The 144179-nt window shown below is 48.0% G+C and overlaps 1 protein-coding gene across 2 annotated transcripts; it reads left to right on the top strand.

Moving 5' to 3' along the window:
• The first annotated feature begins 49478 nt into the window (after positions 1 to 49478).
• LOC147725696 (uncharacterized) lies at positions 49479 to 134102 on the top strand. 2 transcript variants are annotated; one of them, XM_086964376.1, is made up of 4 exons: positions 49479 to 49572; positions 52952 to 52989; positions 113778 to 114523; positions 133818 to 134102. In XM_086964376.1, exons 2-3 carry the CDS (start codon positions 52983 to 52985, stop codon positions 114494 to 114496), a joined length of 726 nt encoding a protein of 241 aa, XP_086820502.1. In that variant the 5' UTR covers positions 49479 to 49572; positions 52952 to 52982; the 3' UTR covers positions 114497 to 114523; positions 133818 to 134102. The 2 variants fall into 2 exon arrangements, with proteins under 2 accessions (XP_086820502.1, XP_086820503.1); XM_086964377.1 differs by having other exon boundaries at positions 49560 to 49850.
• Positions 134103 to 144179: the final 10077 nt, after the last annotated feature.

The following is a 144179-nucleotide window of genomic DNA, read 5'->3' as shown; positions in this document are numbered from 1 at the left end:
GGCAAATGGGATGTAGGTAATTTTACCGAAAAACTTACCGAATCGGTAAGTTTTGGTAATCACCGAATCGGTAAATACTGATTCGGTAATTGCCATTCATTCCTATGGGTCTGGAGGCCCATAGGAATGAATGCCAATTACGGAATCGGTATTTACCGTTTCGGTAAAAAGAGGAAACATTGAAAGGTGGCAGGGTGTCACTTTGACACCCTGTTGCACCCCTCAATAGTGTATGGGTGCACATGTTGCAGACATACATGCCCTAAGGGCATGTATGTCTGCAACATGGCACTGTTGGAAAAGAAAAAAATATGATTTTTCCAAGGTTTTCATTATTTACCACCAACTTGCAGCTGGTGGTAAATAACAAATCCTAAAAGGGGAAAAGCACTCATTTGAGTGCTCCCTACATAGCAAAATCGGTAATTTACCCATTCGGTATTTTAGGGAATCGGTAATTTACCGATTCCTTAAAATACCGATCCAGTAAATTACCGTATCAGTAAAATGCCCACCTACATCTCATTTTCCAAATACCGGTCGGTAACGGCTGAAATTACCGAATTTCGTCCGTTACCGACCGGTATTTGCCTACCTACATCTGGCCCTAGGTGTTTTCCTAAGTGGGATAGTGGATAATATAGTTAAGGAAGTATATAATTTAATTGACCTAAAGAGATGTTCAGCTTGGAATCCAAATAAAGCCCAATTTATGCATTTAAAATCAGGAAAAACAAACATACTCTTCCTAAATGTATAAGGTTAAAGACAAAAAAGAGAATTGGCAAAAATGTGCAGGGCTAAGGTACAATGAAAAAAATCTGCCCTTAAAATAGTCAGGTGACTAATTTATATTAATATTGTCCTTACAGCCATCAAGCATTTTAGCAGGGAAGCAGAATCTCTATTCACTGTGGAGACATACATCAGAAAAGTACATTAAGTTAATATTCAGATCAAAGCAAATGTTACTGCCTTTAAGAGCCTAGATTGTTTAGAACATTTAGGGCCATATGTATGAAACTTTGGTTTTGCGACTTTCACATAGCGATTTTTTGAGAATCGCTATTTGGGAATCGCAAAATGCTATGTATATAGGATTTGCAACTAATTTTGAGAATCCTACATATTCCTTAATTGCGAATTCGCAAATTGCAATTCGCAAATAAGGAATACCTCCCCATTCATTGCTATGGGCCTAGAGGACCATAGGAATGAATGGGAAGACATTCTCAATTTGTGATTACCAATAAATCATTAAGGGCCTGTTTTAGAAGTCGGTGGAGGGGAACACTTTGCCACATACGTGACGGATATTCAGTCCGCCTTATTACGATCATAATCTATCCCATGGGGATCATAATACGGCGAATGGGTTCGTGAGAGAGTATTCGCTCCCCCTACTTCTAAATCAGGATCTTACATTTTTTCTTCCTTTTAAAACATATCTATAATGTACATGCACTAGAATGCTAAAGAGCACTTACTGGACATCATTGCCAGTAACTCATTAATGTAACTTGTAACTCTAAAATAAGCCTCTTACTAAAGTAACCTAAATGTTAGTAAACATTTGTAATAATAAGTTATATTATAGAAACTTTATTACAATTTTTTAAAAGTTGTCATTTTTTATGACTGGACACATCAAATGAATGTGTTTGTAGGAATCGGATGAGCTAGTTAGTCCACATCTACTTGAGCTGAGTGGCTGAGGCATGTTTATTCTTGCCTAGTCACCAGTGCAATAGGCTCAATGCTTCACAGTGTTAAATGCACTTGTAACTAAAAAGTTCTCATGAAAATGTGCATTTAAGCAGCACGCTGTTGTGCGATGTGGCAAAGATTTGTAAAGTGTTTGACTACAGGTGCTTTTTGATTCTTGGCATTCTTTTGTATTGTTTAATTGATCATTTTTTGTATGCTTCGTTGTGTACCTGAATCTAATAGTTTTATTTTCGAATTTGTTAGATTATTTGTGGATCGCGTTCTATTCACATTTCAATGGTGAACGCGGAATAAAAGTAACAAGCATTTACAATGCAATAGATCTCGCAATTGCAAGTTTTTGAGCTATTGGATTGTAAATGGCAGTGCCTTTTATAAAAAATGAAAAGCATTTTCATTTACAATACCAGAAGCAATACCTATTGTATTGCAGAGCGGGGTGTCCGTTAAGCGGGCACCGCACTCATTAAAGTAAAAGAAAAGAAAGAAAGAGTGTGGTGTCCATGAAGCGAGCGCAGCGCTCATTAGAAACGTTAAAAAAAAATAATGAAATCAATCGCGGTGTCCCTAAAGAGGGCGCTGCGCTCAATATGAAAGTTTTAAAAAAATGCGAAACCGAGTGTGGTGTCTCTAAAGCGGGCGCCATGCTCTGTATCAGATAATAAATAAATAAACAGAGTGCAGTGACCCTAAAGCAAGCGCCGTGCTCAATATCAATTTTTTTTTTAATACACATTTAAACTGAGCATGGAACACCTAAAGCGGGTGCCGCACTCAGCAGGCAAATACAAAAACAAAAAAAACAGCCACCATTGTCCCCATCGGTGTCCTAAAACAAAATAGTGCTCACCCACTAGGTAAAGCCCACTGTGTAACAAGCCAAGTAAAAGGTCTATTCGTTATGGTCGGTAACAAATGCAGAGAAGGCGGTACCAAGGCGGGACTAACACGTCTATTTACGAATCAGAAGCCACTATTTAGAAAGGACAATGACACAGAACCAATGACAAATGTGGGCGGAGCTGCTAGTGCATACCTTAATACAGCATGTCTTGTAGAGAAAGTGCTAGCGGCCCCGCTGGCCTCAACCTAAAAAGGTTCATTCTTCGAGGCAGCTTGCTTCATCTTGTTAGGTCGAGCCTAGCGTTGCAGCACACATGCGCTGTTCGCTTTGCCAGAAATGCTGTAGTTGGGTATGTTGTGGAAGTGCTGTGGAAGCCCCGCCCACTCTCCACCCATATTTGTAATTGGGTGGTGTCAATGTTTTTGTTAAACGCTGGCTTCTGATTCAGAATGAGGCGTGTTAGTCCCGCCTCAGTAATGCCCTGTGACTAGCCCTGTCTCCATTTGTTGTCATCCATAAGGACTGGGCCTTTTACTTCTCTCCTAACGCGGCATGCTTCATCTAGTGGGTGAGCACTGTTTACTTAATTGACACCCATCAGCTTCAAACACGCCAATGTTTGGGCTGAGCTACTCCTTTTTCACCTTGAAAACAGATTTAATTCTTCTCTGGACAGGGCTCAAATCAATGACTGTTTTGGGGGTTTGAAACTGCCTGCCAAAGGTGGGTTAAAAGCAGCTGCAGACTGCCACACCGCTGATACATGCAGCGGCTGGTAAAATCCATAATCTTTTGACTTTGTAGGTATTAACAATTATTTGAAGGTGTACACATCGTGGAATGCCCCGGTTAAATGTCACGATCATAAGATGGAAAAGAGAACCGCGCTGTTTTTATATATAGCAAAATGAATGAGCCACGAAGGTGACACGGGTAAACCACAATTATTTGGGAACTTTCTGATCTTCCTTCATTTAACATATCAGTCGTGTAAGAAAACCAGCCCTCGCCGTGAGCAAACACTCTCGATCTGTGAGAAATGGCTGCGGCTCATACAGAGCAAACCAAAACAAAATGTGTGTCAGCGATAACATAATGCACTGATGTAAATTTGAAGTTCTCGCTTTGCTGTCACGTTCTCTCCGTGTAGGATTTCAGCCAATTCATCTGAGCGAAGTGAAGTTAGCAAGGCTATGGGGGCGGTGCTGTTGAGTGGTCTGGAGCGGTGCGGAGCGGTGCGGAGCGGTGCGGAGCGGCGGACAGGGATTGATACCGTGGGTTTGTCTCACTGGAGCCGTAAGAGAAAGGCGGGGGCCGCATCGCCCCCCCGCCGGTATGGCAGGGAGCTGGACCTCCCTTCCCCTTGTAGGCAACCCATGGTGAGGCGCGCCCCGCCACGTCATTATGACGTGGTAAGCGATAGAATCGCTTCCGGGTCAAAGGGGGGAGCTGAGGTCAGGCCAGTTTGAACTGGTCTGACTGGTGAGGGTTTAAAAGGCCGGGGAGCGAGGAAGGCGTTCTCTTGTTCCCGCGCTCCCCAGCTCTGCCCTTTGCCCCCATCCTTCTTGGTGGCTGTTATCTTTTTCTTATTTATCTTACAGGTGTTCTGTGATCGCGTTGGCATGGTGACAGGACGTCGGCGCTTCTTTTGTTTCTCCTCTGCAGGTCAGGTCGGAGGAGCGGTCAGGAGCGTGCCGCTGAATCTCCTGTGGGGTCGCATTGGCTCGGAGAGCGGGAGCAGGTGAACATGCAGCGGGAACAAGGAGTTTCCAAGGAGTCCGGGTTTCCGAGAAGACGGTTTGGAGAGTGGTAGACCCCGCAAATCGGTAAGGCGCACACACGCGCTCACAGGTACCAAAGGGTACTGGGGTCAGGTGTCTGAGGCGGTGCGCTGCACTCAATAGAAATTAAAATAGGGAGGTACACCGGCAGCATCGAGGACTGGCTTACTGTTTGGTATGCGTCTGGGGGCCATTGAGCTCTACGTGCATGTTTGTTAAAGAGCAATTGTATATGTAATACTCTAGGAGCAATTCGGATTACCGTGGCTCTAGGACAACGCCCCCACCCCCCCCCCAAGGTGGGGTTGAATTTTAAAAGCATTGAGGGTTGGGTGTTGGGCTTCTGTGGGACCAGGCAAGGTTTTGGTTTCTTCTGCCCGATTTTATGAGGTTAGCTCTCTGTTGTTTGCTTGCAGCCTGCAGCTTGCAACGCGGATGGCGGGGGTTCGATCCCTGGCAGGCACTTTGTAGTAATCTAGTCCAATTAGTTTGAAGAAAAAGATTTATTGTAGAGGAGGAACACCGTACAGCATCTGCTCAGCAGGACAGGTCCAGTCAGATACAACCATTGAATGTAGAACATACAAACCATGGTAACAGATTGCAGTACAAGATTTATAAATAAACTAAAGACCAAAGCTACTTAAAGGAATACACAACAGCATGTAAAAGCATAGCATGAAATACAACACATCTTATCCCTAAAAACAAAAGGAAGAAAAGAGGAAGAACAAAATACAGAGAAAAGAAAAGAAAAGAAAAGAAGAAAAGAGAGAGAGAAAAAAAAACAAAAGGAGAAGAAAGAAGCAATTTACAAATCAAAGAGATACATAGACAACTCTCTTGTTAATCTTAACTCTTGAAGAAACAGAGAATAAAAATCAATTTTTAAATCGAATAGGTACATTGGCAACTCTCTTGTTAATCTTAACTCTTGAAGAGACAGTGTCATCCTTCACAGGCATTTTAACATTGTCTGGACCAAAAGTGGAAAAACTTGGGTATTTCACAGTGGAAATATTAGGACATTTTACAACGCGTCTAACACACCATACTTTACCATCATTGGTTACAATGCTGTTAATGTTAACTTTTACTACCTTTCGAACAGGACCAAATTTTGAAGCACCCTTAATCAAGAAACCAGGTTTACGTATCCTGACTAAATCTCCCACTGTAAAATCTGGGATTCTCACTTTATGCCTAGAATCATGATATTCTTTCATTCTTTCTTTGTGGTGTTTGACCCTCAAGGAAGTACTGCGAATATCAACAGGAGTAGAAACATTAGAAGTACTCAATTTCTCTTTCATCCACCAAGGACAAAGCTTTGACACTGGCTCCCTCCCTCTCAATAAACGAAAAGGACTGAGTTCAGTAACTGAGTGAGGAGTTATCCTGTACAACCACAATCTTTCTCTAATAACTTTTTTCCACACATTGGGAGTTTTCTTTGCCCATTCAACTGAGTCCTTTAACACACTATTAAACCTTTCCACCTGTCCATTGCCTTGTGGTTCGTAAAGGGGAGTAGTAATATGTTTGATCCCACAAGAACTGAGATAATCTTCCACTTCCTTAGATATCAATTGCACCCCATTGTCAGTAATTAATACCTCCGGACTACCTTCTCTTGCAAACACCTCCCTAAGAAATTCAACAATAACTTGTGAAGAAGCAGAAGAAACAAACCTGACTTCAGGCCACTTTGAATGGTAGTCTATTAAAACCAAAGCGAAGCGAGCATCTTGAGGTAAGCATTTGAAAGGATCAGATATATCAAATGCTAGCTTCCTCCAAGGATTCTCTGGCCAAGAAATAGGTATGAGAGGGGCAGGGTAAGTTTTCAACATTTTATCACTATTAACACATATAGAACAATCACAAACTACTCTGTCAATCATTTTATCCATTGCTGGCCACCAAAAACTGGTTCTCACTAGTCTCTTCATAGAAGGCATTCCCAAGTGACACTCATGAGCAAGTCTGATAATTTCCTCTTGCATACCCTCAGGAGGTACACATTTTCCACTTTTAAAAATCAAGTCATTGTCAACCTCCAACTCACTGACGACCTGATGAAAAGATTTCAACTCTGGAGGTACTATGGGGCATATTATCAAGCCTGTGCGCTAAAATTATCGCCGCTTTATCGGCCGAAAACGGCCGATAAAGCGGCGATAATGGGCTTGATAATATGCTCTATGGAATTCCAATCGAACCACATGTTAGATGTGAAGACATCTAACATGGGCTTCGATTGGAATTCCACAGAGCATATTATCAAGCCCATTATCGCCGCTTTATCGGCCGTTTTCGGCCGATAAAGCGGCGATAATTTTAGCGCACAGGCTTGATAATATGCCCCTATATTCCCATTAGGCCAACCTTTCAAAATATAATCTTTAAGAATGTTCCAACTCTTGTCACGTGTAACAGCATTTTCCCAAAAGGATTCTGAAATGGCAGAAAATTCATCAGCCACAAAATCTTTCAATGAGGCAACAAAATCAACATCCTCTTCTTCTTTGTTACCTCCAATAGATTTAAAGTCGCAACGCAACCTTGAAAGACAGTCAGCTGTTACATTGCTTCTTCCAGGAAAATACTCAACATCAAAGCTATACTCTTGCAAACGAGACATCAATCTGGCAATCCGTGCTGTAGCATTCCGACCACCACCAGGAGAAAGTATGGAAACAAGTGGTTTGTGGTCTGTTTACAACAGAAAACGACTACCCCATAAAAAGTTCCGGAAATGTTCTATTTCCCAGACACATCCCAACAACTCTTTCTCTATGACAGAATATTTCCTTTCTGTTTCACTCAATGTCCGGGAAGCAAACGCTACAGACCACTCATCCTTCCCACATTTTCGTGATAAAACTCATCCTAGGCCATATTCACTAGCATCTACAGTAACCACACAAAGCTTATTTATACAGAAAGGTTTCAAAGTAGGAGCATTGGCAATCTCATGCTTAATAGTTTGAAAGGCAGACTCCTGTTTCTCTCCCCAGTAAAACTCTACTTTCTGTCCGGTCAATTCTCTCAAAGGTTCCATTTTAGTTGCAAAACCCTTAATAAACTTGCTATAATATTCACACAAGCCATTAAAAGAGAGAAGTTTTTCCTTATTGTCAGGACATGGTGCTTTAACTATAGCTTCAACCAAGCATTTCTTGGGAACAACACCATTACCAGAAAGAGTATGTCCTAGATATTCGACAGACTCACAGAACATCTTGCATTTGTTATCTTTCCAGGTGAGACCATGCGTCCCAAGTCTTTTGCAAACTTCTATGATGTGTTCCTTATGAGATGCATTATCAGGAGAAAACACCAGGATATCATCCTGAAAACATCTTACAAACTTGTACAGGTCTTTGAAAATATGATGCATAGTACGTTGGAAAACTGATGCCGCAGAGGACAACCAAAGGGCATCCTTTTGTACTGAAACAGGCCTTCAGGAGTGAGAAAGGCTGTCAACTGTTTTGATTCATCCGCTAGCACAATTTGATGATATGCTGAACGCAAATCAAATGTAGAAAAAACTTTTGCTCCCTCTAACATACATACTACCTCATTTATATTAGGTAGGGGATGACAGTCCACTATGATATTAGAATTGAGGGCCCTCAAATCTACACACAACTTGAGACTTTGATCGGATTTTCAGGCTAAAACGATGGGCGAAACCCATTCAGAAGATTCAATTTCTTCAATTATATCATCATCAATCAAATTTTTCAACAGTGCTTTAAGATCATCTCTAACATTTATAGGTACATTTCTTAACTTCTGTCTAACTGGAATAGTTCCTTTTTTAAGTCTAATCAAATGTTGAAAATTGTGCAGTTTTCCTAAATTTTTTGAAAAAACTTTAGGAAACAAGTTAGTGATCTCATTAATCCATTCACTAGTACTAATGATAGTCTTGACAGAGTGATTTTCATTGGAGTTATCATCAGCAATGACAATGGGATCAAGTCTTCTGGGAAAGTAAAATAGTGAAAATCAAACCTGTAGTGGAAATAACTTAAAACGATATCTTAGACAGATTTGAAGAAGAATATCGTGCTTCGCGTTAAAAACGATGTTTTCGTTTTGTAGAATGCTTTCCTCCGTGTTTGAAATGCGATAAGATTATACGGAGCTTGGTTGCTATGATACAAGTAAACAAAGATGGCGTCGACGTGTGCGCGATGACATCAAGCGCACACGTGCAACCATCGAGTTTGCAGGAGGAGTGGAGTTGACAGTAGACGCGTAATCCAAGACGCGTGAGGCGAAGTAGGATGACGTGCAAGCAGCTGGAGGATGGAGAGCGAGCAAACGAGCGAGGACAGGAGAGATTACCGTTGGTGCGAGGCAGCACTTCAAAACAAAACAAGTTGGTTAATTAGATAAAAACGATGTAATTTGAATGGCAAAAGTCAGTAAAATATCAGAAAAATGCAGCGAAAAAGCGGAAGTATTTTCAGCATGTCTAGTAGTATTTCCAGGATTACTTTTAAAATGGTAATAGTGGAGAAGGTAGAAAAATGAAAAAACAAGTTTCAGAAACAAGGTTGAAAAATTAAGTAGATAAATCCAGAAGTCTTCAAAAGCAATTAAAACAAGTAAGAGAATAATAAGTCTCACATGAATCCAAAATGATGAATGATGAAAATGCAGCGCAGGTTAAAATCCTCTGGTCACTCCTGTGTTCCCAGAAAATGAAGCAAACCAGTAAAATCGTCGCCAATTTTGTAGTAATCTAGTCCAATTAGTTTGAAGAAAAAGATTTATTGTAGAGGAGGAACACAGTACAGCATCTGCTCAGCAGGACAGGTCCAGTCAGATACAACCATAGAATGTAGAACATACAAACCATAGCAACAGATTGCAGTACAAGATTTATAAATAAACTAAAGACCAAAGCTACTTAAAGGAATACACAACAGCATGTAAAAACATAGCATGAAATACAACACACTTTTAAACGTAAAGGCAATAAATAGCCCAGCGAGAATAAGGAGCACAGGGCCCGATTCACAGAACTAACTTAAGACCAAATCCTAAACTTGCTACTTTTGGTATTCACAGAATGCACTTACTACTTTTGGTATTCACAGAATGGATTTACGACTACTAACTTTACGTCCGCACTTGGTCTGGAAATTCCTGCCCGGAGGCGGAGCTGCCGGCTTGGAGGCGGAGCTTCCAGCCCAGAGGTGGCGATTTCAGCCATGGTAAAATCCCCACCTCCGAGCCAGAAGCTCTGCCTCCAAGCCGGAAGCTCCGCCTCCGGGCCAGAAGCTCCACCCCCGGGGCCAGAATTTATGGCCCGAGTGCGGACGTAAAGTTAGTAGTCGTAAATCCATTCTGTGAATACCAAAAGTAGTAAGTGCATTCTGTAAATACTAAAAGTAGTAAGTTTAGGATTTTGTCTTAAGTTAATTCTGTGAATCGGGCGCTATGTGGTTATATTACTGGGGGAAATTTAATTACATTAAAAGGGGCAAACCATTGCATCTTGCTCAGGGCTAGAGGGTAGTTGAAAGGGGCCCTGGGCATACAAAAGATTCTTAATAGTCCTGTGCCTTGAATGCCTGTGTGCTACTACTGATGCTCATGTAAAGTGCTCTGATACCTACGTTTGAGGTTTATCGGCCTGATATAAATCAGCTTACTCACTTTCTTTTAAAAACTGAAGTGGTTTTGTGAAGGCCACAATGGCAGGGTTGAATAAGGTTAGTGCTTGTGTGTCCATAATATATGCTAATCTTGTCTTCCATCTTAGGAACACATACAAGGGGCTCTGCTTGCTGGGACGACGGGGAGTGAGGCTGTGGACATCGCTGGCAGGGGACACAGGCAGGCCTGCACTTCACTGCTTCTGAGGGCCGCTGGGCTAGAGTGCGCTTGCCCAACACCCAGGCTAGCTGGTGTGGCGCAGTCCCAGTTGCGCTGTGCTTACCTCCAGTCTGTGTCCCTCCAACTTCAGCAGGTAAAAGGCGGGCTAGGTCAGTGAGGTGGTAAATAGCATTGTGCTCGCAGTCTTATTACAGGCCAGGGCATAGGGTTGGTTGTTGGTTGAGAGAGGATGGCCAGTAGACACAGCGCAAAACGTTCCCGCATGGAACACGTGCTGGAAGGGATTATGCGTAGTATGGCGACGATGAATAGGAGATGGGGAAAGGTGGACCAGATAGGGTAAAGTGTTGTGGAGCTCAGACAGAGGTTGGATCAGCAGACCGGGCCAACAGGCAGGCCCAAGCGAACGATAGTGTCCCCTCAACCCAGGGGGGAATTGGATTCACTCCCCAAAAGGGCTAGAGCCAAGAGGGGGAAGGTCCAATATCCAAAGCAGCTTTGTGGAGAGGGTCCTTCAGGAGATTGTCTCTTAGGGGGCCTGGTGCCACCGGTGATTCCTATGCCTACTTCTCAGATTCCGGCAAATATACCTGCAATTCCGGCACCTGCCACGCCGGTGCCAACACCAATTTCAGTGCCTCCATTGGTCCCATGTGTAGTCCCGGGGGTGCCCACATCTAACCAGGTGCCAGTCCCAGGGATTCCTGTCCCGAGCGCAGTAGCCCCCACAAGTATCTTCATCACGGCGGACGCATACACAGGACAAGGATGCACATGCTGTTTTAAGGGTTATTGGACATTCTTATGTAAAGCATGTCAAATCGTTTTTTCTTGCAGGTAATTACAGACAGGGGGCTGAACAGGGAGGTTTAAGGGTTTCCTTTCATGGTAGGGGGTCTCTGCCTCAGTCAGTTTAGGGTTTTTTTAACAGAGTTGCTGAACAGACACACCCCGCTGCCCACAGTTGTTATCTTACACTTGGGTGGAAGCGATCTGGTAAAGTTGGGGAGAAGGGTCCTAATGGAGGAGATAATCTCTGAGGTAGGATGGTTAGCTAAGACATGCCAGGGGTGCACCCTAGTTTGGTCCCAGATGATTCCCAGACTCAGATGGGGGGAGGGGGGGTGATTCTGTCAAAGCGCTGAATCACTCGGTAAAGAGGATCAACAACAAAATAGAAATTATTTCGGTCACCTCAATTGCAAAACATAGCACATGGGTGTGTCAGGGGGGAACTGTGCTTCTTACCAGACGGGGTTCACCTGACTAGTGCGGGCAACAACATATTTTTGGAGAACATTATGGTGTGGCTAGGGGGTTTTAGGTCAGTGCATGACCTTTCAGTATAGGAGGATAGGGGGGCCAGATAGTCGGGCAACTACGCTGGCCTGTGGCAGTAAGGTCAATTAAAGGTCCTTAGCGGGTGGCGCCATTCTTGAATGGGGTCGCCAGGGGGAGAGACAAGTGGTCTCTCCTAGAACTCCAGGGGCGGTACATCCGGTTGGATGAATGGGTACGGGGAGGGGGGAGTCACGCTTTCTTTAGGCTGGTTGGTCACCCTGCATGTGCACTATGACGTCATTAAACGGCGCAGAGTAAAAGGGACCCCCTTTGTTAATGGAGTTCATGGAGCGTATGGGGGTAAACAGGGGGGGGGGGCAAGTACCCTTGTGGTAAACAGTCTCTCTGCGCAAGCGCACTCATAAGTGAGGGCGTGGCTGATTGATAAGGATCTGACACCGGTTAGCGACCTCGCAGTAGGCCCAAATAGGATATGCAGGAAATGAATAATGTGTGATTATGATTCAGAATATTAGTTTCGGATAGGAAATACTTTTTATTAGAAGTATGCTAAGGTTAGCCCTTTGATACCTGTCTACATGAATTGTAATCTAATGTCAATTAAGTTTTCTGTATAAATAATTGTGTAAATATTGTTTATTTCACATTTTTATTTGTTTTTATGTTTTAATAAATACGGCTGGGGGTTGTAAGACCCTACGCCTTCCAAAGAAAATCCTCTCTCATGTCCAATTTCTAATAACTGTGGGGGAAACACAAGGCAGGGGAGGGGGATGGTCGGTAGTCCCTGAACATAGAGAAAGGTGGGAGCCACATCCCCCCCTTCCCCTTGTCGGCAACCCATGGTGGGACGCGCCCGCCGTGTCGTTATGACGCAGTGAGCGCGCCCCACCATTTATTGGTGTAGAGCTCTCCAGTTGACCCGGAGTCAAAGGAAGGAGCTGAGGTCAGGCCAGTTGGAACTGGTCTTACTGGTGAGGGTTTAAAAGGCCAGGGAGCGCAGGATGTGTTCTCTTGTTTCCCCGCTCCCCAGGCCTGCCCTTTGCCCCCCAGTCTTCTTGGAGGCTGTTATCTTTTTCCCCACGCACCATCCCCGGAACAGATAGTGATTCTTGTGTGATAATGTTGATTGTATGATTCTGGTTCTCTTTTCCAAAGTAACTGTGTTGTGGTGTGAATTTTATCCTTAGGACTTTTTCCTGTTTACAGGTCAGCAATCGTCGTATTTATTAATTTTCCTTGGTCAGGCGGTAAGATCATGATTGGTGAGCAGTCAATTGAAGGTCCTTAGGGGGCGGCGCCATTCTTGAATGGGGTCGCCCAAAGGGAGGTACAAGTGGTCTCTCCTAGAACTCCAGGGGCGGTACATCTGGTTGGATGAATGGGTGTGGGGGAGGGGGGAGTCACGCTTTCTTTAGGCTGGTTGGCCACCCCGCACGTGCACTATGATGTCATTAAACAGCGCAGAGTGCAAGGGCACCCCTTTGTTAATAGAGTTCATGGAGCGTACGGGGGTAACCAGGGAGTGGAAGTACCCTCTCGGTAAACGGGCCCTTTGCGCATGCGCACTCATAGGTGAGGGCGTGGCTGATTGATAAGGATCTGACATTGGTTAGCAACCTTGCTGTAGGCCAAAATAGGATATGCAGAAAATGAACAATGTGTGATTATGATTAAAAATATTAGTTTCGTATAGGAACTACTTTGTAGTAGAAGTATGTTAAGGTTAGCCCTTTGATACCCGTCTACATGAATTGTAATCTAATGGCAATTACGTTTTCTGCATAAATAATTGTGTAAATATTGTTCATTTCACATTTTTTTTGTTTTTATGTTTTACTAAATACGGCCGGGGGGGTTGTAAGAGCCCCTGTCTTCCCAAGAAAATCCTCTCTCATGTCCAATTTCTAATAACGGTGGGGGAAACACAAGGTAGGGGAGGGGGATGGTCTGTAGTCCCTGACCATACTCCTCCGCAATTCCACCAAGGCCGTACCCGACGTTCCCGCTACTCATACTGTTGCGTACGGAACCTCGCACGGTGGGCCTCCGACACTTGTAAATCCCTGGAAACTGTTTGCGGCTGTGGTTGTGGCTGACCCTCGAGGAACACAGAGCATCGTCGCCAACGCCGACTGGACTGGAGGTGAGGAGAGGAGAGGGGAGAGCGGAAAGGGGAAAGATGAGCTGAGCTGAAGGGAGTGCTATGGTCAAGCATTCATTTCTGTTGGGCTGTGGCCACCGCTCCACCTCTGCTCAATTCCCTTCTGATCTCCCTTTTGGCTCTACTAAATCTACCCATCTCCCCTGCTGGCCTTAAGGCCCTACTGCACTGTTTTGCCCTGTGGCCCAACCCCTCTTTGATTCCTGCCTGGGGGTCTGTGAAGAAGAGGTAATGGCAATCATGAGCTCCCTGAAAGCCTGAGACTCAGCAGACTCAGCAGCGGCAGCAACAGCAGTACAGTGGTCATTAGGCCAGGGCTGGTCCTGGGACTTTTGGGGCCCCGGGCAGAAATTAAATCTGAGGCCCCCCTAATTTGCATACAGCGTGCAATCATAGAAAATTACATCATAGGGAGTGCAGTGGTAGCTGCCTCGGAACGGGGGTGGTGGGGTGAAAAAGTAGGAAAAATAAACTTAACTTCCCCGCTGCAAGTTTATCCTCTGTATTCTTCTCTCAGCACCGGAAGCACTCAGGTTCCTGGACTCTCGCAGCCAATACCAACTCTGCATGAGCACCTTTGTGATTGGTCAGTGTGGCCTGTTTGGCCGCTCGGGCAGTGCCTGGGAGCCTGGGTATGTTCTCCACCGAGCTGTGCCACACAGCCAGGTGAGAACATGCTAAGTGCACATGACTGTTTGGCCGGCCCACAAGGGCCGGCCAAACAGTCATGCGCACTTAGAGAGTGCAAACACCGCCTCACTCTGCTCTGGTAAGCTCAGCCCCACCTGACCTAGCTCAGATAACCGCATAAAAAATGAAAAAGATAATAACGCCTTGTTAATATCATTTTATTTTTATTTTTTGCACCGGCCTCCCACTTAAACAAATTGTGTGCTCTTGGGCAATCACTTGTCTGAACTTATTGCTGTGCTCCTTTTCTGTCAAGATTGGAAGTATTTTGATTGGATTTATAAACTGCTTAATGGTGTAAGATTGCAACATGGACTAAGGGTTTGATTACGACTACGGGTGTCCTTTGTAACACCGTAGTCACAGTGGCGGTCCACCCGCTGTATTACCAATTTGACGGTTGGACTGCCACAGGACAGCTGTAACCGCTGGGGATCTGCGATTGTGCAGTGTTCAGAGGCTGCAATATGCTGGCGGTGCCGCTGCAGCACCGCTGCAGCATATTAAGAGTTGCCACACTGCCATCCTTCACATGGCGGTGAGACTGCCATGAAGAAGGCGGTGGTGAGACAACAGAGGGGGCCCTAACAGGGCCCCTTGTGCCTCTGTGCATGGGGGTGCATGCAGGAGGGCACATGATGTGCCCACTTGTATTTCTGCACCTCCAGTTCCTACACAGGAAGGAATGCATAACTTGGAGCATTCCTTCCCGTACAGGAACGTATTGCGCTGGTCCCACAGCGGTGCCTTTCTATGGCTCTCCTATGAGCCTTAGAAAGGCCCCGCAGTGGGGCTGCTGCAGCGCATTCGCCCGCCAAGGATTACAGTTGTAAAATGGCAGGCGGTGTGAGGACGGCTTTGACCGTCCTACCGCGGAGCGCTGGTGTTACGCTCCAAGGGAATAACGTCAAAGTCATAATCAGGCCCTTAATATTACCTGGGAGAGAAGCGCCCAGTCACATGGTATATTCACCTAAATGCAATACAGTGGTCAATAGCCAGGGCCACTGAAACTATGCAATTGTGTGGCCAAGGTGGTTTTCCCATAATTATGGATTTGTCGCATTTGCCACATAATACCACATCTGCTACATAATCGACAGATTTTAACCCAAAAAATGTTTCTTGCTCAACCGGTTCAAAAGTTACTAAGACCCAGCAACACGTGTTGCCATGAAATTAAAGGCCCATTTCAAAGGTTCTCTGGTCACCTATTTGTTCCTTATTACTATATTTGTGTGTTAAACTGATACTAATGACGGGCAGCCTATGCACCGCCAGTGTTACCAAGTGCAAAATGAGAAAATAATAAAGTAATACTATGACAAAATGTACTGCATTACACAGCATTATTCGTTTTTACCACATAATCTAGTGAACTCTGCTGCACAATTTGCTGTCCTCTTCTGCATATTTACAGTGGCCCTGTGAATAGCCTTTGAACCAAGTAGACGTGTGTTACACTCTTGGCTGTCTGGCTGTTTGTTCCTGGGCAAATAATCTCCCTGTGTCTCGTTCAGGGATTTACAATTGTGACAGCACTTTAAAATAACCTTACAGGGCGCACTCTCAGTACAGGTCCTGGGTTTAGGTTTCGTTCCTTCATTTAAGGTTGTTTGTATCCCAGTAGCTGAAGGCTCTACTGAAGCTGCTTGGTGCCTGACACCTCGTGTGCTGCACTGCCTCCCTGTCTGCCGCCCACAAGCATCTCTTTCACAGCTCATCAAGGGCTGAAAGAGAGTTGAAAGGGTTAAGAGTGCAGGAGAGTGGGTGTCCTGCAGTGCCTTTGTGAGAATCCAACCAGAAGCGCAACCGCCATTAGCAGGTGGCTGCCAAGCGAGCGTCCCGGCAGCCAGCGGAAGCGGAAGTGGCCCGACCAGGATTGGGTGAGGCTTTCAGCGCACTGCGTCGCTCTTGCTTGTTGGTCCCGTTTGTTTCCCGCTTCTCCTCCTGCACTCAGGAGTACCGTTGGAGAATCTGAACGAGAGTAGACTAAGAGCAGAGAACTAAAATGGAGTGAAGCAGGGAACTAAGGACAACAAGGACAAAAACAGATAGAAGTAGCTCACTGCGGGGACAAGCGATCCCACCGCTGGGGGTCGAGGGGTTCAGGCCCCAGGCTTTTTACTGAACCCACCTTACTGCACCACCCCAGGAGGGGCCACAGTAGGTGTTTCTCAGATGTTTCTCAGGGCACCATACGTTCTCTGCTCCTAGCATCTATGTCTCCTTACTGGTGAGATTGCCTCGTACACAAAGATCCGACTAGAGACAGTACGCATCAAGAGGAGCCGCAAGAAGTAAAACAAGTATACATAACTTGTTAAAGGCAATACACGGCATATATCTGGCAAATATAAGGCAAACACGAAAATTCAACAGGAACCCAAGGAGGGTAACAGCTTTAAATAAATATGCGATCTGGTAAGATCAGGAAGACACCAGGCGACAAATCAGGAGCCCCAAAAAAAGGATCTAAAGCAAAACAAATCAATAGGGAAGAGGCCAATACAACTGGTGCAAGTACTACATTAAGGCGTCCACTAATCTCACCAATATACACAATGTTTGGAAGATCAACTAAGAGCATCCCAGCGATTCAGAATCTCAAATTTCAATTGCTTAATGACCCGGGTTTGGTTATGTTTGCAGCAAAAGGAGATGCACCAGGTTTGATGACTCCCTTGGCTCCCACTAAGGTCGTGCAATCCTATCAGCTCTGAATCTGTCGAATACCCCAATAGGACCGACAACGTCACTAAAAGCAGGATTTCACTGAGCTAAATCCCCAAGCGGACAGTCAGAGCAGGAAACCCTCTGTCAGTGGCAATGCCTTACAACACATCTCTACAAAAACAGCAATTGTACATACTGACTCAACACAAAGGGACCGATTCACAGAATTAACTTAAGACAAAATCCTAAACTTACTACTTTTGGTATTCACAGAATGCACTTACTACTTTTGGTATTCACAGAATGGATATACGACTATTAACTTTACGTCTGCAATCGGGCCAGAAATTCTGGCCCGGAGGCGGAGCTTCTGGCTCTAAGGTGGAGCTTCTCGCCAAGAGGCAGAGCTTCCGGCCCATAGGAATGAATGGGGAGTTATTCCTTATTTGCGATTAGCAATTTGCTAATCGCAAATAAGGATTGTGTAGGAGTCGCAAATCTTTTTGCGATTCCTACATGAATCCCGTTTTGCGAGTCTGTAATAGCGATTCTTTATGAATCGCTATTATAGACTCGCAAAACGGGTCTATGATGAATAAGGCTGATGGTTCCCTTAACCTCCATACGGGAAAATATCAACCCAGATCATACCGACTCAAATACAAACAAGCAGCCCCTATTAGTAGTGCCAGTCTCTGCACTTGGAGTTAATAGCATAACTCAGTCTACTATTATGGAAACGGCTGAACACGCAAACGCTGAGCAAAGAACTAAACCAACGGTTTCTCCAGGTCAACCAACTACACTGGTGCAATCCAGACGGAAAAAAAAGAGAGAAAGGAAAGCAAGGCATAGAATAAAGGATCACCCTACTGACAGCTTTACCAAACTAAACCCCATCTTCACTACATCATGTAAAACTACAACATTAGAAGGAAATCCATCACCATCAACACCTGCAAATCCACTGCTAATTCAAAACAACTCAACTAAAGGGTCTGCTGGAACGAATACAGAACCCCCAGGGTTCTTATTATTATTATTGCATTTCTTATATAGCGCCAGAATCGACCTCCGAAGGGGTATCTTCGCGCTTGCCCTGGGAACCCGTCCTGGTTTTTCCCTGTGAGATAGCCCCTACAGGGCATCCCCAAGGTGAAAGCCAGGCATCCCACCGCGGGGGGCTGTTGTGGAGATTTAGCAAGCTTAATGCCCAGAGTTGCATAGTGTGAACCCATGATTAGGTCAGGCACCGTAGCGAGAATTATCGAGTCGTGGACATTTGAGCTCAACACCCTGCCGCGTCGGGAATCGAACCCTGGTCCCGGGTCTGACCTCTGCTTCAGGGTCTGCCTGCTCTAACCAGTGAGCCACACTTCTCCACAAAACCACTGACACCATTGTCTTGGTTCATGCTAACTCCTAGGAGGAAAAGGAGACACACAAGTCTGCTGAGAGGGTTGGTTTGCATGCGCAGGAACTCAAGAAGCAAACAGAGAAGGACCAAAAAAAAGGGAAAACCAAGCTCCTTTCAACTTGCATCTCTTATCAACAGCACACTTGCTGCCTCCTGCTCAGACGCTTTTATCAGGAACCACAGTAGGTCCTAAACCTGTCAACCATTCAAACACTCCCTTAAGTATAATACAACACTCATTCAATTCTGAAGACACACTGGGTTTCCCCCAGTAGGAAACAAAAAAGATTAATAGTACAGACCCACCAGAGATTTCTGGCATCATTGCTGTAAGCCAGGAAACGATAAAGGGAAACCTGTCATCACAAGTACAACTACAATATCATATTTCAAACCAGAGAAACTCCAAATCAAAGGACAGTCTAGGAGGCTCACCTAAGCTCAACTGCATAACTCAGCAGATACCATGGACCCCGGAATACGACTCACAGGGCAGCCATGACATCTTAAATAGAAGCAACATACTAAGACTCATGGCGGTGATCCCAAACCTAAAGCGGTTACACACAACCATCCTCCTGGCTGTCCAGTTCCTCAAAGCTGACCGAAAAGACTCCAAGGAACAAACATTACCCATGTGGCAATCAGCAGAAATTCCTCAGCTAATATTAAACAGCTCCAGAGAATTTGAGGACTGGGGAATAAAACTATCTATACCCACAAGCCCTCGCTACACCTCCCCCTTGATTAATAATTATTTACACCAAACAAAACGAGATTGCAACATTTCCCTGGATTGCTACACAAGTTTACTCCATACTACAGAGCGCTAAAGGAAGCAGCATTTCACAAGTGACCTCGGAAAGCAAAGTCGCAGTTCGACATCCAGCAAACAACTTAAGCTTAAATGACTGACACTGGCTTCCGGGTACAGTAGCCACCGGTAACAGAGAATGACAAAGAACAAATAAAACTAGGAATCCTTACAAGGACGAGAGTCACATGCTATCATGGAACATAGCTGGAGCAAAGAAACTTCTTGAAGACGGCTTGCCACTGCAAGAATGGGGCTTCTGTGACATCATTGCCTTGCAGGAGACGTGGGCATTGGTGGACCTTCCTATAGTTGGATTCGCTCACTACACAGTGGTGGCAGAAAAATGCTAACAACATGGCCGGGTAATGGGTAGCCTGGCAGTCCACATTGCATTACCTCTAAACATTATCTCAGAACAGTTGAATTCTCCAGATCCAACTATTCAACTTATCAAACGTACATACCTCGGCTCAGGTAAAAGGACATCGGTAATATTAATCAACTACCACACCCCCCAAAAAAGGACAACAACCCACTATTACTTATAACCATCTCGGAATTACGTTGGGCTGAACTAGAATGGGAGATAGTTCTAACTGGAGATTTCAATACAAACTTGTTCCACATACTTGAAGAAGACGAGATTTTGGAAGCTGACAATATTTTTTGGAGTGTACGGCAACAGTTCTCAAATAAACCGACTAGACAGGAAAAAATCGTCCAACAGCTGGTAACAGCTGTAGAATACCAGGGAATGCGTGTGACCAATGGAAGATCGGAAGAAGATACTCCACCCAAATATACGTATCATAGACCAAAGTCTCAGTCGACACTTGATTACACGATCATAACGCTCCCATTAACGCCACGCCTTGCTCATTATTACATTGAATACACTTCACTGAGTGACCACTCAATCCAGCATATTGTTTTCAATCTGAATTTAACAGAAATTGAAGCCTCTACATCTCAGGAAGGCAACTTGAACACAATAAATGTAAAACGCCTCACCTGGTCTAACGGAAGCAATCAGCAGCAATATACAACAACAAAAGTGCAACTCGCTGAGTCTATTCAAGTAAACATCAATATGGTACAAGCGTGGTCACCATTTCTGATCGACTTATCAACAGCAAGAATTAAGCCTCGTCACAAGACACAATGATTCAACCCACACAAAGGATTAACAAGTGAGGTACAACAATTAAGAACAGACAAAAAAGAAACACTAAGGAAATTACAAACAAAAAACTGTAATGACACTGCATGGGAAGCAATTAGAGAGAAGAGAAAACTCTATAAAAAAGCTATGGGAGAATAAACGATAAAGAACAGAAAATTTCTGGGTAAAACTTTTACATAACACAAGAAATCATGATTCAAAAAAATGTGGGCAAACAATAAATGAATTGAATCGGCCAAGGAACAATGTAACATCAAGCGTGCAGGAACAGGAATGGAGAAACTATATAATACAGTACTTTGGAACACAGCACTATCTTTCCCAACAGACTCCGATAATGCAGGTTCGCCCAAGTCATTCACAGCAACTAGGTGATGATGACCAACTTACTTATGCAAAAGAGATTAAGGAGAATATTGGCTCATTTAAGGAACCCAACTCAACTAACGTCCCCTACACAACAGAAGCAATAAAAAGCACAATAAATAAAAGCGATGGAGCCCCGTGGCCCGATAGAGTCCCGCAAGCCTTTTTTAAACATGACCCAGCCTTTTGGAGCTCTATACTTGAGAACCTTTTTTTTGATGTTGAGATCCTAAATCACATTCCGGAGAGCTGGCAAGGATCTATTTTTTCACCAATATATAAAGAGGGAGAAAGAACAAACCCATCCAAATATAGGCTTATAGCATTGTTGGATGTTGAATCGAAATACCTTCCCTCCCTGATCATGAAAGATCTGGTTAATTGGTCCAACAAACTCAAACTGATTCCTGCAAATTAAACGGGCTTTGGAAAAGGGATAGGAACTATATCTAACATCTTGTCCATCTCCCTAATTGCAGAGTAATGCAAGAAAAACAAAGAGAATCTGCATCTCTGTTTCATTGATCTAAAAGCTGTGTTTGATAGGGTGGACCGGAAGCTCTTGTGGATCAAACTGCAAGCATGGAATATTCCAGAAATCATTCTAAAAGGCCTAATGTTATTTTTAAAAAACACAGTTGATGGACAGAATGCAGAACAATGTCTTACATTCACTCTAGTACAAAGATCTGGGCCTAAATCCATCGTTTTTTTGCACTCCACACCACCCTAGGTCAGACAATGGCTATATGCAAATCAGCCTTGACCCTGTGCCTCATGGGAACAGTCCAGCCCTAACTACCAAGCCATGTCTTTCCTAGACCGAAATCAAGCATCCAAGGACCGGTTTCTGGCTATCAGCCTTCATCAGCCTGGATAGCTTGACTCCAGTGATGTGGAGAGCCTAGGACTCACGTCTGAGCATACCCAGCCCACTCGGGGTGAAAAGTGCAAAAAACACAGTTGATGGACAGAATGCAGAACAATGTCTTACATTCACCCCAGTACAAAGATCGGGCCTAAATCCATCGTTTTTTTGCACTCCACTCCACCCTAGGTCAGACAATGGCTATATGCAAATCAGCCTTGACCCTGTGCCTCATGGGAACAGTCCAGCCCGAACTACCAAGCCATGTCTTTCCTAGACCGGAATCAAGCATCCAAGGACCGGTTTCTGGCTATCAGACTTCTTCAGCCTTCTTCAGACTGGATAGCTTGACTCCAGGGATAGCTTGACTCGATGTCTGAACTGGGGTGGCAGAGTGGGCTAAAGAATGGTGATGGATTAAACCCAGATCTTTTGACTGGGTGTGAGTGTTTGATTGATTCAGATGCTCCGTCCATCACCATTCCCTTTTTTACCGCTTTTGGCCGCCATAAGTGTGGCAGGGTATGCTCAGACGTGAGTCCCTTGCTCACTTTGCCACTGGATTCAAGCAAGCCGGGCTGAAGACGGCTGGAATGCCAGAAACCGGTCCTCAGAAGCTTGTTTCCGGTCCAGCGAAGACATGGCTTGGCAGTTCGGGCTGGACTGTTCCCATGAGGCACAGGGTCAGACTGATTTGCATATAGCCATGTCTGAACTGGGGTGGCAGAGTGGGCTAAAGAACGGTGATGGATTAAACCCAGATCTTTTGACTGGGTGTGAGTGTTCGATTGATTCAGATGCTCCGTCCATCACCACTCCCTTTTGTACCGCTAATATTATTTTATACTGACACATGGGTAAGAATAAAACTCGGGAACTGTTCAAGAGTCTCAAGAAAAATATTCGCGAACAAAGGTTTGAAGTAGGGATGCGTTTTGGCCCCACACCTATTTAACCTTTTTATATCTGATCTGTCAGGAAAACTTAATACAACGAATTCACATTCCCCACTTCTTGGTACCTTACCTCTTTTGCACCTTGCCCATGCTGATGATATTGTTCTAATCAGTTTAACCAAGATCGGCCTAACTAGATTATTACCTGTACTTTCAGAATTCCTAACAGCAAACAAGCTACAACTCAACACAACAAAAACCATGCTTATCAGTAATCGGGCTATCCAACAATACAACATCTGGCTAGGAGGAAAGTCCTTACAGAATGTGACTAGTTACATATATCAGCGCCTTGAGACCCTCACAGATGAGTAACATGCTTACAATTCCCTGATTAGTTGATATATCTGGGATACTGCATAGACAATAGACTGACTAATTGCGAACACAAGATTTATATGGCTCAATGGGCAGGTGCTCTAACTTTTGCTTATAAGTCACTGGCAATGAAACTGGAGGGTCCATGAAACAGACCGTTGATTTTGGTTCTGACAGCCAAAACTCTTCCAACGCTCATGTATGCGAGTGCTGACCTTTACGGAAAAGACTCAACTATTCATAATAGCTTAATAACTAGTATCTTTAAAAAGGTCTGATGTAAATAATTAATTTACTCTCTTAATTTCTATGCAGGTAAGTACTTAATCAATAATAACTCAATCAGAAGGAAAGAAAACAGAGTCCGTGGTGTTAGAGTTTCTAAGGGTTTTATTCCTCATAAAGGAATCAGGATATCATGTTCTGACCACCACAGGGGTGTCAGAAGGGATAGATGAGCGCGCTCTCGTTTATTGACATTACATAGCTTATATACTTGATTTACATCATAAGTTTCAATGTGAGAGGCGTAACAGCTGAGAGAAGACAAGATAACAGTATACACGTGGTACCAATACATCATCAAGAGGCGTAAACTAGGCGTGAACTAGAGGTGTATGCTAGAAACGTCACTGACAGGTGACGCAAGTGGGTGGCACCAAGGGGTGGTGCTAACAGAATGTTGCAATGTCAGCAGAAATCGGAAGCTTGGATGCGCGCGCAACTGTATGACGTGTGACTGACGGGGTGCAGGGGTCTTGACATTTACACTGACGGGAAGAGACAGAAGTCTGGCATGTCAGATCAACTTGTACTTCTATCATATCTGATATCTGATGTTTAGGAACTATACTATCTGGGCGGAAAAGGTCTCTAGGGTAGAAGCTATTCTATGCTAACTGTGGATGCGTGTATAAGCGCCTGAGTGTCTACATGTGAAGCGTGGGGGCACGGGGCCTTCCATGGAAGCATGGCAACGGAGGCTATGAATTACTTGTATTAAGACAGATCGGCCTTTTGGCTCTGCAGCTGGAGAGGATGTTTACAGGATCTAGTAGGCAGGAATGTATTCTCGGGGAGCGGAACAGATAACTCGAAGGTTATAGTCAGTCTTGGCAGAAAGCAGGCTTGAGCTGAGCGCGAGGGGCCGCGCTGAATATAGGACATAGTTCATGAGTACAGAGGTAACCTGGGCAGAGCCAGGAGCCACAAAAGAGGTTCAGATGGCAGGAATTCAGGGCCTACTCTGGCTAGAGCAGGAAAAAGTGTACTACAAAAAGACGTTGGCATAGCATACTTAGGAACGGACTATATAATCCATTCATGGTGCGTCTGAAAGAGGACAAGTTGACGGTGGACGCAAATGTATTTGCGTCTTCATAACTGGCACAGGAGGGAAGTTACATGCACTTTAAGCTGGTACATGGAGTCGGTGGGGTACACGCTAGGGAACACAACATGGCCAAAATTTAATTTTCCTCATTCCCTCCTTGTTCCCTACGGACCCTTCATGAAATATCGATCCTCATGAATCGATCAGTCTGTTCTTGTAACATCATTTGTTCTTCTTTCTTTCGGTTATGTTTTGAGTGAAAACTGAAATGTTCAATGCAAGAAGTGGCACACAGTCCACAGATCGCTGGCCCACACTGTAGGCACAAGCAGCAACTGAATACTAGGACTAGGCCAATACCTAGGAAGGATAGTATTTTCCATCCCCAAGCTGTTAAGGTTGTCCAGAACCAACCGGACCAAGTCCAGGTGCCTGGATTCTGATGTATCTGATTTGCAATTTTATGAAGACGGGTGATAGCTTGATATACAGATGGTGCATTCTGTGGAATGAAAACACAGCAGCTTGACCCGATGACCTTACAGGCTCCACCTCTATCTGCCAAGATGACGTCAATTACAAGACGATTCTGAAGGACAACAACCCGCATAGCGGACTGCTCCTCTGTTAAGTTTCCTAAGGCGGAGGTAGTTTCATTTACTACAGCTTCAAGTGTTCTAGTTAATCTGCGTATTAATTTACTATTCTGTACAGGGCCTAAGAAGAAAAAGAACCCTTTATTAAAATCAGTGTACTGTTCCCATGCTGTTTCTGTGTAGTCGACAAGGGGGGCATCTCTTCTGGGTCTATTCTTTACTAGATTGCTATTTCTGTGGTAATCAGAAGGAGCTAGAAAAACGGGTGGCAAAAGGAATGCAATGTAACAGGTACCATCCCAATCTGGAGGTAGACGAATGTATGCGGTATGACCACACACAAAGTAGGAATGACTGATAGCTTTGAAGGATGACTTTCCATCATCACTGAATTCGACCACAGTAGTGCATTTACTATGACCTAAGTGTACTGAACCTTTCTTCTTGATACATAATTCACCAGTGACTGGCAGTACTGACATAATAGGTAGAACTGGTGCAGCTTCGGATTCGACGGTAAGAATCATAAGGCTAATTGTGTAATTACCTAATCCATATACTTCATTTTCTAGATCAGTTCCTATTCTAATGGGGAGTCCCTCCTTATCCGGGTAACAGACGTCTAGTAGGACCAAGTTCAAGTTTCCCCAAACCCAACCCCCATCGAAAACAGCAATGTCTGGATCTAAAGAATTAATTATCTTAAACCATGCCCCGCAGGAGCCATTGTGAGTGAACGGATACGGAAAGAGAGGCAGTGCTCCCTTGTAATTCTGGTAGGGAGGGAGTCGGCCACATATCCAGCAATTTGTAGCATTGTTAGTTTGATGAGAATGATGTAACATACTAATGAATGTATTGTTGCGCAGCGCCAGTCTGTAGGAAAGCTCATGAGGAGGTAGCTCACTAAAAGTGTGTTCAGCAGAGACATTGTAAGCAGATTGTTCACGCTTGAAGATAGGATAGTATATAGATAACAAGATACTAGCAATGATTATTAATATACTGAAAAAAAACATAATTATTAGTGTCACTATGAGGTGACTACGAAGTGATTTGCAATATGTTCTTTTCTTTTCCTCTCTCTCTCTAACTCGATCTAGGGGATACATGTCAGAAACTATTTAACCGATTCACCTAGGGGAGGACTTAAACAATTAAACTGTCTGACTTGCTAGATCGTAACTTCATACGATATTGTTCTTGAGGAGTTTTTTCTCGTTTGCATTCGGAAAAGTCTTTGGGATCACAGTCTTTGGTGGGGGTGGGTGTGTCTTGTTCCGGTTTCAGTCCTGGGAATGTTTTGATATGGCTTAGGTGGACCCACCCCTTTCTTCCTTCCAATTTGACTGCGGTCTTTGTTGTTAGAAGAACGGTCTTCGGAGACTTCCAGCGGGGCTCCAACGGACTTTTCCTGTCGAAGTTTCGGACTAAAACAACGTCACCGGGGCGGACATCATGCTCCTTCACATCGGTGTTGTCAGGGAAGGCAGCGGCAACCTGTGAACGACATGATTGGAGTGCAGACATCAAGGAGGCAAGGTAATCTGTCAACATATTAGAATCAACATCGGTTATTTTTTTAGGAATGGGCGTCCCCCACATATTCGGTGGTCTTCCAAAGACCACTTCGTACGGAGATAGCCCTGATCTCGAATGGGCGACCATTCTCATATAGAATAGTGCCACCGGCAGGGCGACTATCCAGTCGACCCCTTTGTCCTGACATATTTTGGCAAGGCGAATCTTTAATGTCTGATTATGCCTTTCTACAAGGCCTGCTGCTTCTGGATGTCGGACACAATGGAACTTCCACTGGTATCCCAATAACAAGGAAACTTCTTTCATTAGGGCAGACGAGAATGGCTGACCGTTATCTGAGTACACGACACGAGGCAAGCCGTACCGTGGGAAAAATTCACGAACCAACTGTTTGGCAGTGGTCGGAGCAGTGTAATCTGGGACTGGATATGCTTCGGTCCAGCGGGACAGAGCACAGACAACTACGAGAACATATTTAAATCCTCGACAACGGTCCATCTGGATATAATCCATCTGGAGGACTTCAAAAGGGTGATCGGGAGGATGAAATCCACCTTGCTCTACAGGGATTTCAATAAGAGGCAAATCACTTTCCCTCCCTAGGCTGTTTCATGTATAACGCTGATAATCTGGATATGCCGACTGGGCATACTGGTACATTTGTTGTGAGACTTCTCTAGTTGCAGCAGCGGGCTGTGTCTGAGCATGCTGTGGCTGTGGTACTGCTACTGTCTGTACTGTATGGGACTGATCATGCATAGGCTGTGTATTCTGCACTGGCTGTTCGTTCTGTGAGGTCTGTTGATGACCCTGTTCATGTCTAGGCGGACGCGGTCTTTCTTTAGTTTTACCTGTCTCGATGTTATGTTTCAGGACTGGACATTCATGTACGTAGTGACCTGGCTGCTTACAATAATTACATGTCCCTTTAACGGGAGCGGCAGAATGATTTGTCTGAGCCCCACCTTTTCTATGACCCTCGGCTGGAATTGTCTGAGCTACTAACATTTTCATTTTCGTGTCTTTCATGCGTTTCTGTTCCTGCTCTTGTTCTTCCCTAATTCTATTCTGGTGATATTGTAACATTTGTAACATCTGTGATGGCGTATTTGCCTGCCAAGTACTTTCAACCTTGTACACTCTATTTTTAACCAGTGGTAGGGCGTTCTCTACTAATTTCGTTACAAAAAGGTGTGGATATGACTCACTACTTGTTTTTAGGCCACTATTGATAATGAAACATTTCTCGAATCTCGAATAAAAGTCACTAGTATCTTCATCTTGTTTCTGTTTGCAGGACGAGATTGCGTCCCAATCTTCCTTTCTAGTTGTCAATAATCTTGGCAGAACCTGTACTATTAAACCTGGTAATGCTTTAGTCAGATCCCCAAGGCCTAACCCTGGGACTCGTTTCTTTTCTTCGTCTTCTATCTCTGCCCATGCTATCTTTGACTCTCCCACTTCCCAATCCTTCTCCTTTAATTTCTCGTAAATGCCCGTGGGCAACAGTACTTTTAACATTTTCATAATATCATCATACGTGTAATCTCCCATCAATAACATGTCTTTAAGCTCTCTGTGAAAACCTGCAGGGTCTTTATCATGGCACGGAACTAATTTCTTCATCTCTAATAGTTCTAACTTAGTCAGTGGTGTGTGAACATACACACGTTTCAGGTTATTATCGGCACCCATAACTGGATGTACTTCTCGTAAGGGATTCTGGCTTTCAATGCCGCCACCGCATTGCATGTGGTACATTTTTCTTTCTGGAGGCGGGGCGGGAACATATTCAGAGCTCAGGAAAGTGTTATACTTACGTCGTTGTTCTAGAATTATTTGTATTAATTTGGTACTAAAACCTCTCCATCTATCCATGATTAGTGCTTCTAATGTTTCGTGTAAGGGACCTGGATCAGAATGATGGTTTCTGAACTTGATAAGGAGGTGCTGAATCATGTATACACCTGCTATTTTCTGCTCTTCCGGGGAAAGGTTCAAGAATGTCTGCACTAACGTGTCATCATTATATATATCTGGGTTTTCGGCCCACAACACGGCGGACCGGGCTAGTTCCTGTTCATCCATAGAATTGAGTATATGATACCCCACTCGATCTCGAAGCCTTTTATCTGTTTCTTGGAACTGATGTTCTGAAGAATTTGGATTTGTTAAAGCGGAGAAAAGAACTCTCTTGCTCTCCGGACGGACACCTTTCCTAAGGTAGTTTCCCCTACCTACATACGCTATGATATCTGTAGACTTTTCTGATGTTTCATCTTCATCTTCCTCCCCGGAGGAAGTTTTATCAGTTTCTTCCTGATGTGCAGTTAATACTGCCTTTCTAATTTTCTGGGACATAGTGGCTATACAAGTTCCCTTGTCATGTTTCGCGTCTGCTATATTTTGGCCCCACTTGTTTAATGCGTCTAACTCACTTTGATCTGTCCCGGGCCTGTCTCGTTCTCTTATCACACAATTAATGAAGAATCGTAAAATCTGTTTCTGAACGTCAACTTTCTGTTTATACATGACAGCTTTAACACTGTCGGGGTCTTTCCCCGTCTGTATGAATTTGTATAGTCTGTCGAGAGCTTCCTGCATTCCTACATAGCACAGCAAGTTATCAGTGGCAGATCTTAAGCGCAGTGATGCTAATACCATCAGATCGTCTGTTCCGGGTACTGGATCATATCTGCAGAATGACATCCTATCTTTGAATGCGTCAAGCCGGGCTGAATAGGGAGACTGGAAAGGATTCTGTGTGTCCTTTAAATGCAATCTGTGTGTCGGTGGCGGGGTCCGTAGACCCGCTGTCGCACCTCCTGAGGCGGATGCTTGGGCATTATCTCTCCGCAGAGTCTGTATCTGGACTTGAATCTGTCTTTTAGTAAGATCAGGTAGTACTGGTTTCGGTAGGTCTGTTTTAAGTACGGGGGGTGGCGGAGCTGGCGGAGCGGGAGAGGTCTGTTGCGGTACCGGTGGAGCTGGATCTGGGGGCGCAGTGCCCCCCCCATCCCTGTCAGTAGGCAGGGCACGCACAGGCATGTTGGTATAAGCTGGTACTACATCCTCTAGATATGAATTCAGGAATATGTCTTTAGTAGTTTTATGCATTACTTTAGTTGGAACTAACGGTGTCGGTAAGTTTGTTGGTATCTCTGATTCAGTTTCGGATGGGCCATCTGCTACGAGATACATACCGTTTACAAGATTATTTCGGGCACGGTCTATTTGTTCTGTTTTTACTCGGATCCCTTCAGTAACTAATTCGTTTTCTCGCTCTTTATCTGATTCTTTAAGTCTGTCTTCTCTACGGAGTGCTTTGTCCGCACGCTTACGTGATTCCTTACGCCAAAATTCTATGGCGTCCTTCTGGGATTGCCTAGCTTTCTTTTTCCATAATGCTTCTTCTACCCTCATGATGCACTCGGCATCCCATGTTCCGGTAACAGGCCATCTGTGTCTCTCGTCTAGGTGTTTGGTGTAATCGGCCCATAAATCTAGATATAATATGGCATCTATGCCGTGCTTCTGATACATAAAATTGCCTGGAGTGTCCCTAGGGGGGATAGGAATTTCTTCCTCTAGTAACCCTTTCCTAGTTCCAATCTGTTTTAATTTACTGAGGAACGGCATCCTGCTTACTTATTTACTGAACGCTAGATCTTTTATTCCTTGATACGAGTTGCTAGTTGTTACAAGAAATACAATAATACACAGTAAAACAGTCACATTCATACCACAACATTAATCACATGAAAACATTGAAGACATAGCTAACTACCCCCCACACTGAATGTACCGCTCAACGGTACGGATACACTGCTGTAACAGTGCAGAAATTCGGAATCCTAGATATACTGCTAAACAGTACAGATACACTGCCTAAAAACAGTGCAGACCGGACTTGCGTACCCAAACCCGTCTAGATACGACCCAGCAATGGTACTCACCGGGAAGCACGGAAACAGAAGGCCTCGGAAAACTCGACTGGACTCGACTCGGAACTTCGGAAAACTTCGGAAAACTTCGGAAAACTGGTGGGCCTCTTCACACCTCGGACCTTGCTTCTTTCGGCTGGGCTCTGGTCGGGATCCTCCGCACTCCTCACCGCCTCGTCTGGGCACTGATCGCAGTCTTCGTCACCTCCGTGTGTCAGAGGGGGATGCAGGAAATCCTGCCAGTACACGTGTTGTCCGTCTAACTGATGGCAGGGGACACGGATTGCAACGCACCTTCCGGCGCGTGAGGTGGGGGAGGGGTCCCTATTCGGGCGCCAAAATGATGTAAATAATTAATTTACTCTCTTAATTTCTATGCAGGTAAGTACTTAATCAATAATAACTCAATCAGAAGGAAAGAAAACAGAGTCCGTGGTGTTAGAGTTTCTAAGGGTTTTATTCCTCATAAAGGAATCAGGATATCATGTTCTGACCACCACAGGGGTGTCAGAAGGGATAGATGAGCGCGCTCTCGTTTATTGACATTACATAGCTTATATACTTGATTTACATCATAAGTTTCAATGTGAGAGGCGTAACAGCTGAGAGAAGACAAGATAACAGTATACACGTGGTACCAATACATCATCAAGAGGCGTAAACTAGGCGTGAACTAGAGGTGTATGCTAGAAACGTCACTGACAGGTGACGCAAGTGGGTGGCACCAAGGGGTGGTGCTAACAGAATGTTGCAATGTCAGCAGAAATCGGAAGCTTGGATGCGCGCGCAACTGTATGACGTGTGACTGACGGGGTGCAGGGGTCTTGACATTTACACTGACGGGAAGAGACAGAAGTCTGGCATGTCAGATCAACTTGTACTTCTATCATATCTGATATCTGATGTTTAGGAACTATACTATCTGGGCGGAAAAGGTCTCTAGGGTAGAAGCTATTCTATGCTAACTGTGGATGCGTGTATAAGCGCCTGAGTGTCTACATGTGAAGCGTGGGGGCACGGGGCCTTCCATGGAAGCATGGCAACGGAGGCTATGAATTACTTGTATTAAGACAGATCGGCCTTTTGGCTCTGCAGCTGGAGAGGATGTTTACAGGATCTAGTAGGCAGGAATGTATTCTCGGGGAGCGGAACAGATAACTCGAAGGTTATAGTCAGTCTTGGCAGAAAGCAGGCTTGAGCTGAGCGCGAGGGGCCGCGCTGAATATAGGACATAGTTCATGAGTACAGAGGTAACCTGGGCAGAGCCAGGAGCCACAAAAGAGGTTCAGATGGCAGGAATTCAGGGCCTACTCTGGCTAGAGCAGGAAAAAGCGAAAAGTGTACTACAAAAAGACGTTGGCATAGCATACTTAGGAACGGACTATATAATCCATTCATGGTGCGTCTGAAAGAGGACAAGTTGACGGTGGACGCAAATGTATTTGCGTCTTCATAACTGGCACAGGAGGGAAGTTACATGCACTTTAAGCTGGTACATGGAGTCGGTGGGGTACACGCTAGGGAACACAACATGGCCAAAATTTAATTTTCCTCATTCCCTCCTTGTTCCCTACGGACCCTTCATGAAATATCGATCCTCATGAATCGATCAGTCTGTTCTTGTAACATCATTTGTTCTTCTTTCTTTCGGTTATGTTTTGAGTGAAAACTGAAATGTTCAATGCAAGAAGTGGCACACAGTCCACAGATCGCTGGCCCACACTGTAGGCACAAGCAGCAACTGAATACTAGGACTAGGCCAATGCCTAGGAAGGATAGTATTTTCCATCCCCAAGCTGTTAACGTTGTCCAGAACCAACTGGACCAAGTCCAGGTGCCTGGATTCTGATGTATCTGATTTGCAATTTTATGAAGACGGGTGATAGCTTGATATACAGATGGTGCATTCTGTGGAATGAAAACACAGCAGCTTGACCCGATGACCTTACAGGCTCCACCTCTATCTGCCAAGATGACGTCAATTACAAGACGATTCTGAAGGACAACAACCCGCATAGCGGACTGCTCCTCTGTTAAGTTTCCTAAGGCGGAGGTAGTTTCATTTACTACAGCTTCAAGTGTTCTAGTTAATCTGCGTATTAATTTACTATTCTGTACAGGGCCTAAGAAGAAAAAGAACCCTTTATTAAAATCAGTGTACTGTTCCCATGCTGTTTCTGTGTAGTCGACAAGGGGGGCATCTCTTCTGGGTCTATTCTTTACTAGATTGCTATTTCTGTGGTAATCAGAAGGAGCTAGAAAAACGGGTGGCAAAAGGAATGCAATGTAACAGGTACCATCCCAATCTGGAGGTAGACGAATGTATGCGGTATGACCACACACAAAGTAGGAATGACTGATAGCTTTGAAGGATGACTTTCCATCATCACTGAATTCGACCACAGTAGTGCATTTACTATGACCTAAGTGTACTGAACCTTTCTTCTTGATACATAATTCACCAGTGACTGGCAGTACTGACATAATAGGTAGAACTGGTGCAGCTTCGGATTCGACGGTAAGAATCATAAGGCTAATTGTGTAATTACCTAATCCATATACTTCATTTTCTAGATCAGTTCCTATTCTAATGGGGAGTCCCTCCTTATCCGGGTAACAGACGTCTAGTAGGACCAAGTTCAAGTTTCCCCAAACCCAACCCCCATCGAAAACAGCAATGTCTGGATCTAAAGAATTAATTATCTTAAACCATGCCCCGCAGGAGCCATTGTGAGTGAACGGATACGGAAAGAGAGGCAGTGCTCCCTTGTAATTCTGGTAGGGAGGGAGTCGGCCACATATCCAGCAATTTGTAGCATTGTTAGTTTGATGAGAATGATGTAACATACTAATGAATGTATTGTTGCGCAGCGCCAGTCTGTAGGAAAGCTCATGAGGAGGTAGCTCACTAAAAGTGTGTTCAGCAGAGACATTGTAAGCAGATTGTTCACGCTTGAAGATAGGATAGTATATAGATAACAAGATACTAGCAATGATTATTAATATACTGAAAAAAAACATAATTATTAGTGTCACTATGCAGTGACTACGAAGTGATTTGCAATATGTTCTTTTCTTTTCCTCTCTCTCTCTAACTCGATCTAGGGGATACATGTCAGAAACTATTTAACCGATTCACCTAGGGGAGGACTTAAACAATTAAACTGTCTGACTTGCTAGATCGTAACTTCATACGATATTGTTCTTGAGGAGTTTTTTCTCGTTTGCATTCGGAAAAGTCTTTGGGATCACAGTCTTTGGTGGGGGTGGGTGTGTCTTGTTCCGGTTTCAGTCCTGGGAATGTTTTGATATGGCTTAGGTGGACCCACCCCTTTCTTCCTTCCAATTTGACTGCGGTCTTTGTTGTTAGAAGAACGGTCTTCGGAGACTTCCAGCGGGGCTCCAACGGACTTTTCCTGTCGAAGTTTCGGACTAAAACAACGTCACCGGGGCGGACATCATGCTCCTTCACATCGGTGTTGTCAGGGAAGGCAGCGGCAACCTGTGAACGACATGATTGGAGTGCAGACATCAAGGAGGCAAGGTAATCTGTCAACATATTAGAATCAACATCGGTTATTTTTTTAGGAATGGGCGTCCCCCACATATTCGGTGGTCTTCCAAAGACCACTTCGTACGGAGATAGCCCTGATCTCGAATGGGCGACCATTCTCATATAGAATAGTGCCACCGGCAGGGCGACTATCCAGTCGACCCCTTTGTCCTGACATATTTTGGCAAGGCGAATCTTTAATGTCTGATTATGCCTTTCTACAAGGCCTGCTGCTTCTGGATGTCGGACACAATGGAACTTCCACTGGTATCCCAATAACAAGGAAACTTCTTTCATTAGGGCAGACGAGAATGGCTGACCGTTATCTGAGTACACGACACGAGGCAAGCCGTACCGTGGGAAAAATTCACGAACCAACTGTTTGGCAGTGGTCGGAGCAGTGTAATCTGGGACTGGATATGCTTCGGTCCAGCGGGACAGAGCACAGACAACTACGAGAACATATTTAAATCCTCGACAACGGTCCATCTGGATATAATCCATCTGGAGGACTTCAAAAGGGTGATCGGGAGGATGAAATCCACCTTGCTCTACAGGGATTTCAATAAGAGGCAAATCACTTTCCCTCCCTAGGCTGTTTCATGTATAACGCTGATAATCTGGATATGCCGACTGGGCATATTGGTACATTTGTTGTGAGACTTCTCTAGTTGCAGCAGCGGGCTGTGTCTGAGCATGCTGTGGCTGTGGTACTGCTACTGTCTGTACTGTATGGGACTGATCATGCATAGGCTGTGTATTCTGCACTGGCTGTTTGTTCTGTGAGGTCTGTTGATGACCCTGTTCATGTCTAGGCGGACGCGGTCTTTCTTTAGTTTTACCTGTCTCGATGTTATGTTTCAGGACTGGACATTCATGTACGTAGTGACCTGGCTGCTTACAATAATTACATGTCCCTTTAACGGGAGCGGCAGAATGATTTGTCTGAGCCCCACCTTTTCTATGACCCTCGGCTGGAATTGTCTGAGCTACTAACATTTTCATTTTCGTGTCTTTCATGCGTTTCTGTTCCTGCTCTTGTTCTTCCCTAATTCTATTCTGGTGATATTGTAACATTTGTAACATCTGTGATGGCGTATTTGCCTGCCAAGTACTTTCAACCTTGTACACTCTATTTTTAACCAGTGGTAGGGCGTTCTCTACTAATTTCGTTACAAAAAGGTGTGGATATGACTCACTACTTGTTTTTAGGCCACTATTGATAATGAAACATTTCTCGAATCTCGAATAAAAGTCACTAGTATCTTCATCTTGTTTCTGTTTGCAGGACGAGATTGCGTCCCAATCTTCCTTTCTAGTTGTCAATAATCTTGGCAGAACCTGTACTATTAAACCTGGTAATGCTTTAGTCAGATCCCCAAGGCCTAACCCTGGGACTCGTTTCTTTTCTTCGTCTTCTATCTCTGCCCATGCTATCTTTGACTCTCCCACTTCCCAATCCTTCTCCTTTAATTTCTCGTAAATGCCCGTGGGCAACAGTACTTTTAACATTTTCATAATATCATCATACGTGTAATCTCCCATCAATAACATGTCTTTAAGCTCTCTGTGAAAACCTGCAGGGTCTTTATCATGGCACGGAACTAATTTCTTCATCTCTAATAGTTCTAACTTAGTCAGTGGTGTGTGAACATACACACGTTTCAGGTTATTATCGGCACCCATAACTGGATGTACTTCTCGTAAGGGATTCTGGCTTTCAATGCCGCCACCGCATTGCATGTGGTACATTTTTCTTTCTGGAGGCGGGGCGGGAACATATTCAGAGCTCAGGAAAGTGTTATACTTACGTCGTTGTTCTAGAATTATTTGTATTAATTTGGTACTAAAACCTCTCCATCTATCCATGATTAGTGCTTCTAATGTTTCGTGTAAGGGACCTGGATCAGAATGATGGTTTCTGAACTTGATAAGGAGGTGCTGAATCATGTATACACCTGCTATTTTCTGCTCTTCCGGGGAAAGGTTCAAGAATGTCTGCACTAACGTGTCATCATTATATATATCTGGGTTTTCGGCCCACAACACGGCGGACCGGGCTAGTTCCTGTTCATCCATAGAATTGAGTATATGATACCCCACTCGATCTCGAAGCCTTTTATCTGTTTCTTGGAACTGATGTTCTGAAGAATTCGGATTTGTTAAAGCGGAGAAAAGAACTCTCTTGCTCTCCGGACGGACACCTTTCCTAAGGTAGTTTCCCCTACCTACATACGCTATGATATCTGTAGACTTTTCTGATGTTTCATCTTCATCTTCCTCCCCGGAGGAAGTTTTATCAGTTTCTTCCTGATGTGCAGTTAATACTGCCTTTCTAATTTTCTGGGACATAGTGGCTATACAAGTTCCCTTGTCATGTTTCGCGTCTGCTATATTTTGGCCCCACTTGTTTAATGCGTCTAACTCACTTTGATCTGTCCCGGGCCTGTCTCGTTCTCTTATCACACAATTAATGAAGAATCGTAAAATCTGTTTCTGAACGTCAACTTTCTGTTTATACATGACAGCTTTAACACTGTCGGGGTCTTTCCCCGTCTGTATGAATTTGTATAGTCTGTCGAGAGCTTCCTGCATTCCTACATAGCACAGCAAGTTATCAGTGGCAGATCTTAAGCGCAGTGATGCTAATACCATCAGATCGTCTGTTCCGGGTACTGGATCATATCTGCAGAATGACATCCTATCTTTGAATGCGTCAAGCCGGGCTGAATAGGGAGACTGGAAAGGATTCTGTGTGTCCTTTAAATGCAATCTGTGTGTCGGTGGCGGGGTCCGTAGACCCGCTGTCGCACCTCCTGAGGCGGATGCTTGGGCATTATCTCTCCGCGGAGTCTGTATCTGGACTTGAATCTGTCTTTTAGTAAGATCAGGTAGTACTGGTTTCGGTAGGTCTGTTTTAAGTACGGGGGGTGGCGGAGCTGGCGGAGCGGGAGAGGTCTGTTGCGGTACCGGTGGAGCTGGATCTGGGGGCGCAGTGCCCCCCCCATCCCTGTCAGTAGGCAGGGCACGCACAGGCATGTTGGTATAAGCTGGTACTACATCCTCTAGATATGAATTCAGGAATATGTCTTTAGTAGTTTTATGCATTACTTTAGTTGGAACTAACGGTGTCGGTAAGTTTGTTGGTATCTCTGATTCAGTTTCGGATGGGCCATCTGCTACGAGATACATACCGTTTACAAGATTATTTCGGGCACGGTCTATTTGTTCTGTTTTTACTCGGATCCCTTCAGTAACTAATTCGTTTTCTCGCTCTTTATCTGATTCTTTAAGTCTGTCTTCTCTACGGAGTGCTTTGTCCGCACGCTTACGTGATTCCTTACGCCAAAATTCTATGGCGTCCTTCTGGGATTGCCTAGCTTTCTTTTTCCATAATGCTTCTTCTACCCTCATGATGCACTCGGCATCCCACGTTCCGGTAACAGGCCATCTGTGTCTCTCGTCTAGGTGTTTGGTGTAATCGGCCCATAAATCTAGATATAATATGGCATCTATGCCGTGCTTCTGATACATAAAATTGCCTGGAGTGTCCCTAGGGGGGATAGGAATTTCTTCCTCTAGTAACCCTTTCCTAGTTCCAATCTGTTTTAATTTACTGAGGAACGGCATCCTGCTTACTTATTTACTGAACGCTAGATCTTTTATTCCTTGATACGAGTTGCTAGTTGTTACAAGAAATACAATAATACACAGTAAAACAGTCACATTCATACCACAACATTAATCACATGAAAACATTGAAGACATAGCTAACTACCCCCCACACTGAATGTACCGCTCAACGGTACGGATACACTGCTGTAACAGTGCAGAAATTCGGAATCCTAGATATACTGCTAAACAGTACAGATACACTGCCTAAAAACAGTGCAGACCGGACTTGCGTACCCAAACCCGTCTAGATACGACCCAGCAATGGTACTCACCGGGAAGCACGGAAACAGAAGGCCTCGGAAAACTCGACTGGACTCGACTCGGAACTTCGGAAAACTTCGGAAAACTTCGGAAAACTGGTGGGCCTCTTCACACCTCGGACCTTGCTTCTTTCGGCTGGGCTCTGGTCGGGATCCTCCGCACTCCTCACCGCCTCGTCTGGGCACTGATCGCAGTCTTCGTCACCTCCGTGTGTCAGAGGGGGATGCAGGAAATCCTGCCAGTACACGTGTTGTCCGTCTAACTGATGGCAGGGGACACGGATTGCAACGCACCTTCCGGCGCGTGAGGTGGGGGAGGGGTCCCTATTCGGGCGCCAAAATGATGTAAATAATTAATTTACTCTCTTAATTTCTATGCAGGTAAGTACTTAATCAATAATAACTCAATCAGAAGGAAAGAAAACAGAGTCCGTGGTGTTAGAGTTTCTAAGGGTTTTATTCCTCATAAAGGAATCAGGATATCATGTTCTGACCACCACAGGGGTGTCAGAAGGGATAGATGAGCGCGCTCTCGTTTATTGACATTACATAGCTTATATACTTGATTTACATCATAAGTTTCAATGTGAGAGGCGTAACAGCTGAGAGAAGACAAGATAACAGTATACACGTGGTACCAATACATCATCAAGAGGCGTAAACTAGGCGTGAACTAGAGGTGTATGCTAGAAACGTCACTGACAGGTGACGCAAGTGGGTGGCACCAAGGGGTGGTGCTAACAGAATGTTGCAATGTCAGCAGAAATCGGAAGCTTGGATGCGCGCGCAACTGTATGACGTGTGACTGACGGGGTGCAGGGGTCTTGACATTTACACTGACGGGAAGAGACAGAAGTCTGGCATGTCAGATCAACTTGTACTTCTATCATATCTGATATCTGATGTTTAGGAACTATACTATCTGGGCGGAAAAGGTCTCTAGGGTAGAAGCTATTCTATGCTAACTGTGGATGCGTGTATAAGCGCCTGAGTGTCTACATGTGAAGCGTGGGGGCACGGGGCCTTCCATGGAAGCATGGCAACGGAGGCTATGAATTACTTGTATTAAGACAGATCGGCCTTTTGGCTCTGCAGCTGGAGAGGATGTTTACAGGATCTAGTAGGCAGGAATGTATTCTCGGGGAGCGGAACAGATAACTCGAAGGTTATAGTCAGTCTTGGCAGAAAGCAGGCTTGAGCTGAGCGCGAGGGGCCGCGCTGAATATAGGACATAGTTCATGAGTACAGAGGTAACCTGGGCAGAGCCAGGAGCCACAAAAGAGGTTCAGATGGCAGGAATTCAGGGCCTACTCTGGCTAGAGCAGGAAAAAGCGAAAAGTGTACTACAAAAAGACGTTGGCATAGCATACTTAGGAACGGACTATATAATCCATTCATGGTGCGTCTGAAAGAGGACAAGTTGACGGTGGACGCAAATGTATTTGCGTCTTCATAACTGGCACAGGAGGGAAGTTACATGCACTTTAAGCTGGTACATGGAGTCGGTGGGGTACACGCTAGGGAACACAACATGGCCAAAATTTAATTTTCCTCAGGTCTTTCAACTTCTTCAAACCGCTTTACCAGCTCAAATGCACCTCGAATGTGGCCTAATCAATGAAACCGTAGGCCAACTCTTTTCATCAATTAAAGTCTGGCATCGGATAAAACAAAATGTCGAGAACTCCAGGCTTAATTAACAGAAGAGCAGAGCCACCCCAGAATGCAAATACAAGATCCAGTCAGGGAAGAGCAAGGCCGAAAAAGCAATGAAGCAGACATCAGTCTCCCATGCCTCAGAAGCATCACCCGCGAAGGACTCTCCTGTCCCTAAAACTTCACGCAGAGCTAGGCATGCAGTGTCTATGCCCACTGAAGAGGTGTTGTACACCTAGGAAGGGCTCAGGGCCACATTAGCCCACCACATCAACTCCAATTCCAAACCCAGTGAAGCAGGTGAAGGAGGGCACTGTATGGGCTACCCCTGGCAAACAGGCAAAGGAGGGCACTGTAGGGGGGGGCCTGGCAAACAAGGGAAGGAGGGCACTGTAGGGGTACACCTGTCAAACAGGGGAAGGTGGTCCAGAGGCGTAGCGAGACAAAGCATTCCACAAGATCCAGTACGTCACCAGAGGGAGTGCCGGTGTCTACACCTTATGCGGGTCTGTTGGTGTGTGTTCCTATTGTGTAATCACCAGTTCCCATTAACCCCAGTACAGGGAAGCAATTTAGAATTCACAAGAAGTGGAAAGGCTCCCCTCAAACCTCTCCCACCCACACTGTGTCACAGGTCTTTATGACTCCCACTCCACGTGCCACTACACCACCTGGTCCAACCATCCCTCCAGCTCGCCAAGCCACTGATAGCCCTACATCACCTGGACCTCTGTCTCCCCAGTCAAGTGGTCCTGCTGTCCCCAACACACAGCCAGCTCCAAGTCCGCCTGACAGCCAAAAGTGAGTGGTAGTCTCCATCATACACCTGTCTCTCATACAGGTGTGCTAGTCCTGGCCATTGTTTACCACCTGGGTGTGTTGCTGTCCATGGAAGGGTACAGTCAAACACACTCACTGTGCAGCTTCTCATGTCCTGACTCTGCACTTCTCCCTGGCCGCTGGCCCTGTTGCTCTGCTGTGTTGTACGCTCACCTGTGCCATGGACACTGGCCCTGTTGCTCTGCTGTGTTGTACTCTTCCCTGTGCCATGGACACTGGCCCTGTTGCTCTGCTGTGTTGTACTCTTCCATGTGCCATGGACATTGGCCCTGTTGCTCTGTTGTGTTGTACTCTACCCTGTGCCATGGACATTGGCCCTGTTGCTCTGCTGTGTTGGACTCTACCCTGTGCAGCCTCTCGTGTACTTGATGTGCTACCTGCCATGTACACTGACCCTGTTGTTCTGCTGTGTTGGACTCTCCCTGTGCAGCTTCTCGTGTACTTAATGTGCTACCTGCCATGTACACTGGCCCTGTTGCTCTGCTGTGTTGTACACTCCCCTGTGCCATGGACACTGGCCCTGTTGCTCTGCTGTGTTGTACTCTCCCCTGTGCCATGGACACTGGTCCTGTTGCTCTGCTGTGTTGTACTCTCCCCTGTGCCATGGACATTGGCCCTGTTGCTCTGCTGTGTTGTACTCTCCCCTGTGCCATGGACACTGGCCCTGTTGCTCTGTTGTGTTGTACTCTACCCTGTGCCATGGACACTGGCCCTGTTGCTCTGCTGTGTTGCAGTCTCCCCTGTGACATGGACGCTGGCCTTCCTGTTTGTACTTTGCCTGTGCAGATTACCTTGCATATGATCAGCATGTCTGCCTTGCTCTTGTCTACTGTTGTTCTACTGTCACATCTGTGCAATATGTGAATAAAGACAATTACTCCTGTTGTATATTTTGTCAGTGTCCTTGCTGATTAAAGTTCTTTTTGTGTGTGCATTTGGTTGCCTGTGCCCCATGCTCTATGTGTCACTTAAACATTGCCAAGCTCTTTGGTCGCATCACATTTTTAAACAGGGGTGACGGTGTATTCAGTCCATTCAGACACTGATACTAGTGTTATCTGTGTTGGCTCTTTTACCTGTCATGCAGTTCTCTTTTTCGTGTTTGGCTATTGTTGGATACATTGTTCACATGTCAGGTTAGGGTACACTGCCAGCACAGGGTGTGATGCTGTGCACTGGTTTGCATGCAGGCTGGGCAATGTCATCATGTATGTATGTGATTCCTTTATGTGTGCCCAGCTGTGTTGTGTTGGCACTTAGTCCTGGTCCCATGGCCTACCTGAGATGTGTGCTCTTGGGTAGTCAAGAGGTGTGCAGTGTGAAGAGTGTGCCTTTTTAGGGGGTGTGGATGTGTGTGTGATTCTGGATTGTGAAAGACACACATGTGCCACCCAGGAGTTGTGTGCCTGTAGCTTGGATTGTTCTGCCCTGTGGATATGGTTGTATGCACATGTGTGAGTTGTCTGTTGTGCACTGTGCTGTGTGTTGGTGTGTCCGTGCTGTTCTGTCTGACTCCTCCTGGTTGTTTTGGTCACTTATGAGTGTGCAAAGTGTGTGACTTGCACATCAGCGTTGTGTTTGTTTGATCATCCATGTGACTTGAGTGTGTTTGTGTAGACTGTGTGGCCCTACTGCTCCACATTGCCATTGTTGTTGTGTTTCTCGTGCATTGCAGGCACATGGTGCCTTTTCTCCTCCTGTAAGGCAGGGTGTGTGGATGTGATGCCATCTCCTATGTGTGCCACCTATGCCAACCCATTGTGGATCTGCACTCCCTCTATTTGCGTATGGTACACCCCTTACATGTCTACTACTGTACTACTGACATGCAAGTCAGTTCACTTTGATGTCAGCTGTCCCCTTGTTTTACATGTGTATGTGCCTCCCCATCACTTCATTTGTGACACTGTGCCTTGTGGTGAAGTTCTTGGGCCAGGAGTGATCTTCCACTCTGGACATTGCCCCAATGGTTTATGTGTGATGTTCTTGTGCTATTAATCGATCAGGATTGCTCATGTGCACTTCAGCTGAGTGTGCTGCCCAGTGCTCTGGTCAAGATGGTTCTGCTCTTGTATCCCAGAGTGGTGCATCTGTTGATGTGTTAGATGTATGTGTGTTGGCTGTGGTATTGCTACACTTCCTGGGTGTCCTATTGTGTTTGTGCTGTGCTGATTGGTTTTGTGTGTGTTGAGGTTGTGTCAGTCATGTCTGTGTGTGACTGTTCTTCTTGGTGTGCACACACTGCTTGTTGTGCATACAGTGCTGTGTGTATGTGGAATTGGCATTTCATGATGTGCATCCCCTGATGTCCTGTGGTGTTTGTTGATTTTTGCTTTCATGTGCATGTGTGGTTGGTTTGATGTGGCAGTGTAGTTCTGTGCTGGTCCGCTTCTTGTGTGATTTGTGGTATGTTGTGAGTGTTTTGTTCCTGAGTGATGAGGTTGTGCACTCCTGTTGTGTCTGTGCTCCCATTGCCTTACCACAGTTTGGCTGACAGGGTATGTCTGTTTCTAATGAGGGTCTGTGTGTGTTCCTGTAGTGTTTGTGTGTTGTTTTTGGGCAGGCCTCTGTTCAGGCATCCCTGTGTGTGTGTTATGTGTGTGGCTACACCCAGGGTGTTTGTTTGTTTGTGTGTGTTCGTGCTGGCAAGTATTGCCGCCTTCAGTGTGTGTGGCACCGGTGTTCCTTGTCAGCCACAGTGGCTGTCTCCCTGGTTGTTTGTCGTGTGGGTAAGGGTGTGGATTGAGCTTGCTTGTTGCTGTGCTTGTTGCTGTGCATGGGGTTGCACAGGATGGGCACTTGATGGGGTGTGGTAATGTGTGGTTGGAGGGGGTGTGTCCCTGTGGTCTTTGTGCCTTGCCCATGCCTTGGAGTGGCCCTGCCTTCTGCATTGTGCACATGTGTTGACCGCTCCAGTGACGTGACGGGATGTTGCTGCATGTTCGTGATCGATGTGTGTCCAGGATGCAGTGGGGTGACTTGGTGGCAGATGGGTCATGTGTGGGTGCCCTTGTGTATGTGTTGTTACCCCCAGCAGGGTGTCTGTTGTGGTTTTGGACCCTGTGTCAGCCCGTGTGTTGTGTGTTTTATTTATTTGCAGTTTTTGTAGAGCGCGACACTCATCCCTTGGTATATCACGGCGCTTCATACCAAATAAGGACTACTGATGGCGTATGCTGAGGTGTTAAGGATTGGGGAAGAGGTGGGCTTTCAACTTTTTTCAAAACTGGAGATAATTTGTAGTATGTCTTAGGTCAGTAGGGAGCTCATTCCACCTTTTTGCTGCTAGGTAAGAAAAGGAGCGACAGCCTGTTCTGACTTTGTAGATGCGTTTGGTTTTAGCCAAAGCTGATTGACATGAGCGTAAGTTCCTATTGGGCACATAAAATTCGATCTTCCCTTTGAGAATAGTGGGGCCAGTTTTATGTAAAGCCCTATGGGCGTGGCTAAGTAATTTGAAGGCAGCCCTCTGACGCATCGGGAGCCAGTGAAGTTTCTTTAAGCATTCTGATGCCGAGTCTCGTTTACCTTTGTTGCAGATGAGTTTGGCCGCCAGATTTTGCAGAACCTGTAAGCGGGAGAATAAATGTTCGTTCATCCCTACAAACAGCGCATTGCCATAGTCCAGGCGACTGACCAATAGGGCCTGTGTGACTGAGCGTCTGCAATCCAGGGGTATCCAGGGAAATATCCTGGCGAGACGTTTTAGTGTGGTAAAGCCCTTGCCACAAAGGGATCGGACGTAATCCTTCATGGACAAGGCATCGTCCATGATGATTCCCAGGTTCCTGACATGCTGTTTTGGAGTGGGGGCCAATCCCAGTGAAGGTGGCCACCATGTGGCATCCCACACACGATTGGCACCACCGAACAGAAGAATCTCCAATTTACCTGCGTTCAACTTTTGGTAGTGATCATGCATCCATTGGGCCATTTTGGAAAGGCAGTCATGTAGCTTGGGTTTGGTTACATCGGGCCCTTCGTCCATGGCCACCATCAGCTGCGTATCATCCGCATAGGAGCAGATGCCAATGCCCCACTTCCTTCCAATGTCAGCAAGAGATGAAATATAGACATTGATAAGAGTGGGGCTCAGTGAGGCACCCTGGGGGACCCCGCAGCCGATGGGGTTGGGCCTTGAGTGGAACTGACCCATGTGTACTGCCTAGGTGCGGTTACTCAGGAAAGAGTGTAGCCAGTTCAATGCCATGGATTGGACTCCCTTGCTCCGAAGTATGTTCAGCAGACAGTTGTGGGATACCGTGTCAAATGCCACTGACAGGTCAAGCAGTAACAGCGCCACCGCCCCACCTTGATCAGTGGAGGATCTGATACTGTCCGACACTGCCAGCAACGTTGCCTCGGTGCTGTTATTGGCTCTAAAACCAGTCTGGGAGGGATCCAGAAAGGAGTTACTTTCTAGGTACCTAGTCAGCTGTACATTGGCCAATTTCTCCAGAGCTTTAGAGAGGTATGGAAGCTGGGAGATGGGTCTGTAGTTCTCTGGATTGAGAATGTCAGATCCCGCTTTCTTCAGAAGGGGGGTCACAGAGGCGTGCTTCCAAGCCTCAGGGAAGGTGGCAGTAGTTAACGATTTATTAAAAAGTTGAGTGATCAGGGGAAAGAGCGTAGGCGCAATTTTTGAGAACACGAAGTGGGGACAGGGGTTCGAGGGGGATCCAGATTTGACTGTGTTCAGAACTGCTAGGACCTCATCTGCAGAGAGTGGTTTGAAACTGGTTAAGCAGGGTACATTTCCTGAGTCTGGTGGAGCTGTGGGTACTTCTGGTAGCATCGCAGTCTTGGATGGATTGTCTGAGTTGCTGTGGGTATGTTGGGGGGTGAAGGTAGAGTATATTTTCTTGATCTTTTCAGAAAAGAAGGTGCTGATACGCTCACAAGCCTCGATCAAGGGAGTGAGTGTTTGTGAGGTGCTGGATGGTTTGCTAAGCTCCTTCACTATTCTAAACCGTTCTTTCGCTGAATTGCTGTTTTCTTGAATGCGCTGAGTAAAGTAATCCTTCTTGGCATTTTTGATGGCAAGAATATACTGCTTCCATTTATGGACATAGTTTAGTCTCGCTTCACTGTCTTTGGACTGTCTCCATAGATGTTCAGTTTTTTGGCATTCCTTTTTTAGATTTTTTAGATGAGGGGTGTACCATTTCTCTGTTATAGATTTTTTTCTGGATTCCCGCGTCAGGGCTAGTTTATTTAATGTTTGCAATATTCCAGCATCTAGTAGGACGACGTCATTACAGACAGAGGAGTCCTCCGATAGTTTGACATCAGCCTCTTGAAAATGTTTCTCAAAATTGGATTCATTGATTAGCCTCCAAGCTCGTTTGGTGATATGAGGGACTACCTTGGATTTCAGAGATTTACTGGGAAGTTCAAATGAGAAGGTAATAAGGGAGTGGTCCGACCATGATAGGGGGTGGACCTCTCTTATGTTGGTGGATTCGATGTTGGTAAATAGTAGGTCTAGTGTATGGCCAGCTGTATGGGTGGGGCCCACTACCCACTGCTTAAGATTGAGAATCCCCATGTCATATTCCAGCTGGGAGGTACCCAGGGCATCCATTTTCTCGTAGTGCATGTTAAAATCGCGAACAATTAGATAATTTTTGTGTTTTAGACAAAGTGGCAGAAGTTGATTCAATAATTTGGCGCTAAGACTGGCTTGTTGTCCAGGGGTGGTGAATATAACTGCACCAGCTAGGATGGTAAGGCCCTGGTAGAGTACTTTGAAAGGTAGGGTCTAATGTTCGATGTGGGCAGTTGTTGGTTCCGCAAAGCATGCTAAATGTTGCCTGAATATCACAGCAACCCCCCCTCCTCTTTTAACAGGTCTGTCTTGCGTAATGATTTTGTAGTTAGAGGGGAGGGCGTTTGCTAAGTCTGGAGCATTGGTCTCGGATAGCCAGGTTTCGGTAATAAAAACCAGGTCTGGGGTCTTAGATATGAGTAGATCCCAGATGTCCAGGGCATGTCTGGGTAAGGATCTAGCGTTAAAATATAGACAGTTCGGAGTCAGGTAATTTTTTGCATGGGTTGTATGGTTTCCTGATGGGGTTTGACCCATACTGGACCAGCGACAAGCGAGGCAGGAGATTGGTCCATAGGATAATCCTGGCCCCGTTTGGGTACATAGATTTGTTTTTATACCCTCATTATGAAAGGCTAGCAACTCATTGCGGGAGTAGCGGATGGGCGTGGATAAGTTTCGAATAAAACCAGCAGGGGGTATAGCCCCTAGTCCCGGCCGGTCGCGGACAGGCGCAGACGGGCTTACCTTTGGCGCGCCTTTGGCGCGCTGGCGGCGCGCCCGCAGCTGCGCATCCTTCCCAGGCACATGTTTTGTAAGGGAAGGGGCGTGGCCTCAGGATGGTGGGCATGGCCTCACTATCCTCGTAATTGGCGGCAAGAGATTGGTTACACCCGCAGCAGCGTTCAGATCAGCTGCGCGGCGTGAACGGGGACTCAAAGTCAGGGGGGAGTGCTCAGGGCAGAGTGACACACAAGTGAAAAACAATTTTGTAACAGATTGAATCTTTAAAAAGCGAGCAATACTCCTGGCTCTCTGCCTCAGGAGCTGTCTTTTTGGTAATAGCACGTTTGGTGTTTGGCGCAACTTGCATACTAGGTAGAGGGGGCGTGGCCTCCGGGCGGTGGGCGTGGCCTCACTGTCCTCATAATTGGCAACAAGAGATTGGTTACACCCACAGCAGCATTCAGATCGGCTGCACGGCGTGAACGGCGACTCAAAGTCAGGGGGGGAGTGCTCAGGGCAGAGTGACACACAGGTGAAAAACAATTCTGTAACAGATTGAATCTTTAAAAAGTGAGCAATACTCCCGGCTTTAAGCCTCAGGAGCTGTCTTTTTGGTAATAGCGCGTTTGGTGTTTGGCACGACTTAAATACCAGGTAGAGAGGGTGTGGCCTCAGGGCAGTGGGCGTGGCCTCACTGTCCTCGTAATTGGCGGCAAGAGATTGGTTACACCCGTAGCAGCGTTCAGATCGGCTGCGCGGAGTGAACGGCGACTCAAAGTCAGGGGGGAGTGCTCAGGGCAGAGTGACACACAGGTAAAAAACAATGTTGTATTTGTGTAGTAGTGTACCTACAGCGTCGTCCGCGCCGGCCCATTAGATGATAGTGCTGTAGCAGGTACTGCACCGGAAACACATGTAGAGCTGGGTCCATTGCGGTCGTGACCGGGTGGTGTGGACTGGGTCTCTGCTATATCGCTCCGCTGTCGAGTTTCCGCCGTCTCTGGTTGGGCGCTGTCTCTGCTATGGTGCGTCTGCTTGTTTGGGCCATCCTAATTTGTGGAGCGGGGCTGACACCATTACGCACGGCGGAGAGTCTCCATTGGCTCCCACCACCGAATTGACCTATGTTTTGCTATACTAATATGGCGGACGTGTTTCCCGCTGCTTGTGGGTGGAAAAAGGCATTTTTCCCCCCCATCAGCACCGCAGTGGTGCCACCGCCCGACATCCTTATGGACCCCAAGTCTCCAAGTGAGGGTCAACCCGCTGAAATCTCAATGCCTGCTGCAACTAGTCCGCCGGTCTGTCAGCTCAATGACTGAACTTACTGCTTCACATACCGGCTAGGAAACAATTACGACCCGCAATGGCCTAATGACTGGTAGTAACATAAGAGACCTTGGACTCGATCACTTAAATAATAAATTATTCTTATCGTAAATGAAACTAACAAGTGTAAGCTGTTACTGGATGATTTTTTTCTCATGTTAATCAACTGATTTTTAGATATCAATCTATAGGGTTTAAGGGAACTTTTATAACCGAAGATCCTCGTTTTAACATTGTGCGAAATTAGATTGTGAAATCCTGGGCTGATGATATAATTTTTATGTTCCTAATCAATGCTGAAATTCATAGAAACATTGTTATGGTTTTTATTGACTAAACAATCAAGAGATGAGGTCATGAGTGAGCGGTGTAACTGAGCTCCCCATCTAAACACATCCCTGACCCTGGCGGGTGAAGTGCCGCAGGTCTTGTGTAGAGTGAGCTGAGGGCTTCTCAGTTAGAAGGGATGACAGAAGCCCCTCTCCAGTGACAGAGGCACATGGTTCATTCGTCGTCTTGCGCTCCAATTAATCGTTTAGTTTCCAGTAAAAGGTGAACCCTCGTGATTACAAGTTGTAAATCAGGAGGCTGCTTGGATTACAGGGGGGCTGAGTCCCAACGGCACTTGTAAGTGTGTGAAGCGGTACCCAGGAGTACTCTTTGACACACTCCTGCATTCCTTCGAGAACATCTACAACGAGCAAATTAAAGCTGATTATCCACGAAACGTGCGGCGCCTCCGGAGCATCCTTACCCCCCCCCCCAACATTCCCCCCCCCCGCTGACCCTTCCACCCTCTTTGTCCCCCTCGGTGTCGCTGCCTCTTACTTCTGTGCAGGGATTTAAACTCTGACATCACTGGTCGACGTGTGACGTCATACCACTATAGATTATATGTCACCCCACCTGCGCCATTGCCAGTGACGTCACTACCTCTTAAAGGGTTTGGATTGAAGCAGAAGACTCACAAAGAGGGTCAATCACACCCACGGTTGTAGGCAGGTATTTGTTGATCTGTTTACTTTAAAAACGAACCCGAGGGCTGTGACGACGTCATCTCTCGCAAAGGTTAAATGCCTCAAACTCTCTGTGAAATGTATCCCGCTCCCAGCGGCACCGGGAGACCTCTTTTAGCAGCCGATTTATGTAAACGTGTCCGCAAAAAAGTCAAGCTAGCCCTGGCAAAGCCAATAGGTCTGGACTTTACTTTGAGTTTAGAAAGCCTACTACACAAAACAACAAGCATTTGCAATGCAACAGGTCTCGCGTTTTTACGAGTTTGAGCAATTGGCACTCTTAATGACAATGCCTTTTATTTGTGTTTTGGTTTTTGAGACATAAATAAAAGGCGTTGACATTCACAATGCCAGTAGCTCAAACTCGCGTAAATGCGAGACCTGTTGCACTGCAAATGCTTGTTTTTCGTGTGGATTGTGCATCTGATTTATGCAACATGCTCGCACACGGACTGACATCAGATACAGCGTCTCAGCTGTGAAGGGGCGTGGCCTGAGGCATATAAGCCGCGGGGGCCGATGCTCGGCTTGAGATCACTGCGCGCTGTGTGACCTTGGACGCGGCTGCATTTGCGAACGCGGGTAAGACGGGGGTGGACTTGAATTGCAGCGGCACTTTCAAACTCTGCACCTTTTCTGTAGCCCAGCAGTGACGCTTGTAAGTGACGAAGCACGAGCCACGCCCTGTCCATCAATGGCTGGAGCTTGAGCTGTGTCAGTCTTGAATCTTTAAACTTTGGAGTTTGAGCAGCACTTTCGGGCTGTGTTGAGGGCATTGGTGAGACCAGGGTTGAGCCCTGCGGGAGATAAGAGGGGGCTTTCATTCAGCACTTACAACAGACTTCAGACACCGCACCAAGGTATGTGTAGTAGTAGGCTTGGTTTCTGTCCAGGGGGGTTGAGGCACCGCCCCTTTACATACAAAGCAAAAATAGCAAAGCTCGTATCCATCGGGTGTTTTTTAATTAAAAATCTCCCCTTGCAGTAAGTTTCTAGAAGGTGTGATTGGCTGCGTCACCTCCTTGCTGACCACCTGACAGCCCTGAACCCTGTGGGGTCATCAGCTCCGCGAAGACGCGGCTTCAAGGCGCGGCCTCCACTCCTGATGTGGAGGTAAAGGTATCCCCAGGGTTTCCTAATTCAAGCCCGCTGTTGATCAGCGTGGAGAACATTGCCACCCCACCCTTTCCCAACTCGTTACAGGGGGTGGGTGGTTGGGATCCCACCCCACCTGTGGGACCCCACCATGACTGACACCTAATTTCTTTGATGAACGCCGTGTTGAGGCAGTCTGTCTGACACATGATTTCATTGATGAACGCCGTGTTGAGGCCGTCTGTCTGACACATGATTTCATTGATGAACGCCGTGTTGAGGCCGTCTGTCTGACACATGATTTCATTGATGAACTCCATGTTGAGGCAGTTTGTCTGACACATGATTTCTTTGATGAACGCCGTGTTGAGGCCGTCTGTCTGACACATGATTTCATTGATGAACGCCGTGTTGAGGCAGTCTGTCTGACACATGATTTCTTTGATGAACGCTGTTTTGAGACAGTCTGTCTGACACATGATTTCTTTGATGAACGCCGTGTTGAGGCCGTCTGTCTGACACATGATTTTGTTGATGAAAGCCTTGTTGAGGCAATCTGACACATGATTTCATTGATGAACGCCGTGTTGAGGCAGTCTGTCTGACACATGGTTTCTTTGATGAACGCTGTGTTGAGGCACTCTGTCTGGCACATGGTTTCTTTAATGAGCGCCGTTTTGAGGCAGTCTGTCTGACACATGGTTTCTTTGATAAATGCTGTATGAAGGCAGTCTGTCTAACACCTGATTTCTTTGATGACTGCTGTGTTGAGGCAGTCTGTCTGACACCTGATTTCTTTAATGAGCGCCGTTTTGAGGCAGTCTGTCTGACACATGATTTCATTGATGAACGCCGTGTTGAGGCCGTCTGTCTGACACATGATTTCATTGATGAACGCCGTGTTGAGGCCATCTGTCTGACATATGATTTCTTTGATGAACGCCGTTTTGAGACAGTCTGTCTTACACATGATTTCTTTGATGAACGCCGTGTTGAGGCCGTCTGTCTGACACATGATTTCATTGATGAACGCCGTGTTGAGGCCATCTGTCTGACATATGATTTCTTTGATGAACGCCGTTTTGAGACAGTCTGTCATACACATGATTTCTTTGATGAACGCCGTGTTGAGGCTGTCTGTCTGACACATGATTTAATTGATGAACGCCGTGTTGAGGCCATCTGTCTGACACATGATTTCATTGATGAACGCCGTGTTGAGGCAGTCTGTCTGACACATGATTTCTTTGATGAACGCCGTTTTGAGACAGTCTGTCTGACACATGATTTCTTTGAACGCCGTGTTGAGGCCGTCTGTCTGACACATGATTTCTTTGGTGAACGCTGTGTTGAGGCAGTCTGTTTGACACATGATTTCTTTGATGAACGCCGTGTTGAGGCCGTCTGTCTGACACATGATTTCTATGGTGAACGCAGTGTTGAGGCAGTCTGACACATGATTTCTTTGATGAACGCCGTGTTGAGTCCGTCTGACACATGATTTATTTGATGAACGCCATGTTGAGGCAGTCTGACACATGATTACTTCGATGAATGCCGCGTTGAGGTATTCTGTGTGAAACATGATTTCTTTGATGAACGCTGTGTTGAGGTAGTCTGACACATGATTTCTTTAAATACAGCTGTGTTGAGGTATTCTGTGTGAAAGATGATTTCGTTGATGACCGCCGTGTTGAGGAAGTCTGACACATGATTTCTTTGAACATGGTGTTGTGGCAGTCTGTCTCACATATGATTTACCTGCAGGTTGATGTTGGAATCGGAACCTGTGGACGTCACAGGTGGTGTTAACCAGGTAAGGCTCAAAATACATTGACTGCTGCTGGGCCCAGGACGAGAAAGCAAAAGACACACAATTGATGGACGGAATGCAGAACAAATCAAAACATTCACCCAGAGTCAAGAGATCTGGGTTGAATTCATCATTCTTTTGCTCACCATGCCACCCCAATTTAGACCTGGCCATATGCAAATCGTTCTTAACCCTGTGCCTCATGGGAACAGTCCAGCCCAAACTGCCAAGCCAGGGCCTCCCTGGACCAGAAACAAGCATCCTAGGACCGGTTTCGGGGTTTCACCCCTCTTCAGCCAGGATAGCTTGATTCCAGTGGCACAGTGAGCCCAGGACCCGCGTCTGGGCATACCTGGCGCACTTGGGGCGAGAAAGGAAAAGACACACAATTAGTATGCAGAACAAATCAAAACATTCACCCCCAGTCAAGAGATCAGGCAGGCATATTTTTAAAGTTGTAATTAGGGTCTTGTCGCATGGATGAATGTCGGGAATGGGGGCGGTCGGGCATGTGTTAATTTAAATGATGCATATAATAAGCGAGGCTGTCACTACTTATCTGATGCGATAATTTGAATCGTAGGGTTAGAAAGATTGGTCGTCTGTAATTTCTGCGCCTCGGCTCACTTCACATGTCCATGTCACAGTTGTTAAATCAACCACACGTACCCACTTCCTTCACTGCTATTGTCCTTGTGTAGTGTGGCGTCACATCCTGTCCAGGCAGCGACCAATGGGATGAAAGTGAGCAATGCCACATCATCAAATCCTCTTGTCCCCTGTGATGAAGCCAGCCTGACACTCACGCATCCTGAAATGCAATGAAAGAGGCTCACCCCATGAAGTCATGTATGTTATCACGTGATTCGATGAAAGTGACACACATCATGTAAGGCACACACGTGACAGAAGCCATGTCATATGTTGCCATCAGCACTCTCCACGGAGGAGTGGGGGTGCCACAGTGACACCTCCCCACAGAAACCCATCTTTGGACTCCAGTGTGTTGACATCAGTGAGTGACAGACATTTCTCTTTCCTTTTTCTTCACAGGAAGGTGATTGTGGAGCACCCCCAGAGCATCATGGGAAGTAAGTGACCTGATACAGAGGCTAATGGTGGGGGGTGGGGGGTGGGGGTGGGGGAGCATGATCCAGGAAGGGAGACGCTCACTGTGAAGAGCAGTGGGAGGCCCCTACATAAAAGGAGAAGTTCTGGATGGAGGAAAGAAACATATCCCAATGAAATCTTTCTATTAGATCTAATCATGACAATATATTGACACTGCACCCTTAATGTCCTAGACGATACTGACCTGTATGTACCTATCATGTAGGGTCTAATGGTTCATGGATTGAAACTCCGGTCATCGCTGCCAGTGTTAACAGTGAAGGGGGGGGCGAGGACAGAGACCCCAGCAGGTACAAGGAATGTTATTACATGAGGTACAATGTTTTACAGGCTTGAACCCCGCGCCACCAGGAGGTGGCAGTGAATGGCTCCTGCGAGCCTATAGGAGAGAGTATAGGCATCTGCTAAGAACAAAGAAGCTAACAGCACAGATTGTAGGGTGAACAACCGTCAGTAAATTTCACAGACCATCCGTGATTTGGACCTCGCGTCCGTTGTCCGTGATGAATCCTTTTATGGGCGCCTTATGTCCGTAATTTGGGCATTGCAGGGAGCAGCGCTGTTCCCCTGCGAGTAGGGTGACCAACTGATATGGGTGCAAATTCAAGACAGCGAGTGTAAAAATTCAGGACAAAGGGTTAAAATTCAGGACAATTATTCAGGACAGGAGGTCGACAATCATGACGTAAGTTTTACAGACACACCAGAGTAAGTAAGTAAATAGACAACCACTTAAGAACAAGTGAAAAGAAGTTTATATTAGGTTGAGCTAATTGTGCACTTCATGGTCTTTCACTATGCGCAGCTTTGAGCAAATGTGCAGGTCTTTTTGTGGTAACAAAACCGCCCCACCACCCCACCTTTCCAGCCTCTCAGAGAAACGCCCTCTGGCCGGTCTGGCCAGTCTAGGCCTTGCCTCCACCCGCTAATGGTGCCCTTACTCTTCACATACACCCTCTCTCATGGGTATTTAATTTGTTTTATAGTGCTCCTCATCCTAAGTAAGTAGGACAGGGTGTCGGAGTGCGTCACAAAACACACATTATATAGAGACAATGACTCCTATAAATGTGAAAGTCATTCAATAGGAAATGGTACTTAAGATAATGGATGCTACAAGGTGTAATCATTCTTTCATCCATCATTCAATCTCTTCACATTCATTCTGTCCTTCCATTTGTGTGCCCTTCCATATCAATATTTAACCATATGCAAACCTACCCATCATCTATCCTTCCATCCATCCATCATTCCACTCATCTATCCCTCCATCCACGCTTTCACTCATCTATCCCTCCATATATCCTTTTACCCTATCCATTCGTACACTCATCCATCCATTCACTCATCCATCCAGCCATTTAATCTTTCACCCATCCAGTCATCCTTTCTCTTACTCATTCATCCACTCCCTCATCCTTCCACCCATTCACCCTTCCAGTCATTCATCCATCCCCCCTTTCTGTTTCCATCCCCTTTCACTTAGTTATTCATCCTTCCACCCATCTATCTACTAATTCACTCATGAATTCATCCATTGACCCTCACTCATCCATCCTTTCACTCATCCATCCATCCGTCCACTCAACCATCCACCCTTTGACTCCTTCACTTATCTATTCATCCTTTCTCCATTTACCCTTCCTTTCACACTCATTTAGCCTTCCTTCCACCCTTTCACTCATCCATCCATTCATTCATCCTTTCACTTATCAATTAATCAATCCTCCTATCAGTTCACTCATCCATCCATCCATTTACTCGCCTATCATCCACTCTTTCACTCATCCATCCACTCACCCATCAATTTACCCGTCCATCTACCCTTCCACCTATACATCCATTTATTTACCTTCTCTCATCTATCTATCCATTCACTCATCCGTTCATCCTTTCTCTCATTGTCCATCCATTCACCCTTTCATTCATCCATTCACCATTTCACTAATCCATGCAGCCATCCACCCATCCCTTCACTCACTCACTCTTTCACATTAATTATGAGCTGAGCCTTTGTCAGCAGAGTTGTAGACAGAAGAGGCCCATCAAGAACTTCACCCTCGCTGTAGTTCCTAAATCAAGGGGTGGGAGAGGGTTCACTATGCCCCTGTACATAGGCAATTCGAAAAAGTGGAAGTCATGAGTCATGCATGAAGCACAGTGCTACTGTGACATGGTGTTTCCAGGGCTTTAAGTGGGATGAAAAAACTGGGGGGTCTCTCCTAAAGGGGTGTTCGATGCAATTAAGGGCGTGGTTCAAAACACCCAAGTTAAAAATCTGTGCTTTGCATAGTGTGTCCCCAACTGGTAATTTGCTGCTTCTGTTATTGCATCCAGATATAGAACACAACAAGTAGCGTTAAACCTACAAGCCAAGGTCTGTCAATGGTTCAGTTGCATAAAATAAAAAAGCAGTAACCATGGCTTTGTTGAATATAACATTGAAAATGCGTCTGTTTTAAAATGAGACAGTGAGACCAATAACCTTTTTTTTTTTTAAACTTACTTTACTGCCTTCTTTTCGTGAACTGGATTCTTGTGTAGCAGCATTGGGCGTGTTTGTTCATTTCTTCCACCTGAATGAATGCCCTGCCCTGGACCTATGGTACAAAAGGGGGTGAAGATGGACGGAGCATCTGAATCAATCAAACACTCACACCCAGTCAAAAGATCTGGGTTTAATCCATCACCGTTCTTTAGCCCACTCTGCCACCCCAGTTCAGACATGGCTATATGCAAATCAGTCTGACCCTGTGCCTCATGGGAACAGTCCAGCCCGCACTGCCAAGCCATGTCTTCCCTGGACCGGAAACAAGCTTCCGAGGACAGGTTTCTGGCATTCCAGCCGTCTTCAGCCCGGCTTGCTTGAATCCAGTGGCAAAGTGAGCAAGGGACTCACGTCTGAGCATACCCTGCCACACTTATGGCGGCCAAAAGCGGTACAAAAGGGGGTGGTGATGGACGGAGCATCTGAATCAATCAAACACTCACACCCAGTCAAAAGATCTGGGTTTAATCCATCACCGTTCTTTAGCCTACTCTGCCACCCCAGTTCAGACATGGCTATATGCAAATCAGTCTGACCCTGTGCCTCATGGGAACAGTCCAGCCCGAACTGCCAAGCCATGTCTTCCCTGGACCGGAAACAAGCTTCCGAGGACCGGTTTCTGGCATTCCAGCCGTCTTCAGCCCGGCTTGCTTGAATCCAATGGCAAAGTGAGCAAGGGACTCACGTCTGAGCATACCCTGCCACACTTATGGCGGCCAAAAGCGGTACAAAAGGGGGTGGTGATGGACGGAGCATCTGAATCAACCAAACACTTACACCCAGTCAAAAGATCTGGGTTTAATCCATCACCGTTCTTTAGCCCACTCTGCCACCCCAGTTCAGACATGGCTATATGCAAATCAGTCTGACCCTGTGCCTCATGGGAACAGTCCAGCTCAAACTGCCAAGCCATGTCTTCCCTGGACCGGAAACAAGCTTCTGAGGACCGGTTTCTGGCATTCCAGCCGTCTTCAGCCCGGCTTGCTTGAATCCAGTGGCAAAGTGAGCAAGGGACTCACGTCTGAGCATACCCTATTACACTTATGGCGGCCAAAAGCGGTACAAAAGGGGGTGGTGATGGACGGAGCATCTGAATCAATCCAACACTCGCACCCAGTCAAAAGATCCGGGTTTAATCCATCACCGTTCTTTAGCCCACTCTGCCACCCCAGTTCAGACATGGATATATGCAAATCAGTCTGACCCTGTGCCTCATGGGAACAGTCCAGCCCGAACTGCCAAGCCATGTCTTCCCTGGACCGGAAACAAGCTTCCGAGGACCTGTTTCTGGCATTCCAGCCGTCTTCAGCCTGGCTTGCTTGAATCCAGTGGCAAAGTGAGCAAGGGACTCACGTCTGAGCATACCCTGCCACACTTATAGCGGCCAAAAGCGTTACAAAAGGGGGTGGTGATGGACAGAGCATCTGAATCAATCAAACACTCACACCCAGTCGAAAGATCTGGGTTTAATCCATCACCGTTCTTTAGCCCACTCTGCCACCCCAGTTCAGACATGAAGTCAAGCTATCCAGGCTGAAGAAGGCTGATAGCCAGAAAATGGTCCTTGGATGCTTGATTCCGGTCTAGGAAAGACATGGCTTGGTAGTTCGGGCTGGACTGTTCCCTTCAGGCACAGGGTGAAAGCTGATTTGCATATAGCCATTGTCCTAGGGTGGTGTGGACCTAGGCAGGAGGAGGCCACCACATGCAGTAAGAGCCCAGACTGCCCCATTGTCATTCTGTATGTTGCAATCAGCGCAGACAGAATGACAATCGGCGGGTGCGGCTGCTCTTGTGCTCAGAAGAGTGCGAGGCGGCCCCTTCAAGGAGATGAGGCTTCTCACAGGGGAACAGTGCCGTTCCCTGCAATGCCCAAAATTACGGACAAAAGGTGCCTGTCATAGGGATGGTCACGGACAACGGATGTGAGATCCAAATACGGACGATCCGTGAAATTTACAGACTGTTGGTCAACCTACCTGCGAGAAACCTCAGCTCCCTGATGGGGGCGCCTCGCACTCCTCCTCGGAGCACTAGAGCAGCCCCACCCCGGCCATTGTCATTCTGTTTGCGGCTGATGATTGTCACATACAGAGTGACAATGGGTCAGTCTGGGCTGTTGCACAGCACAAAGGCATCTCCATTGCAATGGTTTTAATTAACTGTGCAAAATCCAATAACAAAAATCTAAACATCTAAATCTAAAAATCTAAACTCCACAGCATGTGCTGGGAAGAAATGTACAGAAACGCCCACGCTGCTACAGGAGAATCCAGTTCATGGAAAGCAGCCGGTGAAACAAGTTAAAAAGAAAGGGTTGGAGTTCTTTCAGTCTTATAATTTTTGAACTGATACATTTTCAATATTCTATAAATAAATCCATAGTATCTGCTTTTATTCTATGCAACTAAAAATGAAGGGGAGAGTATGTGGCCTAATGGGCTAAGGCGGTGGTTGTCAAATCTGGGGAACCATGATCGAGTCTCGGCATTGACGCTGAACATCCTGTGATTCTTGGCAAATCACTTAATGCCCTCACCCATGCTTAACAAAAACGAATGTGTCCTTGTGTAACATAACTGGTGCTCATGAAAAGTGATCTGATTCCTGATAGCTTGGGGTCAAGTTTGCGCTATATAAAGCTCAGAAAAAAACTAACAACCATTGGCATAGCCAAAAGTCCTGACTTGTTGTAGGTGTAATGTATTATGTCTGTATGCAATAACTGAAGTAGCAGAAAACCAGTCGGGCGGCACACTAAGCTAAGCACAGATATTTAGCTTGTGTTTTAATCCACACCCTTATTACATCGGAAACACCCTTTGGAGAGACCCCCAAGATTTTTCAAACAACTTTATTTTATTTTTTATTTTATTTTATATGCTTGTAAAGCGCCAGACTAGACCCCCGAAGGGGTATCTCCGCGCTATAACTGCAGATGGAAAAGAGAGTAGAAGAAAGTGTCCAGGGATGGGAAGACAATTAATAGCTGGGAAACAAATGGGTTTTTAGGTTTTTTCTAAACGCCATGTGATTGGTGATTGACCTCAGTTCGAACGGCAATGAGTTCCATAAGGTAGGTCCGGTGTGGGCCAGTGCACGGCCACCTTGTCTGGTTTTCTTAATTCTAGGTATTTTGAGTAGCAGCTGGTCGCTGGAGCGCAAAGAGCGTCCTGGGATGTAGGGCTGAAAGATGTCTATGAAATACTTAGGGCCCATCCCCATTAGACTCTTGTGTATTGTGCACAGAGTCTTAAACTGAACTCGCTTCTTCACAGGAAGCCAGTGAAGCTGAGACAGTAGGGGGCAGGATGGTGTCCTGGGAGGAGCATTCATGACGATCCTTGCGGCTGTATTTTGAATGACCTGCAGTTTCTTGATTTGCTCCTCATTGGCTCCTTGGAGCAATCCATTGCAATAGTCGATCCTACTAATAACAAGAGCCTGCACCAAAGTTTTCCTATGGTGATCCGGGAGATAGGGAAAGACACGTCTTAGCATCCCTATAGCCCGGAAGCAGGTGCCGGCTACTTGATTGACATGGTCCTTGAAAATGAGTTGTTGGTCAAATAAAACTCCCAAGTTCTTGACCTTACTTTTGGGGGTGGGAACAGGACCAAGTTCCAGAGGCCACCAGTCAGATGACCAGTGTGTCGTCGCTTGACCGAACAACACAACTTCGGTTATCCCGACATTGCACGTCAGACAGTTAGATGACATCCAGTCTGCAATGGCTCTCATACCCTCTGCAAAAGATCTTTTTATTGCAGGTGTAAGAGTTTTAAAGGGAAAAAGAAGTTGGGTGTCGTCAGCGTAGGATACAGGGGTGAACCCGAAAGATCTTGCTAGGTTGGCAAGGGGGGCCACATATATGTTGAAAAGTGTGGGGCTCAGACAGGAGCCCTGTGGCACCCCCTTATTGAGCTCCCGATGGGTGGACTTGTGGGAGCCCAGCCTAACCTCTTGGGAGCGCCCGGACAGGAAACTCTCCAACCACGCCAAAGCCCCTCCCTCTATTCCCACCTCCTTCAGGCGATGGAGAAGCACCTTGTGAGACACCGTATCAAAAGCGGCGGAAAGGTCCAACAGCACCAGAATCATAGAGCAACCATCATCCAGTGCCATTTTGATGTTATTGGTCACTGTTTGAAGTGCTGATTCTGTGCTGTGGTTTGGCCTGAACCCAGATTGGGAATGGTCCAGGCCTTCCGTCGCTTCAAGGTGTTGCGAGAGATAGGTGTTCACGTGCTTCTCCGTGATCTTGCCTAGGTAAGGTAGGAGAGAGATGGGACGTAGGTTGGACAGGTCTGTCCAGGGGGATGATGCCTTCTTTCTTATCGGGTTCACCACAGCCTTTTTCCAATCTGCCGGGACTTGGCCTGTTCTGAGGGAGATGTTCACCATTTCAAGTATATGGGGACCTAATAATGAGATCAAAGGACCGACCATTCTGGCTGGTACAAGGTCATTAGGGGATCCTGTTTTGATATGAGTACAGAGAGTAAGAAGCTCTGTATAAGTAATGGAGGGGAAAACCGTCAAGGAGGGTTTACTGTCTGAAACGGGAGTTGCGGCCATGGAAACACTATGTCAGTCACCTCACGTCCTGGCACTGTGCATCATGCATGACCCATGACTTCCATGTTTTCAGATGGCCTATGTGCAGGGGCATAGTGAACACTCTCCCACACCACCCCTTGCTTTAGGAACTACAGCTAGGGTGAAGTTCTTGATGGGCCTGTTCTGTCTGCAACTCTGCAGACAAAGGCTCAGCTCATAATTAACGTGAAAAGATGGGTGAGTAAGTGAAGGAATGGGTGAATGGATGGATTAGTGAAAGGATGAATGGATGAGTGAAAGGGTGATGGATAATGAGAGAAATGATAGATGGATGAGTGAGTGGAAGGATGGATGAGAGGGTAAATAAATAGATTTATGGGTGGAACAGTGGATGGATGGGAAATAGGGTGGATGGATGAGTGAAAGGATAGATGACCGAAAGCGTGGATGATGGGCAAGTGAGTGGGTGGATGGATGAGTGAAATGATGGGTGGGTTGATGGACCGGTGCAAGCTCCTCCTCCGAATGGCATCTCAATGTGGTGACAATTCAGTGTTGCCATTCCAAGGCGGCCAAACTCTTAATGAGAAGAGCCAAATCTTTCGACAAGGGCAGTGTCCACTTCAGCTGCTCTGCTTGCAGGCATGCCACTGTAGAAAATATGCTGTGCTGCAACTTGGACCAGCAGGCACACATTCACAAAGCACTACTGCCTGGAATCAGCACAGTGAAACGACAGTCGTAGGCCAGGCCGTGGTACGCTATTTATTCTAATAAGCCGATCTGGCTCTGTCTCTCTCCCCTGCCACACTCTGAATTTGCTCACTTTAATGTCTGCTCACCCCGTTGCATGGCCACTTGCATCGCTCTTACACCACACAATATGGTACACGAGTGATGCAACTCAGAAATGAGATGTATGAAGCCCCGTAAGGCCACCCTGCACGGCCCTGTGCGGCTTCATGAATCTTGAGTAAAGCAATGCAGAGCAAATAGCCGTGCTGCCTGACTCTGAACTTGGAAGGCGTTCCATCGGCGTTTGCGTGGGTGTACCAATGCAACTCCCATCATTTTTGATGAGTTTACAGATTTACCAGAACTAGTAAACCTGGGAATCCGCCAAAAAGATGCTCCTTCTCAGGAAAGTCTTAACAAGGAGAAATATCTTTATTTCTCCTCGTTGCTTCCTCCTATGTGTGCTGTATCTTGCAGCACACATAGATAGAGGAAGATATCTCTCAGGGCTGTTTTGTGCAGACAGGTGCCCCTTCCTGCACAAAACCAATCTTGCATACAACACAGGCACCCCTACACCATGGTGCACGTGTGCCTGTGTTGGCACCAGGCATAAAAACACCAGCACAGGGGTCAAGGCCATTCTTTTAAATACAGTGCATTTCTGCCCTTTCCCTGTCACACAGGGTAGCGCCGCACAGCAAGGTGAGTTGCTACATTGCACGACAATGTCATAAATATACTCCAAGACTTATGAAGCCACTCAGGGCCACGAAAGTTGGCCTTGCGTGGCTTTATAGATGTCATTTCTGAGTTGCTTTGCTCTTGCACCTCGTTGCACGGTGTAAGAGTGACGCAAAGTAGCTTGTAAATACGCCTCCATATACATACATACATATATACATATATACATACATACATACATGCATACTGTGCCCCAGATTGCATACATATATACATATATACATACATACATACATGCATACTGTGCCCCAGATTGCAGTGAACCTAACACCAAGAGGTGGTAATGAGGTAGACTGGTGCTGTCTCTTTCCCGAAACGTAAAGTGATTTTAACTGCCAGTGATTGCACCATTTCTCACTGTATTTGCTTGTGGTTATTACAGTTTAAAAATGTGTGTTTTTAACCTGCCCGTGATTGCATCATCTCCCACTGGTTTTGTTTAGAAACTTGTGGTTTTTAGTTGCACATGACTTCCATTTAACCTGTTGAACAATGGAATTTGAGGTTCAAAATCTGCTGTTTCTTTCCTCACACTGCCCGTGACTACCTCTTTTCTCTCCTAATTTCTCCCTTGATCTGTGCTCAGACCTGTAGGTTAAGTAATCCACCCCCGGCCCCCATTTTGTTTTAGCAAGTGAGTGAAACCAGATTCCCCCCTCCCTTTCCCCCTTAGCAATAGGGATATTCAACATCAGAGAGAACAGAGGGTGCTCCGAGACAGCACTAATCTGCATTGAGCTGTTTCGCTGTGTTTTTTGGGGATTTTGCACTCGTTTTTTGCCTGGGAGAGTGAATAGCGTTTTATACACACAGTATTGTTAGAGGACAGATTTTGTTAGGCCTTTACCTGCAGAAGTCCAAAGTGTGGATGAGCCTGTCTGTCTCCTAGGAGTTTCTGAATAGATGAGCAATTTCCAGCTCCCTGGCCAGCAACCTATGCCTGAGGTCACAGGGACATTATATAGTCTGGTATTGGATGCTACATGTGTGCACTGATGGGTGGTTGCATCTGGTGTTTCTATTGGAATCGGGTTAGTGCTCTCATTGGATGGGTATTTGAGGGTTCTGATTGGTTCCTGGGTCAGTCATTCTATTGAAGTAAGGTTTGGGGTTAGTGATTTGATTGGTGGATATGTTTGGGGTTTTGGATTGGTTCCCACGGCTGGGCTTCCTATTGGACATCGGGCTTAGGGTTTCCTGTGTGACTGGCTGCTGGCACTAGGGTCGGGACTAGGGCTAGGGTTTGGCTTTCTATTGGACATAGGGCTTAAGGTTGCTTGTGTGATTGGTGGCTGGGAATAGGGTTGGGAGTAGGGCTTTCTATTGGACATAGGGTTAAGGAATTCATGTGTAATTGGTGGCTGGGAATAGGGTTGGGACTAGGGCTAGTGTTAGGCTTTCTATTGGACATAGGGTTTAAAGTTTTGTGAATGATTGAGTGCTTTAACGAGGGCTATGACTGGTTGTAAGGTCTTGGTCTCCTATTGGTTCTGGGGTTTAGGGCTAATGTTGTGATAGGTTAGGGTTCCCATTGGCCGAAGTGGTCACATGATTACTAGGGCTATATAAGGCCAGGGCTTAGGGCATCTCAGCCTGGGTATCAAGGCTATGGGTAGAGAGTACAAGGGTGAGTGCCTGTTTGAGCCTGTTCGAGAGTAGTTGGGACTAGTAGCAGAAATGATGCCCAAATTTATATACACCAGTACCCACCCTACACCACCCACATCCACTACCAGATTAACATTCTCACACCAAATGTACTCCACGCATTTACTACAAACTAACCCTAAACACACCCTACACAATTCAATATCTCCGCATCAACTGCAAAACCACATAAACCACACCTATACATCCTTCTATCCCAGCTGCCACAAATTCCCACCACATACAAACAGTACACAACTCTATCCTATACCACTAGCCAATCCAATCAGAATTAACACAACCCAATTCCAAACCACACGGAACTATATCCCAACCAGACACACACTCCATGCTCTAATTACACCTAACAGATCCTTTAGTCCCTAACAAACCTATATTCATCCTTCCATCATTTCTCCAACAAACACCCTCACCTTCTTTCAGCCACAATAAGACAGCGGTTCAACACTTACACTCCACCGCACCATACATATTGCCTCTTGCAGCAAACAAGTGTAAGATAAACACTCTACTTCATCCTCTTACACACAACATACACTCTACTCACAAACTCATCACCACCCAATTTTCCTTACAACTTCCACTCACAAACAATACTATACTACCAAATCCATCTCATAAAACAAATACGTCAGCATCTCCTACTTCTAAAAAACAAAACATATGACACACACAAGCACAACAAAATCTCTCAAGCGCAACACCTCATAATACTTACCATCACAAACTACAGACATACATCCACCTTTCATATTACACAAATGAACAAACTCCAATACCAAGCTTTTTTGTAATAAATTGTAGTAAATAATTTGAATAATCCAAGTATATATGGTAGTGGTTTAATGATATCAGCACAGTACTCTCTTCTTCAAGTCCAAGCAGAGATCTGCCAGTACAAACACATTTACAGGAAAACAATTCTAAAAGGAATCTTCAGACAAGTGCATGTGCACAGAACTAAAGAACAGCATATTCCTTTAGCGTCAATGCAGTTTTCAGCGCGGGGACACTCTGTTCTTGAGTAACCAGGCGCTTTACAAGTGGCTTTAAATAAAATAAATAAAATATTAAAAGGGAAACACAGGATAATCTTAAAAGAGAAATATCACATAAGAATATGAATAGAAAATACATTTCTCTTTCACCACACCCAACACATATACAGCAACTCTTTTAACTACCTCTCATCCATTGGACAATTCAGAACCTTACTACATGACCCACACGCTGCACCACCACCCCTAACTCGTATACCTTCCACCCTAAACTGACGCAAACTAAATAAGCAACGTGGCACACCTCACAACTTTGTTTCTCCATGTTTACTGCACAACAAGGTTACACTACAAAAACACAGCACACCAACTCCCCATCAAACACCCTCTCCACCACCTACGCACACAGACCCATAAAAATGCCTTCTGGCCCTGCTGAACAAAGAACACGATACAGAAATGCTACACGATTGCTATCCTCATATACCTAATACCAACACTAAGAACACACCAGCTACAAACCCACAAAATACTGTTCACTCCTCTACAAAACAAATTCACACTATCTCCAAAGCACATTCTCTAAACTGTCTTCTGATAAATGCTTGATCGCCCTCTAAGAACAAACATCACATTGATGACCCTCTCACTGAGGCAAAACCAGACATACTATTCATAACCGAATCATGGTTGGGAGAGGATATGGCTCCAGTCCTGCAGGAAGCCATTCCTCTATGCTAACAAACAATCACACAAAATCGAATAGGCAAAACAGGAGGTGGCCTAGCTGTTGTGTTTAGACAAACATTACATATCACTAAAGTTGACAAAGTCTCCATAAAAGATTGTGAGGCCCTTTTCACCAGATGCAATCCTATACCCTCTTCCTCCTGTAGCTTCCTGCTGCTTTACAGACCTCCAACTAGCAAGGCAACATTCCCAGACGCACTTCTAGACACGGCTTCAAACTTGATAACAACACACTCCAGCCTATGCGTTCTGGGTGACTTCAAAATTTGGTTTGACAAACATAATATGCACCATCAAAAAACAATCATCGCTGGCCCAGACGCCCTGACCCTGCATCTGATCGTCCACAAACCCAAACACATTGCTGGGCACACCATAGATGTAATTTTTGCTAATACAGAACTAGTTACTTTTCAAACTATAACGCCAGTCACATGGTCAGACCACCATTAGCTTTCGTTCGAACATAAAACACTAAGCAACATACCTAAAACCCCCTTACATGCATCCCCCTATCGGCTGTGGAACGAACAACATTTTGAACACTTGGAAACCCAGCTTGCATCCAGTAAAGATCTAGACACTCTAAATTCAGTTAAACTGTACGAGTGGCTACAGGAAGCTGTTGGTATCTTGATACAATTAAAAACCGCACAACAGAACTCAAGAAAACAAGCACCTTGGAGAAATCCAGAGATAAAAGACATAAAACAGCAACTTAGAAAGCTGCAACGTACCAGGCTCAAAATAAACACAAACCAAGACAAACTTCCCCTACAGAAAATTAACAGATTATGCAAGTCAACTATCAACAAAGCAAGGGAGAAATACCATTCATTATTCAAAATACTAAGGCCCCATTATGATATCGGGCGGATAGCCACTACCTGGTAGGGGTGGGCGTAGTGCACATAGTGGTGCTATGCGAAGCTCCATGAAGTGGGGGCCCGCTACGCCCACCCACACACTTCGTGTAGCCCCACAATGCGCTACCCGCCTCCTTCCCGCCCTCTTCTACAACCATATTTTTAGGATTAAATACAGTAAAATAAAAGAAAAAACTTACCTTGGATGCGGCATCCCGGGGCTCCCTCTTCCTGTTGACGCGCCGACTTCTTCAGACGAATGTGCATGCGCGGGCTCATTCGTCTGAAGAAGTCGATGCGTCAACAGTAAGAGGGAGCCCCAGGACTCCGTATCCACGGTAAGTTCCTTTTATTTTATTTTACTGTATTTAATCCTAAAAATATGGTTGTAGACGAGGGGGGGAGGGAGGCAGGTGGCGGGCACCTTCGCGCCGCCACAGAGTGGGTGTAGTGTTGCCTACTTTGTGAAGTGCGAAGTAGGCAACACTACGCCCACTACGTGGACGGAGCGAAGTGCTACGCCCACCTTTACTACCGGGCCGGCAGTGGCGATCCGCCTGCCAAATGTCCCTGGTTCACCCGCCATATTAGTATGGCGGGGGCACCGTGACGGTCAGAAAGACCGTATGCCGCCTTTCCACCAGTCATTTGCTTGGCTGGGCCGAAAAGGGACTCAATATCCATATTGGGAGACTCTGCCATGGAAAGGCATGCAGGAAATCACCGCGGGGGTTCATTGCGAGCCCCAGGCGGGTTGTGGGTGGCTGCATTTGGGGGTTTCCATGGTACCCCCATCATTGCTATGCACAATGTGGCAGGCACCGTGCGGTGCCGGTCACGTTGTGCATAGCTGTCAGGATCCCTATTGACTCACCAGCAGCATTTAGACCAGTTCGTTTCACAGTGAATCTACATGGGCCAGAAAGGAAGAGGAGAATAACCAAAGGCGCCACTTGGTCGTGCTTGTGGCATTTGTGGAACCTTAAGATGGCCGCAAAAGAGCAGGGGTTGGCAGTCTAGTTGATCTGCTAACACCTGAAGGGAGTCTAGGTGACGCGTGCGCTATCACAGAAGTGCGCACTTCACTAGAGAAATTCTCCGCGTTAGTCCGTTTAGAAGTGCGCTCGCAGTTCAGAGAGTTTTAGTGAGTTTTCTGAGGTTAAAATCAATGCCAGAAGAATACCGCGTGAAAATACAAGAAGGAGACAGAGGTTTGGTCGAAGTTCTTTCTGCAAGGCGTTCCCTGAGGTGATTCTTCAGCAGCGTGACACAGAACTGCAGGGGTAACGGCTGAAGACGAAGGAGGCAGAACGACCGGAGCAAGAAACTAAGCTAAGTCGAGTTGAAAATGTTTTGAAAATAAGACTATTGTACAGAGTTATGCATTTACAAGAATTTGTACGAGGGAATAGATAATACCGAACTTACCTTGGAACTGCAGTATTGATACAATCCTAGAAGTAAGACAAGAAAAGACATTAAGAAGTGTTTAAAACAATACGGAGTCAACAGACAATTGTTGTAAAAGTAAGCAACTTACCTGAGTACTAGTAGTGAGAAATTATCACCTAGTTAAGGAAGACAAGAAGAAATACAAATAAGAAAAGATACAGGACTTTTGCAAATGCAGAAATAAGTGAAAAGTACAAAGAATACACAGCACACAACCTGGTAGGTTATAAGAGAAGTTTAAACATAAATAGGTGCAGGTGTGTTGGATCATAAATAACCATTGGTAATATCTTGCAGATAAGGCCAGCACAGCAATAACAAATAACAGATAATAGGCGAAAACAGAAGAGTAGTGCAGCACAATACTGGTAGGTCACAGCAAGTTAAAGAACTATTGGTACAGGGAGAGTGTTCAGAGTCTACAAGGTGTCTGATAAATATATATACATATATTGCAGATAAAAGGAACGACTGAATACGAAGTAAGAAGCACACATCAGGTTGAGAGAAGAACGCAGGTCAACATAGGACCCTGGGTAGGTTATCAGGTGGACAGAGAGTTAAGAAAATCTAGCCACAGAACAGGAGAAGAAAACTTATAATGTTTTTGTTAAGTTATCTCAGGAATCTTCGATAGGCTGATCAATAGCAGATTGAAGAAACGCACAGAGTACCAGAGGGTCCGGACCAGTCTCTTCTTTTTCTCTTTATTGTTTTATCCAAATTCCCCTTTCCCCCTTTCCGATTATTTGGAGTTATGATGTCATTCTGAGTCATTGGAGGTGGGAGTCGGGAAGTAAGCATCTTCTGTTCCTGTGCAAGTATACAGAAAACGTCAGTTGGTAAGCTAGTGGACTCTGACAATAGCAATGCACTACATGAACTTTAACATTGCGGCAGGTGCTGCTCAAAACCTCGCCTGCCGCAATGTTAAAGTTGATATGGCTGAGATACCCGCCACCCCCTCTCAACACAATCCCCAAGGATGGGAAACCGGAAACGGTTCTGAACTTTTGGAAGGCGGGAGGGAGTGACCCTCCCGGCCGTATTTATTAAAATATGAAACAAAATCAAAAACATTAAAATAACAGTTTCATATTATGTACAATTTCATTTCCACATTACGATGTTTGGCTAACCTTAACAGATCTCTAATACAAAGGTTCTCCTAGCCGAACTAACATCCTACAAAACATTTGACTTGAAATTGTACATCCTAACGTTAAGGGCCAACGGCAAGGTCGTAACCGGTGTCAGATCCCTAAACCAGAAATACCCCCCTCACTTGTGAGGGGAGCGACCGCACAGAGGCGTACCTCAAGTGCATCTACCAATTTCCCTTGGACTTGACGGGGGCCCCAATGAACTCGACGCCATTTAACGGTCGTCCGAGGACTCGTGTGAGGTGTCTAAAAGGTAGCGTAAACCCCCTCCCGAACCCCACACAACTTACCCATCTGCCGTCACAGATGTCCTGGCCCCGGGAAATTCCCCAGGAGGGCCCGTAGCCCCTCCTATCCAGGAAGGGGCCTTGACCACCTTTCCTTTCCTTCCGGCGGCCTATCCTTAGAAGGGACCGCCTCCCCGTTGAGGGGCCAATGGCCACCTCCCCCGAGCGCTCCCATCCGTAATGGGTGACGCCCCCCCATAGGGATCTTCCAATTACTGCTCACCGATCATGACCTTACCGCCACAGGCCGGATAGTTGACCGGCTATCCGGACCCCCCACAACCACTCCTGCCTAAAGGTCCTGTTTTAAACTCTTTAGCCAAGCTATGAGGTCTCCTATGAGTAACTCATTCCCCACTCGGGACAAATAAACCCCATCCCCCAAATACATACTGTCCCCTTTGATACAACCATGCAAAACAGAATGCAGTGTCCTTGAACGAAACAATCTACTCACTTTGTTATTTATTTTCTTTACTGAATGATTCAGAGCAGAAACCGAAATAGCCCCCCGCCACACTTTCCGTGGGATCATATGGGACCATGCAATTGTGCACCCTGGAACTCTTCTTGCCAACCAACTTACTGTGGAAAGCATTGCCTCAAGAAGAAGTAGTCTACCAGTGGCCACCAAATCGTTGCCCCCAAGATGGACTATGATTATAGACGGCGGTGACCTTGTCCGCCCTAACAAACCCTCGAAAAAGGATTGAAACTGGTCAATACAGAGCCCGCCCTTTCCGTAGAAGGACACCCTGTACCCGTATTCCCCAGCCACGTGAATCATGTCACCTGCTTTGAATACGTCCGCGGCACGCCTCACGTATGAGTGGCCCACGACCCACACCTCCTTTTTCGCAGCCGGTGATGTCAGACCGCTGGTCCCCAGGTGTCGGGTCGACTGCACAGTCCGCCCCGCCTCGTAAGCTTGCGCAACTGAAAACCAAACAAAAACAAGAAGCGTGAGTACATCATTACAGCTTCACAACATGTGCAACCGCACATACCTTTTTATAACAGTTCGAGGACCAACGCCCCACACGTTTTACTTCTTCTACACTCAGACCCCTGGCTGTAGCCTCAGTAGCAGCCCCTATCCGAAAGGAATGGGTCCCGAACTCGCCGGGGTTCAAGCCCGCGGCCGAAATCGACATCGCAAGCACCCGCTGGAACTGAAACCTCGTCAGTGGGGTGGCGTCAGCGTGTCTCAACAAGGTCCCCCCCCATGATGCCACCCTCTGTGCTAAATATTCCTCTACGCACACCACAGGGCACATGGAAGACCCGGGGATCCTCTGAATGATTATGCAGTCCCCACTTGCACCCTGATCGGTTTTGGACCTAACAAACGAGACTGTCATCGTCTCCCCCCTGACCTGAATGTGCTCCCGGCAAAGTCCCCCCATCGTATCCTGCTTGTTCTTCGCCACCAATTCGCTTACCCGCATAGCCCCATGGAATGCTAGCGCAAATGCAGCTCGGAATAACACTGCTTCGTACTGGGAAGAACACGTTGCCGGGAGTACGGACAATAACAGGGTCAACCTATCCAGACCTATCGGGTGCCTCTCATCTACTCTGCGACCCTCAAGGCGTTGCCACCCACGTAGCGCTTTCTGCACCACAAAAGACGCTGTCGGGTCCTGGATCCCATGAGCCCTTGCCATAAAGGAAATGGCGGCCCGATGCCTCTGGGCCGTAGCTACTGATTTGCCTGCCTGAAGTAAAGACAGCAGAAATTTTACGACAAGCTCTTCCTGTCCCCAAAGCTCCCCCCCAGCAGAACCCAAAAAGGACAAATAGGAACGGAACGCCCCTTCATATGCCTTCCTTGTCCTGGGTGCTAAACTCTCTCCCACAAGGTTTTGTAGTTCGGGGCACCGAGAGACCAGAGAGCTTCGGGAAAGGGTGCTGCCACCAGGTCCGCTGTGGGCAGAAAACCCCAGAAGGCCTGCATACGGAAACGAGAAAGCGCATCAGCCGCTTGGTTCAGTACCCCCGGGACATGTCTTGCCCTAAAGAGCACATTCAACTGCATACACAATAACACAATTTCTTTGAGCAGTCTCAGAATCCATTTGCAACGTGCTGCCTGACACTCAACCACAGTCATGTTATCAGACCAGAACACCAGAGTGATCTCGAAACCCCTCCGGCCATGTTTTCAAGGCCACCAAAATAGGGAAGAGTTCAAGGAAAGCAATGTTACTCGTCAGCCCGCACTCGTGCCACCATGACGGCCATCTTTGAGCCGACCATTGTGTACCAAATATGGCACCAAAACCTTCACTCCCCGCCGAATCTGTCCAAAGCCCCAGCTCCTCGGAGGACACCGCCGGTTTGTTCCAGACAATTCGACCATTGAAATCCGCCAGAAATGCCAACCAAATGCGCATGTCCTGGCGAACCTCTGCCGAGAGCCTCGTGCGGTGATGTCCTTCCTTCAGGCCGACCATGGCTTGTGCAATCGAGCGGGAAAAGGGGCGTGCCATTGGCATTACTCTCAGGGCAAAATTCAACTGACCCACCACCTGTTGCAATTGATGCAGGTTTACTTTTGTCGCACGAATACATGTTTTTGCAAGGGATGTCCTGAATTTTAACACTTTTTTTCCCTGGGTAATCTAAAACAACCTTCTTCCGAGTCGAGCTCGATCCCCAGGAACTCGAGCAAAGTTGAGGGACCCACAGTCTTACCTGGCGCCAATGGCACACCGAATTGATTCATTAAGACACAAAATTCATGTAAGGCCTGTTCACACTCAGGATCCCCGGCTGCCCCCAAAAACAGAAAGTCATCGAGATAATGCATAACATGCTGAAAACCCGTCTTCCTTGTGAATACCCATTGCAGAAAACAACTGAACTTTTCAAAATAAGCACAGGATATCGAGCACCCCATTGGCATACATCTATCCATGTAATAGCGACCCTGAAACATAAAACCAAGGAGACGCTGGTCGTCTGGGTGCACCGGGAGCAACTGGAACGCTGACTCGATGTCTGATTTTGCCAGCAGCGCCCCGGGCCCCAGGCGATTCAACATGGCAACGGCCTCATCGAAAGATGCGTACCGTACCGAACACACTTCCGGGTCTATCGCTTCATTAACGGAAAGACCACGTGGGGCTGACAAGTTATGTATCAGCCGAAACTCACCCGGGTCCTTCTTGGGGACCACCCCTAGAGGGGAACAAACAAAGTTAGCAACCGGTGGCAAATCAAATGGACCGGCGACACGACCTCGAGTCACCTCCTTCCCAATCTTTACCTGTACCACCGCCGTATGCTGCAGGACCGACAGTTGATTCTTACAGTTTGCTACACCCTGAAAATCCCCCACTGGGATGCGGAAACCATATGAAAACCCGTCTCGCAACACCCCAGCGGAAGCATGATCCGGGTATTCGTTGAGCCAAGGAATCATTGCCATGGTATCAATCGGAGTAGGTAAAGGCGCCCCTCGGACTATTTCAGACCTGTTTGGCGCTTCCCCTACCACCGTTATCACCCGTTTTGGCTCTGCACATGGACTCAGGATGGGATGGCTGCCCACACCCCCCACATTCATGTCTGAACTTGCATGACCCCTGGGGCCTCGTACATTTTCCCCTGTTAAAATTCCAACAAATCCCCCTTTTACCTGCGTTGCCACTCGGCTTCGAGTGGTACTCGTTACCTGCACCCGTCCGAAAGGGTGTCCCAGAGGATTGGCGGGAAGATTCCCCCCCGTTACTCCCTGACAATGGCACTTTTAACATTCCTGAACTCTCCATTTTTTGCCATGAAACGGAGTCGAAACAATCCCAAGTCAGAACTGGGTCGTGCTCCTTAGCTTTTCTAAAAATATTGTCATAACAGAACCACTGATTGCCCCCGTACGATACGGAATACTCCATGATACGTGACTGATAAATAGGCAACTCGGTCAGCAACTCGGGCCTGCGCTCGCCCATGATGGAGGTAAAAATGCCCCACGCTCTGCCCCAAGTACCTATGTTCTCATCAACCTTAAAGGCGGCCATTTTTGCGTGCCAAACACCTGGATGCATGAGCTCCTTTTGGCTCTTAACATGCTCCATCTCGTAATGGTTGGTAAGCAAAGAAAAAATGTTCACATACTTATTCGCCCAAATCTTTTCCTTAATTTCCAGTGGAACGTGCTGAGCCACCTTCTCCCTTCGTGAAGGTACAGACCCCTCCCCCGCAATCGGCAATGGCCGCTTACCTGAACCAAATGCTGCATTTGCCGCCGAACTTGGGCCTGTTGCATTTTCCGCCGCCGGAACTGGCGGGGTAACAGAAGATGGTGCCTTCGCAGCCTCTCTAGATTCCCGCAGTTGTCTCATTACTGCCCGGGCATCGTCAGCCGTGGTGCCCTCACTATCTTTTCCCAACCAAGCTGCTAATTGTGCCGCTAACTCGGGAGGCATATCCTCCCCGGTCACGGGGATCGGATGCCCCTCCTTCGGAACCGGGGTTGGCTCCTCAAGTGGGGTATCGGGAACCGGGGCTTCCCCCCCAAGTGCCCCCCTTTTGGAACTCTTGCCTCTCCCACCAGGGACTACTCCTGGCAAAGCTGGTCCGATGACTCGCTTCGGTCCTCCCTCCCCGTCCTTAGCCGCCATCTGCTTCTTCAAATCGGCTACCTCCTTTATGAGCATGCGGAGCATCTGATCGGTACCGACCCGCTTTCCGACCTTTTTGCCTGGCATTCTCAAACGAAGATATCTGTAAAACAAAAAGAAAGATTACAACGCTCAAAATTGGCTCTTCGTTCCGTCTCGAGCTCACGTGCAGCGGGGAGGTGCAGCTTCAGAGCACAGGAACAAGAGGATGCTTTCTTGGCTTGTTGCTCCTTTTATCCGTCTTCAGGGCGGGCGTAAACCCGCCCCCGCCTGCCTCCGAGGGCATGACCGGCCGCGTCAGTGTCTAGGACAACCCACTCCAGGGCGGGAAAAAGGCGCGCCCCGGTTACGCCGCTTCGGGCATACCAGCCGAGACTCGCCTCCCGCCCAAGATGGCTTCCCGGGGGGATCGTGGTACTCCACCATACGTTCGGGGGGACCGAATGGTCGCCCCTTTCCAGGATGCGCCTGCCAGTGTGGCGGACGCATCCTAATTTGCCTAGCGTGACCGCCGCAACTTCAGCTGCCGGTCCTGACCTCCGATGCAGTGTCCGCCTGCCATTGTAATAGGCCCTTAATTGTGCAAATAAAGAATTCTCTATAATCAATTTTTTTTTGTAAACCAAATTGCCTAGAAGAAGCCCATCCTGCTAAGAGTTCACAGACAAACTGGCAAATCATTACACGGACAAAGCAAACACGTTGGACTCCTACCTAAAACAGAGACAAGCAGTAGCACAATCTCTTTAATAAAGCTACAATACATGAATACTCTAACCCAACCTCTGCGTTCCTTCCAACACGTTTCATACAATTAATTTATAGATCTGGTCAAAGCAAGACGGCCAGCCGGCAGCCCTTCTGACCCGTGTCCACCTCAAACCTTCAAGACCATCATCTAACAACCTCTGCTGCCCCTCCAGTAAGAAGAATCATCAACAACTCCTTAACTACCAGAATATTTCCAGAAGAACTCAAGAAGTCATACATGTGGCCATTACTGCAGAAAATAAACTTGGACCCACTGAACCCTGACAACTACGGACTGATTTCAAATTGACCTTTCCTTGGCACCTGATAGAAAGAGCTGCTTTCGCCCAAATGTCACAATTCAGTTAGGAGAATGCCATGCTCTCAGACTTCCAAACTGGATTCTGTTATATCCTGCCTATGTATTCATGTTTCTCCTATGTTACCTGGCTCCCAGTTGCCAGTGTAAGTGTTCTGTGTGGAATATTGGTATGATGGAGATGATTGGAATGCCTGGGTGCCTGTGTGGTGAGGTTTGACAGCCGGAGCATGAACTGAGCAGCAGACGGGCTGATCTTGTTGGTGCTTCTTTACATGGATGCGAACCTGAGACTAAGACTTAATACAGAATCTTCAAAGATACTCTTCGGCTACCTGTCCTACATCACAATATAATTTAGGCGACGATCTGGAGACCGACCCTTGCTTGACAGCTGGTCTTACTGAAGATGACTTGGTAAAGAAGATTTGAAAGCTGAAGGAACTCTCAGAAACGATGACATTGACATTTTATAGTGCATTGAAAGTCTGTGGATATTGACTGAAGCGAAAGGACTCTGAGCCTGCATGGTACAGATTCATCTACAGAAAGCACATGTTTTAAGGGAAATCAATGTATCGCACAGCAAAGACAGAGCATTTCCCCGGCAGCCTTTCAGCCCCACCAGTGACCTCTACACTGGTCGGCCCAGGACAGGGCATTCGTCTGTTTACATCGTGGTGACTGACTTGTGTCTGGTTTCAAATTTCATTGTGTTGCCTGAGACCAGCCACTTTGTGCTTTATTTACTGAGCCCTCTCAATCTGACACAAAAGGACCACCTGCGTCTACGTTCAGCTCCATGCCTGCACTTATGGATATTTAAAGTCCGGTCTTCTTACCAAGTATCTGGCACACGAACAGGCAACCGCTTTGCTTTGGGGGAATAGCTTTGTTTGACTGATCAGGGTTCAGCAAGCAGAGTGAACTGTTTGTATGAGGGTTTAACTTCCCAAGTCCATATCTTAACCGCATCTTTTCTTGAAGTTGGGTGAATATTGCGGTGTGCCACATGTAAGTACTTCATTTCTAAAGACAGTGGTCCCTAGTCAGTTACGAAATTGGAGCAAACAGTAAACATATGCTAGATAGACTATATGTTTGTCCAGCCGGACAGAATTTTAATGATTACATTAGTGCATAAAAGGAGATTCATGTACAATTTCGATTTTTTTTTTCCCTAGGGATCGAACGTCCTCGACACTCCATGTACCATATGTATTTAAACACTGTGGATTACATTGTACCATGGTACTTTAATGCGATTCAAGTCTGTTAAACTGTATGATATGCAGACTCTTTTCCATCGCCTGAAAACCCCCTCCCCTAGTCTTGTCTGTCTATGTTTGTAAGTTGGGCGCAGGTTGTGGCCCACTGGCTAGGGACCACTGTCTGTAGAAATAGCTTAAACACCCAAACTGCCTTTTGGGTTCCCTTGTTCTTTAAAAAACATCTAAGTACTTTGGCGTGGTTTACCATATGCAGTGGTTTTCAAACCTGAATTGCACTGTCACAGCGGCACGCGCAAGGCTCACCTGATTCTGTGCCCACGTGGAACCCTCCACGAGGATCCTCTCACTACCAATGGCTACGGTATGCAGTCCGCGTTCAAGGCTACTGGCTCCTTGGCACAGTTTGGTGCACGCATGCAGCGGGAGCCACTCAGCATTGTGTTGTACCGTGTGCCACCATCTTTGTCGAGTGTTACAGAAAACAAATGCCTGGCGCAGCCCGCAGGTCTAGAAAATACCATTGAAGCAGTGAGTCGCTCCGCGTTTCAGCCGGTTGCTCTGCTGTGTGTGGAGTGTGGAGTACTTGGATGCTTGGAGGTGCAAACAATTAATGGCGTACAAACAATTGATGGCGTACTCTACAATTACAACGCAAGCTGTCAGTTGACTTTGGTATCACCATTCTAGTACTGAAGTGTTTTTCTTTGGACACATTCTTCGTTTATGGTCTTGGTGTTATTATCTTGCCATGTTCAGTAATATATATACTTATTTTAGTCTCCTGCACATTCTTTTATCATTCTCAGTGCTGTCAAATGATTCAATGATTCAGAAAAGGGGGTGGTGATGAACAGAGTGTCTGAATTAGGCAGACCACTCTTACCCAGTCCAAAGATCCGGGCTTGATCCATCACCGTTATTTATCTCACTGCACCATCCCAGCTCAGAACCTGGCTATATGCAAATCAGTCTGTCCCTGGCCCAGTGCATCATGGGAACAGGGCAGACTAAACTACCAAGCCAATTCTTCACCAGAAAGGAGACAAGCTACCGGGGACCGGTTTCTGGCATTTCAGCCGTCTTCGGCCCGGCTTGCTTGAATCCTGATGGTGCAGTGAGAAAGGGACTCATGTCTGAGTATACCCTGCCACACCTATAGTGGCCAAAAACGATTCAGAAAAGGGGGTGGTGATGAACAGAGTGTCTGAATTAAGCAGACCACTCTTACCCAGTCCAAAGATCCGGGCTTGATCCATCACGGTTATTTATCTCACTGCACCATCCCAGCTCAGAACCTGGCTATATGCAAATCAGTCTGTCCCTGGCCCAGTGCATCATGGGAACAGGGCAGACTAAACTACCAAGCCAATTCTTCACCAGAAAGGAGACAAGCTACCGGGGACCGGTTTCTGGCATTTCAGCCGTCTTCGGCCCGGCTTGCTTGAATCCTGATGGTGCAGTGAGAAAGGGACTCATGTCTGAGTATACCCTGCCACACCTATAGTGGCCAAAAACGATTCAGAAAAGGGGGTGGTGATGAACAGAGTGTCTGAATTAAGCAGACCACTCTTACCCAGTCCAAAGATCCGGGCTTGATCCATCACCGTTATTTATCTCCCTGCACCATCCCAGCTCAGAACCTGGCTATATGCAAATCAGTCTGTCCCTGGCCCAGTGCATCATGGGAACAGGGCAGACTAAACTACCAAGCCAATTCTTCACCAGAAAGGAGACAAGCTACCGGGGACCGATTTCTGGCATTTCAGCCGTCTTCGGCCCGGCTTGCTTGAATCCTGATGGTGCAGTGAGAAAGGGACTCATGTCTGAGTATACCCTGCCACACCTATAGTGGCCAAAAACGATTCAGAAAAGGGGGTGGTGATGAACAGTGTCTGAATTAAGCAGACCACTCTTACCCAGTCCAAAGATCCGGGCTTGATCCATCACCGTTATTTATCTCACTGCACCATCCCAGCTCAGAACCTGGCTATATGCAAATCAGTCTGTCCCTGGCCCAGTGCATCATGGGAACAGGGCAGACTAAACTACCAAGCCAATTCTTCACCAGAAAGGAGACAAGCTACCGGGGACCGGTTTCTGGCATTTCAGCCGTCTGGTATGGGATGGTTGTAGGAAGGTGGATATCTGACTATGGTTACCCCCAAACTTTTTGCCTGGTGTTTAGCTGGTTTTTGACTTAGTTGGCCTGGGATCCTGCTATTCAGGGCCCCAGGCTGATTGCTCTCTCCTTAAAATGGACTCCATGTACCTTAGGTGCATAACACAATTGGAATTGGTTCACCTTATAGGCCCCTGTAACAGTGTACCATAGGTACCCAGGGCATAGGTGTGGCCAAGGCCTACCAGGGGCTGCAGCATGTATTGTGCCACCCCTGGCCTGGCCTCCATATTTGACACAACTGGCTGATCACTCAGCTGGGGTAAGTTGGTGTAATCACCTCTTACTTAGGTACAGTATGCCTGTGCCTAACCCTAAACTGGACACATATGTTCCTATCAGCCACTCCTATGGAAGGCCTCATCAATCCTGGAGGCAGAGTGCTTGGAAATATGTGAGATGGTGCTCTAGTATGAGCTGAGCTGGCGGGAACCACTCCCTAAGCTGTTCCGGGATATTGCCATACCATATACTCTTAAGTGCATTATAATCCTCGCGGTTAAATGCTATCTTTGGTTTGGCTTTATCAAAACATGTCGAGTAAGGTGTCATACGAATTGGAATACTATCCCCTCGCCAGTTCTGGCGACGGGGATAGCATTCCACCCTTCTAGAGGGACACGACATGTGCGTAGCCTTAACCCTGGTTAAAGTTAAACAGAGCCTCAGCATCACAAAATGGATGCTGCCACCACAGACACATGTCTGACCTCCTGCTGCTGGGAGTCCTTCCAGCGAGGAGGGCCTGGACAAAGGGTTTCCTGCCTGGGGAGGTGCGAGCACCACCCCAGACAGGGTTTTGTGTATTGGGTAGGACAGGGCTGAATAGAATCAGACATGCCCGGGGCACACAAGGTGTCCCCGTGCATAGGCCAGTCCAAACCGGTTCTGGGGCCTTCCAGCCCCAGTCCTGGCGCGGAGCTGGACAAAGGAAAGGGGGTGTAACCGCCCCCCTTCCTGGTTCCTCCCAGAGGAGGGACCTAGTAGGTGATCCACCCCCCAGTTTGGGAATAAGAGAGGGAGCAGTGCCATTGCACGGCAGATCATCCCGAAATCAACTTTAAACAAGAAGAAGACTGGACTTCGACATTCTGCTGCACAGAAGACTGAAGAGAATCTCCCTTGTGGCCACCCTGTGAACACAGGTACCAACCAGCAACTCGACGTCTGCTTTGCCGCCGCCTCCCGCCGGAGACCGAGCCCAGAGCCCGACAAGAACCAGACTCCCAGACCTCTCAGAGCCCGATCCACAGTCCCTGCGAAGAAGGGACCCGTGGAGGCACCGAGTGACGTGGGACCGGACCTCTTGGAAGACACTCGAAAAACTGACTGCGCAGCTTCTGAGGTATCCTCGACGTTGTGCTTTGGGGATTGAGAACCCCCACCACCGAGCAGCCCTTGCACCGAAGAGCAGCCCTCCAGCATCTCCACGATCTGCGTGGGGCCCTTTTGCATTGTGCCACTCGACGCGCCATCCCGGCCACTAGCCACGCGGCCAGCGGCCATCTTGGCGACAAACCCGAAGATTTGAACAGCAGGTCTGGTTGCTCCAGACCTACCCAAGCTCCTGTGAAAAGGAGCACCCGCTCTGACCTTGCTGGTCCGAGTGAACAGCATCTTTCAACTACTGCGTGGCTTGCATTTGCCAAGGCCTGTTTGCTCCGATCAGGTCGCCGACACCGCCAACAGCGAGAAGCCTACGTGGGACAGCTCGTGACCGACTCCTGGACGTCCTCGACCCCGGGTATCCACGTGGCTGCAGAAAGAAGCTACCCGACAACGCCTGTTTGCACCCGACATCGCCTGGTTCCAATCTGGTTCCACGGTAGTCACTGGCTAGTGACTTTGAACACTGTCCCCTCTGCTTTCAGGTCTTCACATCTTCAGATCCACCCTTGGATCCACCGGAACTCTTCTCATCGAGCCGCCTGCAGCCTCTGCAGCTCCAAGCACCATCGACCAGCGTGACGAAACCCGACACATCTTCGACCCTGTGCACCCGCTTCCTGTGGGTGAGGTAACTCAGCTCCGCCAGTGCTCCTGCACTGGTACACATCCCAAGGGCCTGTGTTTTAAGTTTCAGCTCCGTAGGTCACTCGGAAGGTTCCTAACTTTCTAACTTTGTGCTTTTTACGCACCATAGACTTTGTATTGAGAAGTGCGTGCACTTTGAACACTGCACCCGAGTCCCGTGGGCCTTTCCCGACTTAGTTAACTCCAGTCTCGAATAGCTCCAGCGATTCCCAAGGCCCTAGGCCTCTTCACTTTACTCTAGGTATCTCTTATACCACTTTCTTAGTATATGGTTTAGGTGGCCCTTAGGGCTCATCCATATTGTGCAACTTTTGTGTATTTTAAACTGTCTTGTGATTTAACGTTTGTGCTTCTGTGCTCATAAAGAGTCCAGGGGATTTTATAGTTAATAAATCAATATATATTTTCAATATATATCTGTGTGGTGTCCCTTTCATTTGGTATTCAAGGGGGTTGTGTATGGTATAACAGCTGGCTTCACATGCCTTTCAGAGTTTAGCCTAAGACTGCTTTGTCCACGTTACCACTAGGATAACTGGTCTACAAGGTTGAATTACAACCATCATCATAAGGGTTGCTTGGCATGGTACAAAGTGATCACTAGAATTAGTGAGCATTATATACCAGGCCAACTTCTCACATTGGTGAGCAGCGGATTGGGATCTGAGCTTGCTGTTGTTTTACCATTACAATCTTTGAGATTATCATTTGAAAGATCATACAGGTACCTGCTAGGTACATATAAAACAAGACTAGTATACTTAAGTTCTACTGAACTTAGTTGTTGTAGAGCACAGGGAGTAGCACACCCTAGCTACAACTACTAGATAGGTTTAGTAGGTAAACACCAGTGTAGGTAGATTGCAACACATCCACCCACACTAGAGCAATGTCTGGAACAGAGGGGTCCAGTGGACTTACTCCTGTTGAGAGTGACCCTCCAAGGGCACCATCCCAGTTTGCTATTTTTCCCTTTAAGGAATTAAGACAGCTTTGTGTCTTAAGGGGTCTGAAGACAGGGCCTTCCCCTACTACAGACCACCTAAGCGAGCTCTTGGATCAGTCTGAGGCTCTAAAGACCTCTAAAGCAAACCCCACAGGGGATGCTGAAGGAGGCCATCCTTCAGAGGATGACACTGTAGACACCCCTGCCCCTATCATCCTGGTAGATGAGGAAGCCTCCACCACTGGAGCTCCTCAGGTAGATGTAGAGGAAGAAGAAGAGGAGGAGGAGGTGGAAAGCAGTGAGTCAGATGATGACAGAGATAGTCAGGTGCTGGTCAGTAGACTGAACCAGGCTAACTTAAGTCAACTTGGGAATGAATCAGGTAACAACCCATTCAGACCCCCAGGTGGACTTAACCAGGAGCCTAGGAGGAGAAGGATTCACTCAGGTGACTCTGACAACTCCTATGCTTCTAGAGGTTCTCATGGTCACTCCAGAAGGAGGATGACTAGCCCTCAGAGAAGGGATCATGAGACCAAATTGAGAGAATCTCAAATTAGAGAGGCTGAATTGAGAGTCCAGAGACAAGAGTTAGAAATTGCCCTGGCCCAAGAGAAACTTGCTAGAGCAAGACAGCCTAGAGAGAGTGGATTAGGATCCACTGGTGGTAGCAATATCCAGAAGGATAAAGACAGGTCCTTTGATACAAGAAACCTGAGTAAGATTGTGCCCCCCTACAAAGCTGGGGATGATATCCACAAATGGATGACTGCACTTGAGAGAGCCTGCATGGTACAGCAGATCCCTCAGGAGCAGTGGGCAGCAATCTTGTGGCTCTCCTTTGAAGGTAGAGGCAGAGACAGACTCCTCACAGTTAGTGATGAGGATTCTAGAAACTACATGGTCCTGAAGAGTGCTCTGATTGATGGGTTAGGCTTAACCACTGAACAGTACAGGTTAATGTTCAGAGATACCCAGAAGACCCAGACTCAGGACTGGTCTGAATTTGTTGAGTGTGCCACTAAGGCTCTGGAGGGCTGGTTGCTGGGAAGTAAGGTTACTGACTATACAGGATTGTATAATTTAATTATGAGAGAGCAAATCTTAAGTAATTGTCAAAATCAGCTTCTACATCAGCACCTGGTTGACTCTGATCTGACCTCCCCACAAGAATTGGGTAGGAGGGCGGACAAATGGGTCAGAACCAGGATCAGGCCTAAGAACCAGGGTGGTGACCAAAAGAAAGAGACTACCAAGCCTCAAGAGAAGGGTGGGGATAAAAGTAAGGAAAAGACTTCCCCAGGGCCCCAAAACTCCAAGAATGGGGGTGGGTCCCAAGACACTTCTACATCTCAGAAAAAGCCTTATTGTCATACCTGTAAACAGGTGGGGCATTACAAAACAGATAGCTGTTGTCCCAAGAATGGCAATAAGGAGAATATACCTCCAGGTAAGGCTCCAACACCTCCTGTCACTGTTAGCAGTGGTCCCCCAGGTGGTGGGAGCACCCCCAAGAATTTGGGTGGGTTTACTTTTGGAGGACAGGTGGACTCTGGCCTATCCAGGTCCCCTAACTCAGATACTCTTGTCTATGAGACTGGCATGGGGTTTGCCAATTTCACAGCTTGCCCAAACACTTTGAGCAAGTATAGACAGGAGCCCCTCATCAATGGTTTGAAAGTTGAGGCCTTCAGAGACACAGGGGCTAGCATCACCATGGTGGCTGAATGTCTAGTCCCCTCAAGGCAACTTTTACCTGATGCCAGATATCAGGTGACAAACATTGATGGCATAGAAACCAATCATCCCATGGCAGAAGTCAATCTTAGCTGGGGAGGTGTCACGGGCCCAAAGAGAGTGGCAGTGTCAGCAAACTTGCCTGTAGATTGCCTACTGGGTAATGATTTGGAAATCTCAGCCTGGGCTGAGGTTGAACAGCAAACCCATTCTAGAATGGTAAATCTCCATGGAAAGGTTAGTGGGGCTGTAATGGCTACAGCCCCAATTCAAGATGTCCTTCCTGAAAAGGTTGGGAGGGCTGAGCAAACCTCAGCCCCATCTTTAGATAACTTCCCTCCTGGAAAGAGTAGCAGGGCTGTACTAGTAACAGCCCATACCCAAACTGAGTCTCCTCCTGAAAAGGTTGGTGGGGCTGTGATGGCCACAGCCCAAACTCAAGCTGATACATGGGTAGTGAAGCCTGAAATGATGGATCACTCCACCCAAACAGAGAGCATTGAGGAGGAAGAGAAATCTCCCTCCCACCAGACTTTAGGAAAGGATCAGCCTCCTCAGGGAACTGATCTTACCCCTGATGAAGGAACTGTCCCAGAGGTTGTTAGGCCTGGCCTGACAGAGCCTCTGATGGCAGTGGACCCTTCTCAGGAGGGACCCAGTCTGGAGCAGGTAACCTGCCCCTCTCTACCTTGCCTTACTCAGCCCAGGGCTGCAGAGGACAAGAAGGACAGTGAGACCCAAAGGGCCCCCTGTCAAATAAAGCACCCCCATCAACAGATTAGGGGCACCGAAACTAGTAGCCCTAGTGAGGTGCAAACTTTAAAAACTCCTGAGGGATCCCCCTTAAAAGTAGTTAGGGACCTCCCCCAGATGGATATTGTTGGGCACAGCCAAACCTGGGACCCTAAGGGCCCAAACCTGAACTGTCCCTCAGGTAAGCCAAACAGAGGGACTCGGCCTCCAGCTTTAGGTAGCCAGAGGTTGACCCTGAGAGCACAGTGCAACTCAGTCAAAGAAAGAAAGGCACACATGGTGGAGAGTGATTGGAGGAAGCTGAGCCCTACAGAGGAAACTCACTTCAGTACTCCATCTCAACACCGGCCTTTGACTTTGCAAAGACACACCACAGGTAGAGATTCCCTATGGTGGAGACCCTCAGATACCCTTAGGGTGAGGGATTGCTTAGTGGACCATGAGACAGGGGGTTACCAAGCCAGAGCTGGTACTTCCTTATATGGCCACTTAGGCAATATAGGCTTACCTGGTCAAGGATAGCCTTATCTCCTTTCGTTTGGGGGGGGGTTATGTAGGAAGGTGGATATCTGACTATGGTTACCCCCAAACTTTTTGCCTGGTGTTTAGCTGGTTTTTGACTTAGTTGGCCTGGGATCCTGCTATTCAGGGCCCCAGGCTGATTGCTCTCTCCTTAAAATGGACTCCATGTACCTTAGGTGCATAACACAATTGGAATTGGTTCACCTTATAGGCCCCTGTAACAGTGTACCATAGGTACCCAGGGCATAGGTGTGGCCAAGGCCTACCAGGGGCTGCAGCATGTATTGTGCCACCCCTGGCCTGGCCTCCATATTTGACACAACTGGCTGATCACTCAGCTGGGGTAAGTTGGTGTAATCACCTCTTACTTAGGTACAGTATGCCTGTGCCTAACCCTAAACTGGACACATATGTTCCTATCAGCCACTCCTATGGAAGGCCTCATCAATCCTGGAGGCAGAGTGCTTGGAAATATGTGAGATGGTGCTCTAGCATGAGCTGAGCCTGTCTGCAGCTGTCGGGAACCACTCCCTAAGCTGTTCCGGGATATTGCCATACCATATACTCTTAAGTGCATTATAATCCTCGCGGTTAAATGCTATCTTTGGTTTGGCTTTATCAAAACATGTCGAGTAAGGTGTCATACGAATTGGAATACTATCCCCTCGCCAGTTCTGGCGACGGGGATAGCATTCCACCCTTCTAGAGGGACACGACATGTGCGTAGCCTTAACCCTGGTTAAAGTTAAACAGAGCCTCAGCATCACAAAATGGATGCTGCCACCACAGACACATGTCTGACCTCCTGCTGCTGGGAGTCCTTCCAGCGAGGAGGGCCTGGACAAAGGGTTTCCTGCCTGGGGAGGTGCGAGCACCACCCCAGACAGGGTTTTGTGTATTGGGTAGGACAGGGCTGAATAGAATCAGACATGCCCGGGGCACACAAGGTGTCCCCGTGCATAGGCCAGTCCAAACCGGTTCTGGGGCCTTCCAGCCCCAGTCCTGGCGCGGAGCTGGACAAAGGAAAGGGGGTGTAACCGCCCCCCTTCCTGGTTCCTCCCAGAGGAGGGACCTAGTAGGTGATCCACCCCCCAGTTTGGGAATAAGAGAGGGAGCAGTGCCATTGCACGGCAGATCATCCCGAAATCAACTTTAAACAAGAAGAAGACTGGACTTCGACATTCTGCTGCACAGAAGACTGAAGAGAATCTCCCTTGTGGCCACCCTGTGAACACAGGTACCAACCAGCAACTCGACGTCTGCTTTGCCGCCGCCTCCCGCCGGAGACCGAGCCCAGAGCCCGACAAGAACCAGACTCCCAGACCTCTCAGAGCCCGATCCACAGTCCCTGCGAAGAAGGGACCCGTGGAGGCACTGAGTGACGTGGGACCGGACCTCTTGGAAGACACTCGAAAAACTGACTGCGCAGCTTCTGAGGTATCCTCGACGTTGTGCTTTGGGGATTGAGAACCCCCACCACCGAGCAGCCCTTGCACCGAAGAGCAGCCCTCCAGCATCTCCACGATCTGCGTGGGGCCCTTTTGCATTGTGCCACTCGACGCGCCATCCCGGCCACTAGCCACGCGGCCAGCGGCCATCTTGGCGACAAACCCGAAGATTTGAACAGCAGGTCTGGTTGCTCCAGACCTACCCAAGCTCCTGTGAAAAGGAGCACCCGCTCTGACCTTGCTGGTCCGAGTGAACAGCATCTTTCAACTACTGCGTGGCTTGCATTTGCCAAGGCCTGTTTGCTCCGATCAGGTCGCCGACACCGCCAACAGCGAGAAGCCTACGTGGGACAGCTCGTGACCGACTCCTGGACGTCCTCGACCCCGGGTATCCACGTGGCTGCAGAAAGAAGCTACCCGACAACGCCTGTTTGCACCCGACATCGCCTGGTTCCGATCTGGTTCCACGGTAGTCACTGGCTAGTGACTTTGAACACTGTCCCCTCTGCTTTCAGGTCTTCACATCTTCAGATCCACCCTTGGATCCACCGGAACTCTTCTCATCGAGCCGCCTGCAGCCTCTTCAGCTCCAAGCACCATCGACCAGCGTGACGAAACCCGACACATCTTCGACCCTGTGCACCCGCTTCCTGTGGGTGAGGTAACTCAGCTCCGCCGGTGCTCCTGCACTGGTACACATCCCAAGGGCCTGTGTTTTTTAAGTTTCAGCTCCGTAGGTCACTCGGAAGGTTCCTAACTTTCTAACTTTGTGCTTTTTACGCACCATAGACTTTGTATTGAGAAGTGCGTGCACTTTGAACACTGCACCCGAGTCCCGTGGGCCTTTCCCGACTTAGTTAACTCCAGTCTCGAATAGCTCCAGCGATTCCCAAGGCCCTAGGCCTCTTCACTTTCCTCTAGGTATCTCTTATACCACTTTCTTAGTATATGGTTTAGGTGGCCCCTAGGGCTCATCCATATTGTGCAACTTTTGTGTATTTTAAACTGTCTTGTGATTTAACGTTTGTGCTTCTGTGCTCATAAAGAGTCCAGGGGATTTTATAGTTAATAAATCAATATATATTTTCAATATATATCTGTGTGGTGTCCCTTTCATTTGGTATTCAAGGGGGTTGTGTATGGTATAACAGCTGGCTTCACATGCCTTTCAGAGTTTAGCCTAAGACTGCTTTGTCCACGTTACCACTAGGATAACTGGTCTACAAGGTTGAATTACAACCATCATCATAAGGGTTGCTTGGCATGGTACAAAGTGATCACTAGAATTAGTGAGCATTATATACCAGGCCAACTTCTCACAATGGTGCAGTGAGCTAAAAAACGGTGTTGGATCTAGCCCTGATCTCTTGACTGGGTGAGAGCTTTCTGCTTAAGTCAGAGACTCTGTCCCTCACCACCCCTTGTTGTAAATATTTTTGTCCACCCTAAGCGTGGAAGGGTATTCTCAGATGTGAGACCCTTGCTCATTGCACCATCAGGATTCAAGCAAACCGGGCCGAAGACGGCTGTAATGCCAGAAACCGGTCCCCGGGAGCTTGTTTCCTTCCCAGTGTAAGAATTGGCTTCTGTAGTTTGGTTTGCCCTGTTCCCATCATGCACTGGGACAGGAACAGACTAATTTGCATACTTCCAGGTTCTGAAACTGGGATGGTGCAGTGAGCTAAAAAACGGTGTTGGATCTAGCCCTGATCTCTTGACTGGGTGAGAGCTTTCTGCTTAATTCAGAGACTCTGTCCCTCACCACCCCTTGTTGTAAATATTTTTGTCCACCCTAAGCGTGGAAGGGTATTCTCAGATGTGAGACCCTTGCTCATTGCACCATCAGGATTCAAGCAAACCGGGCCGAAGACGGCTGTAATGCCAGAAACCGGTCCCCGGGAGCTTGTTTCCTTCCCAGTGTAAGAATTGGCTTCTGTAGTTTGGTTTGCCCTGTTCCCATCATTCACTGGGACAGGAACAGACTAATTTGCATACAGCCAGGTTCTGAAACTGGGATGGTGCAGTGAGCGAAAAAACGGTGTTGGATCTAGCCCTGATCTCTTGACTGGGTGAGAGCTTTTTGCTTAATTCAGAGACTCTGTCCCTCACCACCCCTTGTTGTAAATATTTTTGTCCACCCTAAGCGTGGAAGGGTATTCTCAGATGTGAGACCCTTGCTCATTGCACCATCAGGATTCAAGCAAACCGGGCCGAAGACGGCTGTAATGCCAGAAACCGGTCCCCGGGAGCTTGTTTCCTTCCCAGTGTAAGAATTGGCTTCTGTAGTTTGGTTTGCCCTGTTCCCATCATGCACTGGGACAGGAACAGACTAATTTGCATACAGCCAGGTTCTGAAACTGGGATGGTGCAGTGAGCTAAAAAACGGTGTTGGATCTAGCCCTGATCTCTTGACTGGGTGAGAGCTTTCTGCTTAATTCAGAGACTCTGTCCCTCACCACCCCTTGTTGTAAATATTTTTGTCCACCCTAAGCGTGGAAGGGTATTCTCAGATGTGAGACCCTTGCTCATTGCACCATCAGGATTCAAGCAAACCGGGCCGAAGACGGCTGTAATGCCAGAAACCGGTCCCCGGGAGCTTGTTTCCTTCCCAGTGTAAGAATTGGCTTCTGTAGTTTGGTTTGCCCTGTTCCCATCATGCACTGGGACAGGAACAGACTAATTTGCATACAGCCAGGTTCTGAAACTGGGATGGTGCAGTGAGCTAAAAAACGGTGTTGGATCTAGCCCTGATCTCTTGACTGGGTGAGAGCTTTCTGCTTAATTCAGAGACTCTGTTCCTCACCACCCCTTGTTGTAAATATTTTTGTCCACCCTAAGCGTGGAAGGGTATTCTCAGATGTGAGACCCTTGCTCATTGCACCATCAGGATTCAAGCAAACCGGGCCGAAGACGGCTGTAATGCCAGAAACCGGTCCCCGGGAGCTTGTTTCCTTCCCAGTGTAAGAATTGGCTTCTGTAGTTTGGTTTGCCCTGTTCCCATCATGCACTGGGACAGGAACAGACTAATTTGCATACAGCCAGGTTCTGAAACTGGGATGGTGCAGTGAGCTAAAAAACGGTGTTGGATCTAGCCCTGATCTCTTGACTGGGTGAGAGCTTTCTGCTTAATTCAGAGACTCTGTCCCTCACCACCCCTTGTTGTAAATATTTTTGTCCACCCTAAGCGTGGAAGGGTATTCTCAGATGTGAGACCCTTGCTCATTGCACCATCAGGATTCAAGCAAACCGGGCCGAAGACGGCTGTAATGCCAGAAACCGGTCCCCGGGAGCTTGTTTCCTTCCCAGTGTAAGAATTGGCTTCTGTAGTTTGGTTTGCCCTGTTCCCATCATGCACTGGGACAGGAACAGATTAATTTGCATACAGCCAGGTTCTGAAACTGGGATGGTGCAGTGAGCTAAAAAACGGTGTTGGATCTAGCCCTGATCTCTTGACTGGGTGAGAGCTTTCTGCTTAATTCAGAGACTCTGTCCCTCACCACCCCTTGTTGTAAATATTTTTGTCCACCCTAAGCGTGGAAGGGTATTCTCAGATGTGAGACCCTTGCTCATTGCACCATCAGGATTCAAGCAAACCGGGCCGAAGACGGCTGTATAGCCAGAAACCGGTCCCCGGGAGCTTGTTTCCTTCCCAGTGTAAGAATTGGCTTCTGTAGTTTGGTTTGCCCTGTTCCCATCATGCACTGGGACAGGAACAGACTAATTTGCATACAGCCAGGTTCTGAAACTGGGATGGTGCAGTGAGCTAAAAAACGGTGTTGGATCTAGCCCTGATCTCTTGACTGGGTGAGAGCTTTCTGCTTAATTCAGAGACTCTGTCCCTCACCACCCCTTGTTGTAAATATTTTTGTCCACCCTAAGCGTGGAAGGGTATTCTCAGATGTGAGACCCTTGCTCATTGCACCATCAGGATTCAAGCAAACCAGGCCGAAGACGGCTGTAATGCCAGAAACCGGTCCCCGGGAGCTTGTTTCCTTCCCAGTGTAAGAATTGGCTTCTGTAGTTTGGTTTGCCCTGTTCCCATCATGCACTGGGACAGGAACAGACTAATTTGCATACAGCCAGGTTCTGAAACTGGGATGGTGCAGTGAGCTAAAAAACGGTGTTGGATCTAGCCCTGATCTCTTGACTGGGTGAGAGCTTTCTGCTTAATTCAGAGACTCTGTCCCTCACCACCCCTTGTTGTAAATATGTCAAATGATTCAATAGCATGTGTTTTAGTCCCTGGGTGGGCATGTTTTTTTTTAACCTGTGGTTGTGTTCACAAAGCCTTGCATTACACATGCTACACATTATGGCTACTCTTCATTTTTTTGTGCGGTGATTTTGCCACATGTATACTGCTCCATGTTCATAATGCTTGTGAGGTTGTTACTCTTACATTATATATCTTTTCTGGCCCTACATAGCACATCACATCTCCCACATAGGATTGTTTCATGGGCATTGTTTGCCCATTTTCTTATGTCTTATAGGTAACCCCACATGAGTGGTCCTATTGTCTTTGTGGGTGGTCACCCATTTTTATTTTGGACTTTACACACCCTTATATGAGGGTGGTCTTAGTGTTTTTAGTGGGTGGTGGTCACCCATCTCTAGGTTTATGGGTAAGCACCTTTACAGGATGGATCATTAAATAGGTGGCATTGGCCTGTATTTGCATTACACGTTGCAATCCTTTACATGAGGGATGGGCATGGGTTTAGTCCCATTTTTATGCTGTGTATGACTAACCCTTACATGAGGGATGTCAATATGGGTTAAAGCCCCATCCATATTATTTTCTGATCCCTACATGAGGGGTGGCTTTATGGGCGCCCGTCCCATTTACACGGTTTACATTAAAAACCTCTTACTCGAGGGACGTCTTTATGGGTTAGAGCCCCATTTCTGCAAGTTTTTCACCCTTTCGTGAAGGGTGTCAAGATGGGTTTTAGTTCCATTTTCACAGCACACATTATTCTTTACATGAGGAATCCCTGGATGGAGTACAGTTCTCCAGGCTACATTTCTTTTTTTTGTTCCTCTTGTATTAGGGTCTGAATTCTCGGGGTGCGTGTCACCTGTTGCTACACGTTACGATTGTTGCCCTGCTTTAGGATGTATGAACGGGTGTTTTACACCCATGTCTTCTGTGTCTTTCTGATTCAGTTTCTGATTCAGTGCATTTGACTTTTTCTTAGTCAGCTGTCTAGTTTCTTGTCACATTTTTGCAAACATTGTTTCTATATTTCAATATGTTTTTATAATGGGGGGAGGATGGGTGTTATATATATTTTTAAAAATCTTTTTATTGTTTCAAAAATACAGATCGACATGATAGGACCATCATCAGTACAAAGAGTCGGACAATCAATAATAAAATAAACATCAACAGTGACCCAGCAATCTAAAAAGCCAACTTTCAAAGTCTCAGTCACGGTCACACTGCCCCTGGTCTAGGCCCGCCTCCGCTGTGGCAAGCTTCCTTGTTCAGCATTCTAGCACATATGAAAGTCTGGACTCCAGGTCATTATGCAACGCACCAGGCAGGTCTGCCCTCATTGTCTAACTACCCCTGACCCCCCCCCCACCCCTGCTTCTGGCACTGCTATCTAAAAGAGTGAGTGTTGACAAAAGGCTATCCTAGTATTCAGGGTGTGTGCAGGCTGTCACATCGACAATGGTAGTAACCACCGTGACTGCCATGGAGGTCGGGAATCCTCTCCCTCGCTAGTCCCCTCAAGGCCAAAGGAAGTCGCTTATTGGCGTTCATCCTCCGTCGGGTGCCGGAGTCCGAGTCAATATCCAAGTCTGAAGTCCTGAGCTCTGTCACTAAGGCCTCCCATGCCCACTCCGCCTCCAGCGCCCTATCGCTATGGGACCTATAAGCCTGTTGCAATCGTACTGAACTCTCGCTGCCCGCCCACATAAGTAGTGCCGCCTTCCATTTAGCGTAGCTAGGGCCAATCGCCGCCTTCCAGTGAGATGTAATTTCCCTTTTGGCCAGAATGAATCCTAGGTCTACAAACTTGCTAGTTATCTTATTTTTGCTAGTGTGTGGAAACCAGTGTAGCAGGCAAGCTCCCTTATCCATAGTGATATGTCGCCCGGTTACTCTACAAAGTAAATCAGTTATCTCCTCCCAATATGTGCCCAACTGCAGACAATCCCACAGCATATGGCTCAAGTCTGCGCCCTTCAGTTTGCACCTGGGTCATAGTGCGGTGTTGATCCTGAAATATTGATTAATTTTCGCTGGCGTAAGGTATGCCCTATGTAATATGAAAATATTGGATAAGCTGGAACCTAGCATTCCTGGTGCTCTTCCACGCTCTTTTAATTATCTGCGACCAGGCCGTATCAGGTATCGGTTTATCTAAGTCCGTTGTCCATTGCTTCCATAGCTTTCGTAATGGGTTAAGCCCCTCTCCCAGCATAAGTTTGTATAGGCAAGTAACCGCCTTATACAAGCCAGCTGTCATCACTACGTATTGACACGCTCCGCTTGTTGGCGGTTCTGAAAGGCCAGCTCCCCAATGCCTCTGTATGGCGGTGACCAGTGCTGCGTGCATCAGATAATGGCTGCGCGGGAGACCAAAGGTCTCCTGTAACGTGCCATAGGGTAACAGCTCGCTGTGAGAGCGAGGGTTTGATATACAGGCGTGGAGGCTGCAATATAGGTTTGGAAATAGGTTTACTGATATTTGGGGGAAGGGAAATGGGTTGAGAAGTAAAAGTTTCTTCTTCTTCCAAGCTTTCCTGGGATGAGCCGGAGGGGAACCGTCCGAATGGAGTTCTTTACAACGAAGTTGATGTCCTTCACCACACCCGTGTGTTTGTCAGGATAATTCAAAATGATGAGGGGTCTTATTTAGAAAGGGTATGGGATTGTGAACGTTAAGTGCCTAGGGTAGGGGTAGTCGTGTACAGTTTCAGACAATTTTCGGAAACTAACTTAGTTGTCTAGAGCAGAGTAGAGTCGTGTACCATCACTCGTATACTTCACAAAACAGTGTGACACACGTAGTATTTTACAAGCTTCACTTGACACCCAAGGTGCTCTACCCTCCCACTATGCTCGTTCCCGCCCCCACCCTCTGTGTCCCCGAGCCAGTTTTACTCACCAGCCTCGCCGTAACTCTCCTCCGAGTTACGGCCGCCTTCCAGCCTCCTCCGGACACCACCAGTCCTCCGACCAGCTTTCCTCTTCGGGGTCGTCAGGTCCAGGTCCAGCGTCTTGGCCACCGGGTCCCGCGTCTTCTCTACCGGGTCCCGCGTCTTCACTCGTCCTCGCCTCTTCCGCGTCTGTCCTCTTTCCTTTGACCTGCCCCTGCGTGCAGTTTATTGGCTAGCGTCTCTCTCTTCCGGGGTATGGAGGTTGGATTTACGGGTCACGCGAGCGATCGGCATGGTCCTGTGGAGATACGTGAGAGGTATGTGGGCGTGGTAGTCCTCTGGAGCTCTCCTGACACCATGGTCGCCCCTGCATGTTCCGGGTAAGTGCGGGGTCTTCCACATCCCCTTTCCCTTGCTGTCCTTCTTCTAGGGGAACTATTCTGGGGATATCTAGACAAGTAGTCAGCATTCCCTTGGTCTTTCCCTTTTCTATGTCTAGTAAGAAATCGGTATGGCTGTAGAGAAAGAAACCATCTCAGGACTCTCTCATTGTGACCCTTATTCCTCGCTAGCCACTCTAGAGGGGCATGATCAGTGAAAAGAATGAACTCTCTACCTTCCAGGTAATACCGTAGGGTTTCTACCGCCCACTTAATAGCAAGAGCCTCTTTTTCGATGGTAGCATAATTCTTCTCCCTAGGGAAAAGTTTGCGGCTTATATACAGGGTGGGCTTTTCTCCTTGTGTTGTTTCCTGGGACAAAACAGCTCCTAGACCCAGGTCAGAGGCATCTGTTTGTAAAATAAAAGGACGTCAACAATCTGGACTGATTAAAACTGAGTCCGAGGTTAGGGAATTTTTTAAGGCCTCGAAGGAGCGCACTATCTCAGCAGGAGGAGATTGTAATACCTCTTCTGTTCGAATGTTTTTCTGTAAAAGATCGGTTAAGGGAGCTGCTATTTGTGAAAAACCAGGGATAAACCGCCGGTAATAACCCAACAATCCCAAGTACGCTCTTGGATCTTTCTTTGTCTTGGGTAACGGTATCTGGGAAATGACTGACACTTTGGAGGTTTGAGGTCTTATGACTCCTTCACCTAAGAGGTATCCAAGGTACTTGACTGTCTGGGCTGCCAAATGGCTTTTGGCTGGATGAATTCTTAACCCATGAACTCCTAGAGTTTTTATTACTTGAAAGAGATGGACCAAATGTTGTTCCCAAGAGTCACTATATATTATGATATCGTCTATATAGGCTCCCGCATAGGCCTCATGAGGTTTGAGCACCGTATTCATGGCTCGCTGAAATGTGGCAGGCGCTCCATGTAAGCCAAAGGGTAACATTTTGAAATGGTGTAACCCATCCGGGGTGGAGAATGCAGTCTTTTCTTTATCCTCAGGTTTTAAAGGGATTTGCCAATATCCTTTACACAAGTCTTGTGTGCTGATATACTTGGCTTTTCCAATCCTTTCTACCATCTCATCCACTCTTGGGAGAGGATAGGTGTCAAATTCGGAGATTTTGTTCACCTCTCTGAAGTCAATACAGAATCTCACTGACCCATCTGGTTTTGGAACTAGTACTATGGGCGAGTTCCATTCACTTTTAGATGGTTCTATGACATCCAGCTATAACATTTTCTCTACCTCTTCACGTATAACCTGTCGTCGAGACTCCGGTATACGGTAGGGTCTTAATCTTACTACCTGGTGGGGTTTTTATGGCATGTTCGATGAGATTGGTCTTTCCAGGGGTGGTGGAAAACACCGGAGCCAAAGGTTGTAAAACCTTTGTTAAGTCGTGTGCTAACACATCAGGTAATTCTGGATCAAGACATGTTTGAAACAGGGGTGTTTGGGTTTCTACGCTATTCACTGCCACTGGTATAGGTCCCTTCCATTTCTTTAGTAAGTTCATATGATATATTTGTGATATCTTCTTCTGGGAATCTGTCTCTATCCTATAGGTTACTGGAGTTATCTGTTGAATGACTTTATAGGGGCCCTGCTATTGACCCACTAACTTCTGGTCGGAGGTAGCCATCATAAGCAATACAAGATCGCCTACCTGAAAGGACCTAGGTTTCGACCCTCGGTCATATTGTTTTTTCTGGGCCGTCTGAGCATTCTCTAGATTATTCCTGACAATACTCCGAATTTGTTTCAAGTGAGTTTGAAGATTCGAAACATATTCGGGAAGTGGTCTGGCATCATTTTGTTCTGTTTTCCACTGTTCCTTAGCCATATCTAATAAGGTACGTGGTTTTTGTCCGTATAACAACTCGAAGGGGGAATAACCTGTGCTTTTTTGTTCTTTACATCTGATGGCAAAGAGAGCTAGGGGAAGAATGTCCTCCCACTTACGGGCTTCCAAGTCTAACAATTTTTTTAAAGTGGTTTTAATGGTAGCATTATATCTTTCAACCAACCCATCCGTTTGGGGGTGGTATGCTGAAGTACGGATTCGCTTCACACCTAGTTGTATACAAATGTCTCTCCATTTTGGAGGTAAAGGGGGTTCCCTGGTCAGTTAGAATCTCTTTTGGAAAACCCACCCTGGAAAAAACACTAACCATTGCCTTGGCGATATTGGTGGTGTCGGGTCTGCGTAGGGGTATGGCTTCTGGGAATCGAGTAGCATAATCCACCAGAACCAATACATATCTGCACCCACTTCTAGATGGCAATAAGGGACCAATGATATCCATGCCAACCCGCGAGAAGGGTTCGTCTATGATGGGAAGGGGAAGTAACGGGGCTTTTGGGGGTTGATAGCGACTGTGTTTTTGACAAACCGGACACTCCCTACAATAACTTTTTACCTGTTGATATATGCCAGGCCAATAGAAATTTTCCAATATGGTTTTTTCTGTCTTGTCTGTACCAAAATGGCCCCCTAACAGATGACTGTGAGCTAGATACAATACTTTCTCTCGGAAGGGGTTTGGGACTAACAACTGGGCATTCTGATTTGGATGGTTCTTTCTATATAACAAGCCGTTTTGGACAAAAAAATAAGGACCTACATGTTGAGGGTCCTCTTCATCAAGGGCCTTGTTCCAGGCTTCCTGAAGAACAGGATATTCTCGCTGAGCCGCATGAAAGTTACGATCCGTTTCCCAAGGATTCTCTACCGGAATCACAGGTACCACTAAGGGCTCTTTTCCTTTTTCGGCCCTTCTTTATCTGCGACTTTTCCGGTACTTAGGGGTTGGCCATTCTTTATAAGTCTCTGTAGAAAAAGGTGCGGAAGCCAACCAGTCCTCTGCAGCCAGAGAAGACTCCTGTAACAACTGGGGTAATTTGGCATAATCGTTTCCCAAGATTGCTTGTTCAGGTAACCAAGGTATGAGTCCCACCGTTAAAGAAGTCCCTGAATCTTTGGGATGCTGGACTAACACTCGAGCCGTGGGATAGGGTTTAACATCACCGTGGACACATTTGATGGCCACCATACCTTCTATAGGGCCAATGCTATCCCCCAGATCCTGGAGTCTAACCACGCTGTGTAAGCAACCGGTATCTGCCAAGGTAGTAACAGGTCGTCCATTCATGGACACAGTACACTTATAAGGGGGTAATCTTTGGTCTTCTTGGGATGAACAGAAATAATTATGGGCCATTCCTATCTCCATGGGCTCTTCTTTTTGTGGGCAAAACCTGGCTATGAGTCCCATTCCCCCACACTGAAAACATTGGGGACCTGACATAGGAGGTCGTACGAACGGGACACTGGGCAATGGGTTGCAGGGAACAAGTGCCAAAGGTTCCGTTTTTTTTATAATTGGAGGTCTAGGAGGTCGATTTGGCATGTGCCCACTGGTTTTCCCTGTGGCTTCGTCCCTATTTTTCTGGAAGTCCTGTGCCCTATTATATGCACTGGCTATTTCCACAGCCGTTTCCAGGGTAAGGTTGGCTTGCTGTCTAACCCACCGTTGAATAGGAGGATGGAGTGATGTTAAGTACTGTTCTAAATATATTTTGGCCATGATTCCATCCTTGTCGGTGGTAGCTGGTTTCAGCCAACGGTCTGCCATGTCCTTTACTCTAAAATATAAGGCACGAGGGGTTTCTTGTGGGCCTTCCTTCATTTGTCTCAATTTAAGTCTATAAGTTTCATTGTCAACTCCTAGTCTTTCCAAAATACATTTCTTTATGTCCGCATAAGGAACTGTCCCCTGCAAGGTGGCTGCATGGTAGGCTGCTTGTAAGTCACCAGATAACAACAGACCTAAATACTGTCTCCATTTCTCGACGGGCCACGAGGCTGCAGTCGCCATTCTTTCAAAGTTACTGAAGAAGAAATCGGGATCCTCTCCTGCCACATAACGCTGTAATACCACAGACGGCAAGGTAGTAGGGCCCCGTTGGTGGCCCAAGGCTTCTGTAAGTTTGCCCATTGCAGCTTCATGAGTCTGTCCCTGCCCTGCTATGGCTTGTTGGAACTTGCCCCGATCTTCCTCCACAACGGTTAAGAAACGTTCCATAACCTTGCTTAGGTGTTCCTGATTCTCAGCCATTCTTGCAAGGGCAGCCTCCATCTCGCCTTTCAATCCCACTTCTGACACCACTTGTCAGAGCGAGGGTTTGATATACAGGCGTGGAGGCTGCAATATAGGTTTGGAAATAGGTTTATTGATATTTGGGGGAAGGCAAATGGGTTGAGAAGTTAAAGTTTCTTCTTCTTCCAAGCTTTCCTGGGATGAGCCGGAGAAACCGAAGGTCTTTAACCCTGTTTCTGTGCCTTCTAGGTCTTCTGGACAGGGTTGGTTACTCCGGAGGCTCATAGAAGGATAGAAATAAACAAAGGGAAACCGTCAGAATGGAGTTCTTTACAACGAAGTTGATGTCCTTCACCACACCTGTGTGTTTGTCAGGATAATTCAAAATGATGAGTGGTCTTATTTAGAAAGGGTATGGGATCGTGAACGTTAAGTGCCTAGGGTAGGGGTAGTCGTGTACAGTTTCAGACCATTTTCGGTAACGAACTTAGTTGTCTAGAGCAGAGTAGAGTTGTGTACCATCACTCGTATACTTCACAAAACAGTGTGGCGCACGCAGTATTTTACAAGCTTCCCTTGACACCCAAGGTGCTCTACCCTCCCACTATGCTCGTTCCCACCCCCACCCTCTGTGTCCCCGAGCCAGTTTTACTCACCGGCCCCGCCGTAAGTCTCCTCCGAGTTACGGTCGCCTTCCAGCCTCCTCCGGACACCACCAGTCCTCCGACCAGCTTTCCTCTTCGGGGTCGTCAGGTCCAGCGTCTTGGCCACCGGGTCCCGCGTCTTCCTCACCAGGTCCCGTGTCTTCCTCACCGGGTCCCGCGTCTTCCTCACTGCGTCCCGCGTCTTCACTCGTCCTCGCCTCTTCCGCGTCTGTCCTCTTTCCTTTGACCTGCCCCTGCATGCAGTTTATTGGCTCGCGTCTCTCCCTTCCGGGGTATGGGGGTTGGTTTTCCGGGTCACGCGAGCGATCGGCATGGTCCTCTGGAGATACGTGAGAGGTATGTGGGCGTGGTAGTCCTCGGGGAGCTCTCCTGACACCATGGTCACCCCTGCACGTTCCGGGTAAGTGCGGGGTCTTCCTCACACTCGCCATCTGCGTATAGGTCACCCACCATCTGTAGGCCCAGCTCCTCCCATTCCGCAAGGGCAGACCAATCCCCACCATGCGGTAACGCCGCGCACATGCCCAGCAGTATCTCGGGAGCGTATGGACGCTGCACCCCAATTCTATTAAGAAAACGTTTCCAACAATGCCGTAGGGTCCCCTCCATCATCGATAAATCGGTAATCCTCAGGTGTTGTTGCAGGACTACAAAGGAGAAAACATGCCGCTGCATTTCCGGTGCAGACGCCCTTTCCAGCCCCCGAAATGCCGATGCCACTGCCTGGGTAAGAAACTGGAATTGCTTAGCCAAGTAGTACAATTCAAAATCCGGGACAACAAGGCCCCCTTAAGCTCTAGGCCGCATCAAAGTATCCAGCGCCACCCTGCGCCTTCCTGCACCCCAGATAAAGCTACCCACCTGAGGCAGGAGCCGGGAGCACGCTCAAAAGCGCTAATTTGTCAATCTGATTTTAAAAACACTCTGTTTTAATTGTACACTCTTCCTGAGCACCCTCCCCCCCCCTCCTTACCGACTTCATTAGTCCCGCTCAGCCGATTTGAACGCTGCCACAGGGTGGAGATTCTACTGCCGGCATTGTGCCGAAAACCCGCAGGCCACGCCCACAAACGTGAGGCCACGCGCCCCTGCACTGCTACAAAAGGCGCGCTGATGCCAGAATCCACTTAGAAGCATCTTACTCCTGAGGTGGAAGCCGGGAGCACGCTCAAAAGCGCTAATTTGTCAATCTAATTTTAAAAATACTGTGTTATTTTAATTGTACACTCTTCCTGAGCACCCTCCCCCCTCCTTACCGACTTCATTAGTCCCACGCAGCCGATTTGAACGCTGCCGCGGGGTGGAGATTCTACTGCCGCCATTGCGCCGAAAGCCCGCAGGCCACGCCCACAAACGTGAGGCCACGCCCCCTCACTTCACATAAAAATGTGCCTTCCCAGGACACGCAGTGGGCGCGCCGCCAGCGCGCCAAAGGCAAGCCCGTCTGCGCCAGGGCCTAGAGCCACCCCCCCTGGTTCCCCCCCTAGGACTCAATATAGCATCAATGCACTCCTCAAACTTAAACCCGCCAAGGAAGCCCGCTGTCATCATCGCCACCACACTCTGGCCCTTCCCATCTATTGCCTTCATTGTAACGCTAGTCTCAAACTGCACCGGCATACACCGGAACAACAAAGCTTCACCATATTACTCCTAAACTGCAGATCCCTGCCTAAACATAGCGCAGAAATCTTTTTGCTAATTGACAAGCAAAACCCCGATGCAGTCCAACTAACCGAGACCTGTTTAATACCTGACTGTGATCCAGATGTAGTCCAAGCACTTCCCCCTGGCTACCAGATCACTCGCAGAGACCGCACCCGGCGACAAGGAGGAGGTATTGCAGTTATATACAAATCCGTATATCAGTTTCACTGCACGCCGGATCCGATCCCAGACTGTGAAAGCATGTCTTTCTGCCTTAAATTCACCCCTAACAACAGCCTAACAGGGATACTCCTGTATCGCCCTCCAGGCCCTCTGAACAACTTTCACATGTCACTACCTTCGCAAGCGGCGGTTTCTGCCATGTCCTCTTCCAATTTCACTGTACTTGGCGACTTTAACATGCACTTTGACGACCGCTCTGACAACACTGCCAATGAGCTAGTCTCCAGCCTAGCCGCCATCCAACTGGAGCAACTAATTAAAACCCCTACCCACAACAAAGGTCATCTGCTCGACCCTGTCTTTAGTAACTGTCCCAACCTTTCGGTTGGCTCCATCACACCTCCCGTGGACAGACCACTTTCTCATCCCCCTCACTTGGTCCACCCACAAAATCACTCTTAACACCCCTTCCTCACGAAAGAGGAGGAACTAGTCAAAACTCCCTCTAGAGCAGTGGGATAACCAACTAACAGCCACGAAACCCTCGTTCACCCAGGACCCCCTACTTGATAGTGGGATCTTCAACAAATGGATCGAGGATTCTCTCGACACCGTTCTTCCCATCAGGAAAACAGTATTAAAAAGAGCTCGAGAAACGGCCCCTTGGTACTCAGAAGAACTCAGGGAACTAAAACGTCAGTGTAGAAGGTTGGAAAGGAAATGGCGCCTTGAATACACTATCACTGACAAAGCCAGATACAAGGAAGCCATAAAGGCATACAAACGTGGGATTACTATAGCCCAATCCACTTACTACAGAGGAAAAATCCTGTCCGCCAGATCCAAGCCCAGAGAAATTTATCAAATCGTCAAAACCCTTTCCAAAATTTCCCCCCCTGCAGTTCCAACCGATAACCCTATCTGCCGCTGCAATGATCTAGCCGACTTCTTCCACCAAAAAATCAACAAACTATACTCTTCCTTCACGACCTCCGATCCCGAGCCAAACATCAGTGAGCCCCAGCTCTCAACAGATACAACACTCCAGTGCCGAGTAACCATGAGCAACTTCCCACCATTAGACCTGGAATCACTTCAAACCCTCGCACAACAGATAAAATCAGGCTCTCCCTCTGACCCAGCACCCCCCCTTACGATGACCATGGCCAGCCAAATCATTTTCCCCACCCTGTCAGAGATACTGAACTGTTCCTTGAAAAAGGGAGTCGTACATCCCATCTGGAAACAGGCGATTGACAAAGCGCTATTGAAAAGCCCAATCTCAACGTGAACGACCCTAACAACTATTATCCCATCTCTTTGTTACCCTGGGCAAGTAAAATACTGGAGAAACATGTTAATCTCCACCTAATAAATGTCACCCAAACAGTATTCCGCCCAAAACATGGCACGGAAACAGCTCTTCTAGCCGTGGTGGAATAATCTAGAAAGAGCTTAGATCAAGGGGGATCAGTGGCAGTGGTTCTCCTCGACCTCAGCGCCGCGTTTGACACGGTGTGCCACAAAACTCTGTTGCAACGACTGCTCGATCTTGGAGTCTCTGGAGATGCTCTTGCCTGGTTAAGATCTTTCTTGAGCGGAAGGACCTTCCATGTCTTCGATGGCGACTCCTGCTCCACCAGCAAACCTCTGAGCTGCGGGTTGCCCCAGGGCTCTTCCCTAAGCCCCACACTGTTCAATGTGTACATGAGACCGCTGGCTGGGATCGTCCGTCAATATGGTATCAAGATAATATCCTATGCGGACAACACCCAGCTCGTGGTCCCCCTGGCACAGAAGAACAGCGGGCTCCCGCAAGTCAACATGGCCTCCTGCATGGAAGAGATAAAAAGTTGGATGACGGCATCCTCTCTAAAGCTGAATGGGGATAAAACCGAGATCCTGCTTCTCAGTCCCCCTTCTCCCACCACCATCACCCAGCTATGGCCCTCCAGTTTGGGCTCACCCCCATCCCCGAAGGAGGACATCAAAAACTTAGGAGTCTGGCTCGATAAATCCTTGACTCTTAACACTGAAGCAACAAAAACATCAGCAATCTGCTTCGGGTTAATGCGGATGCTAAAAAAAATCCTTCCTATCCTACCCCTTGAAGCCAAACAAATCGTCATTCAGGGCCTCATTCAATCTCGGCTTGATTTTAACAATGCCCTCTACATGGGAGCACCAGAATACGTATTAGAAAAGCTTCAGCGGACCCAGAATTGTGCAGCCCGGACCCTACTCCAGATACCTCGTAGAGAATCAGTTATGGCAGGGATTCGATCTCTCCACTGGCTCCCTGTCAGGGAAAGAATAAAATTCAAGGCCCTCTGTATCTCCCACCAAGCTTTCTATAGAGTTGGCCCCCAGATCAACCACTCTCTTCTCACCCCCTACTGCCCCGGTAAACAACTTTGTTCATCAAATGCTTGCCTTGCCGCAGTTCCCCGAATCAAAAGATACAGGGCAGGAGGCAGGTCCTTTGAGCTCAACGCTGCCAAACTTTGGAACTCCCTTCCCCACTCCCTAAGATCTAACCAGATCCTCTCTTTCCGCAAAGAACTAAAAACCTTCCTCTTTAGAAACTAGGCACCCTATTCCCCCTCAGAGTACTACGCCCTCTACTCAGCGCTTGGACGCCCTCGGGCAGCAGCCTCGCTATACAAATCCCCTTTTCATTTCATTTCATTTCATTTCACCGCGGAACGGAGTTGTCGAAAAAGAGAAACTGGTATCCGTATCGGTAGTGTCCGGAAGAAGTATAAGAGTCGAGGAAGTGCCACCATCTTAAGCAGCGCCACACTGCCTGCCACGGACAGCGGCACGGTCTCCCAGAACCGCATGCTATGAGTGATATTTCTTGTCTACCAATGTATTCATTCTCTCCTTTTTCTTTATTGTTTAGTCCCTCTCGAGATGTTGTATTTTTAACTTGCATCCCTCGGTTCTGAACTATTTTCTATATAAGTACATTTTTGTGTATAGTTGATCCCACTTCGCATTGTGGTTTTAGTTTCCATTTAAAAGGGGGAGGATATGTTGTATCCTGCCTATGTATTAATGTTTCTCATGTTACCTGGCTCCTAGCGGCTCAGCCAGTGTAAGTGTTCTGAGTGGGATGTTGGTGTGGTGGAGATAATTGGAATGCCTGCGTGGTGCGGTTTCACAGCCGGAGCGTGGGCTGAGCAGCAGGCAGGCTGCTCCTGGTGGGGCTGCTGTACATGGATGCAAGCCTTAAACTAAGACTTAATAAGGAATATACAAAGACACTCCTCAGCTACCTGTCTTGCATCACAACTGATTCCATCCAGGAAGAGGCACAGAATCTGCCATCCTTGCCATCTGGGATGACCTGAAGAATACAGTTGACCACAGTGGGGTTGCTGCACTACTTCTCTTGGACATCTCGGCAACCTCTGACACAGTTGACCATGACACTCTGATACAAAGACTCTACGAAGCTGGCAGAGAGGGGACTGCTCTAGACTGGATCGTGTCCTACCTGCGCAATAAAACTAATGTCATCAATATTCCCCCTTTCTCATCCAAACCGTACTTCACAAAAGCAGGGGTCCCTCAAGGCTCTATTATCTTGCCCATGCTTTTCAACATCTAAATGAAATGTAAATGTAAATGTTTTTGTACTTGTATAGCGCACAGCTACCCGCAGTGGGTTTCCCGGCGCTTGTACGAATACCGCAAGGGAACCCTTCCTGGCTTTCCCTGTGAGGCGCCCACTCCTGGGCACCCCCATGGTGCAGACCAGGCATCCCTCACGTTTTGGGGGCCGTTGTGGAGACTAAGCAAGCTATTTCTCAGAGTTGCAGCGTCGGACCCATGATCAGAATAGGCACTGAGGCGAGAATATCCGGTCAGGGGAATTAATGAGCCCGAGACCCGCCGGGGCAGGAATGGAACCCTGGTCCCTGGCCAGAGCTCTGCATCGAGGTCTGCCTGCTCTAACCATTGAGCCACACTTCTCCACAAGAAGTCATTACCGGTACTTATCAATCCATTTCACCTCACGTGCTAGAACTATGCAGGTGACACGCAAATACTCCTTCAACTGGAATGCCCCAAAGAGATTGGAAACTCGCCGATTTTCAGTTGTCTCAGAGCCCTGGATCAATGGATGACTTGGAGTCATCTCAAATTGAATGCTTCCAAAACGGAAATACTCATGTGTGGCGATTGGAAACCTTATGACCCGCTTGCCGCCTGTCCTAATGAACTGGGATCACTGCATAAAGTGTTGAAGGAAGTAAGAAACCTCGGAATAACTATAGACTCCCAGCTATCGATGAATGCCCAAGTGGACAAACTAGCAAGATCAAGCGTTGTTTCTATATATAGCTGTTAGAAATGGGGGTCTCTAGATGGCAAGGGTTGGCAACTTTATCCAAGTAAGACCCTTCCTTCTAGTTGGGATAAGGGAGTTACAATCCTAAATTAACCCCTGCTCACCCCCATGGTAGCTTGGCACAAGTAGTTGGGCTTATCGAAGAGGCAGTGTGTAAAGCATTTGCATCTCACCAACAGTAACAGTGTAAGTACAAAAAAGGACACCACACCAGTTTAGAAAAATATCCAATATTTTTATATACTTAAGACAAGACCAAAAACTGTACAAATCCACTAGAGTACTTGGAAGTCTTCAGTTATCAAAATAAACTTGAATTAAAATTCCTTGAAGTTGATAGCTCTGTCTGGGGTTATCATGGCGTAGTGAACAACAAATTCCAAACAGTTCAGGCTGACCATGGCATCGCAGGCCAGCTACAGTGTCCAGAAGACCTGCAAAACAGTACCCTTGGAAATGCAGGAGTCGTCGGGCCGTTTAAGTCGCATGCGTTGCAGATTGAACTCCTTGAGGTTGAAGTCTTGAGCGCCGGCAGGCGTTGAGTGTCGCGGTACGAATTGCGGTGTGCGGTGCCCTCAGGTCACCGTGCAGGCAGCGGCTCGGTGACAGTTGTCCAGTAGAGTCGGTGAGACCAGGGCTGTGGTGCGAAGTGATGCAGAGCTCGTCGCCGTGCTGGCAGGTCAGGGTCAAGCTGTGGCATCGTCATTGCTGAAGCGCTGTCATCGGCTGACTAACTGGAGTCGATGGCATCGGTAGGCCAAGGTTGCGGTACAGGATGAGGAAGGTGCATTGTGTAGTGTACGAGTGTTGCCCTCGAACCATGGTGTAATGAGTGGCGTACATGTCTGCATTGGCGGCAGTGTCTGGGATACTAGGGCAACGGTGTGAAGGAAGGCAGTGTGGAATGCGGTGCCCACAGGTCACGGTGCAAGCAGAGGCTCTGTGCCGGCGCCGGGTGACTTCGGTGAGACCAGAGCTGCGTTGCGATGGTGCCCTCTGTGGTACCTTCAGGACATGGAGTAGGCAGTGGCATCGTAAACTGCATCGGGTTGCTTTTCTTCAGTTGCAGCACAATACACAGTCCCCAGTGCTGAGGGCAGAAGAGCTTGAAGTCTTCGCTGTTCCTAAGACTTCTTGAACAGGGAGCAAGCTCTACCTCCAGCCCTTGGAGAAACTCAATAAAGAAGTTTGTAGAAAGTTCAGTCCAGTCCTTTCACTGCCGAAGACAAACAGCGACTTGAGGCCAAGTGGTGGTTCCTCCTCACAGCTTCTCCAGCTCTTCTTCTTGGCAGTCTTCCTGGTCCAAAAGAGTTCTAAAGATTAGGGGTTTGGGCTCCACTATTTATACTCCAAATTCCTTTGTTCTCTCAGGCTGAGTGTCTGTGCTTAGTCCAAACCAGTTTGGTCCTCTATGGCACAGCTTCCCAGCAGGAGGCGGAGACAGCATTGTCCAAGCCAGACACGGCCTATTGATAAGAGTGGCTCAAATCCACCTGAGCGACTTACCTCACTCATTCTATCATTAAACAATAATAAGCCAGCCAGGCAGTAGAGAAGAATTAGACATATATTTATTGGCCATAATATTCATCTGCAGATGGGCCCTGTCAGGTCTACACCCCAGGGAGTGCATCGAGAGGACTGACCCCTCATCACAGCAATACATTATCACATAGCATGCTAGAGTAAAACCACGCCCAGACTGGAAAAGTACTGGGCTCAGCAGAGGGAGAACAATGAACTCATACTTGAGGCATCTGCACCTGCGAAGGCAACACTGTTATCTTCCCCTCAAGGCCACAGAGCCGAAGCTCTGAGGAAAGAAATGCTGAAACAGGGACTTTCTGCTCATAAGGGAGGGGGAAAACTGTACCATGAGACATTGGAGCTGCAGAGCAAATGTCAGCATTAGAAATCTGTCTGTCATAGACAAGCTTCTGTCTATTATAATGAAGTATACAAAAATATTAATAATGGGAACCTAACAGATAGAAGGCAATGTACTACAGCAAGTCTTCTAACTTAGAAGGCAAAAATAAGACAAAAGCTTAACCATTACAGAAACAATCTATCCAAATGAAGCTTGCATATTACAAAAATAGCTCAGTGGGTTGTAGCACATGAATAATGGGCTGTAACTGCATATTGTTTTAGACACATTAGGCTAACATATTCACAACATCATTAGCAGGAAAATTACAATCTATCACTATTCAGGTGCAAGGGAAATCTCCTCCCACCACTCTAAATGCAGACTGGGCGTATTCAGGTGCAAGGGAAATATCCTCCCATCACTCTAAATGCAGACCAGGCCTATTCATGTGCTAGTGACAACTCCCCCCACTACTCTGAATGCAGCCCAGGTCAATTCAACCCAGCCCTGACTCATCCACGCTCTCTGTAGCCACTGTACATCCGCAGCCACTGTCACACTAAAGCCAGACAGTCCAGACACATCCTAGCAGAGGCACACTGGATGGCTAAGCAAGAAAATACCTACTTTCTAAAAGTAGTATATTCAAACACAGAATGTAAAAATCACCCTCACTAAAAGATGCAATTTAACATTTTGAGTTCAGGCATACTAAACTTTATTTTCCTACCTGGTCCCAATGGGAAGGTATATTCATAAGATGTTATAAATTAACTCCCATGCTTTCCTAGGGGCCAGATAGCCGTTCAATAGTGAAAAACGAAAATCACTAATTCACTACCAGGACATGTCACACATATCAGTGCATGGCCTACCTTTCACATAAACTGCACCCTGCCCACAGGGATACCTTGGGCCTACCTTAGGGGTGACTCACATGTAAGAAAAGTTAAGGTTAGGGCTTGGCAAGTAGGTGCACTTGCCAAGTTGACATGGCAGTTACAAACTGCGTGCAGACTCTGCAGTGGCAGGTCTGAGTTACCTTTTCAGGGTTACTGTAAGAAGTTGACCTGGCATATGCTGTCCACTAGTTATAGTGGGCAACTTGCACCAGTCCAACAACCCCTTTGGGTGATAGGTTAAAGACCACCTTTATTGAAAGCTATCCTAGTGGTAGCTATGGAGAGCAGCCTTCAGGCTAAGTCTTGAAGGAATGTCAATCATTTTGTTTTACCACTTTATAATCTCTTGAATAACCAAATGAAAGCAGAACCACACCAGGTATATATATAAAATATATGTATTTATTCTAAACACACCCTACTAGTCTCTTTCTGAGGCTAGAGGTCAAAGCACATACGTTGCCCTTAATATCACACAGTAATTAGCACAATATACGTTGAGCCCTAGGGGCGTACCAAACCATATATTAAGAAAGTGGTATAAGAACCACGACCTGACTAGACACAAGGCCTAGTCCCTGTCGAATCGCAGGGGCCACAAGGAACCATCCAAGGTAGTGACACGAGGGACCCACAGGGGACTCGTGCAGTGTGAGAACACAGCCGCAAGACACTGTTAGCTTCTATGGGGAAAGTCACGGTTGGAAATTTAAAGATTAAGGATACTTCGGAGAGGACATTGAGAAAACCCCTTTAGACTTAGGGGCTCTAGGGCCAACATCCACATGAGCTCCAAAGTACTTGAGTTACCTCACCCAGGGAAGCGGGGGGCATAGGTGTCAAACGGTGACAGAAATCGTCGTTGATTTCATTGGCGATCTGCTGCAAAGTGCTGCTGCCATCAAAGTGGAAAGTGTCCGAGGTGATCCAAGCTTGGTTCGAAGATGAGAAGAACCTGTAAGCAGAGGGGACAGAGTCTGGTTCACTTGCCAGTAACCAGGGGCACCAAAGACGAATGCCCACCGATGCCGGGTGATTTTAGGATGAAGAGGTGAAGCTTGACTCTGCAGCCACGAGAACCAGGAGGATTCAACAATGACCAGGAGCTGGATTCGAGTTTTACCACCAAGAATGTTGAGTGCTGCTGTGTCAGTGACTGGATTGGACCCAACAAGCCTTGACTACAGCAACCCACACGGAAAGTGAATAAATGCTTCGTTGCGGACCAGCAAGGTCCGAGGGACTCACCACGTGGTGGAGAGCCAGGGCACATCTGGAGCAACCAGGGAAACCCAATGAAAGTTACAGTTGCCTTCCCAGGGACTCATCTGTCAACGGACCAGGGATCGCGAGGGTACCTCAAGCAAAAACACAAAGGGCCGGCTCACAGAACACTCGTGGAGTGTAGGCCAACAATCTTTAGTGAAAAAGGTGCTTGTGGTCTGGGCTACAAGTAACCCAATGCACAGCCTCAAGGAACGTCGAGAAGCTGATGCGCTTGCAAATGTGCACTGTGAACAGGAGTTCCGGTTCCACGTTACTTACGAAGGCTGCAGGTCTCCGCTTTGCTGGGGACTCGGGTCGGCCTTGGAAAAGTCTGGAAATCCACCTCCTGAGATGCAATTACTTCGGAGTCCTTTGGGAGCTTCGGCGATGCTGAGTGGCAAATGATTCGTTGGTGCCTGTCAAGCAGGGGAGTAACTCCTTTACTCCAATGCAGAATCTTCAGTCATCTAGTCATGTAGATATTCGAAGTACCAGGATTTCTGTAGCAGAGTTTTGTCCAGGTGTAATCTAAAGTCCTGTAGTAATGGGGTTCCTTTCCTATACCCAAGGAAGGGGTTGGACTAACTTTGGGGACCCACCAATGGGAGGGTTTAGAAAGAGGGGTGGCTGCACCCATTTCCTTTGTCCAGCTTCGCACCAGAGCAGGGGCTGGTAGACCCTGCAACCGGTTTGAACTGGGCTATGCACAGGGACACCTAATGTGACCCCAGTGCAGACTTCAAAGCACTCTGAGTGCACCCACCCAGCTCCAATACACTAAAGCCTGCCTGGGAGATGGTTACACCTCCCTGTGACAGGAAACCTATTGTCCAGGCCTCCCCTGCCAGAGTTTCGTCCAGCAGCAGGAGGCCAGACTCCATTTTGCGATGCCAGGGCTCTTAAAACTGATATCTGGTATACCGCTGTGAACATGTCTCTCCCTCTAGAAGGGTGGAATTCTACCCCCACTGCCAGGACTTGCAGGGGGGGGGGGGGTATGATTCCAAAGTGTTTGACACAAAACACATGTTTCTGTGCAGCCATTCCAATGTTAGCATTTTTTCTGGCTGCATCACAGAACAGTCCCAGAGAATAGGTTCTGAAGGCTGCAGATGGGCCCTGCTCATGCATGGGCACCCTCTCTCACAAAACCCAGCACCTTGCCTTCAGGATTGATACGGCCTGCCTTCGGGTGACTGATAGGCTTATATGTGTAGTGATTTAAGGTAGATATAGGTAGCCTATATCTCAGTAAGGGGTGCCTGCACCACCTTACCCAGGCTGCAGTAGCAGTCCTGTTGTGTCATTTTGGAAGGCTTCCCAGGGGTGGCATAATACGTGATGCAGCCCCTGGTAGGCCTCTGGGGTACCTATGCCCTTGATACTCAGTGTACCATATACTAGGTACTCACAAGCCTTGGCAACAGCAAAAGGGTACCCCAGTAACCAAACTTGAGTTTCCTATAGTACATGGAATCAATTTAGAGAGGAAGCAACTAGGCTGGAGTCCTTAATAGCAAAACCCGAGCCAGACTAAAGTCGAAAAACAGCGAAACACTAGCAAAAAGTGGGTGTTACCATAAGAGGAGATCCTACTTTCCTACAGCTACTCATGTGAAGGCACAATTAGTGCTGCAGGCCCCCAAGTAGAATTAGATTTACAGGCCTTGGCACAATCAGTGCACTTTACTAGGGGCTTATCAGTAAATCAAAAATGCCAATCATGGAATCACCTATCCATAGTACAATTTACAGAGAGCATACACACTTTAGCAGTGATCAGCCGTGGTAAAGTGCCCAGAGTCCTAAAACCAACAACAGCAGGTCAGGGAAAAAATAGGGGGAAGAAGTAGAAAGTTTGGAGATAACCCAGTAAAATGGGCCATTTCCAACAAACTCTGCAACAAATCTTCCCTTATTTGGGATTTCCACACAAGATCCGAGCTACCATCTCCCTTGTTCTTTCCAAACTTGATTACACCAAGAACCCCTAACGCGGATAACTCTAATGACTATGAAAAGAATACAACGAATTCAAAACTCGGCTTCCAGACTAATCTTGCATATAAAACCGCAAGACCACATCTCCCCTGCCTTGAAAGCCCTGCATTGGTTACCGGTTGCCAGAAGATCCACGTTCCAGCTGCTTTGTATCACCCACAAAGCTATACATGGAATGGGACCGCTCTTCATCAGGAATAAAATCACCAAACACATTCAAAATAGGAATCTCTGCTCTAGAGTGACATCTCGCCTCAAAATCCCACCATACAAGAAAAAAACATGGGTGGCACATCCTGCTATGTTCAAGCAGCCAAACTAAGGATCTCTTTACCCCAACATAAGATCCACGGACAACCGGCTAATCTTCAGAAAACTACTCCAGAAATGGCTCTACCCCACATACATAACCGCCATAGGCAAACAGATAAAAATATATAGCATATCTCTCTGTATATAAACATGTATTTGTACTATAGATATGTACCTATATTTGCTTTGTATACAGTGTAAAATAATAATATATAAAAAAAATTAAATATTACAGATATTCATTAGTTCTGCTTAACAAATGTAAATATTACTGAGGGTTACAGTATTCTATGTTTTAATATGTATATAAGTGACTGCATAAATGAGTAAACTTTTTTATTATAACCATGTATCTACACTTGCTTCACTATTGATCTACAAAAAATATATATAATTTAAAGTACAATACTTAAAAACCAGAGTTTATTTAATGCATCTTTAATCTACATATACTACCTTCGTTGTTGCCTCTATATACCATGGATCTATATATTTATTACTTTTACTTTTTTATTACTTTTCCTCTAATTCAGCATATCCAATGCACTACCCTATTTCTCACCCTATACCTCTATCAATATATCCATTTCCTCTTTTATTCCACACCCCATACCACTACCATGATCCTCAAAATAACCGTTTCAAGACTCTTCCCTACTCCACACCTCCTTACATCATCTCACACCTCTTTTTACTGTTCTGATCCCCCAATACAAGCCTTTCTAAACACTCCCTCTAACTCTGCCCCTCCACGTCCTTTTTTTACTCAGCCCCCTCCACCTCCCCTTTACTCATTCCAAGCCTCATCCTACTGTTATGACCTCCAAAACAAGCAAATTCTAAATCCTTCCGCACATACCTCTACTATACTTCTCAACCCAAATAGGTGACTGACATATTCACCACTCAAATTACTTTCATATTTCACTATATTAATTCACCACTGATCCTTTATGGGTTCAGGAGTAGGATGCTACTCACAGACAAAGCGCTTCAACACCCCATCAGGGGTAGCAAGAGCTACATAAATGCAAACCTTTTCCCTCTTCTATCCCTCCACTATGCTTTTCAATCCAAATAACTGACTAACATATCCACTATTCAAACTACTTTCATATTTTTACTATACTAATTAACCACTAATCCTTTATGCGCTTCGGAGTAGAGTGCTGCTTGCTGAAAAAACACTCTGACGCCTCGTCAGGGGTAGTGAGCCCTATATAAATGCAATTACAATACAATATACATGCATACCAGCATACACACATACATAAATGCATATATACATACATGCACACATACATACTAGCAACATACATAAAATCAAGCATACACATATGCATACTAGCAACACATACAATCAAGCATACGAACAGGCATACATAGGTACATCTATATATATATATATATATATACACAGGCCTCCATAAGATGTTTCTCCGAAGCTGGTGCACACGTGAAGTTGGGCAGATCTTTGTGTTTCTCTGCAGTACAGATAAAACCACATACACTTGTCAGCTGAATGGTCATTATGTACCACATACATACATGCACACATTTATATATACATGCATGAAAGCATACATATATTCATACATGTATATTTATATACATACATGCTAGTGTACATATATGCATAACATACATATATGCATACATACATAAATACATGTACAAATGCATATTACATCGATACATACATATATGGATACATATAAATACATACATGCCTGCATACGTACATGCATACTGTTAGAAATGGGGGTCTCTAGTTGGCAATGGCTGGTGCCAATGTCCAAATAAGGACCCTTCTTCCTAAGTCAGGGCAAGTGGGCAACCCCCTATGATAACCCCTGCTCAACCCTGTGGTAACATAGCACAAGCAGTTAGGCCTATCTCAGAGGCAGTGTGCAAAGCGTTTATGGCCACGCACAATAAGGCAGTAATGACACCACAAAAGGTCACAACTCGGGTAGATATAGAAAAATAATATATTTATCTAACCGTTTAACTCAAAACTCTCAAAGTGTTTCAACAACTACAATTCACGTCAACCCGTAGGGACTCAAAAGAGACAACAACGTATTCACACAAAGCGTGACACTGACTGAGTTTAGTCAGTGTACACCTCCCGTTGCGCACCAGATACATGTCGTCGGAAGGGGATACAGCACGCAGCTTTGTGAAGAAGCGGAGACGGTGACAGGCGGACTCCCAGCTACCACAAGACTTGGAGGCTGAGGTCCGCAGCAGGCACTCAGTGTTTCGGGCACTCAGGGACAGGCGGGTGCTCTGTGGTACTGAGAAAGGGGGGTCCCAGTAATCAGCAATAAATTAAAACCATTCAATACCAATAGATAAAGAAAAACTTAATTAGCCTGCACTGTTGTTTATTCACAATGTAGGCATACGTTAGTCATCCTCAATTTAGATACACAATCACAAAATACATAGTGCTCCAGGAAGGGAGGGAAGTGATATAGTGCGAGGTAGTGTGGGTATAGGATAGTGACAATAAAAAACAGCCAAATGGCCTCACTGTACTATGTATCAAAATCAGACATAGACAAAGAAAAAGACCGTTGGTTCAGTACATCATTAGGTAAAGGTCATGCTCCACATATCACATTGAATGACTAAAGGATGGGGTGAAGCTGATTAAACATAAAAGCTGTCTCAGTTTCGACCCTCTAGTAATTGCAGGCGTTAGTTGTAACCTTGCTTCTGGGTCTTCATCAGGACGAGGACGGGGCAGGCAACCATGGGTTGCTCGTCTCCAAGATGGAAGTTGGAATGAAGAATACTTTCATAAGAAGAATTACTTCAGGTCATAATATAATGATGTAAGGCGGCCCTCGAGTAGGAATGTGATGGGCACTCGCCATTGCCGAACGCGAGTCGGCGTATAGACAGATTCAGTCTGCCCCCGACGGTTAAATCCCGACGTTGTGACAACGCGCCACGGTAACACCTAACTCTGCCACAAACTTGAGTGCCCATCACATTCAACTGTATGTATCTAGGTGCGTGTGAACAGCCACACTCCACCCATGGAACGCCTCCTGGGGCAGAGTAACGCAACGCAGGGATGTGCGCTGCCCTGAGTTACTCTAGATTTACAAGCCATGCAGAGCCTTGGAATGGGACCCTGCGTGGCTTGATAAATCAAACTTAAGAGTTTTGTCGCTCTTGCGCCCCGTTGCATGTCGCAGGGTTGACGCCTCTCTTTTATAAATATGGCCCCATGTTTCCAGGATTTGATCTATCTCCGCGCTGCACTGTCACAGCAACTCTCATATCTTTCAGGTGATGTTTCTGTGTTTAAACAAGAGCATCTAGTCCTGCGCTACAATGTAGAACACATCTCTGTGCATCCTCTTGACTTTTTTGTTTTCTGATGAGAGAGAAAAATATACATTTTCCAACGTTGGATTTTCTCTGGTAAGTCAGGAGTCCCAAGGGGTAAGGCATGGGTTTAACCTGCCACCCCGGGTGACACGCACTTGCCATCTAGAACGCAATACTGTCAAAAGTATACTGTGCCAACCTGTTATCCTTCTGAGGACAAATATCCAGTGCAAATAACTCTCTGTTGCTTTTCAGGTGTGATCCTGTTCACTGTGGACAATGAGGGCGTCATCAGGGCGGGCTCTCCTCCAGCAGCTTACGATGATGATTTCGCATCCAGTGCTCGTGTTTTGGGGAACCTGAGCAATGTAAACCATGTGTTCTTCAGCCCAGATGGCCATCTGTATGTTGTGAAAGATTCTGAGCTATATAGCGGTCCCAAGCCTTCAGACCCATCTAAGAACTGGCTCCAAGATACTGCAACGCGCATAGGGAAAGCAGGCTGGGATGGATTCAAGCGCTTTTTCTTCCACCCCAATGGAGATCTTTATGCCGTCACTAATGAGGGAGAGCTCTGCGCAGGCCCCCCACCGGCCAATGAAGACCAGAATTGGATGGGCACACAAGGTGCCAAAGTTGGTAATAGCGGATGGGGTGAATTTTACGCCCTCTTCTTCGACCCCCAAGGGATGCTGCACGCAGCGACTGCAGATGAGTTTAAAAAAGGAAGTCCTCCAACGAGTGTAACTGATGACTGGTGGGAAAGAAGCCAGGTCATCGGGGGAGGTGGATGGAGCGATTTAAGCCATTTCATGTCTTTTACTCCTGACGGCAACCTTTGGTGTGTCTCCAAGTCAGAAGGGAAGATCTACACGACCTCTCCGCCAACCGGCGTGGATGACAACTGGATTGGAAGAGCCCAAAATTGGGGTCATAGTTACTTCTTTAAATTCATGGCCTTCACAACTCAGTGAAGAGAAGAGCCCATCACCCTTGTCTACGTAAGTATGACGTCATGCCCTCTTCTTTAACACACTTTCCCCAAAAGCTCTTAGTTCAACTTTGCCTTTGAGTTATTCAGTCAACTTTCCTACAGGGAGTTTTCTAAATGCACAGATGCTGATGTCACTGTAGCCAGCACACTCCATCCATCCTCGGTTCTCAAACCTAATCGTTTCATCCTAATGAGTGGCAAATCTCCTTTTCACAAGCACCCCTTTGCGCCATTCATGGCAGCTGATTGGGGAATAGGTTGAGATGTTGGCAGGGGTGCCACACCTTGGGGGACAGTTTCTCATACAAGGCAGGAGCAGTAAGTAATTAAAACACCACTTGCCGCAGTCTTTGTCTTTTGATTTTCATAAATAAAATTCAAAGCGGGGTTTACTTTTGAAACACTAGACATAGATGTCCTGGATGAGTTGGGGGTATCCTGTTTGCGACCACTAAGTCTTGACTTACTGACATGTAAGGGTCAATGAAGGGTGAACAATTGGTTGACAGAATGTTGAACAATGTCCAACATTCATCCCTTGTTTTTGTGCTGCCTGTGCCTCCCCAGGTTAGATCCTGCCAACTGTAGATCAATCTTGACTCTGTTCCCCATGGGTACATGTTAAGCCCGAAAGGCCAGGCCAGGTCTTCCTTTGATGTGAAACAAGCATCCTGGGACCGGTTTTGGGGTTTCACCCCTCACCAGCCAAGCTAGCTAGACTCCAGTGTCATGGAGAGCATGGAACCCATGTCTGGGCTTACCCATCTAGCTGAAGGTGACAAATGTAAAAAGAACATATGGTGGAAAAAATGTTAAACAATATCAAACATTCACCCAACTACAGAGATCCAGGCTTAAATCCATTCTCTGTGCTTCCCATGCCTTTCCAGTTTAAACCCAGCCATATGTAATTCAGCCTTGACCCTCTTCCCCTTGGGTACAGTCCAGCACGAAAGGCCGGACCAGATCCTCCCTGGCCTGGAAACAAGCATTCTGTGAGCGGTTTCAGGATTTCATCCATCATCAGCCAGGCTAGCTCGACTCCAGTGGCATGGGGAGCACAGTACCCATATCTGGGTATACCCTTCCCACTCGGGGTGACAAATGCAAAAAGATCATTTGATGGACAGAATGTTGAACATTGTCAAACATTCACCCCAGTACAGAGAGGAATGTTTACATTGTTAAGCATTCCATCCATCAATTGTTGCTTTTGTCGTCCTAAGTGGGAAGGGTATGCCCAGACGTGGGTCCCGTGCTAACTGTGCCACTTGATTCAAGATAGCCTAGCAGATGCCCCGAAACCAGTCCCAGGATGCTTGTTTCGGGTCCAGGGATGGCCTGGCTTGGCAGTTCAGGCTGGACCTGCTCCCGAATCCTCTCAGAAGCATCTATATGGCCTAGTCAATTCCTTTCACTCCTACCATGTGCCACCAAGTCTTCGGAAAGGCCGGATGGGTCAAGGACAGTTGGTCCACCGTGATGGGGTCTGTGTGGGAACAAGCAGTGAATGAGAAACAACACACAAAGGTGCCTCTCAGCTTGAGGAGGCACCCATCAGTTACCCATTGATTTGGGCTATGCCCTGGCAATCTGGGCACAGGGTCTGGCACACAATGAGATGAGTTGCACCAGACACTTCAGGTCACACAAAATAGAGTTGCAATCTTGTTCCACCCTGAAAATCAAGCGCTACGTCTGGCATGAGACTCTGCAATGGGTGTGTCTGCCACCTATGAGGGTTGCAACCTGTGAATTGGACACCACACGCAGTGAGCATGAAATCGGTGTGGCGCATGAGAGAAATGCATCATAGTTAATGAAGCGGGCCACCTTGGATCCCACAACCGTGAATCCACTCACCACCAACAAGACCCTTATGCGTCCCGAGGTCCCTGCAGTACAGGAACCACTTCATAGCAAATGTAGCCAACTTTTTGAGCGCCACACTCAGCACTCCAGGCACGATTCTGTAGTTCCAAGCTCACAACGCACTGTCCAGCGTGCATCAGGCGATGGGGACACTTAGAGGGCACCGCTCTCCAGATGTCATCGGTAGATGGTGTGGGCCCCTCGTGGGATATCTTTGATATCCCTGAGAAATCCGAGAGAACAGGAGACAAGCCTTCTGGTCATTGTAAGCCCACTTCAGGGTGCCACTAATAAGAGGTTGCCAGCCCAGACCAGCTACTATTCTGGAAAGCACTCAGTCCTTTCCACAGGCAGTTATCCTCCATGCGCACAACAGAGGCCTCTGGCAATGTGCACCACGCAGACCAGGTACTCCAGTCCTGTGTCGCCACAAGAGGCTCTCTCCCTTTTGGTGGGGTGGCACTGGGTAGTTATACCCTATTGGGCCTTTGAAGTTTGGGGAAGCTTCAAAGGGTATTCTTTTGAACCACAGATGTGTCCCTAAATTTCTGTCCTGTCTGCAATGAAGTTGCAGAATGCAGATCTCTATCTTTATGGGGCCATTCCTTGGCCACAGAGGCCAGATGTCACAATCTCAGACCCCCATTTATTCTGCCAGACCCACAAATGGCAGAGGTCAGCTATCCCAGTTGCATGCCCAGTGGTTTATGACTGTCACTGGGGAATACCCAGATGGGTTCCCACAGACTCCAGTGTTAGCCAGCCCCAGATGTGGCATACAAAGAGTTTGATGCATAGAAATGTTCACTTTCCATAAGTGGCATTTCCTTGCAAGATATGCCAAGCCCACTCTTACCATTGAAATGATTTTGGCCTAGTGAAGCCATTGATGGGAAACTCCAAGAAGCTGCGTCACTGCATTTCACTAATGCTGCTTAAAATCCAGACGACCCCTTTGCCATGCTAGCTTAAGGGAAAAGGAATCCTCCCCGGTAGGGGAACCCTCGTGAGTCTTTCTTACTACCTGGACAGTGAACACAGATAGGTACCTGCCCAGCCCTTCACCTTCCATCCTAGTTGAGGCCAAAAGCCTCCTCCGGATGGACCATGTTTGCAGTTGCAGTCTGTGTCCAGTGAACTCGATCATACCACAGCTAGATTCCAAGCCTGCATGCTGCTCATAGGCATATTGGATGAACAGTTTTGCACCAGATATTTGTCATTTAGTGTTTCCCTAAACATTTTGCATTTTCTGCCTGGGTTTTGCTGATTCTCTTGTGTGGCCTCCAGGCTCTGGGCACTTCCCCTCCGCTAATACAGTATGAAAGTGCATGGGCCCTTCCTACCCATGTTAAGAAGTGGCACTGACTCGATGTTCTGAAACGTGGACGGTCGGTCGGCCATCGCAGAACGGTGGGTGCACCCTGGCATATATCGTGATTGAACTCAAGAGTGACCACCCATTGCATGCCGCTGTGTGAGCTCACCCGCACCTATGGGGCCTGCGAGTGCATATGCAGCCTGCCATCAGAGGACTGTGCTTGCGCGCAGACACCAGTATTAGTAAACCTGTGTCCAGTCGGCTGCTGCAAACTCGAGTGGACGCACTTGCACCCCTGGTGCTGGGGGACTGTGTTCGACCTGCCCACGCAGGTCTGTGTGCACACTGGCGCACTTGCACCTAGATAGTGTGTGGTGTGTTTTCACTATCTGAGGCTTGGTCTTTCCATAGGGAAACATGGGGAATTGGTTGGCATTATTTTGGCTGCAATAGTGGATTGCGGCGGAGCAGCCTCATGATGTTTCTTATCAATAGATTCACCAGGCCAAACCCTTTCCGATGGTAAAGGTGGTTTTGACATAACTCACGTAGAAATGTCACTTATAGCATATGGACATTTCTATGCTCAAAGTCTTGTGTGCTGTGGTGGCTGGCTCCAGTGGACACCAGGGGTCGAGGGAGCACATCTCTGTATTCCCCAGAGACCGTCGTAGACCATGGTGTAGGAAACCAACCTCTCCATATAGTGCACACAATGGGGTTCACTGTGCAGAGAGGTCCGAGAGACCCTTATTGGTTTACAGAGGAAAAAGTAGATAATACTAGTGCTATTTGTGTGGTAGAGTGGGCGAGCCAGTAGGCATATAAGAGGGTAGTGCTAAGCATTTGTTGTACTCGGAGGCAATCAATGAAAGACGCACTCAAGAATGAAGTTGACCGATTTTATTAAAAAAATAGCAAGCCTATTTATATATATTTTGAAGCAAGAACTTTGGTTACAGGTAAGCATTTAATGTTTCAGCAATAATCAAGGTATGTACAGGTGATATACAGTTGTGTGCTATTACGCACAATGTTATCCTACAGAGAAAAACATGGAATGCAATAAATCACAGTGCAGCAGGACTTGGGTGTTCACCTTCTAGAATTCGAACACTAGGGAGCCAGGGTCCAAAGTTCTACCAGTAGTTTCTCGGGGCGTCCCAGATTCGTCTGAGAGCGGGGTGCTAGGAGAGGAAGTAGGTGGTGCGGTATGAAGAAGGGGAGGCCATCTAAAATCAGGCTGCACAGCGGGACATGTAGGCAAGTCCAGAGGCAATCAAAAGGGTGAAGTGTTCGCACAGGCCTAGGGACCGCGGGAGCACAAAGGTTTCGGAGATTCGACGGTCACTGGGTCAGTCTCAGTAGTTGCCTTTGGGCAGTGATTCTTATTGTAGGTGTCCGTCTCTGGTGTTGCCTATGGACAATGAGGCTTATTATCGGAGTCAATCTCAGCTGGTGCCTGTGGTTGGTAAGAACCTTTTTGGGTGCCGATATCAGTTTTTGCCTGTGAGCACTAACCCTTAAAGTGGGTGTTGGTCTCAGCTTTCCTGTGGGCGGTGAGTCCCATTGTGGATGTTGGTCTAAGCTGTTGCCTGTGGGCGGTGAGTCCCATTGTGGGTGTCGGTCTCAGCTGTTGCCTGTGGGCAGTGAGTCCCATTGTGGGTGTTGGTCTCACCTGTTGCCTGTGGGCCGTGAGTCCTATTGTGGGTGTCTGTCTCAGCTGTTGCCTGTGTGTGGTGTGTCCTATTGTGGGTGTCTGTCTCAGCTGTTGCCTGTGAGTGGTGAGTCCTATTGTGGGTGTCGGTCTCAGCTGTTGCCTGTGAGTGGTTAGTCCTATTGTGGGTGTCCGTCCCAGCTGTTGCCTGTGAGTCCCATTGTAGTTGTCGGTCTCAGCTGTTGCATGTGGGCGGTGAGTCCTATTGTGGGTGTCGGTCTCCCCTGTTGCCTGTGGGCAGTGAGTCCTATTGAGGGTGTCTGTCTCAGTTGTTGCCTTTGGACAGTGAGTCCTATTGAGGGTGTCTGTCTCAGTTGTTGCCTTTGGACAGTGAGTCCTATTGTGGGTGTCGGTCTCAGCTGTTGCCTGTGGGCGGTAAGTCCTATTGTGGGTGTCGGTCTCAGCTGTTGCCTGTGGGCGGTGAGTCCTAATGTGGGTGTCAGTCTCAGCTGTTGCCTGTGGGCAGTGAGTCCTATTGTGGGTGTCGTCCTCAGCTGTTGCCTGTGGGCGGTGAGTCCTATTGTGGGTGTTGTCCTCAGCTGTTCCCTGTGGGCAGTGAGTCCTATTATGGGTGTCATGCTCAGCTTTTGCCTGTGGGCGGTGAGTCCTATTGGGGGGGTCGGTCTCTGCTGTTGCCTGTGGGCGGGGAGTCTTTTTGCGGGTGTCCATATCAGTTGTTGCCTGTGGGCGTTGAGTCCTACTGTGGGTGTCGATCTCAGCTGTTGTCTGTGGGCAGTGAGTCCTATTGTCAGTGTCAATCTCAGCTGTTGCCGGTGGATCCTATTGTGGTTCTCTAACTCAGCTGTTGTCTGTGGGTGGTGCGTCCTAATGTGAATGTCGGTCTCAGCTTTTGCCTGTGGGCGGTGAGTCCTATTGTGGGTGTCCGTCTCGTTTGTTGCCTGCAGGCGGTGAGTACTATTGTGGGTGTTGTCCTCAGCTGTTGCCTGTGGGCGGTGAGCCCTATTGTGGGTGTCATCCTTAGCTGTTGCCTGTGGGTGGTGAGTCCTATTGTGGGTGTCCATCTCGGTTGTTGCTCGCAGGCGGTGAGTACTATTGTGGGTGTTGTCCTCAGCTGTTGCCTGTGGGCGGTGAGCCCTATTGTGGGTGTCATCCTTAGCTGTTGCCTGTGGGTGGTGAGTCCTATTGTGGGTGTCCATCTCGGTTGTTGCTCGCAGGCGGTAAGTTCTATTGTGGGTGTCATCCTTAGCTGTTGCCTGTGGGTGGTGAGTCCTATTGTGGGTGTCCGTCTCGGTTGATGCCCGCAGTCGGCGAGTCCTATTTTGGGTGTCGTCCTCAGCTGTTGCCTGTGGGCGGTGAGTCCTTTTGTGGGTGTCCGTCTCGTTTGTTGCCCGCAGGCGGGGAGTCCTATTGTGGGTGTCATCCTCAGCTGTTGCCTGTGGACGGTGAGTCCTATTGTGGGTGGCAGCCTCAGCTGTTGCCTGTGGGCGGTGAGTCCTTTTGTGGGTGTCCTTCTTGGTTGTTGCTTGCAGGCGGTGAGTCCTATTGTGGGTGTCGTCCTCAGATGTTACCTGTGGGCGGTGAGTCTCTTTGTGGGTGTCCGTGGCGGTTGTTGCCAGCAGGCGGTGAGTTCTATTGTGGGTGTCGTCCTCAGCTGTTGCCTGTGGGCGGTGAGTCCTTTTGTGGGTGTCCGTCTCGTTTGTTGCCTGCAGGCAGTGAGTACTATTGTGGGTGTTGTCCTCAGCTGTTGCCTGTGGGCGGTGAGCCCTATTGTGGGTGTCATCCTCAGCTGTTGCCTGTGGGCGGTGAGTCCTTTTGTGGATGTCCGTCTCGGTTGTTGCCCGCAGGCCTTGAGTCCTTTTGTGGGTGTCCATCTCGGTTGTTGCCCGCAGGCGGTGAGTCCTATTGTGGGTGTCATCCTCAGCTGTTGCCTGTGGGTGTTGAGTCCTACTGTGGGTGTTGTCCTCAGCTGTTGCCTGTTGAAGGTGAGTCCTATTGTGGGTGTCCGTCTCTGTTGTTGCCCGCAGGAGGTGAGTCCTATTGTGGGTGTCCGTCTCTGTTGTTGCCCGCAGGAGGTGAGTCCTATTGTGGGTGTCGTCCTCAGCTGTTGCCCACGGGCGGTGAGTCCTATTGTGGGTGTTGTCCTCAGCTGCTGCCTGTGGGCATCATCTCAGTTGTTGCCCGCAGGCGGTGAGTCCTATTGTGGGTGTCATCCTCAGCTGTTGCCTGTGGGAGGTGAGTCCTTTTGTGGGTGTCCGCCTCGTTTGTTGCCCGCAGGCGGTGAGTCCTATTGTGGGTGTCATCCTCAGCTGTTGCCTGTGGGCGTTGAGTCCTACTGTGGGTGTTGTCCTCAGCTGTTGCCTGTGGAAGGTGAGTCCTTTTGTGGGTGTCCGTCTCTGTTGTTGCCCGCAGGAGGTGAGTCCTATTGTGGGTGTCGTCCTCAGCTGTTGCCCACGGGCGGTGAGTCCTATTGTGGGTGTTGTCCTCAGCTGCTGCCTGTGGGCGTCATCTCAGTTGTTGCCCGCAGGCGGTGAGTCCTATTGTGGGTTTCGTCCTAAGCTGTTGCCTGTGGGCGGTGAGTCCTATTGTGGGTGTCGTCCTCAGCTGTTGCCTGTGGGCGGTAAGTCCTTTTGTGGGTGTCCATCTCGGTTGTTGCCCGCAGGCGGTGAGTCCTATTGTGGGTGTCGTCCTCAGATGTTGCCTGTGGGCGGTGAGTCTCTTTATGGGTGTCCGTGGCGGTTGTTGCCAGCAGGCGGTGAGTCCTATTGTGGGTGTCGTCCTCAGCTGTTGCCTGTGGGCGGTGAGTCCTTTTGTGGGTGTCCGTCTCGTTTGTTGCCTGCAGGCGGTGAGTACTATTGTGGGTGTTGTCCTCAGCTGTTGCCTGTGGGCGGTGAGCCCTATTGTGGGTGTCATCCTTAGCTGTTGCCTGTGGGCGGTGAGTCCTTTTGTGGGTGTCCGTCTCGGTTGTTGCCCGCAGGCGGTGAGTCCTATTGTGTGTGTCGTCCTCAGCTGTTGTCTGTGGGCGGTAAGTCCTATTGTGGGTGTCACCTCAGCTGTTGCCTGTGGGCGGTGAGTCCTTTTGTGGGTGTCCGTCTCGTTTGTTGCCCGCAGGTGGGGAGTCCTATTGTGGGTTTCATCCACAGCTGTTGTCTGTGGGCGGTAAGTCCTATTGTGGGTGTCACCCTCAGCTGTTGCCTGTGGGCGGTGAGTCCTTTTGTGGGTGTCCGTCTTGTTTGTTGCCCGCAGGCGGTGAGTACTATTGTGGGTGTCGTCCTCAGCTGTTGCCTGTGGGCGGTGAGCCCTATTGTGGGTATCGTCCTCAGCTGTTGCCTGTGGGTGGTGAGTCCTTTTGTGGGTGTCCGTCTCGGTTGTTGCCCGCAGGCGGTGAGTCCTATTGTGGGTGTCGTCCTCAGCTGTAGCCTGTGGGCGGTGAGTCCTATTGTGGTTGTTGTCCTCAGCTGTTGCCTGTGGGCGGTGAGTCCTACTGTGGGTGTTGTCCTCAACTGTTGCCTGTGGGCGGTGATTCCTATTGTGGGTGTTGTCCTCAGCTGTTGCCTGTGGGTGGTGAGTCCTTTTGTGGGTGTCCGTCTCGGTTGTTGCCCGCAGGCGGTGAGTCCTATTGTGGGTGTCGTCCTCGGCTCTTGCCTGTGGGCGGTGAGTCCTTTTGTGGGTGTCCGTCTCGTTTGATGCCCGCAGGGGGTGAGTCCTATTGTGGGTGTCCGTCTCGTTTGTTGCCCGCAGGTGGTTTGTTCTATTGTGGGTGTCTTCCTCAGCTGTTGCCTCTGGGCGGTGAGTCCTTTTTTGGTTGTCCGTCTCGTTTGTTTCCCGCAGGCCTTGAGTCCTATTGTGGGTGTCGTCCTCAGCTGTTGCCTGTGGGCGGGGAGTCCTTTTGTGGGTGTCCGTCTTGTTTGTTGCCCAAAGGCGGTGAGTCCTATTGTGGGTGTCGTCCTCAGCTGTTGCCTGTGGGCGGTGAGGCCTTTTGTGGGTGTTGTCCTCAGCTGTTGCCTGTGGGCGGTGAGGCCTATTGTGGGTGTCGTCCTCAGCTGTTGCCTGTGGGTGGTGAGTCCTCTTGTGGGTGTCATCCTCAGCTGTTGCCTTTGGGCCGTGAGTCCTTTTGTGGGTGTCGTCCTCAGCTGTTGCCTGTGGGCGGTGAGTCCTATTGTGGGTGTCGTCCTCAGCTGTTGCCTGTGGGCCGGGAGTCCTTTTGTGGGTGTCGTCCTCAGCTGTTGCCTGTGGGTGGTGAGTCCTATTGTGGGTGTCGTCCTCAGCTGTTGCCTGTGGGCGGTGATTCCTATTGTGGGTGTCGTCCTCAGCTGTTGCCTGTGGGCGGTGAGTCCTTTTGTGGGTGTCCGTCTCGTTTGTTGCCCACAGGCGGTGAGTCCTATTGTGGGTGTCGTCCTCAGCTGTTGCCTGTGGGCGGTGAGTCCTTTTGTGGGTGTCTGTCTCGTTTGTTGCCCGCAGGCGGGGAGTCCTATTGTGGGTGTCCGTCTCGGTTGTTGCCCGCAGGCGGTGGGTACTATTGTGGGTGTTGTCCTCAGCTGTTGCCTGTGGGCGGTGAACCCTATTGTGGGTGTCGTTTTCAGCTGTTGCCTGTGGGCGGTGAGTCCTTTTGTGGGTGTCCGTCTTTTTTGTTGCTCGCAGGCGGGGAGTCCTATTGTGGGTGTCGTCCTCAGCTGTTGCCTGTGGGCGGTGAGTCCTATTGTGGGTGTTGTCCTCAGCTGTTGCCTGTGGGCGGTGTGTTCTTTTGTGGGTGTCCGTCTCGTTTGTTGCCCGCAGGCGGTGAGTCCTATTGTGGGTGTTGTCCTCAGCTGTTGCCTGTTGGCGGTGAGTCCTATTGTGGGTGTTGTCCTCAGCTGTTGCCTGTGGGCGGTGAGTTCTTTTGTGGGTGTCCGTCTCGTTTGTTGCCTGCAGGCTGTGAGTTCTTTTGTGGGTGTCCGTCTCGTTTGTTGCCCGGAGGCCTTGAGTCCTATTGTGGGTGTCTTCCTCAGCTGTTGCCTGTGTGCGGTGAGTCCTTTTGTGGGTGTCCATCTCGTTTGTTGCCCGCAGGCGGTGAGTCCTATTGTGGGTGTCGTCCTCGGCTGTTGCCTCTGGGCGGTGAGTCCTTTTGTGGGTGTCGTCCTCAGCTGTTGCCTGAGGGCGGTGAGGCCTATTGTGGATGTCATCCTCAGCTGTTGCCTGTGGGCGGTGAGTCCTATTGTGGGTGTCGTCCTCAGCTGTTGCCTGTGGGCGGGGAGTTCTTTTGTGGGTGTCGTCCTCAGCTGTTGCCTGTGGGTGGTGAGGCCTATTGTGGGTGTCGTCCTCAGCTGTTGCCTGTGGGCGGTGAGTCCTATTGTGGGTGTCTTCCTCAGCTGTTGCCCGCAGGCGGTGAGTCATATTGTGGGTGTCGTCCTCAGCTGTTGTAGGCGGCGAGTCCTTTTGTGGGTGTCCGTCTCGTTTGTTGCCCGCAGGCGGCGAGTCCTATTATGGGTGTCGTCCTCAGCTGTTGCCTGTGGGCGGTGAGTCCTTTTGTGGGTGTCGTCCTCAGCTATTGCCTTTGGGAGGTGAGGCCTGTTGTGGGTGTCGTCCTCAGCAGTTGCCCGCAGGCGGTGAGTCCTATTGTGGGTGTCCGTCTCGGTTGTTGCCCGCAGGCGGTGGGTACTATTGTGGGTGTTGTCCTCAGCTGTTGCCTGTGGGCGGTGAACCCTATTGTGGGTGCCGTCCTCAGCTGTTGCCCGCGGGCGGTGAGTCCTATTGTGGGTGTCCTGTTCGGTTGTTGACTGCAGGTGGTGAGTTCTATTGTGGGTGTTGTCCTCAGATGTTGCCTGTGGACGGTGAGTCCTTTTGTGGGTGTCCATCTTGTTTGTTGCCCGCAGGCGGTGAGTCCTATTGTGGGTGTCGTCCTCAGCTGTTGCCTGTGGGCGGTGAGTCCTTTTGTGGGTGTCGTCCTCAGCTGTTGCCCGCAGGCGGTGAGTCCTATTGTGGGTGTTGTCCTCAGCTGTTGCCTGTGGGCGGTGAGTCCTTTTGTGGGTGTCCGTCTCGTTTGTTGCCCACTGGCGGTGAGTCCTATTGTGGGTGTCGTCCTAAGCTGTTGCCTGTGGGCGGTGAGTCCTTTTGTGGGTGTCTGTCTCGTTTGTTGCCCGCAGGCGGGGAGTCCTATTGTGGGTGTCCGTCTCGGTTGTTGCCCGCAGGCGGTGGGTACTATTGTGGGTGTTGTCCTCAGCTGTTGCCTGTGGGCGGTGAACCCTATTGTGGGTGCCGTCCTCAGCTGTTGCCTGTGGGTGGTGAGTCCTTTTGTGGGTGACCGTCTCGGTTGTTGCCCCCAGGCGGTGAGTCCTATTGTGGGTGTCGTCCTCAGCTGTAGCCTGTGGGCGGTGAGTCCTATTATGGGTGTCGTCCTAAGCTGTTGCCTGTGGGCGGTGAGTCCTATTGTGGGTGTTGTCCTCAGCTGTTGCCTGTGGGTGGTGAGTCCTTTTGTGGGTGTCCGTCTTTTTTGTTGCCCGCAGGCGGGGAGTCCTATTGTGGGTGTCGTCCTCAGCTGTTGCCTGTGGGCGGTGAGTCCTTTTGTGGGTGTCGTCCTCAGCTGTTGCCTGTGGGTGGTGAGGCCTATTGTGGGTGTCGTCCTCAGCTGTTGCCTGTGGGCGGTGAGTCCTATTGTGGGTGTCGTCCTCAGCTGTTGCCCGCAGGCGGTGAGTCCTATTGTGGGTGTCGTCCTCAGCTGTTGCCCGCAGGCGGTGAGTCCTATTGTGGGTGTCGTCCTCAGCTGTTGCCTGTGGGCGGTGTGTCCTTTTGTGGGTGTCTGTCTCGTTTGTTGCCCGCAGGCGGAGAGTCCTATTGTGGGTGTCCGTCTCGGTTGTTGCCCGCAGGCGGTGGGTACTATTGTGGGTGTTGTCCTCAGCTGTTGCCTGTGGGCGGTGAACCCTGTTGTGGGTGTCGTCCTCAGCTGTTGCCTGTGGGTGGTGAGTCCTTTTGTGGGTGACCGTCTCGGTTGTTGCCCCCAGGCGGTGAGTCCTATTGTGGGTGTCGTCCTCAGCTGTAGCCTGTGGGTGGTGAGTCCTATTGTGGGTGTCGTCCTAAGCTGTTGCCTGTGGGCGGTGAGTCCTATTGTGGGTGTTGTCCTCAGCTGTTGCCTGTGGGTGGTGAGTCCTTTTGTGGGTGTCCGTCTCGTTTGTTGCCCGCAGGCGGTGAGTCCTGTTGTGGGTGTCGTCCTCAGCTGTTGCCTGTGGGCGGTGAGTCCTTTTGTGGGTGTCCGTCTTTTTTGTTGCCCGCAGGCGGGGAGTCCTATTGTGGGTGTCGTCCTCAGCTGTTGCCTGTGGGCGGTGAGTCCTATTGTGGGTGTTGTCCTCAGCTGTTGCCTGTGGGCGGTGTGTTCTTTTGTGGGTGTCCGTCTCGTTTGTTGCCCGCAGGCGGTGAGTCCTATTGTGGGTGTTGTCCTCAGCTGTTGCCTGTGGGCGGTGAGTCCTATTGTGGGTGTTGTCCTCAGCTGTTGCCTGTGGGCGGTGAGTTCTTTTGTGGGTGTCCATCTCGTTTGTTGCCCGCAGGCTGTGAGTCCTTTTGTGGGTGTCCGTCTCGTTTGTTGCCCGCAGGCCTTGAGTCCTATTGTGGGTGTCTTCCTCAGCTGTTGCCTGTGTGCGGTGAGTCCTTTTGTGGGTGTCCATCTCGTTTGTTGCCCGCAGGCGGTGAGTCCTATTGTGGGTGTCGTCCTCGGCTGTTGCCTCTGGGCGGTGAGTCCTTTTGTGGGTGTCGTCCTCAGCTGTTGCCTGAGGGCGGTGAGGCCTATTGTGGGTGTCATCCTCAGCTGTTGCCTTTGGGTGGTGAGTCCTTTTGTGGGTGTCGTCCTCAGCTGTTGCCTGTGGGCAGTGAGTCCTATTGTGGGTGTCGTCCTCAGCTGTTGCCTGTGGGCGGGGAGTCCTTTTGTGGGTGTCGTCCTCAGCTGTTGCCTGTGGGTGGTGAGGCCTATTGTGGGTGTCGTCCTCAGCTGTTGCCTGTGGGCGATGAGTCCTATTGTGGGTGTCTTCCTCAGCTGTTGCCCGCAGGCGGTGAGTCCTATTGTGGGTGTCGTCCTCAGCTGTTGCCTGTGGGCGGTGAGTCCTTTTGTGGGTGTCCGTCTCGGTTGTTGCCCGCAGGCGGTGAGTCCTATTGTGGGTGTCGTCCTCAGCTGTTGCCTGTGGGCGGTGAGTCCTTTTGTGGGTGTCCATCTCATTTTTTGCCCGCAGGCGGTGAGTCATATTGTGGGTGTCGTCCTCAGCTGTTGTAGGCGGTGAGTCCTTTTGTGGGTGTCCGTCTCGTTTGTTGCCCGCAGGCGGTGAGTCCTATTGTGGGTGTCGTCCTCAGCTGTTGCCTGTGGGCGGTGAGTCCTTTTGTGGGTGTCGTCCTCAGCTGTTGCCTTTGGGAGGTGAGGCCTATTGTGGGTGTCGTCCTCAGCTGTTGCCCGCAGGCGGTGAGTCCTATTGTGGGTGTCGTCCTCAGCTGTTGCCCGCGGGCGGTGAGACCTATTTTGGGTGTCCTGTTCGGTTGTTGACTGCAGGTGGTGAGTTCTATTGTGGGTGTCGTCCTCAGATGTTGCCTGTGGACGGTGAGTCCTTTTGTGGGTGTCCATCTCGTTTGTTGCCCGCAGGCGGTGAGTCCTATTGTGGGTGTCGTCCTCAGCTGTTGCCTGTGGGCGGTGAGTCCTATTGTGGGTGTCGTCCTCAACTGTTGCCCGCGGGCGGTGAGTCCTATTGTGGGTGTCCTGTTGAGTTGTTGACTGCAGGTGGTGAGTCCTATTGTGGGTGTCATCCTCAGATGTTGCCTGTGGACGGTGAGTCCTTTTGTGGGTGTCCATCTCGTTTGTTGCCCGCAGGCGGTGAGTCCTATTGTGGGTGTCGTCCTCAGCTGTTGCCTGTGGGCGGTGAGTCCTTTTGTGGGTGTCCGTCTCGTTTGTTGCCTGCAGGCCTTGAGTCCTATTGTGGGTGTCGTGCTCAGCTGTTGCCTGTGGGCGGTGAGTCCTTTTGTGGGTGTCCGTCTCGTTTGTTGCCTGCAGGCCTTGAGTCCTATTGTGGGTGTCGTCCTCAGCTGTTGCCTGTGGGCGGTGAGTCCTATTGTGGGTGTTGTCCTCAGCTGTTGCCTCTGGGCGGTGAGTTCTTTTGTGGGTGTCCGTCTCGTTTGTTGCCTGCAGGCTGTGAGTCCTATTGTGGATGTCGTCCTCAGCTGTTGCCTGTGGGCGGTGAGTCCTATTGTGGGTGTCGTCCTCAGCTGTTGCCTGTTGGCGGTGAGTCCTATTGTGGGTGTTGTCCTCAGCTGTTGCCTGTGGGCGGTGAGTTCTTTTGTGGGTGTCCGTCTCTTTTGTTGCCCGCAGGCTGTGAGTCCTATTGTGGGTGTCATCCTCAGCTGTTGCCTGTGGGCGGTGAGTCCTTTTGTGGGTGTCCGTCTCGTTTGTTGCCCGCATGCGGTGAGTCCTATTGTGGGTGTCGTCCTCAGCTGTTGCCTGTGGGCCGTAGTAGTTTATATATGTGGGTGTCTGTCTCGTTTGTTGCCCGCATGCGGTGAGTCCTATTGTGGGTGTCATCCTCAGCTGTTGCCTGTGGGCGGTGAGTCCTTTTGTGGGTGTCCGTTTCGTTTGATGCCCGCAGGGGGTGAGTCCTTTTGTGGGTGTCCATCTCGGTTGTTGCCCGCAGGCGGTGAGTCCTATTGTGGGTGTCGTCCTCAGCTGTTGCCTGTGGGCGGTGAGTCCTATTGTGGGTGTCGTCCTCAACTGTTGCCCGCGGGCGGTGAGTCCTATTGTGGGTGTCCTGTTGAGTTGTTGACTGCAGGTGGTGAGTCCTATTGTGGGTGTCATCCTCAGATGTTGCCTGTGGACGGTGAGTCCTTTTGTGGGTGTCCATCTCGTTTGTTGCCCGCAGGCGGTGAGTCCTATTGTGGGTGTCGTCCTCAGCTGTTGCCTGTGGGCGGTGAGTCCTTTTGTGGGTGTCCGTCTCGTTTGTTGCCTGCAGGCCTTGAGTCCTATTGTGGGTGTCGTGCTCAGCTGTTGCCTGTGGGCGGTGAGTCCTTTTGTGGGTGTCCGTCTCGGTTGTTGCCCACAGGCGGTGAGTCCTATTGTGGGTGTCGTCCTCAGCTGTTGCCTGTGGGCGGTGAGTCCTATTGTGGGTGTTGTCCTCAGCTGTTGCCTGTGGGCGGTGAGTTCTTTTGTGGGTGTCCGTCTCGTTTGTTGCCTGCAGGCTGTGAGTCCTATTGTGGATGTTGTCCTCAGCTGTTGCCTGTGGGCGGTGAGTCCTATTGTGGGTGTCGTCCTCAGCTGTTGCCTGTGGGCGGTGAGTCCTATTGTGGGTGTTGTCCTCAGCTGTTGCCTGTGGGCGGTAAGTTCTTTTGTGGGTGTCCGTCTCTTTTGTTGCCCGCAGGCTGTGAGTCCTATTGTGGGTGTCATCCTCAGCTGTTGCCTGTGGGCGGTGAGTCCTTTTGTGGGTGTCCGTCTCATTTGTTGCCCGCATGCGGTGAGTCCTATTGTGGGTGTCGTCCTCAGCTGTTGCCTGTGGGCCGTAGTAGTTTATATATGTGGGTGTCTGTCTCGTTTGTTGCCCGCATGCGGTGAGTCCTATTGTGGGTGTCATCCTCAGCTGTTGCCTGTGGGCGGTGAGTCCTTTTGTGGGTGTCCGTTTCGTTTGATGCCCGCAGGGGGTGAGTCCTTTTGTGGGTGTCGTCCTCAGCTGTTGCCTGTGGGCGGTGAGTCCTATTGTGGGTGTCCGTCTCGGTTGTTGCCCGCAGGCGGTGAGTCCTATTGTGGGTGTCGTCCTCAGCTGTTGCCTGTGGGCGGTGAGTCCTTTTGTGGGTGTCCGTCTCGTTTGATGCCCGCAGGGGGTGAGTCCTATTGTGGGTGTCTGTCTCGGTTGTTGCCCGCAGGCAGTGAGTCCTATTGTGGGTGTCTGTCTCGGTTGTTGCCCGCGGGCGATGAGTCCTTTTGTGGGTGTCCGTCTCGGTTGTTGCCCGCAGGCGGTAAGTCCTATTGTGGGTGTCGTCCTCAGCTGTTGCCTGTGGGCGGTGAGTCCTTTTGTGGGTGTCCGTCTCGTTTGTTGCCCGCAGGCTGCGAGTCCTATTGTGGGTGTCGTCCTCAGCTGTTGCCTGTGGGCGCCGAGTCCTTTTGTGGGTGTCCGTCTCGGTTGTTGCCCGCAGGCGGTGAGTCCTATTGTGGGTGTCGTCCTCAGCTGTTGCCTGTGGGCGGTGAGTCCTTTTGTGGGTGTCCGTCTCGTTTGATGCCCGCAGGGGGTGAGTCCTATTGTGGGTGTCTGTCTCGGTTGTTGCCCGCAGGCAGTGAGTCCTATTGTGGGTGTCTGTCTCGGTTGTTGCCCGCGGGCGATGAGTCCTTTTGTGGGTGTCCGTCTCGGTTGTTGCCCGCAGGCGGTGAGTCCTATTGTGCGTGTCGTCCTCAGCTGTTGTCTGTGGGCGGTGAGTCCTTTTGTGGGTGTCCGTCTCGGTTGTTGCCCGCAGGCGGTAAGTCCTTTTGTGGGTGTCGTCCTCAGCTGTTGCCTGTGGGCGGTGAGTCCTATTGTGGGTGTCATCCTCAGCTGTTGCCTGTGGGCGGTGAGTCCTTTTGTGGGTGTTTGTCTCGTTTGTTGCCCGCAGGGGGTGAATCCTATTGTGGGTGTCGTCCTTAGCTGTTGCCTGTGGGCAGTGACTCCTTTTGTGGGTGTCCATCTCGGTTGTTGCCCGCAGGCGGTGAGTCCTATTGTGGGTGTCTGTCTCGGTTGTTGCCCGCGGGCGATGAGTCCTTTTGTGGGTGTCCGTCTCGGTTGTTGCCCGCAGGCGGTGAGTCCTATTGTGCGTGTCGTCCTCAGCTGTTGTCTGTGGGCGGTGAGTCCTTTTGTGGGTGTCCGTCTCGGTTGTTGCCCGCAGGCGGTAAGTCCTTTTGTGGGTGTCGTCCTCAGCTGTTGCCTGTGGGCGGTGAGTCCTATTGTGGGTGTCATCCTCAGCTGTTGCCTGTGGGCGGTGAGTCCTTTTGTGGGTGTTTGTCTCGTTTGTTGCCCGCAGGGGGTGAGTCCTATTGTGGGTGTCGTCCTCAGCTGTTGCCTGTGGGCGGTGAGTCCTATTGTGGGTGTCATCCTCAGCTGTTGCCTGTGGGCGGTGAGTCCTTTTGTGGGTGTCGTCCTCAGTTGTTGCCTGTGGGCGGTGAGTCCTTTTGTGGGTGTCCGTCTCGTTGGTTGCCCGCAGGCGGTGAGTCCTATTGTGGGTGTTGTCTTCAGCTGTTGCCTGTGGGCGGTGAGTCCTATTGTGGGTGTCTGTCTCTCCTGTTGCCTGTGGGCTGTGAGTCCTATTGTGGGTGTTGTCTTCAGCTGTTGCCTGTGGGCGGTGAGTCCTATTGTGGGTATTGCTGCCTGTACGGGGTGAGTCTCACCATTGGATCTGTCTCTGCAGACATGCTCCATCTTGTATTTGTGGATATGTAAAGCATGAACGTAGCTCCAAAGCAATGAGGCGCTGTGCAGTAAGGGGTACAGCACAGTGGGCGGGGAAAAGAGGACAGAGCATGCGCAGGTTTGAGAAGGAAGAGGAAAGGGGGGGGCACAGAGAAGAGACCCCGAGTGAGCCCACGAGCGGGTTTGTTCTATAAAGGTCCGCTCAACAGAGGCTTCAGAAAGGACGGCGAAGAAAAACATATTTTGATTGCAGCTGAAGCACATATTCTCCACCACAAACCCTAAGGTTGACTATCCTAGTTATGTGGAAACCTTCCTTCCTCATGATGCAGGGAGGGCAGAGGGGGTTGCAAGCTCCTGAAACCAGATCTAGGGTCGGTTCCATCCATATTGCTGCGGTCAGAGTGTGCAGGCAGATGTAGGTGAACATATGCATTTTGCATTAGTTTTCATATCTTTGGGATTCACAACATCCCCAAATAACTCTATGAAATATGACTAAATCTGCAGTTTTAGTAAAGCCTGCCTGTCATTTTGGCCAGGAATGTCTGACTGCAGACTGTCATCTCTTGCTGTGAACAAGACCTCTGCATTTACTGTGTCATGTGAAATGCACATTTCCTTCGTAGCCTTTATTTCCACACCACAAATATTGAATTTGTGCAGCCACAGCCCCATTACCACACTCAGTTCAACAATCGTGCCCAATCGAGAAGCCCAACACAGTTACTGCATTGACAAATGTTTGTCTGTCCCAGTCCAAGGCAACTCCAGTGACACTCACATGGGAACCTGCTTTGCATCCCCCTCAGGAAAAAAGAAAAAAGATCCCTGCTGGCCCATGTCACCAGAGTAATTAAGTTTACCTAGTCCATGCGCGTGTAGCTAATCCCGTACATGTACTTACTGTGCATTCTGGGACTTGTAGTCCTTTAGATATTAGCCACCAGTACCAGAAATAAACGACTAATGTGATTACATGAAGTGAATGGAAGCAAGGCAGCACCTTTCATTTAAGGCACAAGTGCTGCTTGCAAAAGACGCCTTTCATGACGTAACTCGTCATACGTGGTAACCTCACGAGGATATAATCACATGGAAATAGTCACATGAACACATTCATCAGGGCACCACATAATACCGAACACATTTGTCATTAAATTGTCAATTACATTAGGAAAACTACAATCAGTGCCAAACAGCTTCTAAACTCAATAAAATCCCTTAGTTCATCTCTAACCGCAATGGACACCTCATCTGCAGCATTAACCCTACACGTGTCATACCCCGCCCACATCTCACCTTGAGACTGACCTGAACACTTAAAGGTTCCTTTCATTGGAGAAAAAATGTGTTACTCTCCTAGGGAATTTCCTTTTTTTTAAATATATTTTTTATTGGTATTTGCAGGATATACAATACAGCTACTGACTGACATATGATTGCACATTCTTGGTTAAATTCTCGTCGTTGGCTTAAAAACACGAAAGAAACTATTGATAGTCATAAGCACTGAATACTCCGCCCACGTGCGGGACCCGGAGCACTCTTTACAATATATATTTTTAAGTGCAGATGTTTGCCTTTCTTCAGGAAGTCCAGCAGAGTCACTTAAGAAAGAAAAGTATTATGAAACCCGTAGGACTAGGATACTATGGCCCAGTTCATAATCTTGCCCTTATAAAAGGAACCTAGAGAAGAATTAAATATGTGCATCATTTCATGACGTTTTAATATAACAGCATAAATCTTTCACAAACCCTGATTTTTTTTTAGATGAGAGACTGAGCAAATAACTATTCTTTCTCTTTGCTGGAAAACTCTTTTCATAACAAGAAAATGACTTTATCTTATGTTTCTTCGTTATTACTCCGTGTAAGACGTCTTCATAACCAGAGCTCTGCTCAGGGGGAGCCGCTGAGTAGTTTATATATGCTGCATGTTTCACTTTGGGAAGGTCATTGAAATATATAAACGTGTTTTTGTATTTTGGTTTGTTGTCTCTTCTGGCTGACTGGGGGCTTAAAGTTAGTTTACTGCTTACACATGTTTCTTTTATTCATTTGACTAGAATGACTCAACAGTAAGACAGATGTTTAAAGGGTTTGGATGAAAGCCAAGCCTCAGGGATTTCACCGCTGGACACCCCTCTATCCAGAAATGTTAAAGACCGTCTAAGACATCCAGTTCCTGATTGGATGACTGATTTTACAAACCTACTGTCACCCCCTGGGAGAAAGATCATGTCATTCTGTTGCTCGCTGTATTTGCACGACTACTCTGCAGTTGTTCAATCTATGCATAACCTGTTTATGGTTTTCTCACAGTTGCAAATAAAGGGTGATTGAAGTGTCAACATTTGTCCTCCCAGAGTCTTTCTTTTTTGTATTCTGTCTTGAAAGGTCAGCCATCACCAGACAATTATGTGCGCATCACTAGAGAGGCGCTTTGGCTCCGCCCACATGTGAACCAGAAGTACATGTTTTCATTGGGCAGAAGGTTGTGTGCCTCTACGAAAAAAGTGTTTGCCACCACGCAGCTGTGTTCATTTTGTTCATGTATTCAGCTGCCTAAGCTTGAACTTTAAAGCATACACATATAACTAACTCTGGGCGGAAAGCTATGCTATGCTCGCAAAGTGTGCGTAGTTTGCGCAACTACGCGATTCGCAAATTGCACGTTGCACAGTGCAAAAACGCATAGTGTAGCGGGCATTTTATGCTCTCTCACGTTCCTCAACGTCAAGTTGGTGATCGCGAGTGAGCAAAACCAACATCCCGGCTAGACTTTTTCCTCGCTCGTGATCACCAACATCAAGTTGCCGATGACGAGTGTGGAAAATAAACCTCCCGGCGAGATTCTCAACATTGGGAGGTTGGTTTCACATTGCGAGTGGTTGTGTATGCTTGCCCCGCTCGTGATGAGAAACTACCAGTCCCCGTTAAGAAGCTTCCGCTCGAGGAAAAATCTACTCTAGCGGCAGAAAACGACTGCTTGCTCTGTGTATAATGCCGTTCGCAATGATTGCACAGTGCGGACAAGCATCCGGCACTGTGCAATCATTGCGAATAGCATTTCCCTACAGCACTACACAGTTCATGTAGCTACGCGTAGCGTGCGTAGTGCACTTTGCATAGCTACGCATAGCACTACTACACCCAGGGTCAAATAACGTTCAGACTCCGCTGAAGTGCAGAAAAAAACAGAAAATCTGGGTAAAAGTGCATTCAGGCTTCGCATTTTATCCTCGTACTTAAATCATGGCGTTTAACTCTGGGTACTTGCAGTGTGGAAGGTGGCGAAAAACGGCAGTGAAATTGTGATTTTATTTTCCTCTTTTGTTTTATCACACTTTTCCTGCCTTTCTCCCAGTTAAACTTGGCTGAGGCAGCAACGGAATGGTGGAAAAAGCCATTAAAATACCACCTGGTTTGAGGTGGCAGTTTGAGCCTCCTGGGGAAGACATACTGAAAACATGACTTTTGCTGAAGCCCAACTCCACCTGTGCAGAAACTGATAGAAGTGTGGGGTATTACAGCCACATCTCCCGCCTGGTATAACCACATCCGCTCTTGAAATTACCAGTCGGGTGCCGCTTGTATGCCGTAGATGGTGAAAGGTGATTTAACCTTTTTTATCTTGGAGCCCACGGATGCCTTGGAACTTGTGGGGCACACGGACGCTTTGGGCCAGCAGTAGTGACACAGGACGGGCACGGGACTGCAAGGTCCAGCACCCTCAGCGGCTGGAGACTCGCCGCAGCTCGAGCCTCTTCCCGCCCACCCCCCTGCAGTACTAGACGGCTCGCGCCTCCTGCTTCACTGGGTGCCGCTTGTATTCCGTAGATGGTGAAAGGTGATTTACCCTTTTTTATCTTGAAGCCCACGGACGCCTTGGAACTTGTGGGGCACACAAACGCTTTGGGCCAGCAGTAGTGACACAGGACGGGCACAGGACTGTGAGGTCCAGCACCCTCAGCGGCTGGAGACTCGCCGCGGCTGGAGCCTCTTCCCGCCCGCCCCCTTCCTTCTCCACATAACCCCAACCACACCAGCGAATCGCGGGACGCGCCCGGGCAAAGGGAGGGCCGTTTGAGGCCGTTAGAGAATGATAGAGACCGGGACCAGGCCACCCCTCTTGGTATTTGGGTTCCTGTTTTACCTTCGCTGTGATTCTTGTGGACAATGACTACTAGAGAGACACGAAGCAAAACCATGTCGGCAGCCGGACCGGCTAAAGGTACTTTGGACACATATTTTGCCAAGGCTGGCTCATTGTTAATTGATGAAATCACTATTCTTGAAAGACGTATTTCAGAAGAAATAGAGTGGGTTAGAAAATCTTCTATGGGAACAATTGCACAGGCTCGGACCCCAGAAATAGACTCAAACGCATACTCTCAGTCAACGGGAAACCGGGGATGGAGGGGTAACTGAGAGCCCTAGTATACCAGATCTAAATATTCCCACCGCCAATATGGCGGGGACAAGAACCAGCACATTGGAAGTCCGGGACCAAATTCCCTTAGGTAGCCCCCAGTTACATCCTACTCAACTCACCACTTCAGCTAATGAGCAAGATAGCACCCACGTCACTGATAAGGAAAGCCGGGCAGCACAGGGGCAACGGGAGGGTGCCATATCAAAGAGAAAAAGAGGGGCCCCTATTTTAGGGGGTAGGGAGGCAAAATAATTTAAGCATAACCCAGGAGTTGAGAGTAATCTTCGGGGGATCTACACTCAACCTATTTAGAGAATCCTTGCCCAGCGTAAATGTAGAGGAGGATAACACTATGCTCAATATTGGTGCTCTCGTGAGGTCATTAATAAGCCCCCTTGAGGCCCGCCTGAAAGATCGAGGCAAGGTTAGTCAGCGTAGAAAAATCTACTCTACAACTAGCTGATACACTTAAAGCTGACACTGGGGTAGATAGCGGTAGAGGGGGAACTAAGACAAAGGAGACCACACTCGCACTGCCTCCAAAGGGAGTGAACCTACAGGTGAAACCTCCACAACCACAGCTGGTAATTATACCTCCGGCAATCTCACAGCCCACTGCGGGGACTCCTACCATCATTTTGCCAGAGAAGAAAAGTACACCCACCTAAATGTAAATGTATAGGCATTTATATAGCACACTACTTACCCGTAGGGTCCCAAGGCGCTTCGACCGCTGCGAAACCCTTCCTGGCTTCCCTGAGAGATGGTCCCTTAATGGGTATCTCCAGGGTGAGACCAGGCATCCCCGGCGGTCTGGTGGGGCCGTTAGTGAAGATGAGGCAAGCTAATGCCCAGAGTTGCCGAGTGTGATCGCTGACCAGAGTGGGCACCGAGGCGAGAGAATTATCGAGTCCGCTGACCCTGGTCCAGAAACCTGCCGCGCCGGGAATCGAACCCTGGTCCCGGGCCGTCCTCTGCTCTCGGGTCTGCCGCCTCTAACCAGTGAGCCACACTACTTCACTAACACCTAACATCTCCCCAAGAAAATCAAAAAACCTAGGCCAGTGCATTTACCTCCAGAGGCGGCCCCCTACACAGTTATATTAGCAGGGGTGCCAGAGCTCAATGAGAACTCCAAAGAACTTGCATCAGCTCTAAAAAATAAGGTTGTCAATTGGCTTACCATCAATAGACCTCTTCCGCGAGGAATATCGGCGGAGGCACGCATGGTAAGAAGGGTTCCTTGGCTGGGTAACTCAAGAAAAACCATAAAGGGTGACTGCGTCCTGATTGATTTTAGAGAACCAAGGACTGTCTCTCATATATGCTCTTGGCCACACCACGACCAAGGCACTTCAATCCAGCCGCTACCATTGTCATTTGTCTATCCATCGCAGACTTTTGGTGATGAGGGAGAGGGATGGCAAACTGTTCCCAGGAGGGGGGGAGGATGGGGTGTTAGACAGAGCGGGGATGCCTACTGTCATGGTCCCCAGCAGCCTGTCTATTTCCCTTTATTTAACCGGTTTAGCTCGCTGGATATGGTGGATTGACAGAACAAGAATAGTGGGGGGGTGGTCAGCACTTCACCTAAAGGTCTTAAGAGGAATAAGGGCTCTCCAGTTGGTCACACTCGAAACCCCCCCCCCCCAGGCAGTCCAGTCTGAAGTGTATAATGTCATTGACGAGCTCGAGCCACGGGTATTAGCCCCACCTCCTAGTCCGAGGGTACCTACACCCGAGAGTGAGGAGCAGCGGCAAAATTCTAGACCCATGACTACTATTGGCAGAGGTACATCTACAATCCTTAAAGGAAAAGCAGCCCACCCCATTTAAAGGTATTATCCTGGAATGTGGCCAACTTGGGGAATAAGCTGGACTCACCAGAATGGGTTTCCTTTGTGGAAGATAATGATATCTGTATGTTTCAAGAAACCTGGGCGAGAGAGGAGTACTCCCGCCCAGGAATTGTAGCATTTTCTGTTGCAGCTAGGTGGGGGGTCGTGGACGCCCGTCGGGAGGTCTTACCATCTGGGTGGCAACGGATTTGGGGTGCTCGGCTACAAGAATCCTCACCCAGTCTGAGGATATTCTCGGCGTGTTACTGGAATGGTCAAATTCTTCCAGACTCGCCATAGTAAATGTTTACTCAAGGCCGGTCAATGTCTCCCAAGAATCCAAGACGATAGAGGAACTCTCAGCCTTTCTTGATAGCATTTCCTCGGATATACCTTTCTTGGTGGGGGAAGACCTGAATTCTCATTTCGAGCCTCTACCGGGCTTAGTAGATGGACCCTCAATAGACGAGGATGCCGTTTGGTGAGTTCCCCCCAAGCAAGGAGCTCCACCTAGAGCTTGGACACCCCTCGCGGTCCAGATCACCGCCCCAACTCTTAAACACGGTATTCGGGCGTGTAATGGCCGTGTGAATTCTGACATCCCCTCCAAAGTAGACGTATAACAAACAGGCTAGGGAATCAAGAATAGATTATATTTTGGTCCAACTCTCCCAGTGGTCGTTAATTACCGACTTTAGTGTAATCTTGAGGGAGGACAGCGACCATAATGCGCTCCAGATACAATACAAGATTACGGGTTTAGTGGGAAGAAGGGCCACTATAGGCTTGGGGTCCTCGGGGTTGGTCCTTTCATCCAACAGAAGGAGAGTTGGATGGGAAAAGCTTTCTACTGACATAGAGAAAGTTGCAGACCTATACTCCAGGGTAATTCCCATATTTTATAGGGTGAGTACGATAATGGGGAATTCCATCGGACAAAACCGTCATGAGCTATTGGGCTTGGCCCATGATGACTTGATATACTCTGGCAGAAGTCCTCTTTTCCACACCCAAAAAGGGGGGGGCCTGCTCAAATCATCTGTCCTGGTATAACGCTGTTTGCCGCAAGGCGAAATCAGACCTCTTAACCGCCATTAAGAAAGGTAACAGTGGACCCGAGATTAAGGAAAGGAGAAGGGAGTACAAGCGCTTGGTTATAAATGCTAAGTGTGAATGGGATCAGGAGAAATGGAAGGACCTCACTAAATCACTACCTAATAGGGACTCTCACAAATTCTGGAGGATTGTAAATACAGGTTCAGAAGATCCTCCATCGGCCATAGAACCCAACATCTCAGCCGAAGCCTGGAAAGAGCATTTTTGGTCTCTTTATAGAGTGGAGGACGGGGCCTCCAGTGAATTGACACCCACCGTAACATCACGCCCCCCTGGAGACCTTTTTACGGAGACCGAGGTAAGAGCAGCGATCGCTGGCTTACCCTTTGGTAAGGCCCTGGGTCTGGACGGCCTCCCCGGGGATCTTTTTAAACAGGAACCAGATGTCTGGGCACCCTACCTAGTGATCATGTTCAATGCTATTCTGGGGGGCATGGAGGTGCCTAGTACTTGGCTGGGCGCAGAGATTGTACCAATCTTTATAAAGGGTTCACCTCTGCTCCCAGCCAACTACAGGCACATTAGCCTCATAGATGTCTCCCAGAAGTTGTTTGGCAGTCTGATCCTCGATCGCCTGCAAAATTGGATCGATGATTTTGACATCCTTAGCCCCTATCAGGCGGGTTTTAGGAAGGGGGTCTCGACCACGGACCAGGTCTTTCGTTTGAACCTTATTTACTGGAAGACCGCAATAATCGAGGGCGGCTCCTTGTACACGGTTTTCGTGGACTTTCGTTCGGCCTTCGATTTGGTCCCAAGATCCAAACTTGGGTCTGTGCTGGCGGAGTTGGTCATACCAGAAGACTTCCTTTCCATTCTGGTAAGACTTCATATGGGGAACTTTGCACGTGTGAGGTGCGGCAGGAGTGGGGTACTTACAGGGAGATTCCCCGTTGACAGTGGGGTGAGACATGGTTGTGTCCTTGCACCGACCCTGTTCTGCCTCTTTGTCAACGGGGTCATCGACCACCTGTCCAGGGTGGCCGACACTGATGCACCTAAACTCAACGGCAGCAGGGTGCCTGCAATTATGTTTGTGGATGACACCCTGCTGCTGTCTAAGTCCCCCATGGGAATTCAGCGAATTCTCGATGGATTTTCAACCTTTTGCACGGAGCGGGGACTTGAGATCAAAGCAATGAAGACAAAATATATGATTCTCAATCCCCCTCCCTCCACTCGGCCTACACAGAGGTTTGAGAGGGTATCTACATTTGGGTGTCACTATCAATCAAACTATGTCCTGGGACACCCATCGCAATAAGGCCAACATGCGACTTGTCCCGCTAACTGGTGGTATATGTAGGCTGAGGAACACTTCATCCTATAAACCCCTGACCCCAACTCTACAAATCTACAAAATGCAAGCGCGAGGGGCAGTAGTATATGGTGGGGAACTGTGGGGCCACATCTCAACCCAGAACTTACTGGTTACTGAAAACAACTTTATAAGGAATATGGCAGCCCTTCCCAAAAGTACACCTCTCCTGCCGCTGAGGTTGGACTTGGGATTAAGATCTATTAGCGAAGAACTGGCACTTAAACCACTGACCTTTTGGCGCCGCCTGCGGTCAAGGCCAGAACTCGCAAATTACAGGTATGAACTGCAAGAGATTTTAACTTTGCAGAATGCTGCGCTTGTCATTTGGTTGACTTACGTAAGAAAGACATTTGAGAACCTGGGAAGGTCAGACCTATGGTTAGATCCAGAGAATGCATGTTGTAGGATCCCCCGGAAACTCCTGGTAAAGGAATTTTATGAATTCAAATTATCAAAACTTATAGGGAGTGTAAAGGAGGGGTCCCTCACAAACTGATTTCTTAATTTTAAAGACATGAACTATCAAGAGAGTGTGCTTGATAATATTAGTCCAGTTCTGACTAGGAAATGATTCCTTCAGTGAAGACATGGTACACTCCCCCCTCAGGTCATTCACGAAGCAGTGGTCTAATTCCCCTTCATTAGAGCAGTGTCCAGCATGCACCCAAGCCCGGGAGGATGATCTACATAAGATGTTTTTTTGCAAAGCATATTGTAGACCGAGAAATTATTGGCTTGTCCCCCTCCTCAAGAACCTAGGTCTCAGGCACTATCTACACGCATATAGATTACTGAAAACAGACCTCTCGCCCACAGTTGTGTTTGCGGTAGCTACATTTTTAACTGCAATGTGGCACACTCGAGCACGACATATACGGCAGATTGACAGTGGGGACAATAGAATTATTGAATAAATTGTATTTCGCAATATCCAGTAATTTTTGCAACTGCCCAAACTGTTATGTGCTTATTTTATGTCAATGTCAAGTTGATTTTAGATGTTTTTATTGTGGTATATCTTTTATGATCTAAAACGATCGAAATAAAGATTATAAAGTAAGTAAATTAAAGTAAAATGTTCTAACGAGAAAATGTCTAGTAAACTAATCTGACATTGTATCCTATTTAAAGGAAATCAGTTCTTTGCCTCCAGTTTTCACTGCAAGTTGCTTTCTGTCTCCTGCACCTTCTGTTTTGCTCGCGCTTCTCTTTGCCCGTAGCTGACCTCAGGTTTGTCTGTTATATCACTCGCACTGACACGTTGTTCTTCTCATTCTCTTATTGACATGTTCTCCATTTTTCCTTTGTTTTTGATTATCTCCTTTCTCTGATATATCGAGTCCAGCTCTGAATTCCACGCTGTGCCTCATCGTTCCCCTGTTTTTAGCAGGGGCGGCTCCTCCACTAGGGCGGAGGAGCGTCGCCCCACTGCGTCCTCACAGTGCAATAAAGGCAAAACATAAAATGGTAATACTAAAAGTTATTACCATTTTATGTTTGCTTTTTGCATTGTAGGCTGGGCTGCTCTGCTCTTTGGCCTGGGCAGGAGTGGTTTGCCCACTCCTGAGCTCGCAAAGACTGTTTGGTCGGCCATTCGGACGGCCCAAAGCAGTCATGCGCACTCTGCCGTTCTTCATGCAGGCTGCATTGGGGGAGAAGGGTGGAGACTGCCAGAGACCAGGGACGTGATGGCGGAGTTTGGGGCCCCATCAGGGCTCAGAGTAAACTGGCAGAAATCCCACCTCTTCCCGTTGACGGCAGACAGAGCCCCACCGGCTGGATAGGGGTCCTATTGTGGCAACCTTGCTGCTTAAAATACTAGGAAGTGAAAATGTATCATTCCTAATCAGATATTCAAGAAGGGAACAGAGGAGGGATGGTGAGATCCTCTGGGGAGTCTGTCTATGTCTGTAGCTGGTAGGGTGGCCCTACTAAAGATGGTGGCTCTCCCGAGATTACTGTACCGTTTCACCACACTGCCTGTATGGATACAGAGAGCGCGGTTCACAGAACTAGACTCATACATGACATCGTTCATGTGGGGGACTGTCCGGCGGAGGGTAGCCCTCTTGACACCGAAACAGCCGACTGAAGAGGGGGGTTTAGCTATCTGTTATACCTGGCATCGTTGGCATGGGTCTCTCCTCCATTTTTTTGTCTGTTTGCCTCCTCTGTTTACGATGTTTTGCTGGAATATTGCTTTGGGCACTGTGCCACTGCTGATCAGTGCCACAGTGCAAGTGCTCCCTATGTTAAATTGTTACATTAATTGGATTCCATGTTTGGCTTATTTGGTTTACTGTCAGTCCCTAGTATAGTGCACTAGGAGCTTGTAAATACAAATGCTGCTGGTGGCCTTGCAGCACTGGTTGCGCCACCCACAGAAGCGGCCTACTAAAATATGTCCAAGGTCTGCCATGGCAGAACCTGTGTGCAGTCTGGTACTGCCATGCTGACTGCGCAAGGGCACCTACTTGCCAGTCCCTAAAACCTTCCCTTTTCTTCATGTTAGTCACCCCTATGGTAGGCCCCATGGCAGGGTGCATTGTAAGCATAAGGTAGGACAAGCCCTGATGTGTGTGGCAGGTCCTAATAGTGAATTACAGCCATTTTTGTTTTTCACTATTGTAAGGCTATCTGCTTTCCTTAGGCCAGACTGGGCTGCTGGAATTATTACACTATATAATCCTAACAGACTCAGAGAGCATGGTGGAAAGTCGAGTTTAGTGTCCCTGAACTCAGAATTTGATAACACATCCTTTAGCGTGGATGGTTTTTAGATTCTGAGTTTGAAACAGGCACTTTTAGAAAGTGACTAGTTTCTTGTTTAACTATTTACCGATCTCTGCTGGTTTGGTGTGTGTGTGACAGGGGCTGGGTGGCTCCAGAGGTCTGAATGAGTTAGTGTGGGGTGAATGAGGCATTTGCATTTAGAGTGGGCGAAGAGTAGTTCCTGATAGCCTGCCCTGCCTGACACAATACTGGCTCCACCTCTTGCCGGGCGACTGATGGCCCTGCCTCTGCCAGTGACATTACTGGCTCCACCTCCTGCCGGGCGGCTGAAGACTCTGCCCTGCACAGTGACTAGGCCAGGTGCCTCAGCCTGGCAACACCCCAACAAACCCAGAATGGTGGAAATCTCCCTGCATGGACAAAGGGATCAAAGCAGAAAAGGGGTATAAGAGAAGGACCCCTGAACCAAGGAAATTAGATCACTTCTGACAAGAAAACCTATGCCAAGGACAAGAAGCCTGCTGATCCAAGGACTTGCCTGCCCCTTCTTTCAGAGTGCTGTTTGCTGGGGGGAATTCTGCAGTTGCTTCTTTATTTTAGCCAAGGAACAAGGAGAGAGTGTACTCTCAAGCTTTGCCAAGAAAATCTCCAAGGGCTGGAAGAGTGCCAGTCTCCTGTTGAAGTCACAGGGCTAAAGTACTTCACCCTCTGCTAAAATTGCCTGTTGCTGGAACGTGGGAGTCCAGCACATCTAAAGAAACCAGCAATCACGACGCCGCCACCGCCGAATCCAGCTCGACATCGTGAGTACGACTCCATTGTCCCGCACCTTCGACGCTGGCAGCCGGGCCCGATCGACGCCAGGAGCGACGCTGCTACAGATCGACTCGACACCGCAGCCCCTCTCAATGCTGTGAGCGCTGCTCACGCTTGCAACGACGACATCGACAACGACGCCGTATCCTGCTTCGCGACCATGAGCGCT

The sequence above is a fragment of the Lissotriton vulgaris genome, chromosome 3_2, assembly GCF_964263255.1.
Source record: "Lissotriton vulgaris chromosome 3_2, aLisVul1.2, whole genome shotgun sequence".
Lineage (NCBI taxonomy): Eukaryota > Metazoa > Chordata > Amphibia > Caudata > Salamandridae > Lissotriton > Lissotriton vulgaris.
The sequence above is the reverse complement of the archived record's forward strand: the minus strand, read 5'-3'. Positions and strand labels throughout refer to the sequence as shown.